General features: G+C 38.5%; 7 protein-coding genes and 1 long non-coding RNA gene across 14 annotated transcripts; 5 read left to right on the top strand and 3 right to left on the bottom strand.

Annotated features, from left to right (window-relative positions):
* Positions 1-32,427: 32,427 nt before the first annotated feature.
* On the top strand, positions 32,428-52,523 carry nsd1b (nuclear receptor binding SET domain protein 1b). Its single transcript, XM_079585563.1, has 24 exons — positions 32,428-32,529; positions 32,648-32,778; positions 34,378-34,960; positions 36,284-36,428; positions 36,581-36,753; positions 36,842-38,684; positions 38,764-38,876; positions 38,984-39,266; positions 39,523-39,623; positions 39,762-39,807; positions 40,796-40,977; positions 41,157-41,288; positions 42,885-43,008; positions 43,100-43,300; positions 45,436-45,615; positions 45,822-45,978; positions 46,064-46,269; positions 47,955-48,067; positions 48,159-48,428; positions 48,981-49,097; positions 49,188-49,329; positions 49,424-49,530; positions 50,225-50,423; positions 50,872-52,523. The coding sequence occupies exons 3-24, from the start codon at positions 34,610-34,612 to the stop codon at positions 51,384-51,386; spliced, it is 5,700 nt and encodes a 1,899-aa protein (XP_079441689.1). The 5' UTR covers positions 32,428-32,529; positions 32,648-32,778; positions 34,378-34,609; the 3' UTR covers positions 51,387-52,523.
* Positions 52,524-54,610: 2,087 nt separating this feature from the next.
* rab24 (RAB24, member RAS oncogene family) lies at positions 54,611-63,061 on the bottom strand. Its single transcript, XM_079585570.1, has 9 exons — positions 62,479-63,061; positions 61,433-61,576; positions 61,098-61,166; positions 60,942-61,020; positions 58,812-58,879; positions 58,628-58,727; positions 58,486-58,536; positions 58,316-58,375; positions 54,611-56,865 (listed from the first exon to the last, which is right to left on the bottom strand). The coding sequence occupies exons 2-9, from the start codon at positions 61,547-61,549 to the stop codon at positions 56,801-56,803; spliced, it is 609 nt and encodes a 202-aa protein (XP_079441696.1). The 5' UTR covers positions 61,550-61,576; positions 62,479-63,061; the 3' UTR covers positions 54,611-56,800.
* Positions 62,942-71,290, top strand: taf9 (TAF9 RNA polymerase II, TATA box binding protein (TBP)-associated factor). 5 transcript variants are annotated; one of them, XM_079585568.1, is made up of 8 exons: positions 62,942-63,073; positions 63,412-63,708; positions 64,107-64,188; positions 64,644-64,780; positions 64,866-65,000; positions 68,927-69,008; positions 69,222-69,332; positions 70,853-71,290. In XM_079585568.1, exons 2-8 carry the CDS (start codon positions 63,673-63,675, stop codon positions 71,014-71,016), a joined length of 747 nt encoding a protein of 248 aa, XP_079441694.1. In that variant the 5' UTR covers positions 62,942-63,073; positions 63,412-63,672; the 3' UTR covers positions 71,017-71,290. The 5 variants fall into 5 exon arrangements, with proteins under 5 accessions (XP_079441694.1, XP_079441693.1, XP_079441692.1 ...); XM_079585567.1 differs by lacking the exon at positions 62,942-63,073 and having other exon boundaries at positions 63,316-63,708; XM_079585566.1 differs by lacking the exon at positions 62,942-63,073 and having other exon boundaries at positions 63,316-63,708; positions 69,201-69,332; positions 70,853-71,189.
* A 665-nt stretch (positions 71,291-71,955) lies between these two features.
* Positions 71,956-105,048, top strand: siah2l (seven in absentia homolog 2-like). Of its 2 annotated transcripts, none has more exons than XM_079585368.1 (2): positions 71,956-72,538; positions 102,447-105,048. In XM_079585368.1, the coding sequence occupies exons 1-2, from the start codon at positions 72,146-72,148 to the stop codon at positions 102,996-102,998; spliced, it is 945 nt and encodes a 314-aa protein (XP_079441494.1). In that variant the 5' UTR covers positions 71,956-72,145; the 3' UTR covers positions 102,999-105,048. The 2 variants fall into 2 exon arrangements, with proteins under 2 accessions (XP_079441494.1, XP_079441493.1); XM_079585367.1 differs by lacking the exon at positions 71,956-72,538 and adding an exon at positions 97,560-98,759.
* A 7,753-nt stretch (positions 105,049-112,801) lies between these two features.
* Positions 112,802-118,770, bottom strand: rbmx2 (RNA binding motif protein X-linked 2). The gene is made up of 6 exons (XM_079587224.1): positions 118,704-118,770; positions 118,037-118,152; positions 115,058-115,109; positions 114,852-114,981; positions 113,663-113,843; positions 112,802-113,539 (listed from the first exon to the last, which is right to left on the bottom strand). The coding sequence occupies exons 1-6, from the start codon at positions 118,706-118,708 to the stop codon at positions 113,049-113,051; spliced, it is 975 nt and encodes a 324-aa protein (XP_079443350.1). The 5' UTR covers positions 118,709-118,770; the 3' UTR covers positions 112,802-113,048.
* Positions 118,771-119,671: 901 nt separating this feature from the next.
* Positions 119,672-121,213, bottom strand: gpr119 (G protein-coupled receptor 119). The gene has a single exon (XM_079587223.1). The coding sequence runs from the start codon at positions 121,074-121,076 to the stop codon at positions 119,919-119,921; it is 1,158 nt and encodes a 385-aa protein (XP_079443349.1). The 5' UTR covers positions 121,077-121,213; the 3' UTR covers positions 119,672-119,918.
* Positions 121,214-122,071: 858 nt separating this feature from the next.
* LOC306985234 lies at positions 122,072-126,979 on the top strand. The gene is made up of 3 exons (XR_013794775.1): positions 122,072-122,474; positions 125,371-125,570; positions 125,691-126,979. It is a non-coding gene; the product is annotated as an uncharacterized lncRNA (long non-coding RNA).
* Positions 126,980-127,137: 158 nt separating this feature from the next.
* slc25a14 (solute carrier family 25 member 14) lies at positions 127,138-143,386 on the top strand. 2 transcript variants are annotated; one of them, XM_079587222.1, is made up of 9 exons: positions 127,138-127,316; positions 127,891-127,986; positions 128,730-128,868; positions 131,977-132,071; positions 136,588-136,673; positions 138,525-138,620; positions 138,748-138,872; positions 138,967-139,180; positions 140,943-143,386. In XM_079587222.1, exons 2-9 carry the CDS (start codon positions 127,923-127,925, stop codon positions 140,982-140,984), a joined length of 861 nt encoding a protein of 286 aa, XP_079443348.1. In that variant the 5' UTR covers positions 127,138-127,316; positions 127,891-127,922; the 3' UTR covers positions 140,985-143,386. The 2 variants fall into 2 exon arrangements, with proteins under 2 accessions (XP_079443348.1, XP_079443347.1); XM_079587221.1 differs by lacking the exon at positions 127,138-127,316 and having other exon boundaries at positions 127,760-127,986.
* Positions 143,387-144,179: the final 793 nt, after the last annotated feature.

Here is a 144,179-nt window from a genome sequence, read left to right as displayed (position 1 = left end):
TAATCTGATTGGCCAAGCGGCAAGATTTATACTGATATTTAATATGACTGTTTGTATCACTCCACCCGTTTGTTTTCATGGCATTCTCAAAGCATAATGAATTGTGTCATTTTGCCTCCAGTACTGAGGAATATACAAATTAACTGGCTAATATTCGTCTGAAACATAAGTTACTTGATATTAAAGGGATAGTAGTACACCCAAAAATGACAATTCTGTCATCATCTACTCACCCTAAAGTCATTGCAACTACATAAAACTTTCACAAACACAAATAAAGATCTGTGTCTCACGAAAGAGAAATAATCACTTTATAGGATAAACAGATTTAATTTAGGCTTTTATTCACATATAAACATTGATCTACACACACACACACACACACACACACACACACACACACACACACACACACACACACACACACACACACACACACACACACACACACACACACACACACACACACACACACAGCAAATCATATTGTAAACAGAAACTCAATGTGCTTATCTCACATGTCAAGCATGTTTGAGCCTCCATTTTCCATGTAATGTGCTCTACTGTATCTTGCAATGTATTTTAGTCTAAATAATCAGTCAGTCCTTTGTAATATCATGAAAGTAAATAATGACTGTTGTTGTCAGTGCAGGAAAACTACTTCAAATTGTGAGTAGCTTTAACACTGATTCAGTTGTTGGACTGTTGGTCAAACTGAGGACCAACAGTTGAACTCAGAACATCTCAAAGAATCGCTAAAACACAGGAATCTCTTCAGGGTTATTTTTGGTACAGACGTTTGGGGAAGATCGTGATGTGGGCAGAACGGTGAAAGAGAGAGTGCTGCACAACGAGTGTTTTGTAGCTTTTACACACAGCAAGAGGGAGCTTCATGTTTAGAGTAAACGGTAGGTTGGACGAGGGCGATATATCGCATCTACTCACACCAGGCATTTCTCACTCCTGGATACAAGGCTCAACTAAGGCCATCTCACTTCAATGTCAGTTTGTATGGGCTAAGGTATTTAATGTGGACCCACTACTGAAAAGACACTTAATAGGGAAGGTTTAAGCCCGAGGACATGTTCAGAGATCTGAACACAGCTCTAGTACAGCACAGAAAACGCCATCTAAGAGTCCCAGCTGTGTGGTTTGGTGTGGAGATGTGCCAGAAAGCATTTCAGATATTTTTTATCTAGGCCTACCAAAAGACTCTCATAGCATCCCCCCAAAAAGCTATTTTGTGCCCATATAGCGCCAATGTCTGCGTTTACTGGTAGCACGTTAAGGCAGAATTCATGTTCTGTTATTGTTAGCTCTCAAATAAAATACAGCACCCTTTCGACTCTATAAAACACGGGTGGGGCTTTAACAGTTTTAAACTCTACTTACAATAAATGAGCTATTTTGGTCTTTGAGTGAACCAACATCTGTAGCTCAGGGTATTTGATGTCACATCTGTTTTCGCCCACAAAAACAAACTGAAGATGTGTCATGTAGTCCTAAATAACTGGGATTTTTCGCAATCCTAGAGCGCTAGTAACCTGCATCACATCACCTTTGGCAAGATTCAATAACACGTTTTTTTTTATTATAAAACAAATCTGCACAAGACAAGAAATTAATTTGGAAAATGACCTGTATTAGTTCCAAAATTCACAAAACAGCCCAATCTATTAGCTAAGAGCATAAATACTCCCCATAGCCTAATAACCCTGTTTCTGTGCATACATGTCTTCATCTAATTGTTTTAAAGGCTAAGATTAATAGGAAATTGGCTTCAGCTAAGTTTAAAGCCCCTTATATCCAACTTTCAGCACGACATACTGTATATCCACTGGTTTAATAGCAGTAAAACTCACGCAAAATCTAATCTACTGTAAATTCCTCAGCAGGACGCTAATAGTTCAGTGCAGCCATTATGTCACCGGTCATTTTCAGCGGCCAGGGCGATATGTGAACCTGGTAAGTGATGCTCTCCAGTAGTACAGCATGTTTTTATCAAAGGGGGCATGTGTTCCTGTGATCTCTCCCCTCGGGGCATTATCACTGCTGTTTTATCAGGGCTGCTGGGGTGCATGGGAGTCGGTGTGGGACGGCTTGGCTCCAAGTGCTAGGCCTGATCTCATGGAGCTATATCAACAGAGATAGTCCCTGCAGAGGAGCGGTCGAGGAGATTTTAGACTGTGTGTGGGACAAAGACACCTCTCTTATGGGAAACCAGCACTGAAATAGATTATCGGTTAGCATTGGGTGTTGTTTCCTGGTTTAACATCAAAATAAGGGAAGATTGGCAGAGCGTACTGTAAAGAAAGCTACGGAAATAAGACTGGATTATAACAAATTGGGCAGTTGACTTCAGTTTCTTGCAATGTGACATGCAATATGTCATCCAAAACTTTTATTTGCATTGTTTTTATGTCGTTTTCAAAAAAAATTTATACTGTTTAATTAAAAATGTATTTTCCACACTGCAGGGATGACAATGAAGGAAAATAAATTGACTTTTGGAAGAGAGTAAAAAAATGGAAAAACACGCTTTTCTCTTGCTAAGGCTGGTTCCATAGCTAGAAATTGATGTATGCTAATTACACAACATTAAATTATATTTAAAAAATTTTTTTGCTAAATCTGACAAAATGTATTGGAAATGACACAAGTACAATATTTGAAAACAATCGTATTAGTGTAAAAATTGTTTGCTGTGGTGGAAATGACCATTAATAATAATAATAATAATACATTAGGATACATTTTTATATATTAAGAAAGTCTTAGAACACAAAAGTATAATTAAAAAAACCCCGATTTATTTATTTATTCTTTTTTCTTTTTTTCTTGAGGTGGCTGAGAGAGAAATCTGATTGCATACTTTGCGTCTGATATAATCTTAATTCTTCTTTTAACGGGTGACACAGACTGAGCAGTGGGAGAATGAGGGGTCAGCATGAAACTGGCCAGATGTGTGGGAAAGCTAAGGCCTTCTCAACAAGATAAGCTGCAGTGTCCACTCACCTTCTTCCCTGTGGCACAACCTCAGGGGGGCAGATAAGGGGCTCTTTGATGCATGAAAGGGGGACAGGACAGGGTAGGAGGGCAGAAAGGCAGGATGAGTAAAAGAAGACCTCTAATCTTTTAATTAAGTTTGCGGAATAGCCTTTCGGTGTCGGAGTAAATGCCACTGTAAAGTTCTCTCTAGACTATATAAAGCCAGATGATTAGCATAATTCAGGTTTTTAATGAGAGCATCGTGCGACTTAATCTGCTAACTTTTTAATGCCCTGGAACCACAGCTTTGGTGGCGTTTTGGATTCAGATTTTAGTTGTATTAGTCATATTAAGTATGAACTAATTCAACCTAATATGATCTCAACATATAGGAAAAATTTGTGGTTGCTTATTCCAAAAAAGGACCATTAGACAACAGCAGTTCATGCATTATATAATTCAAATTAAAATGGCCTTTGGAATTAAAATAGCCCCACATCATCACACACCCTTCACCATACTAGAGATTAGCATGGTTTTATTTCAGTTAGCCTAATAGCTGGTTTAATCTTATGGAAAGTACCCCATGCCAATCTCTAGGTATGGTGAAGGGTGTGTGATGATGGTCGGCTATTTAAATTCCAAAGGCCGAGGGAACTTTATCAGGATCATATTATCCTGGATCCATGAAATAACTGACCATTTAAAAATAAAACTCTGTCTGCCTCTATGGGCATTTAACACAGGGGTGTGCTGACTTATGCACCCTGTATTTTAAGGAAGAACATTTATTTATTTACGATACATTATTCATTCACAAAGAAAATTGGTGTCCTTAAAGATTGGAGTTTTCCTCATTTTTTAAATTAATGCATTAAGATCAATTTCCAAAAGATGATTTTTTATTCCTCTTTTTAGGCAACTTTAACATGGCTGTGTTCACTTATTCTAGGCACTGTATATATATATCAATTTTATTAAATACTTTACATAAATATAAAAAATATTAACAATGTATGTGTATATACAATTAAATTTTTTGATTTAATTATATTTAATTATAAATAATTTACAATATTCAAAAGATATTTACAAATATATTTATTATTTATACACACACCTATAAAGTATATATAACTATATTTACATATATTTATTATAACTTATTTTATATATATATATAATCACATCCAAAATAAAAGTTTTTATTTGCAAAATATATGTTGTACTGTGTATAAGTATTATGTATAAATACACACACATTCATATAGGCTATCATATGAATATACAGTACAGTATATAATATAAGTATAGAATATAAAATCATATATTTATATACTGTATATACATTTATATAATTTATATTAGGCCTATAAATAAATATAACCAATTTTTCTTAAATATATACATGATTGTGTGTGTTTTTATATATATAAATAATTATACACAGCACACATATATTATGTAAACACAAACTTTTATTTTGGATGCGATTAATCATGATTAATCTTTTGACAGCCCTAATATATTTATAATGTATATATTGCAGAGTATTGTTACTAGTGTATACAAATAATCATTTGACTATATTAGTCCACATGCATTGCCATCCTATTTAAACAATTAAGAATGACAACTAACAGCAACCCACAGCGCTCGAGCTCGAGCCGAATTCCAGCACAGGAACGAAAGATTAGGGTCACAGACTGTGTGTAGGCTATGAGGTGTGGGGAGAACATTTTTTACAGCAGCGCCACACCAGAGTGTCGGAGGCAACCGGCAGCCTGTCTGTCTCCATCTCTCCAGTTTAATTAGAAACACAACTGTGATATGAACCGCCGCCGAACAAAGACACAGTCAAAGCCCTGTCGTTGATGCAAAGTACACCAGAAAGCGCTATCTCAAGGCCTGGAGGACAACCTTCACACCGTCCTAGAATGAGCTATCTATGACCTGGCCCTACGCGGTACCCAGCGGAGATAGGCCTCTGCTTTTATCTGCCAATGTCATTACTATGGCAAAGGAGAATCGGATTAAGGCTTTTGGGACAGTGTTATCCATAGCAGTGGGATAGGATGTTAGATAAACAGGAGATGAGGAGGATAAAACAACACTGGGGAGGCGGTGTGGTTTAATGAGAGTCTTACAAAAGGAGCCCTTATATCCTTCACTGGGTTTTGCCGTTGTCAATCAGCCAGACTCCTAAAGATAAAAGTCCTACGTTCCCATGACCTGAACTGTCTCTAAATCTAAATCCTAGGTCTCAGTTTGCTGATTGTGGCTAGAAGGAATTGCAAGCAACTCATTGAATTAAACATGAAATCTTTAAGTAAAGATTATATTTAAAAAAATGTTTAAACCAGACAGTTGACGGTGGCCTTTGACTTCCATAGGAAAAGAAAATACTATGGAAGTCAATGGCCACCGCAACTGTCTGGTTTAAACATTATTTGACAACCCTCAAGTGTCATTGAGAATGTTGGAGGCTCACATCTTTATTTATGTGTATGTATTTTTATTGGACAAATTGAAGTATTTCCGATTAATTTTTCTATGGGTGCCCAATTTTGCCCACGAAGGAGCAATTAAGGAGGTTTTTTTTTTTTTACCTCGTAGCATTGTGGAATCGAGTCCAAATTGTTTTTGTGTGTGTGTTGTGTTCAGGTGGCAAACTTTGGAAAGTTAGCCAAGTCTTGTACCACTCAGATTAAGGGAACTTAAAAAAAAAGAAAAGAAAAACATTTTGCCCACATTTTCCCCAAAGGACCCTTGAGGGTTAGAATATATATTTTTTGTTCAGCTGAAGAAGAAAAAAATCATACAGGTTTGGAACAACATGAGGGCGAGTATATGATGACAGCATTTTCATTTTTGGGTGAACTGTTCCTTTAATGGAATTCTCAATTATCTTTCTTTAAGATATCAACTTTGTCTAAAATGCCCTTGGAAGAATTTGATGAGAAATATTTGAGCTAATTTTGAAACATCTGACTTTTGATGTGTGGGCAAATCTGAGCACAGTTCGAGACATTAGTGAGATCTCTTTTTGAAACTCTAGAGGAGAAAAACCTGAGAAGCAGAAGTCTTTCTGGTGTCTTGAAGACACAATAGAGCTAATAAAGAGATCTCATCTGTGATTTCTATTTCCCTCTGGTGAAGATGGCACAATCAAATATCAACACAAATTGAACAACTGAAAGTAAATCCATTCAACTCCATTGACTGGAAGGTTGGTGATTGGAAGTTGCTATAGACTTCTTTGTCAAATGGTTACTTCACCCAAAAATGCCAATTCTGTTATCATTTACTCATACGAAAGTCATTCCAAACCTGTATGATTTTCTATCTTCTGTGGAGCATAAAGGAGGATATTTTGAAGAATGATGGCAACTAAACCGTTTCTGTTCCCACTGGTAACCAAAGGGAACCAAAACCCTTAACACAATTCATCAAAATTTCTTCATTTGTTCCACAGAAGAAATAAAGCCATACTGGTAAAGGAAAGACATGAGGATGAGTAAATGATGACAGAATATGATTCTGATGATTTGCAAATCCTGTTGTTGGATTATGGTTAAATGTGTTTATTGTTTTAGTAGTATTGCTCGCGTACAGTTAGGAAGCGCTGTAAACTTTTAATGATGTCCATAGTGCAAATCTTTTAGCTTTTTAAAGAAGCATGTGATAACATTACTCAAACTTGCCTCAAAGTTGGTTCCAGTCTGTTACAAAACACTACAGTTTGATATAGACCAAGTCGTGTTCTTGCATGATCTATAGGGTTCATAGAATAAAACAATTAATAGCATTTCACTTTTTTCCACTTCCACAGTAACTCAGTCTCTTTCATCATTGTTCAAGATGAGCTCTGTGTCAGTCAACGAGATAAGTTCAAGAGCCAGGACATGTGTTAAGTACGAAGCACTTGTTGTATTTCCTGTTTGGCTACATCCTGTCTCGGACCAGATGATCCTGCGCTGTTCCACTTTTAAGTCTGATCTCCTGTCCTCACCGGCCCGCGTATTCCAATCCTCTCCCTCAACCCCTGACCAACCTTTTGCCCCCGTCGCCCCTCTTAAAATCCCGTTACCCCTCACCCAACCAAACAGGAAAAATAAACTTGACCCTTCAGATAGCTAGCAGTTCCTGTGGAGAAGTGACCCCCCGAATACGCCGTCTCTCGGTTGCTGCATTCTTCATCCCCCTGATCAGCGCCGAATGTTTACGCAGGTGGAGGGGTCAGATCTCCGCTGGGCTTCAGGGAGTGGATGCCCGGTCAATCTCTCACTTTCTCATTCATCTATCTTTCTGTCTATCTATCTCCCTCTTAGGCGGATGATTCCCGAGAGATGGTCTCTCGTGACCTCGCTCTTATCTAGTGAAAGGGTCGTATCAGAGGGGCCATTTGCTTGAAGATATCAAAGCTACGGCTCCTCTCCGTCCTCCGTCTGTGCTGCTGATCATCTAAATTTAAGAGCATTTTAAGCTAACGTTCTTGAGACTTACAATTTACATATGTAACTATAAATAAAAATATTTAGTAACACTTTATTTTAAGGTGACACAATTACACGTTACAACATGTGCTTACTATAGCAATAACAGTAAATTATGCATAATTACAAGTAACTAACCCTAAACCAAACCGTAACCATAACTTTATAGTAAGTACAATGTAACTACGCCAATTTACAAATAAAGGTTTCACTTTATTTAAGATGTCATTGTTACAGTGTAATTATATATTTAAGTACTGAGTATTATTAATTAACATGTACTTACTAGGGTTAGGGTATGGGTTAGGGTTTGGTTGAGGGTTAGTTGCATGTAATTATGCATAATTTATTGTTATTACTATGGCAAGTACATGTTACATAAGTAACAAGGACACTGTAAAATAAAGTGTTACCCAAATAAAGTGTAACCAAATATTTATATGAAGTTAAGGAGCTATACTTGCTATACTGATATTTATGTGTTTGTAACTTGAATTGAAAACATGCCTGCCAGAATGTGTTAATTATACCTTGTATCATGAAAAAACATATTAGATTGGATGTAATTGTATGGGATTATGGGGGTAATTGGATGTAAACATGTCATTTTACTGTAAATAATGTAAAAAAAAAGATGAATTAGGCAAAAAATAAATATTTAAAAAGAGAGTACAAGTACTTTTACATTAAAATTGTTAAAATATGTTTCAGTTAAAAGTGAGCAACTATAATTTACACTAAAACAGTAAAAGTACATTCCCAGTGACACATGACATTTGGTAATATTTTATGTAAATAAACTGTAAAAAATAATAATAATAATAGTAAAGTTTTAAGTACAATCAACTTGGATGCTTAAGTCATTTCAACTTAAATATCATTAAACTGACTTGGAAAATGAGTTCAATATCGTATAACTTATCGTATTGAAAATTGCTTATTTTCCTGAGTTGAATCAATGTAAAAAGTAAAAACATGTTATAACTTATTGATCATATAATTTTTTTTACAGTGTTTTTCTTTTATACAGGGTTTTTATGTTTACTTAATGGCTTGTATATTGCCTGAAACATACCACACTTTTAAAGTGATTGTTTTTTTCAGTGAATATAGTCAGCTGTTATCATAAAGTTTCAGGTAAATTGACAAAACAAACATTTTAGAGTAAATTTCCAATATTACATTTAAAAAAGGATTCAGCCTCCTTCAGGAATGATATCACTTTTTTTAATTAACACAATATTGTTGCAGCATTAATAACTACTAAATCCTCGCACATTCCTCAAGCATTATCACAGTGGGAGGAGACTGATTTAAGCTCAAATCTGTTTCTATTTTAATCACTGCACTTGATGCCTGAACCAGAACAAGAAGAGAGAGAGAGGGAGAGAGAGAGAGAGAGAGAGAGAGAGAGAGAGAGAGAGAGAGAGAGAGAGAGAGAGAGAGAGAGAGAGAGGGTGACCCGAGAGAGGTGAGAGGTTGGGGGTGATGGTGCACTTACGAAATTCATCAATCCAGCGTATGCGAGTCCATGTGCGCATCACTGCCTGGCATGCTGGGAAACCGAGGTCTTCCCACACTCCCCCAAGAAAACCAACGCTGGACAAGACAAGTCAGCACTATCAAAGTCTACAGACTGTGACTGAAGACAAATACACCAGCACTCCCATTCCAGATTATTAACTCATCAATCTGAGCTCTCGGCACAAGACCCGATGCGTCCACAGCTGGTTAAAGGACAAATATCTCCTCTCTAAGCAACTTTGAAATCTCAGTCTGTGATATGCATATTCTAATCTTTTCTCAGGTCAAGTTTCAGGTGCATGCTCAACAACAGCGGCCAAAAATGCACCTACACCCCCCGTGGAGAGCTCTTAATATAAGAAAACGTGGCTAACGTTTAGAATTTCTATGAACAATCCCGTAAACCCTCTTTGAAGTTGATACTATCAGAACTGAGAAAGATCTTAAACGCGATATCATCGCAAAGATTCGGCATTCAAGTGCCAAACAATCCCAGATCTATTGATACACGTGTTGTTCCGACCCCTTCCAAGCAGTTGATATATTTAGCACGAGTGTGGAGTTCAAGACACGACCACGGTTTTACAATTAGGGAGGACGAGGTAAGATAATGATGAACGTCCAACGTAATAACCAACGTAATAACACCCAAACATAAATAAGGGCACTTCTTGACACGAATTACAGGAAAGAATTCGTCCACTGAGATCTCCCCTCGGATAACATGACGACACCGAACGTGTGTTATGTATTGGAAGCGTGAGGTATGTGTGCGCGTGTGTGTGTGTTTTCCCCGAGCCCTCAGTTCCGGCAGAAGGATCGAGAAAGAAAAACAGGCCTGTGTCTTGTTGCCGGACTGGAGCGGCGCACACAGAACACATGGTCCCAATTTCACGGCTGTGGATAGAGAAGTGCGGGCGGATGCGGGGGCAGGAACAAGCATGCAATCTGCAGGCATTAATACCTCAGTAATAGTCACATTCGCTTAAAACCAGGAAACAGTTTTTTCTTTCTTCAACACACACACATTCACTCTCTCTCTCTCTCTCTCTCTCTCTCTCTCTGAGTGGCAGCAGATTGTGCTAAACAAATATAATGCTGAGAGACGAACCCATGTCCTGTTTCCTTTGCGTACCTGCAGTCTTAATGAGTGGCGTTACAGTAAACCGGACATGTGCTTTAGGACTCGCACGCGTCTGGCCCAGGACAGGAAACGTTCCTGTTTTCCCAACTGCAACGGGCTGTTCTGGGGAAGTTGACGGACAACTTGAATTTCCAAACTGCGGTCTCGGAGACCAGCGTGTAATTACCGGACAGGAAGCCGCTTTTACCCGGGGTTTTGTGTTTTCCTGCTGGTGTAACCGCAGTGCCCGGCCCTGGCCTGCGTCGTGAGCGTTAAAATGGATTTAAAGGAGGTCAAATGACAGGATATGATAAGGGCTTTAGTGCCTGTGAGGGTTTTAATAAAAATCCAAGCCTGAGCTTTGAACTGTGTCTCAATTATAACCTATCAATGATTCTCGAATGGCCCCCGGGGTCCCTCCGGCTTCTGTGTAGTATTATGGAAAGCATGACTTCTGGGAAGAAAACACTTCAACTGTGCGGATGTAAACAACACAGCCGTATTGCTTGTTATGCAAGAACAGGCACGTTTAATAACATAATGCTAACTTGGTTCTTTAAAACATTGCAAAGTATTTATAACACTGAAATTCGAGGTAAGGAAGCCGTCACTGCTCATTTTAGTATGTGCATTCTGGATTTCTGTGTGTACTATTTATTGTTACAGTACATAAAGGCAACCGTTGAGCGGTAAAGCCAGGCGCTGCCAGTTTAGCGTAGCATACGAGAGGAGCCTCGAGTTTCAAAGAGGTCAGATAAGCTTGTCGAATGAGGTGCACACAAGGTTTTGTTTGATCCTCAAACATCACCACAAATATCAAAGCTACTGCCCACCCCTGCAATTTGGATCCAGAAGGCAAGACTTACATGCATTTTCATCTACAGCCATGAGACACTGTTATTATTCTCAGGTCAAGGCTTTCTAACTACATCTCTGTGTCATGGAAGTTATTAATTATAGGATACGAATGTGAATAGGTCCACAGTGCGGACGTATAAAGGTTATATTGTCCATAATAAACAACATGTGACCTGCGGAATTGAGAGGAAGTCCATAATGTAATATACCTGCATTACAAATTGTTTTCCTATAAGTGCTAATGGCATTAGCATGAACTGAAAAGGCATGGTTCATGGTTCATCTGCTGATTTCTTTTTCCTCAGGTGCAGAAAGTTCAATCATATGATGCTGACCCCTGTTTGGCAGGGTGATGGGTGAGGGCCAGCTTTCACATACGGAGCCCAGTGAGGAGAGCCAGCATGGGGGTAATTAAAACAAACTGCCAATGCTTTTTTAGCCTGAGCCAAACAAACGCCACCAAGTGTGGTGCTCTCGAGCATGTTGTTGGTTGCCGGCGCTACAACGAGAGGTGACAGTTGGGCTAGTGATCGTGAGGACATGCTAGACTGTCAGATTCACATGAGACAGCACACAGTATGTTTGCTTAAATGCTCAGACAGAATCCGTGTCTTCACCTTAAGATGTGTTTGCTCAGCCTTTGGTTCAACATTAATCGTATTTTCTCACACTCTGCAAGAAAGCCATGGCTTTTGTTAAAGGGGGAAGGTTGAAATCTTCCAGAGATGCACTCAACCTGTTCACCGCCTAGGTTCAGCTGGACGGTTTGGCAGGGTGACAGCGTGGCTGGCACTGTTAACTGTCTGGGCCAATTTCATCTAGGCTAGCTGGAGATGCTAACAGATTGCGTTGGCTTCTTCAGCACTAGATTAGAACACAAGCTAAAAAAAAATATTTGTCTATTTTTACTGTTTCCACAGTGATAACCTACAGAACATTTGATAATATGGATGTTAAGAACATGTATGTTTGCTTACATGTTTGCAAAAAATATTTGCTATATTTGCTATGTTTGCTAAGAACAAGCACATTTATTAACATGAATGCTAAGAACATGTTGACTAACATGAATGGTAAGAACATGCATGTTTCCTAACGTTTGTTATGAACGTGCTGACAGTTTGCTAAGAACATGCACGTTTGCAAACATGAATGCTACGAACATGTATGTTGGCTATCATATACGTTTGTTAACTTGTATGCAAAGAACAGGTAGCCAACGTTTAATAACATGAATGCTGAATCATCCATCATACACTACACAAGTTTATCTAAAATTAGGCCTTTTCACAATTTCTAAAAAGGCTACATTGCTTTTTGTCAAGTATTTTCCTTCATTTTTAGTCAGTTGGTTCTTTTGGTTAAGAATAAATAAGAACGTAGAGGGTCCTAGAGGGTCCTTTCCATTACATTCGTTTTAGTGAATCGTTTTGTTCAGACAATCAAAATTAATTGGCGCAAAAAGATTTGAGTCCTTATGTTCACAACTCTCCTAGAATATCTTTTCTCTTTATTGACTGGGTTCATTTAGACGGTTCACAAATATTTGTTTCCCTACGCCCACTACTCTCCAAGAATGTACTTTCTCTTTTCACTGGTTTACTGAATCAGATCATTCAGATGGTTTGATATGGCTTGGTTCATAAAGATTCAGTTGATCCCCCATTCATGAGTGTACATTCAACAAAAGTTATATATCGTCAGTGTGTTTTATATTAAACAGTTTAAATTTTAAACTTTCAAATTTAAAGTTATGTTAAAGTCCCCCTTGTGGTGAAAATCAAGCTTATAATGTTGTTTATGTCTATGTGGTGTTTTTAATATGCTTAAAAATATCATAAAAAATCTCGTAATAAAATATCCCAAAATCACTTGCACGGTGTGATATATTTCCTACATTTGTGTACTTACAATATCCCAAAAGTTCCCAAAGATTTTTGATTTCAGAGAACGAGATGGCTCGTCCCTGGTTATTGTCACCTGTCAATGACGTAATATCCGCGCTATCCCTGCTTTCCGCTTGTACTGCCATGGTAACCATGGTGACAGACGTGGACAACTGCATTACGTCTAGCGGCACGCTCACGCTGTTGTTTCGTTCAGACATTATGGACCATGGCCAGAAGACTTTGGGATAAAATCAGAAATAAAACGAGGATCAATGTCGGCGTGGCGTTTTCGAGATGCCGAGACGAGAGCTCCACGTCCGCGACTAACTTGGACTTGACAGAGATGCTCTTGCATGTACTTTATTAGACAGGTGAGCAAATATACATAAAAAGAATCAATGTTATATAGCTCAACATGATGAAATGTTATATGATCAGTATGTTATTCTAATGTTGATCTAGCTTACTCTCTCATATACTCTCTCATATAGCCAACAAACTAACACATAGAATAACATTAGGCCTATAACTGTCAACACACTCAAATGCAGTTAAGTGTGATAGTGTAACGTTACAAGTTTACAAGTTTAATTCGTCAAATAAACTGACCTGTGTGAGTACGTTAGTATTTCTGCACTTGCGGGTAATTCGGTAGAATGAAATGTCCTCATTCCTTTATATCCGCGGGACTCGCGTGTGGCGCTGATATCTGTCTCTCATTTGCAATTGCGCCCTGCTTTATACCACAGTCATGTTAAAAACATCAATGTAATCACTCAACCATAAACATTATCAGATCCATCGGCATGACGACAAGTTCCATAATTCCGCTTAGCGTCATCAATCTACGCCCTTGTTATTGTAAGAGGTTAGCGACCCCTAGCGGCAAAGAAAATTATATATTGTAGCTTTAAGATAAACCATGTAAAAATTCATAAGTTAACACCATTGCAGAGTGTTCTCTTACGTAGAGTTCTCTCGTACTGCGTCGAAAGAACGCTACGGGAAAGATATTTCTTTGTCGAGATTGAAGCCTAAAATTAATCCTTAATTTTGTAATATTGTAAAACGCTTTTCTGAAGCATACAACCTAGGCGGAGCAATACAGCTCACCCATTGGCTGCTCTGCCAGAAAAGCACAGCCTATGCGAGGCCAGAGACGCTGACCAATGAGGACGCTTCGCGCCCTTCTGCGTCACCTCCCGCCCAAACAGGCGTGGCCTAGGCCTATAAATACGAGCATAGCTGTCTAACACGCCGATTTTCTTAAATTCAACGAAGCTGCACGCATCGCTGGATTGATTCGAGCCGCCACAGCCGTTTGGATACAAGCACCTCAGCAGGACGAGCCCTTACCTGAAGCCGCTGGTCATCGCCGCCTTCAGCCGCCGTTCCCTGCTGCGCTTCTCCGGCGTGGAATATCCTTTACATTATGTGTGTGTGTTTTGTGTGTGTGTTCGCCGTCGCGTCACACAGTTTTTCCACACTAAAAGAGCCGAGCGTCTTTTTCAAGATGTCTCGCACCTCCTGTGGCTCGTGTAGAGCCCCGCTCAGCGACGGGGACCACGTGCTTGTGTTTCCTGCCTGTGAGTATCACGCAGCTTCAGCTCTCGTCGATGGCGGCTGCCATCACTGTGATTTGATGCCTACGGTGACTCTGCGGACTCGCCTGGCGTTCATTTACTGAAGCTGCATCTTTTCCGCCCGCTGTAGTGCCGCGCCGTGAAAAGCGCCGTGCTCAGCGGAGCCCGGAACCTATCTCCACCACGAGGTGCTCGCCGCTGCTGCCGCTAGCTTCTCCGCCCGCTTCGCTGGACTCTCTGACCGACGGACAAGGGCCGCTGTGTGCCGCCGCGTCCGTCATGGACGAGGAAGATGAAGCCGTGTCTGTGAAGGACGACTGCTGTTCTCTCCTCGCTTCGGGTAGCGAGGGATGGGCGAGCTCCGAGGATCTCCCCTCCCCCGCCGCTCGTGAGCGTCGACGGAGAAAGACCAGCATCGATGCGCTTACCGGCTGGATGGCTGCTTTTCTGCAGAGGAACGTACGTTACCGTCCTCACGACCCGCGCCTTTTCTTCCTGAATTCACGAAGAAATCGCGGAGTCCCGGAAAGCCCCGTTTTCAGCCAGGATGCGCATTTCTGCTTCGAGGAAAGCTACAGTGTTAAAATCCCGCCGCGGCCGGATTTCACTAAAATGTCTCGCTCGCACAGTCCCAACATTCGCGACCGTGCCAGTGTATTTTGCAGTCACCAAATCGGCATCAATGCCCGTTTGCCTGCACACAGACGCCGTTTTCACGACGCCCCAGGTAAATCTGAAAATGTATTTACTGGTGTCCCGGCCACGGCCGATGGTGTAATGTGTGTATCCGTAATGCCCACGACCTAGTGCCCATTCGTACACACAAGCACAGCCCTACACAATACAGGGCTTGCACACATAAAATCGACTCATGTCGGTTGTGCTTCACATGTAAGTTAGTGAACGTGCCCGCTTTTCAGTGCCCACAATCACTACATACTGCATGTCCCGTGGTTTTCTGTAAAAACGAAACGAATGTACGGTCAGTCGGTTCTGATAGACAGTACTCTCTGTGCTACACGGTGTCCCGGCCACAGCCGATGATGTAATGTGTGTATCCGTAATGCCCACGACCTAGTGCCCATTCGTACACACAAACACAGCCCTACACAATACAGGGCTTGCACACATAAAATCGACTCATGTCGGTTGTGCTTCACATGTAAGTTAGTGAACGTGCCCGCTTTTCAGTGCCCACAATCACTACACACTGCATGTCCCGTGGTTTCTGTAAAAACGAAACCAATGCACGGTCAGTCAGTTCTAATAGACAGTACTTCCCAGTGCTATAAATGTACCCGCGTTCACGCACCCACATTTATTCTCAAACATGCCGAGCCGTACGGGGCTCGCACCGCGCGCTCTCTCTTTCAGCTGATGTTACAGCACACGACTGCTCTCGTGTCGCCGCCATTTCGCGACCAGAGCCCGGTTTTTCAACCCGTGCAAGCACAGCCCTGAACAACACAGGGTCTGCACACATAAAATCGGCTCATGCCGATTGTGTTTTACGTGTAGTGAGCGTGCCCACTGCCAAGTGCCCACAACCACTACACACTGCACGTTCCGCGGTTTTCTGTAAAAACGAAACTAACGAACGGTCAGTCAGTACACAAAAACAGTGTCCCCGGTGTTATAAATGTGCCCGCTACCAAGCGCCCACGTTTATTCACAAACATAACGAGCCCCGTAGGGCTCGCCCCGCGTGCTCTCTCTCAACTCAGAGAGTCGAGCGCGCGCGGGACGCATACTGTGTTAAACATGTCCCCCGCCTCAGACGCCACGGCGTCCATGTTACAGCACACGGTTGCTCTCGTGTCGCCGCCATTTCGCGACCAGAGCCCAGATTACATTCAACCCCTAGTCACACGTGCAGATGCATGGGAAGGACTACCCGGGGTCTCAGAATGGGTGCTAGAGACTATAAAAAGAGGCTATTCGCTACATTTTCATCGACGCCCTCCCCGTTTCACGGGAAAAGTCGAAACCACGGTAAAAACAGAAGTAGCACATCTACTTCGAGCCGAAATAGCGAAGCTATTGAGCAAAGGGGCCATAGAGCCTTTATCTCAAGCTCAGAGCGAAGGGGGCCTGTACAGCAGATATTTCCTGGTACCGAAGAAAGACGGGGGTCTCAGACCCATTTTAGATCTAAGGCGTCTGAACAAAACGCTAACAAAGCGGAAGTTCAGAATGCTCACGACCAGAAGTATCCTCGCGCAAATTCGCCGAGGAGACTGGTTTATGACAATAGATCTGAAAGACGCGTATTTTCACATACAAATTGCGTCACGTCACAGGCGATTTTTGAGATTCGCCTTCGAGGGCCGGGCATATCAGTACACAGTCCTGCCATTCGGCCTGTCTCTAGCACCTCGTACATTTACAGTGTGCATGGACGCGGCGCTGGCACCCCTGAGACTCCGGGGCGTTCGAATTCTGAACTATTTGGACGATTGGCTAATTCTGGCTCAATCACCGTCAGAACTCGCTCACCACAAGACACTAATACTCGATCACCTCGAGTGCTTAGGTCTGAGAGTCAATTGGGAGAAAAGTTCACTGTTTCCCAGTCAAAGGATCTCCTTTTTAGGACTGGATCTGAACTCACTGTCTATGACAGCACAGCTGTCATCACAGCGCAGGCGAAATACCCTGCAAATGGCGAAATCCTTCCTCAGCGGCCACATAGTGCCACTCAGGAGATTTCAGAAAATGCTGGGCCTCATGGCCTCAGCCTCAACAGTGCTGCAGTTGGGCCTGCTGCGCATGCGCCCACTACAGTTCTGGTTGAGAGCGCGCGTACCGCGCCGAGCATGGTTACACGGTCGTTATCGCCTCAAGGTCACTCAGGAATGCATTTCAGCCCTGACACCATGGAGAGCGTCAGACTGGTACCGGTCAGGTGTAAGCCTGGGGACTTCCTCGAGCCTGAAGGTGGTGTCCACGGACGCGTCCACCTCAGGCTGGGGAGCACTGCTCGACGGCAGACCGCTCTTTGGCCAGTGGGCAGAGCGAGCCAAACTACCGCACATAAACTGCCTGGAAATGATGGCAGTGGACTTTGCGCTGAGGCGCTTCTGTCCCCGGATAAAAGGACACCGCGTCCTGGTCCGCTCGGACAACATGTCGGTAGTAGCCTACATAAACCGCCAGGGTGGCGTGAGATCCCGGAACCTATTCAGGTTAGCGGAACGCATACTGGTGTGGGCCCAGCACAACCTGCGCTCGTTAAGAGCAATGCACGTGCCAGGCCACTTGAACGTAGGCCCGGACAGACTCTCACGGAACAACGTTCCTACGGGAGAGTGGTCCCTACACACACAGACAGTGCGTCTGCTGTGGAAAACGTTCGGCAGAGCGGAAATAGACCTGTTTGCAAACCAGGAAAACGCTCACTGCCCAGAATTCTTTTCGAAGAGCGGGAACGCGCTGGCCAGAGTCTGGCCCCGCCGCCCGCTCTATGCTTTTCCTCCTGTCTCACTCCTGCCTCAAGTGCTGGAGCGTATCAAGGAGAGCGGATGCTCAGTACTGCTAGTTGCTCCATTCTGGACGAATCAGACCTGGTTCCCAGCTTTGATGCGACTGAAAAGTACTGCCCCGTGGCCGATTCCAGTGAGGAGAGACCTCCTCTCACAGGCCAAGGGCTCGATTCTGCATCCTCACCCCGAGCTTTGGTCCCTACACGTATGGGCCATAAACGGGTACCCGCTAACCTCCCAAGAGGAGTGTTAGACACGATCGAACAAGCTAGGGCTCCGTCTACTAGACGGCTCTACGCTTCCAAATGGTCGGTGTTCTCTGGATGGTGTTCAGATCAAGGTCTGTCACCACTTCAGTGTGGAGAACCGGAGATTCTCTCCTTCTTGCAAGAGCTATTGGATAAGGGAAGAACCCCATCCACGCTCAAAGTCTATGTGGCTGCCATATCAGCGTTCGTTAATCCAACGCTTGGCCGTTCACTAGGCAGGAACGACCTGGTGGTCCGCTTCCTGAGAGGCGCCAGGAGGTTAAACCCTCCAAGGCCTCCTTCAGTCCCCGTTTGGGACCTTTCTACAGTGTTGAACGCTATGAAAGGGGCCCCTTTCGAGCCTATTCACTCAGTTGACATGAAACACCTGTCTCTCAAGACCGTGTTTCTTTTGGCTCTCGCTTCAGTGAAGTGTGTGGGAGACTTGCAAGCGCTCTCAGTGAGAGCTTCTTGTATGGAGTTCGGGCCAAACGACTCTATAGTCGTATTGAAACCGAAGCATGGGTACGTGCCTAAGTCCCTCAACACACCGTTCAGGGCTCAGGTCATCTCCCTGTCGGCCCTGCCGGCCTCAGAGGACGGAAATAGCTCCCTTTGCCCGGTCAGGGCGTTAAGAGCTTACGTGTCCCGCTCCGCTGTTTTTCGACAGACGGAGCAGCTCTTTGTTTCGTTCAGCGGGCGCTCCAAGGGACGAGCCGCAACGAAACAGAGTCTGTCTCGATGGGTAGTGGACGCCATTGCGCTAGCCTACGCATCTAGAGGCTTGGAATGCCCTTTGGGCATCAGAGCACATTCCACGAGAGGCATGGCCTCTTCATGGGCTTGGTATAGCGGAATCTCGTTACAAGATATCTGTATGGCGGCAGGCTGGGCCTCCCCGTCTACATTTATTAGGTTCTATAACCTAGAGGTTCCTGCGTTGCAGGCTAAACTGCTCTCGGTCTAGAAGACTATGTGTAAGTGTTCCTGCCCCGCGCTGCGGCCCAGGTCACTTCAATGTTTAAAATGTATAAGTGTTCCTGCCCCGCGCTGCGGCCCAGGTCACTTCAATGTTAATATGTATAAGTGTTCCTGCCCCGCGCTGCGGCCCAGGTCACTTCAATGTTTAAGCATCACTCACTGACAATGTGTCCCATGAGCATGCTATTACCCCTCATATATATCTATATTACATATATATGCTATTATGCCTTAAGAGGCACTACTATAAGGGATGATGCTATTTTAGCCGCTCTCCCTATACTTCTTGGGGTAGGCGCTTGTATACCAGGGCGCGCGCGCCCTTAGGTGTCTGTGTCGATCCAAGAGCACGCACGGCGGTTTGCATAGGGTTCCCGTAGCGTTCTTTCGACGCAGTACGAGAGAACTCTACGTAAGAGAACGTACTCGGTTACTGACGTAACCTCGGTTCTCTCTAGGAGAGGGAACGAGTACTGCGTCTCATGGCCGTGCGTGTCCACGCTGCGTCGCTTCATTGACGAAAATCGGCGTGTTAGACAGCTATGCTCGTATTTATAGGCCTAGGCCACGCCTGTTTGGGCGGGAGGTGACGCAGAAGGGCGCGAAGCGTCCTCATTGGTCAGCGTCTCTGGCCTCGCATAGGCTGTGCTTTTCTGGCAGAGCAGCCAATGGGTGAGCTGTATTGCTCCGCCTAGGTTGTATGCTTCAGAAAAGCGTTTTACAATATTACAAAATTAAGGATTAATTTTAGGCTTCAATCTCGACAAAGAAATATCTTTCCCGTAGCGTTCTTTCGACGCAGTACTCGTTCCCTCTCCTAGAGAGAACCGAGGTTACGTTAGTAACCGAGTACGTTTTCTCCTTAAAACTGCAGTGAATAAGAGAAAGTCTCAAAAATCGCGGTTTGAAATTGTTGGTGTTTCTGAAGTCACAAACTACCTTGTAACCAATCACGTCAACGTGTGATCGTCAACGAGTGGATGTCTGAGCTGGTGTGAGTGAGTGGAGGCGGGGCCAATTGGCATATTGTATACTAAATGAGGCAAGGGTGTACTGTAAAGTTACATTCAAGCTATTTTAAGGCATGACAAAACTTATTTTCTAGGAAAAACCATTTAAATATGTAATTTTGGTGATCAAAGATGAGTTTTAAGGGATATAATTATTGACTACAGGGGGAATTTAAGTTGCATATTGTGCAAATATAAATTTATATAAAAAAATTGTAATTTATAAATGTAATGCTGTCTCCCTGAGATCCTTGTTGCTTTTGTACCGGATAAATAGATACCACAAAAAATTATGTAGGCTATACAGTATAATCTGTGTGCACCTTATAAACTAGAAACACACACAGCTTCATAATTTTCATAGACCCTCCTCAGCCTGAAGCGAAACATGAACAGATAGCGGGAGGCAAACGGTCTCAATCCAGCCACACTGTCCCTCATTGTTCAGGCTCTGAGAGGCCATTAGGCTCCACAGAGGGCCGTCAGAGAGGCTCTTTCTCTGTGGATGGAGGGGTGCATTGGTAGAGGACAGCTCTGAGAAGGGCAGCAGTGTCCTGGGCAGCAGGCCTCGGCTTTGATGGGGCCAAGTCAGGCTTAGGCTGCATTCCTCGCATGTCTCCCTGGTTTCCCTCTACCACATTACGACCTCCAGTCTAAACAAACAAGCTGCTCTCGAAGGCCCAAACCCTACCCTAAAATATAGGCCTTCCATTTTTAAAAGCAGGAACACATATTATTTGTTTCCGTGCCCACAACCAAAGTTGTTCCACATGTCCCTGTTTCTAAACTCTTGTCACTTGCCACATTTTGCATGGAGATGTTCACCTCGGGTGATGCTCAACTGAAGAGAAAGACTCGCTGTGTAAAGTTGGTAAGGCCACCGAAATTCAATGCACATTAAAAGGTGTTTTTTTTTTCTCTCTCTCAAAAATTCTTAACATTTCCTCCCATTTGGGTTATTATGCCAAGATGCTTGCAAATTTAATTTAAAAGGAGAAACTGACTTTTATAGACCATCTGGAAAAAATGAATGCATTCACAACTTTGAAAAACAAACTAATTTCTCATAGAGTAAGTGCTAAAACAGGCAACCGCAATGACTTCAGTTTAACTCGCAAACAAAAGAGCCAACGCAAGAGAAGCAAGATGTATTGCAATAATGTTTAAAGGTGTCACCAGAAGAAAAATAGACACTAAGGCAAAAACAACTTTCATACAATTGAAGTGAAGGTATAATTGCCCATGCGATTTTCATTCTGTTTTTTAATTTATTTTATAGTTCTAAATTGTTTTATATTATATTATACTTGGGAAAATACAATATTGGGCATATTTCTTAGTGATATCATTAAACCAAACCCTGGGGCAGTTTTGCACAAAGGGGCAATGACTGTGGTTAAATACCCTCTGATTGCTGACTGCAGACCCTGAAAGGAGAGACAAGAGGGGGGAAGCCAATGAACCGTCCCTGTTTTTAGTGGAGACAATGACCTGAAACAAACCTTATGAGTGACATGATGAATAGTGTCATCGTGACCAATAGTGTCATTCTCCAAGGCTAAGGTTGTGAGAATAGTGAGATTGACATTGCCCTTTTGTGCAGGCCTAGAACATGATCTTCCCATCATAAAAACTTTGACCATCAGAAGACCAGCTGCAAAACTGTTTTCAGATCAGCAGGCAAAGGGAAACCCATAATTTGAGTAAATGAATTGCTTTTAAGTAATATCTTGTTCACCAAGTTTACCTAATGCGGTCTTCACCAATTAATACAGTCAACTGAAGTAGACTTCATTGAAAGAATGTTTTTATATAAGGATTTAAAATTGTATTGATAAAAAACAAAAGCTAAGCTGAGCATTACTGACATTAGGCGCTTTTCCGTTACAGATTTGTGCAAAACTTTTGCGATATTTTCTTCTTTAAAGGAGAACTCCGGTGCAAAATGAACCTTTGGTCTAATTACACATTGTTACCTAGTCAACCGTTATCTGAGATTTGTTTTCATGATTATCGAATGTAAATAGTTTTATCTCTAAAAACAGTTTAGCCTATAACGCTAGTATAATGCTAGTATATGGGGCATGGAGTAATGACAAATAAAAATCGCTTGTTAATACCACTAACAAGGCTCAAAATAGCCCCACACTAACACGGCAGCATAATGAGGGTCCCTACATGCAAACCGAAGCATTGAGAACTTTGACAGTGTCCAGACAGTTTAATAAGAAGATATTTTATACATACAGTCAACTTCGCGTATATAAGCAGAAGCCATCTTTGAAAAACAGACTTTATCAATCGATCTACGAACCACCGATCCAAATGCGCTGGACCATATGAGATTCTACACAGTTCAGCGCATTTGGATCGGTGGTTCGTAGATCGATTGATAAAGTCTGTTTTTCAAAGATGGCTTCTGCTTATATACGTGAAGTTGACTGTATGTATAAAATATCTTCTTATTAAACTGTCTGGACACTGTCAAAGTTCTCAATGCTTCGGTTTGCATGTAGGGACCCTCATTATGCTACCGTGTTAGTGTGGGGCTATTTTGAGCCTTGTTAGTGGTATTAACAAGCGATTTTTATTTGTCATTACTCCATGCCCCATATACTAGCATTATACTAGCGTTATAGGCTAAACTGTTTTTAGAGATAAAACTATTTACATTCGATAATCATGAAAACAAATCTCAGATAACGGTTGACTAGGTAACAATGTGTAATTAGACCAAAGGTTAATTTTGCCCGCGGAGTTCTCCTTTAAGGAATGATCGACTGTTACGTATGCCAGGTGACCTGTAAATGCGAAAAAAAAAAATGTTTCCAATGCAGTTTTGCTAAATATTTCTTTTTCGAATTGCCTGAAAAACCACCTCATGCAAACGTAAAAACGTAATGACGTGTTTCCATTGGGTGTATTTCAATTCGCAATTTCAATTTGCACAATTTGAAGGGTAATGGAAACGCGGCTATTGTTACTGACATTAATTTCGCAAAATAACATATTACTGTCCAGTCTTGGTGGGTAACACATTACAAGTAATGCGAGGTATGTAATCAGATTACTTTTTCAAGTAACTAGTAAAGTAACACATTACTTATATATTTATAACAATATGTTACTTTTTCAAAGAAGTTATACAAATTACTTTGTTTTCTTGCGGAAGCAAGAGTGTCTACTTTCTTCTTCTGCATCCTATTCTTCTGCGATTCAAAATGGCAGCACAGCTGAAAGGTTTGTTTGAGTTGCGCCCTCTTTTGTACCGGCGAGAATTTGCATTTCCTGCAGCCTGAGGCTTATTTATTTCACTTTTGATGTGAAAGGGCCTTTACATTTAAGCCCAGCCCCGATGAGAAAAGGTAACGCATTACTTTCCAGAAAAAGTATCAGTACTTTTTGCAATATTGTAATTAAGTACTTTTAAAAGTAACTTTCCCCCACAGTGCTGTCCGTAAACATACTGCTGCCCACTATGAATTGGAGGAAATATTAAAAGCATGTTACAAAATGTGTGTGATTTTTTGCTTACTAATGCTGATTTTCCTGAAAACACCAACATTGCAGTGTTGAAACTGTTTAAGCGTCCTGAGCAGCCTGACACAACAACCAATGGTGTGATTTTGGGGCGGGACCAATGACCAATGGCAGACGGGGGAATGTTTGACATTTTTTGTTTGAAAACAAATACGTTAAGAATAAAACATTTTGTTTAGTTTGGTGATATTACTCACTCCACTTTATTAGAAGAAATTAAACAAACTAACAATAAGCAAAACTTCCACTGTCATATTAATTTATGTTTATATTTTTATTTGGCATAAAAACATGTTTGACAATTGATGATTTTTTCACTTTCTTCTTCCTTTTTCATTCATTATGAGTTATTATACATCATTTTATCTCTGTCTTTCTCGGTCTGCACAAAGCGCATATTTGCATGCAAATGGCTGCATTTTAAGTGAAACAAATAAAGACATTTACATAAAGCTAGGCTAATGAAATCTTGCTTTGTTTCTTCAGGTTTTCTGAGGCCTCTTTTCCTTTTGTTTCTGTCTAACATTCTCACCACCTCCTGTCGGCCAGCTTCCGCTCCTATAGCCTTGAGGAACATCTATATTGTCTCTCCGTCTCAATCACGCACACACAGTCTCTTTGTCTCTCTGTCCATCAGGTTCAATTCTGAAGCAAGTGGTACTGACATCTATGTCTCTCTCAAAACACACACACACACACACACACACACACACACACACACACACACACACACACACACACACACACACACACACACACACGTCTGTCACACTCTAGTGATTTCAAGGAACCAGCTGCAATAAAACTGTCTTAGAGCTCACGTATTAATCACTTTTCCTATTTGGACTTTATGACTGAATCAGTGTAATGGAAACTCAACAAGCAGAAATGAATTACATTAATTAAGAATCATATAGCAGGACTCTAAAACACAGTTATAGTTTTCTAAACGTTGCACTGTTTTCTAGCTTTTTAACCTTTTTTCACATTTTAGCACAGTTTTGGAGAACAATAGGTACAAAAATAATATGAAGAAATATTTTAAAGGAGATATTAAACATACAGTTGGGTTCCAAAAGTCTGAGAGACTATATTGAAAATGTAGGATTCCAAATAAAAACATGTAAATTTACTCATATAATAATTAGTTTAGCTAATTGAAAGAATCTGTAATTGTAGAATAATATATGACTAAATAAATAAATAATAATATTGTGCCCTTAATCATGTAGTCTTTGTACAGATGGTCATACATTCTTAAAGCATTATTCTCAAATCATGCTAGATGACCATCAGGTTATATAAAGATAATTATATTAGCGTTCACATCAACGGATGATATCGTCCTGTTTATTCTAAGTGGGTGCTTGTCTGTCACTTTAAATGCTCGAGTTTGTTAAAGCAGGATGGATTCTGATTGGCTGTCAATATTTTTAAGGTTCATCAGCTGGATAAAATCGTTCTGAAAGTGATTCCAAATTTCCAATGTTATAATTTCTCGTTATAGCTGTGGTGTGAACTCTGCTATTCTTTAATATTGAGACCGATTTTTATAACTATATCTTTATAGTTATCGTCCTTGGTGTGAACGGGCCTTTACACACTCAAGTTCATGCAGCTTGAGCACTGCTTTCATTACTAAGGAGGACAACTTATCTAAACAAAATGAAATATAAAAGTATATATTAATGGATGGGAAGCAAGAGACTCTCAACGGCATCAGATCGTGACCCGCCCCGGTCCACCCACACCAGCAAGGAGCCCTAAACCCTCTCATCAACAGCTATATGACAGGCCTCATCCCACAGAACCACGATTCAGATTGACATCTCAATGAGGGGGCCGGTGCCAGTCTTTTACAAGCGCCATTTCACGGCTGTGCTCTTTGTCCTCTACCCCCCACTCCACCCCACCGGGTAGAGACCAGCTCTTTCTTTTTGAGAGAGAGAGAGAGAGAGAGAGAGAGAGAGAGAGAGAGAGAGAGAGAGAGAGAGAGACGGGCAGATACAGGGAGGGCCTCTCGTCATGCCCCACTGCCCCTCAATCGGTGTCTGAGTCATTGCCCACAAAAACTGGCTTGCTCCATATACCTAATTTTTGCATATGAATGAGCGGCCCATTGTCCGGCCTTAAATGCACATTAAACCTGTCTGGAAACAATCGAGAGGAGGCGCACACTTTTTCCCCACCTTAATAAACTAATTAATTGGACGTATGAGATTTAGGAGAGGAAGAACATCTTGGCGCTGTTTATTCCAGTGCTTCCTTAACCAACGGCAAGTGTCCCACATAAAGGAAAGGATGTTTATAGTTCTGCCAAGAGTAGCTCAGTGTCTTTGTACAGAGGCCAAACTGAGACCTCTGGCTTTTGTCTACATAAGAGGGGTTGAACAGACCCATCCAGCCAGGCAGACCGTTGCCGAGACACTTTCGTCGTGTCTTGCCCTGCAGGCCTGCCCTTTGCTCTGGCCTGGAGAGCAGACATTGGAGATGGGCCGGGCTCAGGCAAACCAGGTCAGCTAAGATCTGAGAGAGAGCAAAGTGCATGTCCAAAAAAGAGTGATTAGAGATATCAATAGGCATTTGCATTGACTCACACTATTGACTTGCTCTGGTCAGCTTTCTTGTCAGTCTTGTTCGGCCGTGTTGAGTATTGTCGGTTCACTTCATCCACACAGAATCTCAGAAAATATATTATGATTGATGCAGGTGTGGAAAGTTATACAGCCCAAATCCAAATCTGTTTTAAGGCACCAGAAATTAAAACTTTGCCATCATTTAGCTGCCCTCTTGTCATCCCAAACTCACTTGGACAAGATACTTTTCACTAGATACTTTGAAAAACGTTTCAGTTGTTTTGCCCATATACAGTGAAATTATTGGACCAATTAATGGGGTCCAACAATGTTAAGAGCTTTAAAGCTCATATCAATTGTGAACAGTGACGAACATCAAATGTGTCTGTGTATGCGTGCAGTAAACCTCAACTAGGAAAACTCATTGGTTCTCGCACGACTTGAGTGATCTTATCAATTCAGAAGACAATACACCAGGTAGTTCCTGCAACATTTATGTCCTTTTTTCAGCTTGAAAATTTTGGATCCTATTGACTTTAATAATGTGGAAATAAGCTGAAACACTCTTCAAAACATCTTCTTTTGTGTTCTGCAGTTATGAGTTTCGAATGACATGAGGGTGAGTAAATGATGAAGGAATTTTTACTTTTGGACGAACAAACCCTTTAAATGAGGGGTTCTAAATTATAAGCCTTTCCATGATGTGCACAAAGACTCAGAGACGGATAGTTAAACATGGAAAGGGAATGCTTCAGATACCCTTCATCTGCGTACAAAGCTAAAAGAGGACCAAGACTGAGAACATCTAATCTCTGGTTTTCCTGGACCTTTTCTCAGAGTAAGCGGTTTTGCTAAAGTACAGGGACTAAGATGTGGATGTCAGCAGTCCAGACTGGACATATAGAATACAGAGTTTTTATAAGTGGCTTTGCATCTTAAAATCCAACAAATAGTCATTAGCCCTGCATTTTTCACCACCTACAGCGCTAAACTCGACTAAAATCTGCCATTGCGCTCTATTAAGAGAGTTCTGTAAAGATGTGAATCACCAGAGCCGCTAGTCTCCAGCTAATTTTTGTGGCGTGCCCCATGTTGGGCTTTGTGTCCTGGCTCTAACTGCTTGGCTCCATCCCACATGCAGAGGTCCTTCAGGGCCAGCGTCCCAGAGGGGGACTCCATCCCTAGCCCTCCAACAGCCGTCATCTGCCCAGTGGGGTTTGTTTGTACTCGCTCTGAGCAGGAGCTCCGCATTTCTCCTTACACAATGTCCAGCCCCGCCGATTCGGGGCTCGGGCCAAGATGCCCTCAGCGTCGTATAGTAAGTAAGGAGCCCCGGGGGCCTCTTCGTGGAGCTCCTGACGGCCCAGCTGCGCATGAGGTTCCTCATCTTTCGAGCTCATTCTTTTAATTAGACAATCTGAGAAGTAGCTCTCAGAGGGACACCTCCACCTTCTCAAAATGCCCTGCATGCTAAGAGAGGTGGCGGTCCGCATGTGAGCCCCAAGCTCATATACATAATCTCACCACATACCTCCACCCCCCCTCCACCCATCCTCATTTCAATAGCGCTCCCCTCCTTCACCCCACAGATACTCAAAAGGAGCCCACACCTCCCATTTCCAGGAGCCTGTGGGCGCAGTGAGAAAATGAAGACCTCTGCGCCCCTGCAAATCCCCAGGAATTTCTCATTAAGAGCAGGTCCTGGGCTCCTGAGGACCCCCGGGATCCCCTCCGCACCCCCCGCTCCCTCAAGAAGTCGACCCTCTCGCCCGACTAGAATGGACTACTCCAGTCCACTTTGTGTCGGGCGGCTGTTTCCCTGTGTGTGTTATTCATCTCGCTCCCATTCTCCAGGCACAAGAGGCTTTCCCCGCCAATGGTGCTTTGAAAGTCCTCAAGACTTCCTCTTCTTTTCACCACATTTTTTATGTGTGTGCATGTGCGCAAGTCAGTGTCCGTAATGAAAGGCCCGGGCTCTGGATAGCACAGAAAATGGGTAATTGAAATTACTTTTTTTTTTTTTTACGGCCTCCCATGATAGGAAGCGGGAGTTGGTTCATCAGGACAGTTCTGAGGTTTTGTGCCTTGCTTGGCATTCAGCTACAGGCTGTTTCATTAACAAGCGACTGCTTGGGTGAGGAGAACAAGAGCGGGACGCAGTCAAGAACAGTTATGTTGTTATTTCTCTGTGGCTTACAATCATATCAGCTCAAAGCTAAGTGTTGAATGAGTATGTTTAAACAGTATGAACAATATGGTTTAACATAAACTGATAAGATAAAAGTAGCGAAGAAGTGGGAACTCCCTCTAAGGAGATTGCAAGAAAATTAAATAAATTCTATGAATATACATCAATATATGCTGACCGTGTAAATTCTTACAAGTAACAGCTTTCACTCCAGAATCATTCTAGTGCGGCCTGCACTATTCGTAGTTATTTCGTCTATGAAAGAGCGATTGACTCCATCTAGTGGAGAGATTGACTCTCTGCCTGAATGTCCATTTGAAACTCACTCGAAATCATAACCCAACACAAGACAGGACGTAACCCTACTCAAGCTTAAGAGCTTAAGATGTAATTTGTTACAGTCAGTTGGATCAAGTGTAGCATGCAAAATATAATTTCCCCATTCACATGAAGTCAAATTACAAGTCCAAACTTGAATTGTTAACTGTATTATTGTATCATTTACATTCCTCGGACAAGAAGTGAGGAGTTTGCAGTGCATTTAGTTTGTGTAAGTCTTTTTGCTGTAAATCTACAGTCTTCTTTTACACAGGATGCACAATAAAACTTTGAGTGACTCATTTATGTTTCTCAACTACTCATGGTTTTACTTGCCAATTCGTGCTATCATTCAAGACACTGGGTTGTTAAAAAAGTGGAGTAAGGGAGGATGTGGAAAAAAAGGAAAGCAGTGAGACAGATAGAAAGCAGGAGAGAGCTGTCACAAATGAAGACAGCTGTCAGCTGGGATGCATGGCGGGGCTCAGAGGTTAAGGAGAAAAACAACGGGGGAGGACAGTGGAATCTCAAACAACAGGAAAAGACACACAGACTCAGACACGCGGGCCTCCACAACTCTCTTTGAGAGATGGATGGGGTACAACCAGACACCTTCAGCAGATCAGCTGCTGTACGCTATAGCGTAACGCACAGGACAGCCTCTACTCATCAACACGAGGACACTTAATGGCCCAGTCCTAAATGCCACATATTTGTGGTGGCAAAGCCACATAGACTGTTGGGAAGTAGTCAGATGCTTTCAGCCCAGACTTCGCAAAAAAAAGAAAAAGAATCATAAAATGATAAATGTATCAATACTGTGCTGTAGACCTGCATGGACATGCATGAGCAAATCCAAATCCACATCAAGTTTATAATTTGGAACAGGGCCCAGGGAAGGGGGCTTCTTAAATACTTTCGTTGAGTTGTGCTGCCCTCTGCCAGTAATATTTGTTACTACATTTGTCCCCCTGTAGTCAATAATTTCATCCCTTAAAACTCACCTTTGATCACCAAAAATGACGTTTTAAACGTTTTGTTTTGTTTTTGGAAAAATAAATTCTTCATGCCTTAAAATAGCTTGAATGTAACTCTACACCCTTGCCTTATTTAGTATACACGGGCCTATGGATATGCGAATTAGCCCCGCCTCCACTCACTCACACAACGATAACACGTTGACGTGATTGTTTGTGACATCAGAAACACCAGCGAATTCAAACCGCGTTTAAACTGTCTTTGGTTCACTGCAGTTTTAAGGAGAAAATACTCAGCAATGGTGTTGACTTATGATTTGCACATAGTTTGTCTTAAAGCATATTAAAACACCAGACATATAATATAAACAACATTAAAAGCTTGATTTTCACCACAGGGGGACTTTAAAATGTCAAGAACAAGAATAGGCCTTCAATTAAAGTACAACGTATAATAAAATATTGCTTCCTTAAAATTAATCTAATGATAATGGCTACTGATTTCATATTAACATCGGTTCTAGATTAACTTTTTCTTGTATATGTTAGAGGGCAAGTATTAAACTTCATATAATCAAAGTGCAATATCCAGTGAATATTGTTCACCTACAAACTGATCAACAAAGTCAAATCACCAAAAGACAAATGCTCTGCTGAACGATTGTTGAAGGGTAATAGGTCAAGACAGAAATGACTGACCACCAGGGGGCGTAAAAAAAGAAAGCTTGAGAAATAAACAGGCATTATTCATCCAAAAAGAACAATATAAACACAATAACTAAAAGCGAAGATTACATTATAAGCAAAATAGTAATATAATGTTAATGTAAAAGCACACAATATTTTAGAATGACATACGTATGCAATTTACAGTTTTATTACAGTTTCAGATTTCTTTTTTTCAATGTAATGTTTCTATTTTTAAAATAAAACTATTCATATAAAATTACCAAAAAGTGTCTCTCCTTTGGCGTTGATATGCAGCTTTAAATAGTTTTGTTGTTGTTGTGAATCAATTTTGACCAGAAATAGTTTGCTTTTTTCTTAAAGATTTAGCCCCTCACACATAGTGTTCTACAATAGGGAAGAATGGGGCTAAAAGCCCCGGTGTAAAAGGAATGTAATTTCTTCTTACATGACAACAAAAACCAAAACTAAACTAGACAACATATGTTTGTAGTTAATTATACCTATTGGTTTTTGTTGCAATGTGTCAAGTTGCCAATGGAGGATAATTGACTGTTTTTATATTTTATTATTTCACCCCCCATTCCTCGCTCCCCCTTTCATTGTGGATCAAATTTGTAGAAAAATAAGAATAGCCAAATGAATAGGGGTGAATTCAGGTTGACTTAATTTTTCCCCAATCAGAGTCAATGTGCAATATTTCAGATTCCATTGTGTGTTGAATTAGCAAGTACAAATGTAGGCTAAATGGACAACCTGCCACATTTGACTAAGAAGCATTATGGAGACAGACTTATTAAGAGGATTCTCGGTTATGGTAAACTTTACTGCTGTATTTTCTGCCAGTCGAGGCGCTGTTCAGGCGAAAGCAGCCAGCAGGCCCACAGACAGCGCTGCTGAAACACGAACTCTCAGCTCAACACCAATTTTGACATCTCTCGCAAATTTACTTTTGAGGTGCCAGTGAAAAACATCTTTAACACGTCACCAATCGACATGATATAGGTTCCCAAGCCCCAAACACGCCCTGCCCTTAAAATAAGCTCACAGGACTATTACATAGGTTTTGAGTTATGCAGGATTTGGAATAGACGTGTTGCTAAGCCTATATGTACGTTTATTGAAACGTGATCTAAAGCTCAATGCCCGTCGTATTAAAGCGCTCTAGTGTAGTGTCACGTTCACACGACATTAAACTCGGCCACAGTCGTTGAGATGATGTCGGACTCCTCCATTTTCTCTCTCCTCAGACAAAATTAAATAAATAAATACACGGCAGAGAAAAACAAATGCGCTGTTTATGCACACGTCCAAACATCATATGGTTCAACACGGTTTCGATGTCGTTTCCATGTGTTAGAGAAGTGCGTTGTGCTGCGTTGCCTGCGATATTTGTGTCTTGTTTATTACACAAAATCTTAGTAGATATACCTATGTGTCATTTTTATAGCGCAGCATTGCTGAACGCACGTGCGTCTTCACGCGCACTGTCATTTGATCAACTCTAATGTTAGAAAAAACGTCGTTTAAAGACGAGTCACAACTTCTTGAATGTATAAAAGCCTTACTTCAAATCGAAATTTAACACTTTGTGGCCTGTGCCAGCACACAGCAGACTCCATCTTGAATGATCAAGAGCGCTGAAACTTTAACATAATCGCGTATTTTCATTCGCTTCCGAGTGTTTGTGTTACATTTGTGTTGATTTCAGAATAGGATTTTATGTCACTTAAAGGAAAGCCTATACCACTTAAGGGTAGAAATGTCCGTTACAAAAGCACAGTATCTATCTTAACATATAAAAAAATGTTAAAAGAACGGCAAATGTTCGATTAAATGTGCATTTGAGCGTTTTGAAATGTTTAATTGTGTTTTGGGATAAAGTGAAGCACGGGAGTTGAGAAGAGCTCCCCTCGCAAGGGGTTGGGTTGCCGTGCCGATTGGCTGCTGTTCATAGACACACACAGTCACGGGCTTGAAACAGAACCAGGGGCAGGTCGACAGCAAGGAAACCATAATCATTGAAAATGAAAAGTACAACGTCCGCATCGTAACGCAGAGGTACGTTGTGACTCAGACATCGCGCACTGGGAAGGTTCCTCTCGGTGTGAGTGTTGTAATGCATGTGTTTGTATATTGAAGGGGTAGAGTGATGATGATAGCATGAATGTGTTCTCAGGTTCTCTGGCCTACTACTGCAGCTGCGGCTGGGATTTTCTTGATCCACTTTCACAATTTGGGAAAAAAGGTCATTTCACGCGCGCAAACGAAGAGTTGTCATTATGAATAACACTGGCCAACATTTAAATGGTAAGATTCCATCGGTGTTTCCTTAGGCATCACGTTTTATATGTTTTAAAATAACGAAATATCCGGTGTAACTCAGTGAACTCGTTCTGATGTTTGTTCGGGAGAGAGATAGGCTATTATTAAAATAATAGCTTATAAATATTAATGGGATTAGCACGCGTGACAATGAGCACAGCGCTGCCAGTTTTTTACATGCATGTCACTATTGTATCTCTTCATATAATACTTCTTTATGTGAATCATGTGTCAGAGTTCACTCTTCGCTCTGTTATATATGTGCGCCCGCTATCATTCCTGCGTTCCTGTGTTATGGAGAATGTTCGAAATGGAACACCATACTACTTCCCCTACTCGGAATAGTAAGCACTAAGTAGAACGTAATTAATCCGTTCCGAACGCACAGTCGCGCTAGAAACTTTGTTAACGCTTAAAATATGTCTTCTTTTAATCATAAAATTGCACTATATTGTAAACAAACCTCCGTTTAAGTCCTATACCTCACAAGGATACTCCAATTAAATTAATGATTCACAAATATTTATACTCATTTATTTTGTATACTTCACTTGTTTATCGAGCTAAATGATGCAGGTGTAAATATATATTTTTTGGAGAATGGAACATCTAGAATTATATTATAATAATTCAATAGTTTATATAATAATATGGGGTAATTGGAGAAGGTGTTTTAAATAATTGGATAAAAATCAAGTGTGAGTTTGACAGCCTCGTATTACTGAATGAACATGAACCATGGGTCTCCTGTCAAAAAAGTGGTTGATGCTTACTAGGCTGGAAAAGGTTGCAAAACTATTTCTATAGAGAATACAAATGGACTCTCTTACTCTACCAAGAAAAAAATTATCATCTGCAAAAATCACTCCAAAAACAGGAAATTCAATATTCAAGGAAAAACCTAATTGAACCTCTTTGTTACTCCAAGGAGTAACATCTACATATCTTCTGGTTAGTGTTTGTGAGTCCACCATCAGCTAGACTAGAGAGACAGGGCAGAAAGACACATTTCCATGTGGATAAGACTAATGGAAGAATGTTTTGTGGACAGATGAGCCAATTTATGTTAATGAATGTTGATTAACCATAACAGTTTGAGAAAACCAAACACTGGATTTGGCTTAATAAACTTATTAATAAAGTGAAAAGATGTAATTAAATAAAGATATATAACACATAACTCCTTTTATGTAGTTAAAAGGTTTAGATGAAGATGTGATGCAAATTTAGGCCAGCATTTTTTGCTAAATTTCCTAAAGGTTCATAAACTCGCAAACAACAGTGCTGGACACTTGTTGCCAGCTTTGCTTTACTATTACTACCATTGTTTACTATTTATAACTTTTTGATAATTTTTTTTTTTTTTTTTTAGCGAATCCACACACACAAGCGCAATTTACATTTGTCTGCTTATTTCATTTTAAGATTTTTACTCTTACAGAGGATGTGATGATGAAGTGAATATGAATGCTTACAGTATATGTATATACAAATTTGTTTTGCAGATAATGGAGCAGTGCCGGTATGATTCGGTCACGTATGCTTACTCTCAGTAATTCAACACATTGGTGTACTTGTTCACAGGTGCTGGATCTGCTTGAAAGTATATGGAAAACTTCACCCATTGGCAGACAGACACTTGGCTTTGACCCTGGCCCTTCCTGTCTCACCTGTCCATGGGTTAAACACTTAAGAGCCATAGTTTACTCATATTTGTTGCTAGAAAAGCCTTGGAGGCGTATGGAACTATGTGTGCACAATTAACTCAGATTGGTGCGTTGTAGCCAGACTGAGTTATTAACACATCTGCCTCAAAATGGATGCAGCTGTGACTGACAGCTGCACGTCCCCACCCAGCCCTGATTTTAGTCTGGACTCATCCAGTCCATTTGCAAATGGACTGCACTTTGAGTCGATTCTGTTTGAAGACGAGGACGAGGATGAAGTTATGGATCCAGAGACAGCGTCCCAGCTGGAAAGAGCCTCGTGTGGCTCCACAAGAGAACATACAACAAATAGAAATTTAAAGACAAAATTGGATGTCAAGCCTAGAAGCAAAATTTCAAAGGCTCGCTCCTCCTTGGGGAAAGAAGTCAACTTTGAAGACAAGTCTAAAAGTGATTGTGGGCTTTCTTCTCTTGTGAGCAGGCCTGCCGGGATTGTAATGGCAAGTTCACCATCAAACCACCACTAATATTATTAGATATCTCTTCATACGAAGAGATCAAAATTTTAAAATTAGGAACATGTCAATAATATACATAATTTTAGTTATTAATACGTTTAATTATCAATAAAATAATATAGTTGATAATTTATAAAAAAATATGCGCATAAAATGTATATGCTAAAACATAGAATGAATCCTATTCAATATATATGTTTTAAATGTATATATTTTTGTATGGTGACCGGTCGTGGCCTCGAGATCCTATGATGAGGGAACAACATATTTCTCTTGTGACCACGACTTCTTATGTTGAAGGAACGACATCTATTTCTTGTGGCCACGAGTTTAATGTGTTGAACCTGTAAACGAATCAGAAATGGATATTATTATTAATAAACATTTTATTTTGAATTAAAAATGACAGACAATGCGGCATTATGCATTAATATTTAATGTGGCATGAATATTATTATTAGGGCTGGGACGGTTACCGCAATACCGCGGTCACGTGACGCCATCCGCGGATTGTTTTAAGGTCTGTGGGCGATGCTAGGCGCTGCTGACGCGAGCCGCGAGGCTAGAAAGCCCCTGACTGTTCTAGAAAGGAGACTGATCCAATGCAGCAAAGATATTTAACGGCTAAAGTCCTTAGTATAGCCTATTGGCTCTGTTGTATCCCCAGAATTCCGATTAAAGCGGTTTACCGCTATACCGCGGGAATTTCCTGCTTTTCAACCGCGGTAAGAAAAAATCCATACCGTCACAGCCCTAATTATTATATTATATTATGGTAGCATATTATAGGCCTATTAGGCTTTTATAGTAATATCCATTTCTGTGCGATGATTTGATATAGGCTACTTAGCAAATTACTATTTTTCTAGGCACACTAAAGATTATCACATTTGAAGTTCACTTTACGGTTATTTAACATATTAGGCTATAATATTTATTCTTTTCGGGTTGTAATTACTAGACTACATTAGTAAATAGGCATCATTATAAACATGTACAGTAATTAGTTGTGTCTGTTTATGTCTATTTATGTCTCATTTATCGCCACACACTGGCGTGGCCTAAGCCTACAGAACTAGTCATCAAGTCAAAACTTTATTGACATGATTGTCCGGTTTGGGATTTAAAAAACATATGGCTCTTTAAAAATGAAAATGAATAATATAGAATGTTAATTAGGTAAAGAGATACATTAAAAGGGAAAAAAAGATAGATAAAAAATGTTTTCTTGTAGGCCTATATTATTTTATGTTCTTACATATTCTTTTAACATAATTAACCAAATGTATATATGATGTCTACCAGCAGACAAAAAAAACGAAAAGAAAGGCTCTACCACCCGTGAAATATTTGGAGGGTGAAGTTATATGGGCTAAATTCAACCGTAGACCATGGTGGCCCTGTCAGGTGACTGTTCACCCAGTTGAGGGAGTTTACCACAGAATTAAAGGTAAGTACACAACCACAGAAGCCATACTGTAGATGCCCCTACATTATTTCATGATCCAGATTCATAACTTTTTAGTCACTTTTTTCCACACAATCCACCCACAAAAATGTGTATTGTCCTTCCTTGAATTGCTTTGTGCGATTGTGTTTCAGAGCCACCAGATAGGACCAATCGTCAGTATTTCCTCAAGACATTCGGGGAACCTGAAGAACAAGCATGGGTTCCTGAGCGATCTACTCATATATTTGTGGGTGGATATCAGTTTAACAATCTCCCTTTTGTGAAAGGAAGTGGACGCCAACAAGATGAAAACGCCAGACACTCTGTAATTTCTGAAACATCCTTTCAGTAAAATGGATATTGTGACCTTTTTAAAACCCTTGTGAAATTGTTACTCTTGGGTTACTTTGCAGATACCCAAGCGTTTTCTGAACTCTTGGAGAGCTAGTGTGGTTGAAGCAGAAGCACTTCTCCTGGAGAAACCAAGGGTCACCACTCCATGCTCAGACTTCTTCAAAACAATCTCTGAAGGAACCACAAATAACACAGAAAACAAAGTGTCTGTGCCAGTGGAATTACCCAACATTAGTCTTCTGAGCAATGGGACAGTTACACAGAAAGACCACCTGAACACCTTACCACATAATCAGGGGTCTAAAAACAAAAAGAAACAAAGAAAGTCGTCAACACATTTGAAACCATCTGAGGAATTTCATTATGAGAAGGATAAGATTATGGAAGGGTTGGACAATCCCTACTCTGACATCGATTCTGTACCACAGATCCGCAGATGTCCCAAAAGCTCTGAGCGAACGTCAAATATCAAACAATCAAACTCAACCCCAAGTCAGCTTCCCATTACAAATGACAAAGAAAAAAAAAAGAATGTGGAGAACCAGGGTGGCCTTTGGTTCAGTAAAACAGGGAAAGGTCAAGTCAATGGGGGACTTAGTCGTGCTGGAATTAAATCTGTGAATTGTTCTTTTGGGAAGGTATCTTGTAAAATTAAGATGCCAGATTCAGCAAGCATGAAATCCAAGGACAATCAAATCACCGGACTTGAACATCTATCGACCGAAGCCAGGAAAGCTCTTGGTAGGAGAGTGAAGTGCCTTCCGGCAAGTAGTCGCCTGATGACGAGAGCACTGAAGGCAATGGAGGAGGAAGAGTGGATGAAGAAACAACTGGTAAACCAAGAGTCAACCTCAAATGTTGAAATAGGGAATTATGTGTCTTCTTCTGACTTTACAGTACATGAAACAACAGATGTAGACAAAGGCCCTTCACAGAAGATTCCAACTACCGCAAGCTGTGATCAAAAAGAAGACTCAAACTTTAGCACACGCACCCAGCTATCATCTGATCTTCAAAGTTGTAAAGACAATGAACATTCAGTCAAATCTGAAGATGAAACTTCTTTGATATCTCAAGCACCTGTTGCCTTTCATTCATCCAAATTCAAACAGGAGAGTCACATTTCTGATTTATCTTCTAGTTCTACTCCATCGTTGTGCTTAAATATGGAAGATATGGAGAACATAAAAGAATTAACCTTCAAATCACTAGCAAATGAACACAGTGGCCAGCCTCTGTCGTTTCATCCTGATGCAAACTATAAGTTTAGCACATTCCTAATGATGCTGAAGGATATGCACGATAGCCGGGAAACTGATGGAACAGCATTGGTAATAGAACCGTTACCCAAAAATGAACTTATTAAAGAGGAGCCATCACTGATTCCGAATGTGAAGGATGAGCTGAACACAGTAGTTACAAAAAAATGTCAATTAGGCAAAATCACATCCAAACAGAAGAAGATGAAGCTGAAATCTGTGACAAATAGTATCCCGGAAAATCATCTAAACCCTACAGTTTCAAAAAATGCTCAAAGACACAATAAAAAAATTTGTTTGAAAAAGAAAACCACTGTGGACACATCAAACATCCACTCCAAAGATTCATTTGACAAATTGATATCTGAGCTTCACCTGCCCTCGGAGGAACCAGAGACCTCAGCTAAGTTCTCAGCTAATGTGCCCAAAAAGCGTTGGCAAAAGTTTGACCAAGTCAATAACAAAGCGTTACATGCAGACGGAGGAGGTTGTATTCAAGAGACAAAACGATTACCCTCAGAAAATTGTGAAGTTTTGGAGGGTGGCATAGATAAATCTTTTTCTTTTGTGCCCGAGAAGGCAACTTCCATCAATGCATTAGAAAATACTCAAGCCAACTGTCAAAGAAATGACACCCCTACAGGTAAGGTAGACAATACTAATATCATATAAAGATTGTGTCAATTTTTAAGTGGGTTCAAAAATGTTTGTGCTTTTTACAGATTGTAAACGCATTCGAAAACCTAGCAAAAGACTCATAGAATGGACAGAGGAATATGATCAATTGTTTTCTACTAAGAAGAAAGCAAAAAAGAAACCTGAGTTGTTTACTAAGGTAGCTAAGTTTATGCTAGCTAATCAAGGTGAAGTTGGATGTGTAAGTTATCCTGTATTGTGTAATTCGCTTTAACATTCTGACTATTTTTTTAAACTTATGAATAGGTCGAAAACCACATTTGCAGTGGTCCAGTGGAGAAAACATCTGGCGAAAGTATACAGAATCCTCAGGTAACAGAACAAGGTGTATCGAGGCCCCTGCCAGAATTACAGACTCCTCCACCAGAAGACATGTCTCAGAGCACTCCTTCAATAAATAGCAAGCCATGTCAAGAGAGTCAAGTGTTGTCTGTTGACACGCTAACTCCACCTCCAGAAACAATCCCATCACCATGTGCTGAACTTTGCCATAGGGAGCAGCTCCAAAGACAACATGCTTTGGCCATCGGTGAGTAGCTTTTTCTGAAGGTTTACATAATTATGAAGAAATGCACAAATTTTATGACTGTTTGGAAAAATTCCATCACATTGTTTTACCATATGCAATGGTCATATGTAGACCCTAGTGCAAGCCAGAACCACCCCCCCCCCCCCCCCCCCCCACGTTTATGTTTATGTATTGTTTTAGGGCCGACTATATTCATTACTTTTTGTTAGAACAAAATAACAGTAAAAAAAAAATGATTGTTCATAATTGTGAATAGGTGATGGTGTGTGTTTAAGCACAAAGAGACAACGGAAACCCACCAAAAAGATTCTAGAAAGCTCCATTGAAGCTGAACCAATTCTCATGCCTAAAAGAAAGGTAATATTTTAAAAATTCACTTTGATAGATAACTAGATAAAGAATAATAAAAAACCTAATTGTGATTTTAGTCTAGTTAGTTTAGTCTAATGAAATAAGGACAATGGAATATTGGGCTAATAGCATTATCATTCACAGGTGAAGTCACAGAAGATGTGCTCATCTGGACAATCTACAAGATCAGGTTTGACTGCTTTCAAAACTCTGTTATTTTATTGAAATCATAATATTAATATATTGGACAACTTCATTATTTTACGGACATAGTCAACAATCAGAGACAATGTTTTCCGAACATGCAGCCCTGGGGTTCGTTTCCCATACAATGACGTAACTCGATGCTTAACTATCATAGTACGATGCATTGCTGAAGAAAAACTAGCTAGTTAACAGTTTCCCGAAACCGGATTGACGCAAATTTGCCGTTCAACCACATTGGTTAATGATGTCACACAGGTGGTGGAGTGATAACTTATTTAAATTAATCTGTTTGAAATCAAATTAATGCTAGATTTTTTTGCTATACATTGTGGGCATGGCATCTGAGGACTAATTGTAATTTTTCTCAGTTATTTTGCTTTATTTCCAGATTCAATCATAGGCTCATTCTTATGTACTAGAGCACGTACGCACATGCACACTCTTCAGAAACGGTGCTTTAAATCTTTTGACAAACTAAAAGATGTAAATGACATTTGTATGTATTCAAAATAAAACATATAGATTGTACTGAATGTCATGCTGCTTATTTTGGTTCACATAAGGGTTTATTAAGTCCAAACAAGAGTTTATTAAGTATGCAAACAAGAGGTCGAGAGCTGTCGTTCTAACCACACAACTTTTTGATGGCGTTTGCGAATGTTCGTTGGGAACTATGGTTTCGGGAAACACTATGCCGACTATGTTGAACTATGCCGATAACGATGGAACTTGCGACCATAGTTGGTTAACGGTGCTTTTTGGGAAACGCACCCCAGGTCATTTAATTATGTACTAACAGATGTATGTCCATCAGTTACATTTACAACAATAATCTAATCTAGTTGAAAATGATGTTTTAAGTTCTAGAAGATGTGGCATATGCTGCCACTGAGCTTTATTATTTTTTATAAGATTATTTGGTGCCTTAGTTGTCTTTTGTTTTACAATCTGTAATTGTATTGTAAATGAAGGAATTGGACAACAATCGTCAAAAAGTAAGAACAAGTTGTCTTCTGAGTCCATCGACAAACCAACTGACCCAATACTAGAAAGCACAGAGATGGAGATAAAAGTTGCCCCTGCAATGCCTCATACAGTTGATCCAGAATCAACAGAGGATCACTCAGATGCTCTCAGATGCTCAAGTTCAGAGGTCAGTAAAAAGAACTCTTGATAACAGTCTTTTAATATTTCTTAATGTTCACTTTATTGGGTACAACTGCTTCTAATCAGCCAATTCAATCAGCCAGAGAATTCAATGAAAATTATTTAAATCAATCTTTTTAAATGCTCATTTAATTAATTAACCGGAATATCTGCCATTTCGTTCAGATGTTTGAATCTAGTTATGGCTTGTGTTCTGAAAGAGAAGAAAATCCACAATCTGATGAAGGACCCTCGGATAATAAAAGACTCTCAGAGGAGAACGGGGGAAGCGTCTTACTCGAGGAAAATGTGTGTCAGGTAGGTTTGTTGAGGCCTGTTTACATCAATAACTATAACTATATTAGTGTCCACACCAATGGTCAATAACAGTGATGTCGTCTGCTGCGTTAAATACTTAAGCTTTTTAAAGTCAGGTGAATTCTGATTGGCTGGCAAGGTTTGTTTATTATTAATTGTCCAACAAATCACTCTGAAAGTGATCCAGTGATATTGTTCCTTTTCTAAGAAATGGGCGTGGTTTAAGCGGGCTAATTGATTGGTGAAGTCCAGCAAATGTCACGCAGACAGAAGTCTGTTGATTCACCATGGCTCCGTCCGAAAACGTAAAAATGCTGCTTTCGGAGGATGCATTCCAGGGTAGGAAGGCATTAAGGCACGCCCGAATCCAATGCTTCACTTGCTTCAGCTTCCCTTCCTCTCTCCTGAGATACCTGATCCATTTTTGAAGGCAGCATAGATGTATCCTTCACTGCCTTTGATATCCCACAATCCTGTGCTTTTCCACTGCCTCAGAAGTCAGTCCAAAATCAGTTTTGTGAGGCACCTTTGTGCGCAAACGCTACCTATAAAGTCCTTGTCTGATTAGGCAACAAGTCAGCTGCCTAAGATTTCGGACGCAGCCCATACGATTTAATCATAAACAAATGACAGTGTCAAATGAAATGACATTATCAATTGGAAAAAATTATAACTATATTTCAGACTAAAGGGATAGTTCACTCAAAAATTAAAATTACCCCATGATATACTCACCCTCAAGTCATCCTAGGTGTATTTGACATAATTCTTTTAGACAAATACAATCGGAGTTATATAAAAAAATATCCTGGCTCTTCCGAACTTTATAATGGCATTGAATTGCTGTTTCTGTTTTGAAGTTCATAAAAGTGCATCTATTCATGATAAAACTGCTCCACATTGCTCTGGGGGTTAATAAAGGCCTTCTGAAGCGAAGCGATGCGTTTGTGTAAGAAAAACATCAATATACATCCAGATACCCAATATCCAAACGAACATACGCACCACTTGAGTCAAAAGCGCAACTTATGCGAGGAATGCGACGCACTGCTGATATTTACGCTACTTGCTACGCTACTTCTGACATCACAAGTTGCGTAAGTTGCGCTTTATTATGGCCGTTTGGCCGGAAGCTAGAATTTCACTTTATAAAGTTTTAAATATGAATATTTTTCTTACTCCAACTCATCGCTTTGCTTCAGAAGCTCTTTATTTTCCCCCGGAGCCGTATGGAGCACTTTTGTGATGGATAGATGCACTTTTATGGACTTTTCACTGCCATTATAAAGCTTGGAACATTTTTTTTAATTTTTTTAATTTAATTTTTTAATTTTTTTTTAATATAACTCCGATTGTATTCTTCTGAAAAAAGAATGTCATATACACCTAGGATGACTTGAGGGTGAGTAAATCATGGGCTAATTAAATTATTTGGGTGAACTATCCTTTAAGATGTTTCAAAAAAGTGATCTTGATCTTAGGATGTTTCAGCAAATTAATTTATCATTTGAAATACGAATTCACTTAATTCAGTTGTCGATAGCTATGGTATATTAGACAACCCCTTAATGACCTCCTTCTCTGCTGTTTCTGAAGGCATGTGAGAAGCAGGGAGATCTCCTTCTGTGCGAAGGGCAATGCTGTGGGGCATTCCACCCACAATGCACTGGTCTGAACGAGCCTCCCACAGGAACATTTTTATGTCAGGAGTGCACGTCTGGTGAGTGCCTGCTTCATAATTCACAAACCAAAAATTTGACTTGAAGTAATTGTACAGCTTTTGACAGCTGGTCTTGTGAATATTTTAATAGGTATACACTCATGCTTTGCTTGTAAGAGCCTGGGTGAGGACGTCAGGCGCTGTATGCTTCCTGGATGTGGGAAGTTCTACCATGGGGAGTGCGCTGCCAGCCATGCACCCACTGTACCTCTGAACCGGGCCTTTCGTTGCCCTCTCCACGTCTGCCTGTCGTGTTTCATCACAAACCCTACCAATCCGTCCATATCTAAAGGTTTGTTGTGCTTAGAGCAGTTAGGTGCTAGATCAGGTGATGACCTCTGCCTTAAAAAAAAACTATTCCACATGGGAACAGCAATGTCTTTACAAAATTATAAGATTCAGTCCATAAAGTGTGGGTCCAATAAAGTTGTTATTTTTAATTAGGTGAGTTATCTCATCATCATGGCAACAATTTTTGGATGCTGTGTTTGTTGGACCAGTGCGAATTAGCATTAGGATGTTATCTTGCATACTAGGTATACCGATATTATTATAACATAAAATAATCATGGGCTGTATTGACCAGAATATTAACAATACAGATAAGCCCATGATTATTTCATGTTGTGACTGATATGAAAATTCTATGCTATTTTGTCCAAATCATTTTAAAATGAAATAAAATCAATCATTTGAATTTGTGCATCACAACATTATGTACAGTATGAAAAATGTATATTCATTTAGAGATTTGCTAATAATTACATTTAACAGTATTTTTTAGTGTTTTTAAAGATTCACTTCAAGTGAGTGGAAAATGTAATAGAATTTAAAAACTAAAGGAAATTAGCATGTACATTTAAATGTCCAATTTCGCCTGACGGAACAAAAGAAGAAAAGGACACCATGGTAAGGCTCCGATATACTTCAAGCGAAACCTAAGAACAAACTGCTGTGACGTCATTTCGAACAAATTTAGGCCAAAACGAAGTTCATTTAAGGAGTTCGAAACAACTTGCCAAAGCGAACTTTCCAGAATAGTTCGCTCCAGCTGGTAGACACCTTTGTACTATCATTGGTCCGTGGCGATTACGTAATAGAGAGTTGCAGGTATGACATCACTTTGTAGGTCAAAACGCGGAAGCGGGTTAGCATTTTAGCACTTCCGATTCCATCGTCCCGAAGTCAATGTTTTTTTTAAATGGGTTTTTGGTTAAATAGCTGAAATAATGTATGTGGAGAACACAAGCTAAAGACACTGTAACGTTTTATTTCACGACATAAAATACATCAATATTACCCCACTTGTGGTTTTTTGAAGCTGTTACGTGTCTTGAAAAGGCGGTTGCTAACTAGTGGCTAAATGTGACTACAGAGGCTGTCAAGGAGATTAAACGTCATCGCCGAACAGGTGAACTCAGTCCGCTTTTACAGCCTCTTATGCTTATAATTGTACTCTTAAAATCTATTCTAACTCAAACGTTCTGGGAAAATGGTTTTAGATAAAAACTGAAAGATTTGTCAGAAGCTTAAAGGTGATGATGTTGAATTCGTGGGACCGTGGTGTAGTTCGTTTATAGCCTACCTTTTGCTTTTTACTTCTGGCGACTGCATTTAGGCTTCAAAAATCATAAAAGTTGTGTTAATCTGTGATAATTATCTTGATGGACAAAACATGCAAGTATCATAAACTTTTGTTGGTCACAGAGGTTGTTTTTAATAGCGATAATCCAAAATCCTATGGGAACGTCCTATTGGGTTTGTCGATGGAACCAGCGTGATGCCAACTGCCGGTTGGCCTACAAAGTGACGCCACACCTCAACCACTCTATAGGTAGGTGTGCGCCTCTCCACCTTCTTTCACGTCAAATTCTTTTCTGGTTAATTTCTTCTGTTCAGTCCGTAGAGGTCAGACGTCCGTGAGTGAAAACATGAACACACTGGAGAGCTGCTTTAAAGTAGAAACTGAAGTTGTACTTCTGATGAGAGACTGTTCTTCTTTAATACGGTAAAGCTGCTTGATTTTTGGCAATCTGTATAAAAAGCTATAAATAAACGTGACGTGACTTCACTAGAGCCGAAGACAAACATCCACGTTGCTATGATCAGATGCTTTTCTTATGCTTTATTAAAAAATGCTTGCTGTTTTTTTTTCAATTTTGTTGTGTTTATTTTGTAATTGCGAGGAAAGCGAGCTGCACATATTTACATATTCATCTAACCGTTGCTCTTAGCGGTGTGAGCGGCGTCAGATGTTCGCTAACAGTATATCGCTGGTCACGTATTTCAAACTTCGTTTTACCCCTAAGCGAAGAACGAAAAAGAATTTCGCTGTGAGTATATCGGGGCCTTTAGTGTTCACAATCTAAAACACGTATTTCAAATGTGGGTGCTTTTATTATGAAATTCTCTGTATTTTGTGTCTAGGTCAGCTAACCCGCTGTATCAGATGCCCTGTGGCATATCACGCCAACGACTGCTGCGTTCCTGCTGGGAGTGTCACACTCACCCACAGCAACATAGTGTGTCCCAACCACTTCACACCAAGAAAAGGCTGCCGCAACCACGAGCATGTCAACGTCAGCTGGTGCTTCGTCTGCTCAGAAGGTTCATTCCGCTGTTTGCTGAATCACAATTTGCACCTCTGATTTTAGTGTGTGCACTAAATCATTTACATTATATTAATGGCTTTAGTAATCCATTATGATGATTCATTCAATTCAGCAGCTTAAAAGAACTTCCCTAAGAAGCTCACTTTATTAAACCTTATCAGAAACACTTCTTCTCTGTATCTGTATCACTTCCCTCTACAGGAGGTAGTCTGCTGTGTTGTGAGTCATGTCCTGCGGCATTTCACCGAGAGTGTCTCAACATCGACATGCCAGAAGGCAGCTGGTACTGCAACGACTGTCGTGCTGGAAAGAAACCGCACTACAAGGAGGTAGTGTGGGTGAAAGTGGGCCGCTACAGGTCAGCATGCACACAACCAACCCTTATCATTCCTGTTTTGTACAGTCATGATGTACTCAACAGTTTCTGCTCCACTCTTTGTTAGATGGTGGCCGGCAGAAGTTAGCAATCCCCAAAACATTCCTGAGAATATCCTACGCATGCGACATGATGTCGGAGAGTTCCCAGTGCTTTTCTTCGGCTCTAATGACTACCTGTGGACTTACCAAGCCCGTGTTTTCCCTTACATGGAGGGTGATGCCAACAGTAAAGAGAAAATGGGAAAGGGAGTTGACTCTACCTATAAGAAAGGTATATCTTCTGCAACTAATTATTGTTGCTTGCTTTTAATACTGCTATTTCTAATGCCCTATCGTTAACATTAACATTTTTAGCTCAGTGAATGATAAAGCAGGTGTTAACATCTATATTAAATGTAGAATAAAACACAAAAATAATTTTGCTACAAAATCAAATGCTAAAGTGAATTTCAGTGCGTGCATAATTATGATGCAAGTTAATATTCTGATCACTTTTTTTTCCAAGCACATTTGACCAATTCCAAATCACAATAATCTTAATAACTTCTATTCATTTAGTATTTTATCATTTATAAGTGATATATAATTGTTAAGGAAGGGTGGAAGTGAAAAACGGCTTCATTATTAAGCAGGTTTTCTTTTACAGTTAAAATAGGCCAAAAAAGAGATTTAACTCACACTGAAAAGTCAAAAATGATGAAATGCTCATGAGAAGGATGCAATACTAATGCAATAATAGAAATTGCAAAACGAAGGTGTGACCAATAGGCAGCAAAACGCTCATTGGTCCAGCAGGGTCATACAAAAGCAGGCCAAGAAAAAGACACGAAAAAGACAAGAAAAAGTGGAACTAAGGTGAATAATTAGGTGTGAAACCATCAGGAACCCTTTAGACTCCAGTGCCACCATTTTCCAAAACTGAAACCTACATGGAGTCTCCAGAAGTACAAGGTGTCAGGATCTCAGAGACTTTGCAATGGTAAAGAATCCTGAAACATGACCCACACTTAATCACAAGCTGAAGTGTTATGAAATACACAAAGACTGTTTTATATAAGACTTATAGACAGATAGTTTGGGAGTGACTCTTGAGGGACCAGCACGACATACTCTCGTACAACTGTTTGAAGAATGTCTCTTCCAGAATCTGGCAGTAAGTTTTGGAAGTTGATTTTAAGTGCATCTCCTTCCCTGAAAGGTCCGTCTTGCTCATTGTTAGTAGAAGCTCACAGCACGACTCCCTCGCCACCGCTGCTGTTGTCTGACTTGAACTGGTGCTGGTCCCTCAAGAGTCAATCTCAACCTATGTCTTTAAAGCTTTTAGACAGATAGGTTGTCTATAAACAGTCTTCATGTATTGCATACGTATTGCAAGTTGTAAGTACAAGGTGTCAGGATCTCAGAGACTTTGCTATGGTTAAGAATCCTGAAATATGACCCACGGCACACTTGACCCCTATAGAATCACAAGCTGAACGAAGTGTTGTGAAATACATGAAGACTGTTTATAGACTACCTATCTTTCTGAAGGCTTTATAGACAAAGTGACTCAAGAATGTTTCAACTGTCAAGTCAATAGGGTCCAGAACAAAACTGGCCCACATTGACTTTCATTTTTCAAAGTACAATACAGTACACAAGTGAGTGTTAGATGACGGCAAAGGTAATTTAAATTCATAAATAGGGAAATGTTCTGTACAAATACATATACAATATTGACCGATTGCCATAAATTATAAAAATCTTTAATATAGACTGATAGCCTAAAACACGTGTAACTCCTTAATGACTTCGTAGCAATGCCTTAGCAACCATCTACAACACCCTGGCATCGTGAAGGTGACATTTGCACACAAAACTCATGTAAAAACCTAGTTGTCTTACATGATTCTTGGTGTAGCTGAAATCAGTGATCAAATGACAATATCTGAAATCAAAATGTTTAATGTGGTTTAGCTTTGGACGAAGCTGCGCTAAGGTTCAAAGAACTGCAGGCAGAGAGAGAACTACGGCAGCTCCAAGAGGACCGACAAATTTACAAGAAACCTCCACCATACAAACATATTAAGGTAAATGACCGTACAAGATACACTATGAGATTGATTGCTAGCTTTATGTTACGGTGGTATGTTGTAATCTTATCTTGGTTAAATCCAATAGGTGAACAAACCAATTGGCAAAGTGCTGATCATCTCAGCTGACCTTTCGGAGATTCCCCGTTGCAACTGCAAAGCGTCAGACGAGAACCCCTGCGGTATGGATTCAGAGTGCATCAACCGCATGCTCCTGTACGAATGTCACCCGCAGGTTTGTCCCGCAGGCGAGCGCTGCCAGAACCAGTGCTTCACCAAACGCCAGTACTGCCAGGTGGAGATCTTCAGGACACTGTCTCGCGGCTGGGGACTGCGCTGTGTGCACGACATCAAAAAGGTGAGCTGATTTCAAATGTTCTTCATGGGCAGTGTTTCAAACATAATTCATGCAGACCACACAATCAAAAGCCCGAAAGTATACTTTGTTCGTGTTCTTAAACTGTCCGCATGATGCAATTGCTCAAAAATAAAGGTCCACTACGTAGTGTATCCATTCACACTCACAATAAATGAAGTATACTCTGAAGGCATGCTCAACTGTGCGCAAGATGGAGTTGAATGCGGAAAACATAATATACCTCACAGTTGTATAACGCTTAGCATGTTGCTAAGCTGATTGCTCCAAATCAACAATATCAATTTTGCTTCTCTTTCTGTAATCACACCAAAAACTGTGTTCGGTTTTAGAGTAAACAAACTTACGAAAAGCGACTGACTTTTTAAAATATTGAGACTTATAATTTTTCCACGGATATTTAAAAATTAGTCCATCTCAGTCCTCCCCCTTATAATGTCTCTACAGAGAGCCAATATGGATGTGGATATAATTAGCTTTAGCTTGTCCAGTCTGCTTTCTAAACAAGTCTTTGTTTTTAACGCTTGACCCAAGGGAGGATTTGTTAACGAATATGTTGGAGAGGTGATTGACGAGGAAGAATGCCGTGCCCGGATTAAACACGCTCAGGAGAACAATATCGGCAATTTCTACATGCTTACGTTGGACAAAGTGAGGTTCTAAAACTACAACACTAGTGTCTCCTGTCTCCTAAGATTTCTGTTATAGAAGCTGAATATATTGCTTTGTGGTTTCTGGAAGGATCGAATTATTGATGCCGGGCCCAAGGGAAATGAAGCCCGTTTTATGAACCACAGTTGCCAGCCAAACTGCGAGACCCAAAAATGGACAGTCAACGGAGACACACGTGTTGGGCTTTTTGCGCTCACAGATGTCCCTGCTGGTATGTCAAATTATTTTTATATAGAAGACTCTGTGGTACAGCCTCACATTTACACCACTTTTTGCAAAAACATTGATCTGCATTTTCTTTAAAGGCACAGAGTTAACATTCAATTATAACCTGGAGTGTCTGGGCAATGGGAAGACAGTGTGCAAGTGTGGTGCATCGAATTGCAGTGGATTCCTGGGAGTGAGGCCAAAAGTAAGCAGATGATCTTTTATATAGTATATGTACGTAATGTTATAGATTGATCATTGATTTGTCTGATATAATAATACACTCTGCCGGGCCAAAACAAAAAGTCGCTGTTTGGTTAGGCAAATGCTTAAGAGTCTATGACTGGATCATTATTGCAGTGATTATTATGTTTCTATCATGTTATATGTTTGGCAACAGTTCTTCTAACCCTAATTGATAGAGTGTAGCTTTTCATTTCTTAAACAACCATGTAGGAAAAAGCATCAAGGCCATGTTCCTGGATGACAATGTCAAGATTCATCAGGCTCAAATTGTGAAAGAATGGTTGGGAGGGAGCATGAAGAACAATTTTCACACATGAATTGGCACCTCTGAGTTCAGACTTTAAATTCATTGAAAGTCTTTGGGATTTGCTGGAGGAGACTTTACAGAGTGCTCGACTCTTGCATTATCAATGCAAGATCTTGACCAACCAATGCGACTCTTGATGGAAATTCTGCATTCTGTAAAGTCTCCTCCAGCAAATCCCAAAGACTTTCAATGAATTTAATGTCTCAGAAGTGCAAATTCTTTTCTAATGTAAATCCGTCCGATTTTCACAATAAAGTTTTTAGTATCCAAAGCATTCTTGCAAAGTCAGTGATCCTTTCTGCTTTGATAAGTGACTGTAGTTAGACATCAACTCTGTGTCTATCAGAACAACCCCCCATCAGATGATAAAGGCCGTAAACTGAAGAAGAGGTCCCAGATGAAGCGCAAATCCCAGCAAGTAATCAAGGAACGGGAGGATGAGTGCTTTAGCTGTGGAGATGGAGGACAGATTGTGTCCTGCAAGAGGCCAGGCTGTCCTAAGGTTTACCATGCCGACTGCCTCAATCTCACCAAGAGACCTGCAGGTCAGTCTTTCTTGAGGTATTCTCAAACAGGCCACTCACTGACCATAAAGTCATTATTCAGCTCAAGTCAGCTCAGTGTTGATTCAGTTTAGTTCAATAGTGCAAAGTTCATCAAATTATGAAACAAGCTTAATTCAGCTGTAAGCAACTCTATAAAAGCCAATAGTGTTGTTATTCAGCTCTAGTCAATTCAATGTGTATTGTCAGTGGAGTTCAATAATGTCAATGTTGCAGAGTTCCCTTTCAGTCGGCCACGTTCGACGTTACGTCGACGTCACCGATGTCTTGGGATCCCCGTCTCCGATCCCTCTTTCAGGGAACGAGAGTTACAAACATAACCGAGACGTTCCCTATCAGTCGTCTCCGTTCCCTCCTTCAGGGAACGAGAGTTACATAGGTAACCAAGACATTTTCAGAGATTCAGTGAGAAACTTGTTTTGCGTTTCAGGCCGTTGGGAGTGTCCCTGGCATCAGTGTGACCTGTGTGGACAGGAAGCAGCTTCCTTCTGTGAGATGTGCCCTAGTTCCTATTGTGTCGAACATCGGGATGGCATGCTTTTCATATCCAAACTGGATGGGCGATTGTCATGCAGCGAGCACGATCCCTGCGGCCCCGAGCCCCTGGAGCCTGGCGAGATCCGGGAATGCCCCGGGGAACCCGGCACACCGTACCCTATAAACGTCATCAGAGATGCCAAAACCAAAACCACAACCCGAAACACTATGGATGTCCCGCAGGCTCCCTCTCCCCCTGATATAGCCCCTCAGGTCTCCTTTAGCCCCCCCAGTAGCCCTCCACCACTTAACATCTCTTTAAACTGTGCATATTCACCCATCTCCCCCTATGGAGAAGAAAATGAAGAAGAGGAAGAGAGTTTGGTGCATTTAGAAATGGATGGTGAGAAGAGCGTATCTCAAGATAATTCGGAACGGTTGAGGATAAAGAAGAAAACCGAAGTATGAAGGTTTAATCTATTGACTATCGAAGCAAACTGACCTTTTCAGCCATGTTCTTGTTTTCTCACACTAACTTTCACTGAGGGTATCTGGTGTACTTTGAGTTCCAATCACTACAACATACTTGAAGATGGTACTCAAAACGGTTTGCATCTCCTTCTGTAATCTCTCGCTGATTTTATGAGGTTGATTCAAACTGCTCTAAGGAAGATGACAATGCTTACGAAAACAAGATTCAAACAATGATTGAACAGTATCCACTTCATACAACGCCATCAACAGTTACAACATCATGGGATGTCATGAGATTTCGGCCATCTTATTATTTCTTGCTACATCTGGCACTGTGAAAGATGTTGAGCATCACAAAAAAGCAACAATGAAGAGAATGAAGACACAGTATTGAGGGAAGGGAATATATTTTTCCATGGAAATGCCATTGCCTTCTTCATCGAGTCAAATAATAATGACTATTAATAATACGAACTGTTACCAAAACTCATTTGTTCTGTATATTTGCTCCGTGAGCAAATAGTACAGAACATTAGCTAAGGTTAAATTGTACTATTGAAAAAGTGGTTGATGTATTCAAGCCCAAAGTATACTTCAGTTTTTATGCTATATGCATACAAGTGCGTGTGATGTAAAGTTCGTCTTCAGCATAGTACACGTACTGTACACATGCAGCCCGACTTTTGTAACCGTGTGCACTTTATTTACACTAATAATCTGGTACACAAGGTGGCAACTCTTGGACGAAAGAAAAGTAAGAACTTCTGAAGACCATTAACAATAGAAATGCACATTGATGAGCAATTGTGTGAAGAGGTTAAGGTCTAGGGAAAAATAGCACAGGCATTAGACAATGGTGAACATTTCTAGTGCACATGTCAACCGCCTAATGTTGGCATACGCTATCAAATTGATTATACTTCGAAAGGCTATGTGTTTGGCTGTACGCATATACTAAGCATTTGTATCAAAACTGAAATATACTTTGTTGACGATAATAAAAGTGCCCCTATTATGCTTTTTCAGATATTACCTTTCATGCAGTGTGTAATATAGCTGTTTGTGAATGTAAAAGGTCAGCAAATTTCTAAAAGTCAAAGTGCACGATAAATACAGTTATTGTCTCTCTTTAAAAAAAAAAGAAAAAAAAGATTGATTCTGAACTGCCGAAACGAGTCGTCAGTAATTCCAGTCTTGCTTCTGTAACTTACATACGTAGCAATGTGACAAATTTGCATAATTCCCACCTATGGTCTTCATTGGCTGCCCGTGAACAACGTGTACTTTGACCCGCCCTCAAACGCTGTAGCTGGTTTGTGTTGTGTACATGTTGAGAAGACGCTGTTTTCGGCGCTGCAAAAGCAAATTCTCTTTGTAAACTCTTCCAAAGGATGAGGATGGTCAGTGGCTAAAAGTACCACAGCGATAGAACAGCAGTATAACCTTTTGACGATTGCTTCTCAAATCTCAGTGAGGACTAAATGGGATTTACAAATCGCTTGTCCATTAAAGATGGGACAGTACCCACTTTATTTGGACCAACTTGCACCTCTGAATCACAACCTGTAAGTATGATTAATTATTGATGTGTACAGTATACTTTCTACCAGGTGTTGAAAATATACGTAGTTCTGGCTAACTCACGTTATTACTGCCTTATTAAGGTAATGCATTGCGTCGTTACCGTTATTACTAGAAATTATTACTTCTGCTAATCAGCTGTGGCCCACTACTCGTCTAACGTATGCACCGTTTTTGCTAGTTATAGATACAGTTCCTGCATGTGCACTGCAATAAATTAGAAATATACACATTTGTTGATGAACATACAGTTGTTAATGATGGTGAGGAATTACAGTTGCAACATCCCATAATGTATGACAGACTAAGTAGCGCATCACTGAGAAACTTCCTGCTCAAATCGTCCTTGCGATGGAGGTTCGGGTAGAATAACTAGTTCTTCCAATATTTCATCTTAGGACTCGTGCTCGGATTGATATGGTAAAATCAACGCCACCGTTACTGTATTTGCAGAGTGTACAATTTCCAACACGCTGTAGACCAATCACAACAGAGTGGGTCATTTGGCCAATCAGAGCAGAGTAGCTTATGGGAAGGAGGGATTTGTTAGAGACTGAATCATCGGACGAGTCGTTTGAGAATCATTGAAAAATATGGTGATGTGCAATGTATATTATGAAAATGTTTTTTTTTTACCTTTGATGCATGTTGTAGGAGACATCCAAAACAAAATTAGGAACCTTTAAAATAGCATAATAGGGGCACTTTAATACACTTAAAATACCAGTGTCTTCATCCTGTATTTTCCCACATTGTATTATAGCCAGCCGGTTAAAATTCTTTAGACTTCAAGACTACCATTTTGTTAAAGCACTTTTGTATAATAATCCAAAATTTGCCTGCCAACACATGCTAAAACAAGAATGCTTGTAATTTATTTGAGATAATTTAGGAAATTTCCCCTGAAATGTCTTCGAATTAATAACAAAATCCAAAAGAGCTTGATGCAATTTACAAAGGAAGTTTCCTCTAAATTGATTATATCAATTGAAGAGACAGATATTCCCCAAATCCTCTGGTGTAAATTGTGCTGTGAATTTAAAGGTGAACTGTGTGATTTTTGAAACGCTTGCGGCATCCAACAGTTACAAAAAGTTCAAACAAACAGGAAGTCCTGTCCCAACTCACACCAGTCATTGAACCAGAAGATGCCGGCCTTATAAAAGCGCAACTATGAGGTCTAGTTAGATAAGCATATAGATGAGATGTTTTATCATGTTGTATATGTTTTTTATACATTTAAGCGAAAGAAAGTAACAGACTTTGCAATCCGGAGAAGTAAACACTCCCAGTCAAGTCTTTGGCATTTGGTGACTTCATGTTAAATCAACATACAATTTGAACTGAGACTGCTCATATTTCTAGTCCTCTATCGTCATATGTGAAGCTAATGTATAGGACAAATGTTTTTTTTTTTTTGGCCTGTTGTCTACACTCCTGAATCCCCTCTCCTGATTTTCCTGATCCCCGTCTAACTGATCAAGTTTTCTTCATGTTGAACAGCATTTAAAGTTTTTTTTTTTTTTTTTACTGTATTCCTGTATAGAATTGTTAACTTAATAGTTTTCATGCTTCTCCTAGAGTCATTCCACTTCAGTATATTTCAGACAAATTATCACGCAAAAGGGGGAAAAAATGTGTTGCCTTGTCAGAGATTTTAATTGTGCTGTAGTGCTTTGTACAGAATAAACAACAGTACACACTTCTTGCATCCTTGCTGCTGTTTTTATTACCTCCCTGTATATAGTTTGATCTTAATTGTATTTCATTTATTTATTGCATTTGCCAGTAATCATTATTATTATTGTCAGTAATCAAATCGGTGGGGAATTTAAACTATTAAATCTCACAAAAAATGTCAAGGGTCATATTTCACCCCCAGATAAAAATGAATTATATTTCACATAAAGAAAATGAAAAATTTTTGCATTGCAACATTTATTTCATGACAATTAGGCACATTTCCACATGCAATTAGCCAACAAAAAAATATTCTCATTACTGTAACACAAAACTATTCTATTTACATTGTAAACCAAGTACACATAATGGTAGAATTTGTTATACTGTACTTTATGATTGTAATCATAAAAATTGTCCAGACAGGATTATTTAATTTCTGTATTACAGTAATGAGAATTTTAGCAGGACAATTGTCATGAGAATAACATCATAATGTTAAACTCTTGCAGCTAATTTCATTTTCTTTGTGTGAAAGATCCTGAAAGTGTAGAAAATGTCTAATTTGATTTCAATCTTCACTTTAATTCTTATTAAAACTGGGACAAAGCTGTTTTATAACGTTCAATATACATGTATATGTGTGCGTGTATATGTATATATATATATATATACAGAATATTCAATGAATATCATATTATTTTGGTGAGAGTATATCTTAAACAAAAATAAATAAATAACTTACATATGTGAGTGCATTTAGAATAGGCAGCAAAGGATGAATATGATATGTTGATAAAAAAAATATTTAGGTGATTACCGCTCAAAGTTAAAAGATTAATTTACAGTATTGACACGAACACGCACACTTGATATTTTATTATTACAATATCTGATCGTTTGTTATGATTTGGGCTGCACAGCTTGTACTATTTTGATACATATTGGTAAAAATGGCCAGTATATGCATGAGGTGTTTAAGATCACATGCTTTCATTTTTTTTTAAGTGACAATCTTCACGTAATCTCACAGTAAAATATAACATGGTAAATTAATATTGGGTCCTTCTTTCCTGTAGGATGCCCAGTGAAAATGGCACAATATCAGGATCTCTCAAATTTTTCACAAAAAAAAACTTTTTTTTGGCCTCTGAACAGGTTTTAATACATTCACAATATGAACTGAGAGCAAACTAAGGCTGTAAAGTTCACACAGTTAGTGTCCCAGTTTACAATATATTACCCAAACTGCATTGATGTCAAATTAAATAAGAGAAATAACTGTAAACATTAACATCACATTCATCAAATGCTGCACATCAACTCACTTTTCGAACGCAAGGATAGATCTATTATGTCAAACAGTCGACTGCAAATAATTGGCAACATGATACAGGAAACCTTGGGCTTGATTTTCAAACACAGTAATATTTCCAGATATCACCTTGATATTATAATGTTCAAGTGACCATAGTTATAGTTATTAGCCTTTACCATTTTGACAGCATCATTGTGATCCAAGAATATAATAATGGGAAACTGCCTTTTACTCTGTGATTTTCCACCCCATGAACATCCAAACCTTTATCATGAGAAAATGTTTGAATCTGTGAAAACTGCAACTTAAAGAGCTTCAGTTTAGTGTGGGACGTATGCAACAAAACTGTTCATACATCAGTGCAGCGTGACAAATGAAGGGTGTAAACATTACGATCCTCAAAAGATCTATAAAATGGAGACACTTTAAATGATAAAAAGTGATGAATCACTCAAGGCATAGTTTGTGAAAAATTGGCAACGATCATCTCCATGCGATGGCGTCTGTCCCTAAAGCTTAACTTGGTGTCTTTTTCTTTTTGGTAAAATGGATTGCCATGCACTGTTGATATTTGCTTCAGTCAATATTCTCAGGTCCACAAAGTGTTCCTGACAAAGAAAACGCTGTTGCTTGAACACAAGAAAAGGAAGAATCCTTCACCTTCTTCGTTTTCAAAAAGCCCAATCTCAACATACTGCACAGCAAAAAAAAAGAAAAGAAAAAGAAAGAGCAAAACACTCCAGCGGATGCTTTGAGGAGTGTAAAAGACAGAGAGCCTCCAGTCATCCCAGAATAGATCATATGATACAGCAGTTTTTCCTGTGATAGGTCAGTTATGGCAGCAGTTGTCAAAATAAGAGTCCTTCTTTTGCTCGAGATCCACCCCCTTCTCTTCTGTGAGGATAAATACCAAATAAATAAATAAAATAAAAATAGACAATATCACATTATTTGAGCAATTCTATTCCTATTATTATTTACTTGCTTTAATGGGATTCGTAAATAAAATGCATTCAGAATTTGATGCATCAAAAGCTTTGGAAATTGCAGTGTCAATCAAAGCAAAATGTGTTTAATCAATAATGTAGAACATTTACAAAAAATTTGGTGAATAGGAGTAAAAATCTGTTATAATAAAATAACTATTAAGGCCCGTTCACACCAAGGACAATAACTGCTATCGTTGGAATCACTTTCAGAGCATTTTTTCCAGCTAATGAACGATGAAAACACTGTTTACATGCACAACTTTTGTTTCAATCGGATTCATTCCAATTGATAAATCTGAATGTAGCGTTTACATGAACGCTAAACATGTGATCGGGTTGATCTGTGCGTTTATGTGTCACAAGCTACAAATCGGAATAGATTTTTTGACGTGCACACTGTGCGAATTTACAGTTTCCCGCTGTTTGTGCATAATAACCATTCTCCTACATTGGTTCTTTATTTGTTTTAAACAGCAGACTTAATATTTATCTATTTCTGGTCATAATTTGGAGAAAATTAGCATGTGAACCATTTTGCCGTGCTGCTTATATTTATCACGCAGTATACTGTAAATGCCTCTCCCTGCAGCAAGAAACAGTCGTAACAAGTCCGAAACAAGGACTGGTGGGACGTTGTCCTGCTCCACTTCACAGACGCCGAGTGAAAGGAGAATTTTAGAATGACGGGACGCTCATTTATACTGAATGACACTTTATTCAACAGCTCGTTCCGCGCGTCATACCTCATTACGCTATTTCAACGTCATTGCACATGCGCAGTCCTTTCAGTTTCGGTTTTCAATCCGATCAAGCGTTTACATGTTCTCTCGATCGGATTAGAAAAGGAATAAGCCACCCCTTTCAATCCGATCGAAATTTCATTCGGATCAAGCTCAATGGGATCGATTAAGGTGTGAAGCACCTCAATCACTAACATGAAGGATTTTCAGTCCGATTGAGCCGTCAATCCGATTATTAACAGATATTTGGTTGCATGTAAACGTAGCCAATCAGAATCCATTTCACTTTAAAGAGCTCAAGCATTTAAAGTGGTAGTTATCGTTCTTGGTGTGAACGGGTCTTTCGGCATCTAAGCCCACGTTGGTTAGGCAGGTATTCGAAAGCCTGCAAATCTTTGCACATACATTAAGATATCATGAATGTTTCCCCACAAAGACAAGCAGTTTACCAAGGTCATTGTAGTGAAGTTTCTGTGCTTTTTCATGCCTATGCTAAGCATCAAGTAACTGACAGAGTGCTACATTTGTTAGCTGATGTACCTGAAGCACACAGGACCAGGTGTACGGTGTGAAAAAATGTGTTTTTGAAAGATTTATTTTGCGACAAATTCCCACCTTGCATGAACTCTAAAGCACAGCTACTGAAATCATCAGCCACCTTCTGAAACACCTCATCTGTACGGGAATATAAAAAAAATCAAGAAGTGAAACTTCTCGGTATGTAATTGCCACACGTCACACATAAGTAGTGCTCGACAGAGCAGATACACTGAAGTATCACTTACCAACATTTTTTCCTGTTTTGCTGGAGGTCTCGAAATGTTGAGCACCAATTTCTGCAAATAAAAGTTAGTTTTTTTCAAATTGTTTTGCAATGGTTGCATGAAAAATAAAAAATAAACGAAAAGCAACTAAATTCATGCTTACCTTCTGCAAAGTCTTGAACATCATGGTAGTCTACTTGCCGCACACTTCGATCGGCTTCAATGAGGTCACTCTTGGTACCACACAAATATATCTTGCAGTGCTGAAAATACAATAATGCGTCAGTGAAGTTGTGCTGGATGGTCTTAAGGTGTTCCTGTTGTTGTGAGACGTGGGTATGTTTTACCTCTTCACAGTTCTGTAACTCCTTCACCCAGAACCTGGCCCTTTTAAAACTGCTGCTGTCAGTCAGATCTAAGAGCAAAAGTAAAAATACCACATATTTAAAGGGGGGGTAAAATACTTAGTTTCAGTCAATCTCATGTTAATCTTGAGTACCTATAGAGTAATAGTGCGTCCTTCATATCTCCAAAAAGTCTTTAGTTTCATCATATTTATAAAATAAAAATACAGCTTTCCGATTCTATCCGGAAAAAGCCGAGGTCCTTGATTCTGGGCGTGGGCGGAGCTATAGAGTCAAGCGGGAGCATCCACAACATACAAACTGCATCCACTGTTCCAGTAACACTGGGTTCATTGGGAAGCTGAACAAGGTAAACTTTCCCTCACATCCCAAAACACACTTTTTTGGAGACATTCTTGACATCAACCATTCCTATTTAGCGCTGCTGATGATGATTTCCGGTAGTAGCGCGTCGATGAGCGCGGTCTTTCTCTCCTCTGGTCGACGTGTGCGTGAACGCGCTTTTCCGAGAGCAATGCTCATATAAGGAGTTCCACTCTGGTCTACGTCATTAGACCTACGATAGAAAAAAACCAGCCGAAACGTGTTGCAACCCGGAAGTATGATTTTCAGCACAGAAATTCTCTGTTATTCGTTCAAAATAACTTTTCAAACTTTGGCCATTATTAGCATGAGAATCCATCTTTTTAACACTGTAAACAACTCTGAATATATGAAACACCATTGTACCCCCCCTTTAAGATCAAAATTTAATGTTTTCCAACTTTTCTCTTGCAAGGGACTCATTTTCTTATGATTATTTCCATGTACACTACCATACAAAAGTTTTTTTCATTCAGCAAGGACTCTTCAAATTGACATTTGTAACATATGAAACAAAACATTGTAACAAAATATCTGTTACTTTAAATCATAATAATATTTCACAATATTATTGTTGTTTTTTTACTGTATTTTTAATTAAATAAATGCAGCCTTCTTTCAAAACCATAAAAAACCTCACTCAGATCCCAGTTTTTTTTAAATACGAACTAATTTATAATGTAAGAGAAATGCTCATCAAGCCTGCATTTATTTCCACAAACATACAGAAATAATGAAAAATAATGGTTTTCAATCAGCATCATTACTACAGTCTCGTGTCACATGATCTTTCAGAAATCATTCTAATATGCTGATTTATTGTCAATGTTGGAAACAGTTGTGCTGCTTAATATTTTTTTTATAACCTGTGATACTTTTTTTCAGGATACTTTGATGAATAAAAAGTGAAAAAAGAACAGCATTTAATTAGATTAGAAATCTTTTGGAACAATATACACTGCCGTTCAAAACTTTGGGGTCAGTAATTTGTTCTTTCTTTCCTTTTTTGTTGAAATAAATGAATACTTTTATTCAGCAAGGATGTGTTAATTTGATTAAAAATAAGATGTTTTATTGTTAGAAAAGATTTCTATTTTGAATAAATGCTGTTCTTTTCCACTTTTTATTAATCAATGAACCCTGAAAAAAGTATCACAGGTTCCTAAAAATAATAAGCCACACAACTGTATCCAACATTGATAATAAATCAGCATGTTACAATGATTTCTGAAATATCAAAGGACAATGAAAAATTAAGCTTTGCATCACATACATAAATGAGATTTTAAAGGATATTAAAATAGAAATCCATTACTTTAAATTGTAATATTTCCAAACTTTTGATTGGCACTATATATATATATATATATATATATATATATATATATATATATATATATATATATATATATGATTATAAAATAGTATAAAAACATATTAGACCAGTCAAAAAAAGGACAAAAAAATAATTAATTAATATTTCGTTATATTAACACATTTTAACTTTGACAGCCCCTAAGCCTTTTTTTTTTTTGTCTTCCAAACTTTTAAGCAGCCTCATTAACTTATTTGAACCAAACACACAAACTGCCTTGCAGGACTGGCAACTACTGTAAGGACACAGAGTGAGCAAGTATGAGCCGTTTCCTTGCTCACCGTCACCTGACTGCTAGACTAGCTGGAACATCCTGCATTATTTCCACAAAAAAAAAGCCACTTTCCATGTCAAACTGTGAGAGAGGGATATACCATAGCAGACGATGGCAGCACGGGCTCCTCTGTAATAGATTCTGCTCATGGCCTCATAACGTTCAGACCCAGCAGTGTCCTGAGATGAAAGAAAACACATGACGTCACTAATAAGTGGTCCACAATGTATATTAAGACCCAAGTAACAGCACTTACCCATATTCCCAGCGTTACCACTTTGTCACTGACATTGAGGGCTTTTGCAACAAACGCAGCCCCTATAGTCTTAATGAGACAAAAACAAATGAACACGTCGTCAAGGCTAGCAACATCATATCAGATCATTGACATCAGTGGAAGGAAGGTGGCTTTACCTGTGCAGCTGGTTTATGTGGCACTGATACCCAGTATCTAACTGATACCCAGGCAGATGTACATCTTACACAAAAATGTCTTTACTGAAAACAAACAATCTCAGAAGATGTATTAGTTATGGCCCTAATGACCATAACTAATTACTTCTTCAGGTTTCTTTGCAAACGCATACTTACATTTTGATAAGGTCCAACAAGAAAGCGGCGATGTACGTATCTCTCCACCAGGCTGGTTTTACCCACACTCTCCTTGCCCAGCATGACCACCTTAGCGTCCACTCGCATGGCAGTCATGATTGTTTGGGTTTGTAGAAAAAGACACTAGAAAAAAAAGAAAAGCAAAAAACCTTGAGTTCATTGTGTAGACATAATATATATACTGTAAATATGTACAGGATATCTATTTTGAAAATGAAGGGTGCTTAATTGTTTTGAATGTGCACTTGTAGTGTACTTCAAATCTTGAAGGTATATTTTTTTTTAAATAAATTTTACTTTCAGTAATATAATATTAATGAATAAAAGCCACTTAAGTGAGTAAACGTACATGACTGTTTCTTAATACGCTTAAGTACAGCTTTAAAAAGTACACTTTGCAATAATGTCAAATTAAACGTTTTTCTTTAAAATACATTTTAAATGTTTCGCTGTGTTTAAGTAGTATACTTATTTTGATGTGTTGACTAAGATGATAAAGCACATTTGACATGTTAAGTACTTGATGTTATCCGATTATTATTCGATTTCACATTTAAAGTTCATTTTAAATAAAGAAAATATCAACCTCATTATTACAAATGTGTAATTATAAAGGAATTTAAACAAATGACAAATGTTTAAAAACAAAACAAAAAAAAGCTTATCAGTAACGTTACATCACGCAGTACACTTTAATCATATTTTACTTAATTACATATAAAGATGAACTTAAGTATGCCAAAAAGCACAGTTGGTTACATTGAAGAGTAACGTTATTTCATATAAATTTAAATTATATTTTCAACATTAACATTTTCAAGTGTCCGAGAACATTACGTTCAGATATAGCATTTATGTATATTACTTTCGACATAAATAGTATGCTTTTTAATGTATGCTTAAAGTGTTGTAGTGGAAGAAATCAGAGCTAGCTTTGGCTAATGCGCAGTTTCAGTTTATCAAGCAAAAATATTATCCATATGAAACACACTAGGTTTGTTGGCCTTCTCATATGCTTCACTCACCTGTGTATCAGTTGACGGGACTTCAGGACGACTTTACTGACAGATGAACACTGTAACTGGGTGGCTAATGGTTCAGTTAGCAATCCACACTGATGTGCCAGTGAAAACTCCTAATAACACTAACGTTACAGTTAAAGACGACTTGATTAATAAATACATAAGCAGCAGCGAATCACAAGACACCTCGAACTGAGGACACGGTCAAAAATAAAAGGTTCAGTGATTTGTTCACCGTAAAACGAAAGAAAAACAAACAGCTTAGATTTCAACATCACTAAATAAAGCAGAGCTAGATAATTTCCGAGCCATGTTTTTCCCGTTAACAGGGGAAAACTACAGTAAATGTACTGACAGATGTTAGATGTATTCGGTTGAAGAGGAACTGTAATGAGTCTAGCTAGCTGGAATAAACTAGTGTGTGTGTGTGTTTTGTTTATATAGAGGATGTGACTTCACTAGGGTCAGTGCCAGTGGTTGTGTCTCAAATGGCGATGTATGAATCGGGAAACAATTGTTCTTAAGAGTCGGAACTGTTCGTTGACGGGTCAGAGTGAATCAGTTCCAGCGTTTCTGGGGGTTTTGTCTGGAATAAAACGTACTGGAAATATGTTTATATTATATGAAATATAACTTAATTTATGTTTATGAATTAGAACTAATTATAGTGCAAAACGAGCAAAAATATTTTGCACGCAAAATTATTTAGGTTCAAAATCGTGACTGTAACGAATTGAACTTGGACAAATGAAATTTGTACAAATTCTCGTTAACAACACCTAAAAACATAATGTAGCTCTAATGTAACGTTTAACGCTTGTAATATGCCACGCCGGTATGTCAGAGACCACGTTATCTTTTTTAAATCAGTTGCTTGAAACGAACTGTTCAAAAGAACCGATTCGCAGAAATGATTCAGACGTTCTATTACTGTAGGCACGTGCTGCAGTTTGGGCGCGTTGATTGTCTAAACCACTGCTGATTGGTTGGTCGAGGCACTTGGGGCGTCACGGTTGGCTGAATCTCTCTGTGATTGGTTGCTTGTCTCCGCCACTCATCCTTTCTTCATCCCGAGTGGCTGCGCTGCTTCGGCACCGCCCGTGGTGGCCAAAATGCGGTCTAGGTAGTCGACTCTGTACGTTTTGAAACACGACCGAACCGAGTCTTCAGGGGAGGAGAAGCTGAGTTCATGTGAAAATGGCGTCTCCGAAAACAGTGCCTAAAGATGCACAGGTAAATAATGAATCACAAACGGTTTTATCTCTGTGCTGTGCACCATTTATTGTTATTTACCAATAGCGATTTAAGCAGAATGATTAAAAAGTGACTGTACATTTTATTACTCTTACTTGTTCTTCTTTGTGCACATACATGCGTTAGCACGCTAACTGGTCCACTGACTGTAATGCAGTGGTTTGAGTTTCAATTTGGCGCGGTTCTAACACGTTGTGTCATAATTTGCCATATTTATTGGGAATATGAATGTTTTGCATGTATGATTTATTTACAAATGTAAAGTAAGATGTGCACGGGCTGCAAAGAACCTGCAACAAAGTCGAATTGATGCTAATACAGTAACTTATGCATAATATTTCGCTTTTTTTTGCTTATTATTATTATTATCTTTAAAGGTTATGATGCAGATTCTTAAAGACATGGGGGTCACGGAGTACGAGCCTAGAGTGATCAATCAAATGCTGGAGTTTACATACAGTAAGTCAGGTTGCCTTTAATGAAATCAAAATTGACAATGCTTATTTGCTCATTGAACATTTATTATGAATGATTTATCCATGCCAGTCATTTTTTATTTATTTATTTATTCATGTGCTCTCATAATCTTTAATCAAAATAACTTGCAACGACATCACTTCTCTGATGACGTGTTTAGTGGCGCGAGGGCGGGACAACCTGTCGCTCACATGACATCACATCACATCAATGGCAAACCACAACAATCCAATCTAGTCCCGTCCCGCCCTACGTTTTTTCTTGTTCAAGAAGCCACTTCACTCAGATGTACGGAAGAAAAGACTATCGCAACTTCCGCTTCATGCCAACTTTTAAGTATATTGCTAAATGCTTTAAGAGAAAATGTTAACCCACTCCAGCAATAACCTTTCCGTACTAGTAAATCGTCCAATAACATTTAAACGTTTTTTCTACAGGATATGTAACCACTATTATTGAGGATGCAAAAATATATTCCACGCATGCCAAGAAGTCCAGTGTGGATGCAGATGACATAAGGTTAGCAATCCAGTGCCGAGTGGATCAGTCGTTCACATCTCCTCCGCCACGAGATGTAAGTCTCTCTTGACGATTAATTCATAACTCGTATGTGACTTCTGGTAATTAATTAACAGTGCTGTTTGGGTCCATGGTTTCAGTTTCTGTTGGACATTGCAAGGCAGAAGAACCAAACCCCTTTGCCCCTGATCAAACCGTACACAGGTCCACGTCTTCCACCGGACCGCTACTGTCTCACCGCACCAAACTACAGACTGAAGTCCCTGCAGAAAAAGGTATTACTTTAGATGATATGTGATAATATATAGTTTTAGTCCATTTGGTCAAAGTTTTGAAATTGGTGATCTGTGGATATTTGAGATTTATTTCTACAGTTATTGGACACAACTTTTTTTTTTAGCTCAGATGCTCACCTTTTATACACGACAATATTCAAAGCCATAGTTTTGTTTTTCAAAATTTATTTTATTTTAATCTATGGGATTATCTATTTTCTGTTGATAAATAAAAGAAAGAAAAAAATATATGTATTATTGTTATGATTTTAAGGTTTTCAAAATGTTTTAGAAGCTGAATGTTCTTCAGGGATCCCAACTCTTTTCACCCAAGTAATTTACATTTCATTTCATTTTATTGTTTATTTTTACAGGGACAATGCACAACTACAAATAATTGCACCAGAATTAGCTAATAGCTAGTTTACATCTGCTGTCCCTGGGCAGGTAAACAAATAAAATAACATACATTACTCATAAACAACATAAAACATCACAATACATACAGGTCAAGAGATATAAAATTTAAAACCAGAATATAAAACAGATAATGTACAACACAGTCATTAATGGTTGCAGATCTGTTGAGATAGTAGCCAGCACTTAAGCTTATTTTTAAAAATTGAGAAGCTATTGAGGCTTCGAATGTTTGTAGGTAAGGAATTCCACAGCCCCACTACTCTAACTGAGAAAGCTTTTTGCCCAAAGGCTGTTTTTCTGAACTGCGGTACCAAATCTCCCCTGGCAGATGCTCTAGTCCTACCTGCACTTCCGTTATGGGTCACATATCCCTGAAGAGGGGGTGGAGCGAGATTATTAATAATTTTGTACATCAGGCACACATCAGTATAAAATACAAAATTATTAAAACTTAAAAAATTTAACCTTTTCAAAATTGTACAATGATGGTAGTCCCTTGGTTTTTTATCTAACACTTTCATGATTTGTTTATGAAGGGAGTACACAGGCTTAAGGGTAGTTGCATCTGCTTGTGACCAAGTTGTTATACAATACGACAAGTGAGGGAGAATCAGAGTATGTACTAAAAGAAGTGCAGCTGATTCAGAGAGCTGGTGTCTGATGTTTTTAAAATTATTCAAATTAAATTTAACATTATTTATAACCCTTTTTACTTGCTTTTTAAAAGACAGGTGTTGGTCTATTATTATTCCTAAATATTTAACATGTCACAAATTTAATTGCTTCACCATTAAATATAATATCTGGATTCACAGAATTTTGTTTTCGTGCAGTGAAATACGTGCATACAGTTTTACTTACATTTAGTGACAAACAAGACTCATTCAACCAATTTGAGACTTTCACCATTGCAGTTGACAGTTTGCTAGCAGCTAGTTCTTTGGTTCTTGCATGAGTAAAAAGCACAGTATCATCTGCATACATTATAACATTTACACCTGGACATACTTGAGGCAGATCATTAATATAAATACTAAATAAAATCGGTCCTAAAATTGACCCCTGAGGAACCCCCGTAGGACAGCTAGCAAATGAAGAGCATTTATCGGCCACTCTTGTGCATTGACTTCTATTACTGAGGTATGATTTCATCCACATCAAGGCAGCATCTGATAAATTAAAATTCTGAAGTTTTGACATTAAATAGTTGTGATTCACTGTGTCAAATGCCTTTAAGTCTAAAAACACAGCTCCAACAACACCACCTTTGTCAAGTTGACTTCTAATTTGTGTAGTCTAATTTGTGACTTCTAATTACAAAAGTGTAGTCACAATTTTCAGTCAAAGTTTGTGGGGGAAAAGGTCCATCTATAGTGTATGTAAAAAGCACTGCTCACAAAGTCGTCACTTTCAAATCAAGCAACTTTGTTGGCCAACATGGAAAATTCACATGATTGCAAAATCTGGAATTCACAGAAAAATTGTAAATGTGACTGCATCACATGAATATATACACTCTATAGATTTAATTATTTAAAGCTGCAGTCAGCAGGTCTGGCAGATTGAGTGGACTTAGCCAAAGTTTTGAATGTTTACAACTCTCATGCCCCTCCCCCACTCGCATGCCCCTCCCCCACAACCACCGAGCACCCTCCCATCGAGTTTGTGCTCGTCAGTGCGTGTGCACTAGGGATGGCGAAAACTAAAAAATTCTTGACCGACCACCGAGCCTCATTAGCTGGTTGAAACCGGTTAACCGATTAGTTTAAAATATGCTACGCTATTTGAAATAACAGCCATTTCGAGCCGCGCCTGGAATTTCACAACTCTGTCGCATCTCTTCGCCGCTCTGCCTCCCGCTCACACACACACACACGCGGTGGCGCCGCCCTTCCACTCACGTCACTTTTTTAAAATCCCCAACAGCGTGAAACATAAGTCCCGCAAACGCGGCGCCGAGGAGCTTGTATGTAATCGGCGGACAAATGGCTCCTTAGTTTCGAAATGGTTTGGGTACAAGGTGATCGCGTTGAAAATAAAGGCGTTTGTCTAGCATTAAGCTAATTTGAAACATTGCCGCGGCTCATTTCAGAAAATGACAGCTCCGAACCGAAGAGACGCCGCTTTAGTTTGAGGTAGTGCTAACAATAATAAAGAAAGATTATGATCATCATCACCTTATCTGTTACCACTGAAATGTATTTGTAATGTATTTTCATATTTAAGCACTTTATCACACAAGTTGCAACTTACGTTACATCTGGCATTCTGTTTGGTGAAATGGTCCCACACACTACTATTTTCTGCACGCTTCCTCCCGTCGTCTGCTCTGGCTCTAACCACGAGTGTGTTAGCCTGTAGCCTTTACTTTTCGCAATCCTTGTGAGCGCGCGAACCCAAACCCTGTGACCTCGCGGCTCGCGCCGAATGTTTTTATTGGTTTATTAACGTTAAGTACAAACGGGCGAGTTATGAAAAATTGAGTGAGAGGGATTTGTTCACTTCACACAAAAAGATCTTGGAATGTGACGGCTAACTGTAGTAGCGTTTAGTCCACTGTCTATAATAGACTGATTTAGAGATCACTTTTTTTTTTTTTAACCGACTACCAACAACTTTGATCGGTTAACGTTAATACGGTCAACCATCGGTCAAGCGGTCATCGGTTAACATCCCTAGTGTGCACCAGATTTTCTATGAACGCGCGCCCGTCTCTTCAGCATCGATCAACACCATGGAGTACTTACCATGTTTTCTTTTCCTTGGTTGTTTTGGACCTCCTAGCTCTGGATGTTAACCGAGGAATTGGACGCTTGTTAGTAGATTTTCTCTCGGCCATCACGCTTCGCACAATCCAACACACCTGCGACCTTCAGGCGTGTGCATGTGATATTGTAACGTGCGCGAGGGGGGAGGGGGGATCTGTGGCGTGTGCACGAACTGTGATTGACAGCCATATCTCACACCCCCCTGTGCTGACTGGACCAGAAGAACCGGGAGCGGTGGATTTTTGCAAAACAAATATCAGGCTCCAGGTGGAGGTAGAAGCTCGGGTTTTTTTTCTAAAACTGGCTGATTTATGTTGTTCTGTCGGAGCATAGCTTCGGTTTCAGTGAATATGATCAAAAAAATCTTGCTAGCGGCAGCTTTAAATGCATATGGTATTTTAATAATTTACATGGCCTTTCCAAGTAACCAGCGTTATTTTAGTATCTTTGAAATACTATTATAGTTTTATTCATATTTATTATATATATATATATATATATATTATATATATATGGTTTCAGTCATTTTGTTGCTATTATATTTGTAAAAAAAAATTTTTTTCAGGTTAGGTCTTATTTCAAGTAATGAATGTTTTTTTGTGGTTTTAGTTAGACTATAACAAACGTGATTGTGATTCTTCATATCCAGGTTTTTCTAGACTGTGAAATCCTGGTTCTTCACATGAAACAAACAGATGAAAATGTTGCGCCTGACATGGTTCTGATTTGCATGTTTAGGTGTCTTCGTCCACGGGCAGGATAACAGTGCCGCGGTTGAGCATGGGAGCAGTGTCCAGTAGGCCAAGCACTCCAACTCTTGGTCAGTTATTCCAAATACTTTCTGTATAAACTTAAACATCTCTAGCATCTAAACGCACTGAGTTTGCATGCTCGCGATTTCCAGCATACATTCATTGAGCTATTCGTAGATGCACAATAATACACAAGAGCTATTAGTAGTTTTCCTTTGTTCTCATTGGTGAACGAGCAAAATCTAAAACTCAATTTTCAGGATCCTCGTTGTGTTTTTCAGGTACTCCATCAGTGCAGACAGTGGGGACCAAAGTGGGAACACCTGTGTCACTGACCGGCCAGCGCTTCACCGTTCAGATTCCCAACTCACAGACTGCCTCTGTCAAATCAGGTACCAGTTTCCACCTTGGAACAAGCAGTCCCCTTTTATGATCTGCTTGTATATTAAGGACCATGTGGAAGATTTTGTGCCAGATCAGTCAAAAGTTAAGCTATTAATTGAGCTACAGTACCTGTCAAAAGTTTGGAAACTTTTTTTCTTTTTCTCTTATGCTCACAATGCTGAGTGTCAGCATTGATTATTACTGTAAAAAATACAGTAAAAAAAGTAATATTGTGAAATAGTATTACAGTTAAAAATTTAATTTATTCCTGGAATGCAAAGCTGTATTTTCAGCGTCATTACTCCAGGCTTCAGTGTCACATGATCCTTCATTCTAATATGCTGATTTGCTGCTCAAGAAACATTTCTTATTATTATCATTATAAATTTTGAAAACAGTTTTTGCTAATTAACATTTTTGTGGAAACCATGATACCATTCCAACATAGCTCCTTCCCTCAGTGAACTGTATACAGTCTGCCATGTTTATCTCCTCGACAGAGCATTTAACAGCAGCATTCGAGTAAGAAACGTAAAGCTCTGGTTATTCAATCAAGAGCAGTGAATTATTTTCTGTTTTTCTTTTTATTATTTGATTCATATTAACAGCATATATAGCAGTAAGTACTGTATATTACACTGCTTTCACGTTAATACACAGATCTGAAATGCACAAGTGATTTCTTTACTTGCTGTTTACGTTGACCGAGATAACCGACTGTGTTTGTCAACTTTTTATTTGGCAAAGAATCTTGAAAAAACCATTTCCACAAAAATGTTAAAGGAACACTCCATCGTTTTTTGAAATGGGGGTTATTCACCGTCTTTCCTACGTTTAGATAGGTGGGCAAACGCATTTTTGTCTCAGTGCATGCATGTATTGTCTTAGTCTGGCAGTGCTGCCGCTAGCTTAGCTTAGCATAATGAATGGAATCCAACTGGTACTTGGGCGCAGAGATATCACGCAACACCTGAACCAATCATCACACATGATATCTCTGCGCCCAAGTAGCAGTGCTTCGCCTGGGCTTCACCCCAATATAGTTCCAAGACAATATCTGCCTAAGAAATCGCCTAGTCTTAATCTGCATTGCTATTTGTACTCGTTGTGAATACGCAGGCCACAATAAGTTATTAGTTGTTTATTATTAAAGTTATTGCAATAAGTTATGTAGTCTATTTTAAAAAACGGTGGCGTGTTCCTTAAGCAGTAAAACTGTTTTCAACATTGATAGTAATAATAACAATAAATGTAGTTTGAGCACCAAATCAGCATATTAAAATGGTTTCTGAAGAGTCATGTGACACTGAAGACTGGAGTAATGATGCTGGTATAAATAAAATTTTTAAATATATTCAAGTATAAACCTGTTCTTTTTCATTTTTTTAATATTTCACAATATTACTGAGAGACTCAAACATTTTACAAAAAAATTACTTTTGACAGGTACTGTAAGAGAAATAAAAACACGACAGTCTGTAAGAACATGTAGTGAATTATGAATTATTTAATTTGTTTTGATTCACAGCTACTCCTACCACTCCCACGGTTCAGAATGTCCTCATCAATCCCTCTCTCATCGGCTCCAAGAACATCCTCATTACTACCAATATGGTGTCGCAGAATTCATCTAGTGACTCCACGTCTCTAAAGAGGAAACATGAAGATGAGGATGACTATGATGCTTTATGACCTGCTGTGGTTTCTTACTAGTGTGGAAGCAAAAGTGATTATGTAAATAAGCATTTGATAACTCTGAATTTGCCTTTCAGTAGTATTGTCTTGTTTAGAATATTACCATTGCACATTACCATTTATTGTTAATTTTTGTAAGTAAAAAATAAAAATAAAATGATACATTGTGTTTAGTTGTTTTTGTTTCACAGACTTCATTTAGTGGTTGAGTTACTATAGTGTAAAAAAATCATGATCACCCTGAGCCAGTTTAATAAATCAAGGGTGGTTTAATTATTTAGATAATTTTAAACTCGATATTAGGTATAAATAAAACGTAACGTTCTTATGAAATCAATGTAATGCCAGCAGAGGGAGCTAGTTAAACAAGTGCGCTTACTCCAGTGTGCTGATATGAATATGCTTATGGTATATTATACTGATATAATTTAGAAGCAGCAAACGAGAACGGAACAACATTTTGACAAAGAAAAAAAATATTATGTGCACATAAAAAAACAGCTATTATTAAATATGTATTTCGAAGTGTTTTTTCTAGATTGAGTATGATTGAAAATTTTAAGGGATTTTATTTCAATATTCTCATTACACATTTCATGTGTGTATCCCAAGCATGTTAACTGAAGTGAAATATGTTTTTTTAAACCAGATGGTTTTAATAGAGCTAATAAAATTTGTTCCTTCAATTTTATAGTCCAGTAAGAACTTTTTATTAAGACTTGACATCACATTTTGTTTTCATTTTGTTTTTCATTCTGTTTAGGGCTAATGATTTACCCATAATCTTTTAAAATGCGTCAGTCTTCTGATTGCATAAAACGATGAAACATCCTTCGGTAGTGTCGAAGTGCCGTAGTGCAACTCTTTGCTGTTTACTTCACTAGCCAGTCACGTAGACTCCTACGTAAACGTCAAGAGCAGCTCTGTGATTGGCTGTGAAGAGTGTCAATCAAACCTCCATCCAATAGTCTCGTTACTCGCTCTCAAACTATGGCGGCCATGTTGTATCCGCGGGGGATTGGAGGCTGCTCGGAACCGAGTCTCTCTTCAGTTGGGAGTACATGGTGAGGCTCTCGGGCTTGAACTCGTCTGGGTTTTACACCATCAGAGATCTACACTCCTCGCCATGAGCCGTCCGTCCTCGACGGGTGGTGCGGCTGGGGGACTCGGAGCTGGTAAAGCAGGAGGAAGTAAGCATGGAGGCTCTGGAGGAACAGCCGCAGCCACAGCCGCCGCTGGGGTCTCTGTCCCGGGCTCTGGTACTGTGCCCGCGGTCGCTGTTACCCTTCCAGCCGTTGCCCTACCGGGACAGTCAGCCGAACTGACAGCGTTGTTTGAATGCCCGGTGTGTTTCGACTATGTGCTGCCTCCGATATTGCAGTGCCAGGCTGGGCATCTGGTGTGTAACCAGTGTCGGCAAAAGCTCAGCTGTTGTCCAACCTGTCGCGGCCCTCTTACGCCGAGCATAAGGAACTTGGCAATGGAAAAAGTTGCATCTAATCTACCGTTTCCGTGTAAGGTAAGAACAACCCCGAAGCACTGGTGAAATGCATTCACAACTTTCCAGTTACAACTTTCCAGTTTTCCAGTCACAACCAATACAGTTACCTGCCAGGTTGTTTCATTCAGTACTGTATGATGATGGCACACAGGCAGCCATGAGTTTAGAAAGTGTGCTCATATCCTGTAACTAAAGCTCAGATGCCACAGGTGTATTACATTAAGCCAAGAGCATGCAGCCCTTCTCCTTCATTCATATTTTGTCACCTTTCGCTTATATTTGAAGTGACATAACTAGCTGAAGTGTATTTTGTCTGTTGAAATACTTTATTATCTATTCTATATTATAGCTTAATATTCAGTTGTTCGTAAATGGATATCATATCACTAAAATTCTAAATTATATTTTTGAGCATCCCTACCAAAGCCGACGTATCAACATTGTCTCAACCATTGGCGTGTGTTTGGGGGCGTGGTTATCTTTTTGTTCAACTAATGACAAGGAGGGAGGCGGGGAGTGTTTCGGAAACCTGTGTGAGAACATTCATTGTTCATTTTTTGTTTCCGTTGGGTGACGCTAGGGGCGCAGAAATTACACTTTAGCTTTAAAATTTGGGGGTCATATAGGCTGTGCCCTCATTTACTATTCCCTACATTAGTCCACTAATATAGTTCACTTGAGAGAGTGAATGGAAACTAGTGAGTGAATTTGGACACTGAGTGTACCGGACGGATTGCTGCTTTTGCATAGTTTGTGCTTCCTGTTTAATAATCATTTGAAACTGGCAGCTCCAGTTGTAATGAACATATTTACCTGTAACTCTGTCATGGAAACTGTGTGAACCTTAATTAAACAATTTAATAATCAGTTAAAAAGTAACTTATACACTTGTATGATATTACGCTGTGGCCACATTGAACCAGCGGTTTGGAAAATGGATGGATGATTCAGTCGAAGGCCTCATCTTCTGGTCTGACTTGGATGTCTATTTGGCACACGACTCTCACAGACAGTGCATTATTCTCCATTCGTTGAGTGTATATCAGTTGTACACTTGTTATTGTGGTGCATTGTGGGATTGAATGAGTGCACTCAATGTCCACTGGTTTTGGACACCACTACAAATGGCGTTTCCTTCAAGTAGTGCCCAATTTAAGGGTATAGGGGGCGATTTCAGACATTCACAGGCCCCCATCATACTCTTCTTTATGCATATCGTTATGGATACACACATAAATAGTTTGTACTTGCAGTACAGAGTCGTTCACAAGCTGTTTGCGCAATAAAGAGCTGCATGCCTCACCGCATACGATTAAAAAAAAAATCAGGTTTTCCAGCTCATCCAGTGCTTTTTTTCATCTTATAAAGTATACTGTTATTATTTCGGTGTGAGAAAGTGCTGCAAACAATTCAGTGCTCGACTGAAGTGTCCAAATGAATCAAAAACATTTTCAAACTTTTTTGCAAACCTAGCAGTCCTACCAAGATTTCCTGAATTTCCTTTCTTTTTCTCTTTTTTTTAATTTCCAGAATTCTGTGGAAAATGTTCACCGTTTTATAATTCAGATACCACCACATTTACTATATTTATGACACTTGATGTAGTACAGTAGTCATACAGCCCAGAAAAATAACTAATTTAATCTTTCATAAGATAATGGCACATTATAGAGGATCGGGAAAAAAACAACAACAACATTTTGTTGATTTTTGAAAAACTGTGGCCACATTGACGCATCTTCTGAATTAGATCAAACGCGTGATGTATTTGCGATTCTTAGTTCTGATTCTAAACCGCTGATGGAAAACGCACCACGTACGTGATTATTGAAATATTATCATGGATAATTCGAATTTACATAATCAGACAACAGTCATATTTTACTGGGGTAATTACTGGAGAAAGTTTGATTGCTTTGTTTAAACATAAGAAGTCTTATTAAAACCTTGCTTTACTTGACTTTGCTTGTTATTTGATGATCAAAACTGCTCCAGAAAGATCTGAATTCACTCTAGATTAGTTCTAGCTCTTGATTCAGCATGTGAAACACTAAGATCAGTTCACATTTTCCCCCGTACCATTGCAGCAGTGTGTTGTGTTGTAGCTTTTCGGGCAGTTTAAGCTGAAAGTTTTCTGTTGACTGGCCTGACCGGCTCCTTGATTACATCATCAGTACATTAAAGTTGTATTCTCTATGTTATCACTGGTTGAAAGTTGATCACTACTCTTGTTTCCTGGGGTAATGTTTCCTCCTTACAGTGGCTATAATCAGGACATGGCAACTGGTACTGGTACACTAGCCGTCTTTAGAGTCTGTGATACAAGCCATCAGTGACGGAAAGTAAGCCTCAACATTTGTGGTGAAAGTAAAGCTTGCTCCACTGTTGTTTCAGCGAAGGGCTTTGCCAGTTAGTCGTTCGATGCTCTGTACTAACAGTGTTAGCCTATATATGAAAAAAAACTCAGTGTTTTTTGTAGAGGGATGTTGTGAAAACGCTCGTTCTGGCATTTTTATTGGATTTTATTACAGTTTTATCTCTTTGGCCCTTGGAATAAATAATACATATTTTTATTTTGGGGTCAATAAATTGTATTTTTGGACTTGGGAGGACATTTGAGACCTGAAAGTTATATAGTATATTTTCCATAGTCTTTTTTATTTTATTTCAAGTGGTCAAAAAAAAATGTTTCTCATGAATTTGCTTCTTTAAGATGCTTTTGAAGGTATATATGACTTTCTTCTGCGGAAGACAAAAGAAGATATTTTATAAAAAGTTTGGTTACCATGCGCTTGATTTTTATGAATGAAAAACACTCAATCATTTCTCAAAAAAGCTTCTTTTGTGTTCTACATAGGCTCATAAAAGTCAGTAAATGATGACAGAATTCGACTTTTGGGTAGAAATGATACGATTTAAAAAATGTTAAGTTAAAATAAGGTACTATTAGCTAATTAATAAGGTACTGTTTTTAATATTTCCTGGCTATCTTTGCATTGATGCATGCTATTCTGAATGAAAACAAATACAAATTGGCCATTTTAATAAGCGTGGCTGCTTTATATACAGGGGTAACCAGGGTAACCATTATATTTCTGCTGTTCCATAAGTGCCACATATGGCAATTCAATTTCATTTTAATTTCAGCCCACATATTGACTAGGTTAGTCTGTTACTGTTGGTGTTCGGCCATACACTGATGACATTACGGCACTGCCCCCACTGTCATATAGCTCTTTTATTGAAATAAAATGTGTAGTTCAATTTGGACACCAGATGCTACAGTTATAAACTGAACGTGTCTGCTGCGTTCCATAGCACAGTGGAGCATGAGTGCGATTTCACTCATCATGTGATGAGAATAAGGAGAGCTGACTGACTGGACGATGGCGCCATGGTGGAGGATTTGGCGCGTAACATCCTGAGCATAATTGACAAATAAATAAATGTAGAATGTGCAGCCAATACCGCTGCTGTTTATTTAATTTAGTTTATTTTGTGTTTTTTAGTCAATGAATCTCACCATTGCATACAACACTTGAGACTCTGGCTTCTTTGACCCTTGCTAAGAAATAAGTAGGAGAGAGAAAATTGTCACGTTCAACAGTATTATAAATAAGCTTTTTAACAACACAACTAATACCTTTCCCTGTTAACTTGCGTAACCATTTGGAACCCAAATCCAAGAAATGGCGTAGCCTCGTGTGTTACACAACACGTTTGAGCTTCAGCAAGTACCAATGAGTAGAGGTCGACCGATAGTGGATTTTACCGATAACGATAGCTAGGTTGGGCCATACTTGCCGATAACCGATTAATGAACCGATAGTTTTTAAAATTGATACTGGATAAAAACAAACATAACACTCCAAGTAAAACAGTGCTGAACTTTATTATAAAAATAATAAAACTGTATTGAACCATGAAAACATGCTAAATGAAATGATATAAATGTGAATAAATATTTAAGTCAATAAAAGACATTCATTCAAACTGAAACAAAAAGTAATACTGAAATAACAAATAAAACCAGTTACATTCAAAATGTAACTATTTAACTGTTCTTTTCAAGCCAACTTAATTAATAAAAAAGTAACAAAATTTGTATTAAAGTGAAGATGAAAAAAATAAATAACCGAAATCGAATGCTTTTCTGATTCGTTTATGTTTCTGTCGGCTGTATGAACATATCAGTTTGCTTACGTCTCTAGCTTTAAATATGCAACTTCTCTGCATATTTAATGCATAAAAGTGACCAGCTGGATATGAACTAATGCAAATAGAGGTAACAATTGTGACATTAAACATTCGGGTCAGACTTACGTTTATGTTTGTCAGTGTTTTAACCGCTTGAGGTACTAGTATGTTAGCGTTCTCTCAGCCTCGAAGGCAAACAAACACACTGTTGTGCTGTTCTTTCTCTACTAATGCAGCATTTAGTCAACAAATTAATCACTTTATAATGATATGACAAAATGTACTGTATACATACATTTGAGCTGTCGGTGCTTTAAACGCGCATCTGATGTCAGCGCTCTCCACGCAGCATGTGCTCTCAGTGCAGCACGCAGAATCACGTGTCGAAATAAACAACACGAGGCACGAGTTTTTATTACACCTCTAGAGGCCGCTCTTGTACTGCATCATGCCAGCAGACCCTTCTCATCTCTTACACTGTGTAATGAATGACAGCGCGCGCTTCTCAGCCGCTCCAGCAATGGACGCAACCAGGAAAAACTATCGGTATATATTTTTGCCGATAACGATAGTTCCACCAGTCAACTATCGGTGCCGATTAATCGGCAAAACCGATGAATCGGTCGACCTCTACCAATGAGGTTCATTATTACGCTATACGCTTGAGCTTCTGCAAGAACCAATGTGGTTCATTATTACGCTATACGCTTGAGCTTCTGCAAGAACCAATGTGGTTCATTCTCGTGTTATGCTTTACGTTTGAGCTTCTGCAAGAACCAATGAGGTTCATTCTCATGTGTTGCGCAGCACGTTTGAGCTTCTGCAAGAACCAATGAGGTTCATTCTCGTGTTACGCTTTACGTTTGAGCTTCTGCAAGAACCAATGAGGTTCATTCTCATGTGTTACGCACCAAGTTTGAGCTTCTGCAAGAGTGAGTTTAGCAGTCAAGCAATTTTGGTTGAGATTCTTTATTAGACTTGAAGCGACAAACTGGTAGTTGCGTTACTGTCAATGGCGTGACTGAAATCTCTAAGATTTTATTTAAAATATCTTCATTTTTGTTCCGAAGATGAATGAAAGACTTACAGGTTAGGAACAACATGAGGGTGAGTAATAATAACTACCCCTTTCATTGTACTGTATATGTGCACGTCTTAAAAAAGGTCTTAAACACCTTTAAATTTGATTTCAAAAACCCTGCAGATATCCTTTTCCACATTCCTAAAAATGATTTATTCGGTTTATAAGAAACATGCGCTTCGGGAGAAGTGGAAAAGGAAACGGAAGACTTGGATCTCAGTCGCAGTGTCCCGTCAGATGTCCGAGCAGCACACCTCATGTAGGATGTCCGTTTGAAGCTCGGCGCAGAGAGTCTGGCAGGAAGAGAGCAGTTCCTCAGAGCTGTCACTGAGATGAGATGCTTTCCTCACACGCCAGGTTCTGTGTCCGGCCCGCATACTCAGCCAGATTAGACATGGATACACTTAGTCCCCTCAGGCTCGGGCATTTATTTTGCCATGTGCATCTATTTTCAGCCCGTTCTGCGGGTTTGTTAAGACACAAGCTGATGTCACTATGAATAGTGGCGGGTGCAAAGCGAATTAGAGGTTTGTAATGGTCCTCATCATACCCTGTTTAAATAGGAGAGCACCACAGTGTGGCGAACACTGGTGCCACCAGGCCATGCGCATGCGTCTCAATGATTGCAGCACTGAGTGAAATGCTCGTCCAAGCATCTGTGTACATGACACAAAAGCCTCTGCTGCCCTTGAAAATCAGTTTGTGCATGGTTTTGATTTCTTATATTCTTGTTTACAAGATTTATTCTCTCATAATTCTTAGCAAACATCTTCTTCATTACCATAGTTTACCCTAGAGAATGTAGACGACATCAGGCAGGCTGACGTTTAGTCATTTTGGTATTGTTTTATAAGTGTCCACTTGGCTGGCTGTTGTCAGCATAGAAATGTAGATGCCTCGGACATGTCTGTGCTACCGCCATGTTGCAATGGTCAGCGTGTCGTCACTCACAGTAAGAATCAATGTTGCCACAACATGCAGCTTCTGGTTGTGAAACCCTCGAGATTTAAATTCCTGAAGAAATGGGATAACCTTTAATAGGTGAGAATGTTGGTTTGTGTTTTTATTAACTCATATTACATGTTTTTAGTAATGGTACTTTTACTGTGTTGATGTTTTAATGTCTTGTCAGCTGGCGCCTTTGTCTTGTTGTATTGTGTTAGTGTAGCTAAATCATCTGCTGAAGTCTATTTCATATATGAATTCATACATGCGTCTTTAGCTACGGTTGCAGACGCTCAGTCAACTGGCTCTCGAACGTTCACGGACCGCTCCGATATGGCGGACAGCTTGCTTATAACGGCCCATTGAAACTGCCCCTAATGAGGCATCTATATATATATATATATATCTATGGTTGTCACTCCATTGTAATGTCTGTTTTCTTGGTTTTAAATGTAAATAAAATCTATAGGCTACATAAATATTGGCAAATAATAAATAACTGAATTATTAATATAAAACGTACAAAAATTTAGATGGAGTAAATATTAAAATATTGTCAAATATTTCTTGATAATCTTCATATATATATAATTTTTAAAAAATTATAAATGTATTTTTTATTTAAAGTTAGACATATTAACAAATTATAACTAAATAAATACTGTTTAGCATGTTTATAAACATTAGCAAAAGTTGAAATTGAGTAAATATTAAAATAGCTAGGCTATACTTATTATATTTGTTGAAAGTTAACTTTTCAGTCTATAATGTTTTTAAAATATTTTTTTAAATGTGTGTATATGTGTGTATATATATATATATATATATATATATATATTAGTGTGCATATAAAAATATATATATGTATTGTATTAGTGTGCATATAAAAAAAAATATATATATTGTGTTTGTGGCACATGTTTTGGCTTCTTTTTTCTCAAATATAGGCACACAAACCCAAGCATGCCGCTGATAATAAAACATGCACGTATAGACAGATATTTCACATGCATTATTATACAAAATGCACACACACACACACTAATGCACACACACACACTCATGCACAGAGATCTCCAGGCACTCAAGTGTCAATTAAGTAAAGAAATGGACGGATTAATGAGAAATCTGCAGTTTTCACACATGAGCTGTGCTGAGAGGTGGATGAAAAGAGCGTTTTAGAGCGTTTTCCCACACAAGAGCGTTTTAGCGCACCGCGTTTCCTCCCCCACACATGAGCCCCTTCATCATATCACTGGAGGAATGAATGTGAGCAGCCCGTAATTAATTTCACAGATGAGTTGCTCACGGGGTGACTCGCTCGCCCCTCTGCAGCTGCATGTGTGTGTTTGCAGGGATGTTGAGAAGGGACACGGTCAGCATATTGACATGTGAACTTCAGAGGGCAAAGAATGACAGAAATGAAAGATATTGTGTATCTGGAGGCCGAACGCAGAAAGGATGACCGAAGTGAAGTGTTAAGGTTAATGCAGAGTGCTTTTAATGGCATCTGTACATTCCTTCGCCAGAGGTAATGTAGGACTCATTATACTCATACTCATGGTCGATAAAGTGCAATTGTTTGTCAACATTTCCTGCACCATAATACCTCCTGTTTCTGCACAGGAAGTTCACAGCAGAGATTATAATAGTGAGCAAATTTTTTTTGCCACTGTAGAGAGACTAACAAACCCCCCAAGTCACATTCCCAGTGAAATGCTTTCCGACAGCAAATGCAGTGAGTTTGCTTCCTCCTTCTCTAAGAAAATCAATAATATCATAAAGGCAATCAGCAAAACCTTGAGTTGCGCTGAGGTCAGACAGATCAGACCACAACCTCAGAAAGTTGTTACTAATTACTATAATCTGATTTCGAAGCAATTGATGGCAACATTTTGGAAGAAACACTACATCACCTAAAAACATCAACCTGCGCCCCTGACACACTTCCCACATCTTTTTTTCAAAAGTGTGTTTAACTGTTTTCCAAAGTCCCAGTTGTTAAGCCCCTCCTGAAAAAGAGCAATCTGGATAACACTGATCTCTATCTAACTTGCAATATTTTTACTGAACATTGACCTCATGGCAACTCCGTACTATAGTGGAATTGCACTGATTTGCAATTTGTTTTCAATTATTATTTGGAATTGCTGTTTTTTGAGGCTGGTGATGGAGGGGTACAGATAATGGCATGTATTATATGCATTTATTCATTTTTTCGAAGTGCCATGATATAATATATGCATAAATAACACAATTATATTACACAATTATACAGCACAGCAATATCTTATGGAAAGAGCCGAAAGAATGCACCGTTAGCTGTTTTAGATCTATTTAAAGAATGCACGGTAATGAGCAAACTAATACTAACTCTCACTGCTGCTTCTTGCTGATGCAGTGGATATTTTCTCCACACTGTCACTTGTCATATCGCATGCAGTGGAATACATGCAATATAAACACCTCTCAGCACCATTGAAGTGCACAGATTGTCTGGACTAGTCATATTACATAGCTACGACGAAGCCACAACTGAAATCATAAAAAAAAATGAGTATGGATTATTCAGTGGTTTCTTTGGTTGCGGTCACCTAAGCTATGAGCATGTGAGATTACTTTGGACCCTGCAGCTCTTAAGTTTGTGTGAAAGGACGTCATTAACTAGCCAGGCTCTGCCCTCAAACGTACTTCCGCAAGTTCTGTTCAATTATCTTTTTCCTTCAGTATGTTGTCTGGGTTTGTGGTGTATTCGTGGGTTTTCTCCGGTCAATTTTTTACCGGTCGAATCAGCGTACAGAGGGAGTGGCTGAGAACGATGACGTTGAGGTCGTGCGCTGCGCTAGTTTGAGTTGAAGTTTCGTCACGACCAAACGTTAGCGAGTGACTCTGGGCAGATCCAATAGTTTTAAACTTCAACAGAGTACCCGCCTACAAGAAAGTTAACGCTTGTTAATGGAGAGAGGCCAGACTCTTTGTACAAATGAAATGTTCTGAAATATTTCAGAAATATATTTGTCTCAAGATGCACACCAGTAGCCTAATGTTTTTTTTCTAGGGCACGTTTATAAAAGCTACTTAAACGTCCTAATTAAAACTGTGAAAACAGGTCTAAGTGTTAAACAGTTTTGTTCAAGTACACAAATCAAATTCATGTTGCATGAATAAAAGTAAAAAAGCACTTGATTTTTAATGTGCTTGTTGTGTATAAAAGTACTGATCGATTAACCTTTTTTTATACTAGCCAGCACTTGTCATACTAGTGATTATTAGGGGTGTGTGATATTAAAACGTGACGATATTTGAGGTGAAAAGCTGTCTTGACTCTTGAGAGATCAGCATGAGTCATGACTGTGTTGAGTATGCAGCGAAACCTTTCACAGTGCTTGCATTATTTGCACTGCAGGTTTTAAAGTGAAGCACAACACTATTTACATGAGTTCAGGTTACGAGTTTCTTCCGTCTCAAAGCGGCTCCGTTCACAGTAAATGCTGCTCCACAAGAACTCAGTCTCCGCTTGTGCTTTTTGTTTAGGTTTTCAATAATGTGCTTTTGGAAATGCATAAAATCTGACACGCTTTGTGTTTCACAGCGAAGTGTTGCGCTGTTATCATTTATATGCATGGGGCGTGTCTCAGCAGCTTTCTTGAGTGTGTGTGTGTGTGTGTGTAGTATTACGTACTAATTTCGCTATGTTGTCATTGACCTACAAGTTGATCATGTGATGTGACCTACCAGTGTTAGCTGCGTCGCTTCACTGCCATTCAAAAATCATGGGATAGTAAAGTGTCCATCATATGGACACTTCAGTAGTGAGTCATCCGGGTACTTTTTGCCTCTTTTATCAGTATTGTAAAATCGGACATACTTTTTTCATTTTTTTTTTCACATACTGTTTTTTTGCCCTATTATATAGTAGGGACGTATGCAATTTCAGATGCAGTCTCTCTCTGCATGTCCTGAGTTTGGGTTGCTAATAACATTCATCTGGGAACGCAACTTTCATGACGCAAACATCATTTCACCAGATTTTTTACGTAAATCATTTATAAACCTAAGCCAACACAGGAGAAAACATCATGTTTCTAAACATGCGAACCGAGTTCGTCACGATTACGAAGTTTAACCCCTCGCTCGAGTTTGCATGCATTGATGTCCACATGTTCTTGTCCAAGAAATTACAGTGGCTGTAGCATTTCTATTGTAAACAAGTGGCCAAATATTAAAGATGAAGTGGACATTTGAATTGCATGTTTGGCCAATATTAAACAAGGATTTGATCACCAGGCCGTTGACGCACACTGTCTGCAGGCATTTGGTATAGGCTAATACACATAATGTATAGGTTGATTGTTTATATTATGTATGTTACATTTTGTATTTTAACCGTGTTGTTCAATAAAACTATACGATTACTTGCTTTTGATACTTTATTTGAACCAATTTGTCTCATTGTTATTATATAGCCTATGTATTTTAAGTAATTTTAAAGGCTATTGTTGTTCACTTAAGTCTATTTTTTATTACCACAAAAATTATTTGATTAATCAACAGATTACTCGATTACCAAAATAATAATTAGTAAAAGTTTCTTAAAATAAAAATACTCTGATAAAGTACAGATACTTAAAGGGATAGTTCACCCAAAAATGTAAATTCTGTCATGATTTACTCACTGTCATGTCGTTCCAAACCCATAAGACTTTCGTTCATCTTCAGAACACAAATGAAGATATTTTTTTAATGAAATAATGAGCTTTTATTCCCACCATTGACAGCTACACAACTACCATTTTTACCAATTAGGCAACCCCCCATAATTTACCACTTTATTTACAAAATATTAATCTTCAACAACACATATTCACGAGAGCACCACAGCATGTGTGTGGTGGTGACGCGACAGCAGACACGGTTGCATGAACGAGCGTTGAGATTAATATTTAGTAAATGTGAAAAATGTTTTCTGCGCAAACAAAGCACTCTCGTCGCTTCATAAAACTGAGGTTAAACCACTGGAGTCACGCGGATTACATTTATGATGTCTTGTTTACTTGGGCTTGAAAGTGGCTGTCAATGGAGGGACAGAAAGCTCTCAGATTTCATTAAAAAGGTTAGTGTCCCGAAGACGAATGAAAGTCTTGCGGATCTGGTAATTAATGACAGAATTTAAATTTTTGGGTGAACTATCCCTTTAAGTCGTACAGTAACAAAGTAATAATAGTTTACTCACCAGTGGTGTTTTATTAAAACACCTTTTCAATGTTATTGCTGTTAATATCAGTATACTTCCACCTGCAGCCCACACTCAATCTCTAAGCTTTACTGTCAAACATTTCTATGGAACAAAATGACTGAATTATAAGCTAATATCATCCCTTTTTTGGTTTCGGTCTTCCCAAACCAGCCATGTTAGTCTTGAGAGACCTTATGCAGTAGCTAGCGCATGTTCTAGTAGCATGTTTTTTGTTATGTGGTTGCCGTTTCAGGCATTCAGCTCCTCCACTTTATTAGGAAGAACAAAGTAATAGCACATTCCCGTAAGCACAGTAGTTACATTTCTGTGCAGCTCTTTATTATATGAACGGAATTGCTTTTTATCACGCGCTGAGCAATATCATCCTCGGCCCCATCTTCAAATTGGATTATCTGATGCAGTGGAATGCAGTGCACCCAAGCTCCGTCTTCCTCCCGCTCTCTCGCTGTACTGTGAGGACGCCTGTGGAAAACAGTATTGACCTTTGGTGCCGTGTCAGCAGCATTTTGTATCTGCCCCGTGGGCACACTGATGCGTCACTCCTCACTTCTTCTGCACATTAATGATGGACGCAGCGATCCTTGACCACATTCTGCTCGCTCGGCCTGTTTAATGATGCGGCATCTGCCTCGCGGACGATTCTGCCCGAAGCGCGCAACCTTCCAGTGGCTCTCTAGCGATCATGGCTCACTGGCCACAAGGAAAATGGCCCAACGTGGAATCCAGACAGGGTAATGGAATACAACGATCCACACAAAAAGCAATTAATCATTTAAAAGTTAATAGGTTAATTGAGCTCTTTGTGACAACTTTTAAAAGAAACCTTTGTGATATGAAGCACACTTTGGCATGCTTTTAAATAGAATACTTATTACGGAAATAAGAATATACGAATAAGAATAATAAAGTTATCGGACAGCTAATTGCATTTCATTTACTTATAAATTAAATTCCATTATAGTTTAAATGTATGATAAATACAATAAGTTTTACTCAAGTATGGTTTAAGTACAATTTCATAATTTACTTCTAGTGTCTGGTGAAATACTCTCATTAGTATTAGTCAATACTCAGTGTACTGCCGAATGTACAAGCATTTATGGTAAACAAAAATACTTAAGTGTAATTTCTATTGACACTTTTGTCATAAATTAGTATTTACACATTCGTAATGATAGTTGCAATTTAGTACATTTAGAATACATTGACTTTAAATGTAGTGCTAATAACACTACAGTTCAAATAATAATCTAGTTCCTAAAATGTGCTTTAGTATGTTAGTCACCTCAAAATAAGTGCACTTTAAATGCACAATTATTTAAATTTATTTAACGTGTAATTAATAATCATAATTTAATTATTAATGTCGTCTCATGTTGTTCCAAAACCCTCCTCCATACAATGAAAAGTCAACATGGAGGACAACAATTCAGTCAGTCATATGGTTTTGAAACAACATGAGGGTGCGTAAATGATAGCACAATTTTTATTTTTGGGTGAGCTCTTTAAGTCAAACATTGTGATTTTTCGCCATTTGGAAATGGTTTCTAATTTGAAAAAAAGCTTCTGGACTGTAGAGTTAAATATGCATTTGGACGGTTTGCTGAATTTTATTGAGTTTAACCTTCGTCCCTCATCGCTTAAGCTTTGTTTAATGTCCATTATAGCTCTTTAGCCAGCCGTAATCAATCCCTTACTGGGTGACCTTTCCTCATCCCATTAAACTAGCGAGCACTTATCTTAAATCCATGGATGAGTTAAATAAGCTAAGTGAGGGCCCACCAATCCTCTTTGTAAATATATAGCTTAATATCTTCCCTCCCCAGATCAGTTCCTCGATGTGAATATGGTTAAAGGAAGTCAGGCGAGATTAATGGGATGGCTCAATTGTCTCTGTTTCAATCATCTTCTCTTTGTAGCCCTTCTTCTACAGCCCGTCTCTGTCCTCATCCAGCTGCTTCCTTAGTAACTTGGCCATTCACTTAACGGAGCCTTTTAATCAGGGGCCATTTGGAGCAGCGAGAGCTCTCTGAGAGACGGGCAGCTTGGACTATTGTGTCTGAACTGAATGATTCCCAGGAGGCTAAACTGGAGGGACACCACGGTTTGTCATACAATGGGGCTCAAATTGAATGAAAGTGCAATTTAACCTTGTTCTACCCAATTAGGATTTGAGGAATAGAAGATATTGGTGGTTGGACAACATGCCACCAGACAGATTTTCAAACCAGTGATTTGTAGGTTTCCTGTCATGGCATTTGGTCCGGCCGAGGTGGAATGTTGTACGATTTATTAAGTTTACTTTTTTTATTTATTCTAATCAATACTAAGAAATATTATCAATAAGGACCAAATCAATCAATTTAAAATGATTTCTGAGGAATCATGTGACACTCTTTAACTTGCCCCTTCAAAAAATGCGTCAATGCGAGACCTATATACGCATGGTGATGAGCCAAAACATTATGACCAGTCACAGGCGTCTCGTTATTAATGTCTGGATCGATTAGATGGTAAGTAAACAATCAGTTTACAGGAGAAATGAGCAGGAATAAAAATCGAAGGAAAAAGAGGGTTCTCTGCGCTTCTGCAATCCACAACCATCCGGTGCAACCAGGGAAGGACAAAGAAAAAAAATTATTAAAGGTGCACAACAATTACTCTAAAGAACTTTGACTAGGGCCAAATTGTTTTGCAAGTCGACTGGGTCAGAGTTTCTCTGAAACGACAAGGCTTGTGGGTCGCTCCCGGTCAGCAGTGTTGAGACTTTACCAACAGTGGTCTGAGGAGGGACAAACCACAAACTGACGACAGGGTGTCGGACGCCCAAGGCTCATCGATTCACGAGGGCATCAAAGGCTATCCAGGCAACAGAAGATCTACTGCGGCACAAGTCACACAAAATTTTAATGATGGTTATGGGAAGAATGTGTCACAACACACAGTTCATCGCACTCTGCTGCATATGGGGCTTCGTAGCCACAGACCATTCAAAATATGATGACCCTTGTCCACCATTTAAAGGTTACATGAGCATTGGAACTGGACCTTGAGGCAGTGGAAAATGGGTCACCTTGTCCGATGAGTCCTGTTTTCTTTTACATCACATGGGCGCTGTTTACCTGCGGAAGTGATGGCACCCAGATGTACTGTGGGACGACGACAAGCCGGCTGAGGGAGTGTGATGCTCTGGGCAATATTCGGGATATCCTAACATTTATGTGGATGTTAATTTGACGTGTTCCCTACCTAAACATTGCTGCAGACCAGGTACAACCCTTCAGGACAATGGTTTTCACTGGTGGAAGTGGCTTCTTTCAGCAGGATAAAGCACCTGCCACAATACACACATTATACGAGTCATATGAATCAACCATTCCTGAACAAAAGAGTTCAAGCTGTTGGCCTCTCCAAATTCACCAGATCTCAATCCAATTGACATCTGTAGGATGTGCTGGACAAACAAGTTTGATCAATGGCGGCTCCACCTCAAAACCTACAGGACTTAAAGGATCTGCTTCTAAAGTCTTGGTGCCAGAGACCACCGGACACCTTCAAGGGTCTTATAGAGTCCATGCCTCGGGAGGTCGGCGCTGTTTTGCAATATTAGGCATTTGGTCCTTATCTTTTGGCTAATGACAACATCTGTTACATTTGATGATATTTTGATGATGGCTGTGATTGTTTGTGTTCAGTAAAATGTTGTTGTTACACCATGGCTGTGTCCAAAATCGCCCCCTATAGCCTTAAATAGGGCACCATTTGAGGGAACAGCCATTTGTAGTGGTATCCGAAACCTTAGTGGGTGTTATCGAGTGAACTCATTCAATCCCACAATACACCGCAATAATGAGTGTACAACCGATGTACCCTCAACGGCTCGAGAATACCCATAATGCACTGTCTGTGAGTTGTGGCAAATTAATTCCAGTGTCTCGCCAGAACGTGGCGCCTGCGACTGAATCATCCATTTTCCAAACCAATGATCCAATGTGGCTACAGTTAGGGATGGGCGATATGGCCTAAAATCCATATTGCGATATACATTGCAGGCTCTTGCAATAACGATATTTATCACGATATATAAATTATAATAAAACCATTTCAGAACAGGTTACACAGACCCTAAGGAAAGCCAAACAATTTTTTAAAGAAAGAAAGAAACGGTGTATGTAGTTTTGAGAATATTTATTGTGCAAAACTGTAATTATACAACATAATGTTGCAGATAAATCAAATGCAAGTACACTAGCTGCAGAGACTTTGTTTAAATATTAATGTTTGTTTAAAGAAACCAATGTTTAAATATTATGGCTAGCAGCTTATAAAAACCCCAAATTCAAAATTAGAATATTGTGAAAAGGTTTTCATATAAAGCTGTCATAATCATCAAAATTATAACAAATAAAGCCTTGTAATATCTAACTTTGCATGTAATGAGTCTATATAATATATTAGTTTCACCTTTTACTTTTGCATGATATTCAAATTTTTTGCGTTTCACCTATAGGAGGATCTTTGTTGACATCTTTGTACGCATGCGCGAGTGGTTGTGTGGCAACAAAACAAACAGTATGGTGGGCTGTAAAGACGCGACGAGCACTTTCAAGAGAGTTAGCGGGCGAAATCCACTATGTATAAGCACTAACATCTTAAGGACGGAGGAGGTTTGGAGAGAAGCTCAAAATTTGTATTGGTGACAAAATCAAAGTTATTCAAAGCCCATATGAGATCTGGGATGACAAAAAACGTTGGTCCGACTCGCCCGTGTCTTGGCCACCAATCTGCTGGGGAGACATTTATTCTTATTTAATAGAAACCCCTGGACCCTTCACTCATGAAAGATTAAAGGCTTTCAAAAGTCCTATGAGGCCTATGATTATTTTGTTTCTCGAAAAGTTGGGCCGATCTTTTCTGCCAAACAGAAAGCAGTGATCGTGCTAAAAGACACCTGAATCAGAACGCATATGACTCGGTTGATTTGACTCAGTTTTATTTTACTTTTACATTTACAATTTATCTTCTATAAATACATAGTTACTAAGATTAACCATGAACAAATTAGCCTTTTTTATTTTATTTTTTTATTCAATCTTCTATAAATACATAGTTACTAAGATTAACCATGAACAAATGAGCCTCACAAACTCGATCAGAAGCTGCAGGAACTTCTTCGGAGCGTCCAGGTTCAATCGCCTAATTGCACACAGCCACTTCATTTCTTTCGTTTTTCGCGATCCTTTTCGGATGGAATTCGAAAACTTTTTATCAGGCCCCCAACGAGCCATACAATCGACCACACAGCAAGAGTGAACCATCCTCTTGTCTAAATCCTCCTCCAAACGTGCAAAACAATCAAATTACAGGTATCTAGCTGTGTTTCTTGCCACACGATTCCCATGATGCAACGCGACAAACATAAACAATGACGTCACAAAAGATCCGCCTATACGTCAACTACAGAAAATGCTTCAAGTATAAAAGTTTGTTTACAGTAGTGCCATGCCATAGACGGTAAAAAGTGCAAAACAGTGCAGAAGGCACTCCAAATGTAGTTTGGCTTTTTTTTTTTAAGGACACAAAAGATGCAAAGAGCAGAAAAAATTATGTATTCTCAGTTAAAAAGCAACAACGAACCTTAAAATCGGGCACACACAGAGATGTTGTGTTTACACCACTATTTTGTGAATACGCGCTGGTATTCAGTGACATGTTTCGTTTTGAGGTGGTAGAACAGATTAGTCGTGTGTGTTACCCCGAACTGTTGCCCCACGCACTCTGTATAGTTTGCTGCTGCTCGTCGGGCGGCTTAAATCTGAACCAAGTCCAAATAATGGATGTTGCACCGATCTTTTTCACCAGCGCCTTTTTCTTCATCAGCCATGTTTACCCAAGATGACGACGAATATGATGCGGTTCAGCCGGTTGCAGCTCGTGGCTCTAAATTTCGCGGGTAGATTGCGTCATCAACATGCGATAGTGCAATAGAATTAAAATCTCTATCGTAGGCCAATTTTGTATCGTTTATATTGCATATCGTTTATATCGCCCATTACTAGCTACAGTGTAATCATACAGTATAAATCTAAAGTATAAATTATTTTTTTAATTGATTAAATTGTTTAATTAAGGGTTATACATGCTAGTTTCCATGACAGGGTTCAAGATAAATATTTTCATCTTACTACATGTACACGTAGCCTGGCTAACGCCAGACCCAATTCTTGTTGAGACTTGGGTCTGGGAACCACGTGCATTTTCTCGTATTTGAGGCGTGGTTTAAGGATGTCTATCAAATGCGCCTGTACGTAGCTCATAGCCAATCGTTTCCATTATACCAGATGACGTATGTAGAGCGACAGAAATTAGACAAGGAAGAAGACGATGGGTAAGATATTTTTGTGTAAACAATGACGTTCAGTGACTATTGCTGTTTGTGCAAGATAAACATGAGGGTCGAAGGTATATATGGATATAAACAAACTGCTTAGTTGTGTCGCATAGATGTCGTCATCGTCTTGCTGCTCCCTCCCCGTTCTGTGATTGGTTCCCTAGATGAGGCGAAAATCTGGTCCATGGTATCCAGACTGCCTTTCAGCGTGAATAAAATCGCGCTGCGCAAAGGCAGTATGGGGAAACCCAGGCTAATGTACACGTGGGCTGTGTTTGAAATCATATATTACTCCACTAATATAGTCCACTTGAGGGAGTGAAAGAAGGATGCCAGAAGGGCTGAAGCTTTTGTATAGTTTGTTCTTGCTGTTTAATAATTATTTGAAAATTAGCAAACTGGCAGCTCCAGCCCTTCTGGCTTCCTCCTTTCGCTCCCTCAAGTGGACTAATGTAGGATTTCGAACACAGCCCATGTGTACATGTAGGCAGTTTTACATGGCCTTTAGTTCTCCTGTGGATGAATGTTTTATTGCGCTGAGATATCACATCAGTGGTTTAGAATATAGCCAGGCATATATGCCATGCCAGGCGGCGTAATGAAAAGTGTTGACACTAAATGATTTGTGGCAGAATATAAATTTGTATAATGCCAGACATGGAAGTATCCAAGTCATTTACTGCTGCTTCCAATCAGGGAGGGGAAGCCATTTCTCCTAATTCATTCTCTCATTTACATTTCACACTCTGTCGACCCTAAAATTTCCACGTTCCTCAGCTCTTTACATTCTGCTCATGTCTGCGTTAAGAGCTGGTATTCTCTCTTGCGTTTGTGTGTGCGTGTGCAGGAAATGGAAATTGGAATGGTTTTGGAGTGTGCACACACTGGCAGGCTGCCAATCTCATCCCGTCACTGTCTCGCTTGGCTCTTTGAGCACTTGGTGTTGGGGGGCTGCAGTTGATTGATTGACTGGTGGTCCTCTCTGTTGAGCTCTTCGGGGTACAACTTTGACAGAAACTGGTGCCTGTTGTAAGGCGAGTGATAACTACTGCAGTCTAGCCTGTCCCTCAGTTTGGGTATGTTTGTAATATTATACACATACATGTGCTTAAATGTATATTACAGCAGTTAATTTCGGTCTACTAATTGGGATGAAGTACTAATATTTATTGAAATGATATAATGATACCTGTCTTATATAAGAATTTCACTGTTTCCATAATATAACTGTTCGGCCCAGTGGTGGAAAATCGGCTTTTGTAAAAAAAATTATTTTCGAGTACTGATAGGTTGAAGGTCAGATATTCTTCAGGCATCTTGGCTGTTTTGTCTCCAATAAAATCTGAGTTTTGGCATCTGTAACTCTGTGACTCGAGTTATTTTAGACTTTTTCCACAACAAAAATCTGCAAAATGCTAGATCCAACGAGTGGTAACTGACTAAAATACCTGTCATTTTAACCCTTCCATTTAAATTTTGCGTTGCAAACGTTAAAACGTCAAACAGCCTTAACTTGTCAATGATGGCAAATGACCATGGTATAAACTAGGGATGGCCATTTTTCAAAAATATTGCATTCAAATATTCGGGCTCATAAAAATCGAGTATTCGAATATTCGTTTATTTAAATGATGTTAAACAAAAAAGGCGTGATTTCTCATCGTGGTGGTGATATTATAACTCCGATTCATTCATTAATCTGATAAAAAGTAATTCCAGACTTCGCAAGGCAGACAACAACATTATGTGATCAAATACAAATAACTTAACACGCTCCAGTAGCGCCACCCATTGCATTTAGTTCTAACTGCGAGTTAGTGCTTGTGATTTATCATGGATTCAGTGCATTTACGGCCAAATATTCGAATATTCGTGCACACCCCTAGTATAAACGGGAAAATCTACGGCTAGTGCATTAAATTATTTTAATGTAAGGGCAAAGAACCGCCCGTCGCTAAGCGGAGGGTTGTTGCCTCCGCGGAGTGCGTTCAAGTCATGTATCCCTTACGTTTACAACCGTTAGATGAGCACTGAAGAAAACGCATTAAACAACATGCACATCTGTCGGTGGTGAAAGCCATGCAGGTTTATGATTTAGTTTGAAGTCCTTAATATAAAGAACATCTCATGTTTAAGATAACTTAAGCCCAATTTTATACTTCTGCGCCGGACATACGCCGTATCCTCTACACTGTAGGCTACGCGTTGGTTTGTTCACATTTGTAGTTTCGGTTCTCTTGAGGGGGAAACTCGGGGTTTGGTTTTCACAGAAAGAAGTTTTGTATGTGCAGAGAGTGTGTATGTGAAGTTTTAGCTCAAAATACCCCACAGGTATTTTTATATAGCATGTTAAAATGTTCACTTTTTGAGGATGAGCAAAAACGCACCGTTTTTGTCTGTCCCTTTAAATGCAAATGAGCTTCTTCTCCCGGCACAGGGGGTGGAGCTTCAACAGCTTGTGCCCTTTTACCTCACACAGACATGCACTGAAAATTTGGACAAGTCAGACAAAGATGGAGAGACTCAAGAACAAGTGACAACATGTAAAATGCAACAGGGCATTTCTGAATGGTTAGTTGATGAATTTATGTAGCTTATGTGTAGTTATCTTTTAGTCATTGATTAGCATTTTCTGTCATGATGATAATCTATAAATCGCGTTCCAGGGGTGGGGTTTATGCTAATTTTAGGGTTTATGATGTTATACTAACCCAGGAGGAATGCCGTGTAGTCCCTACCAGCCGTTTGTTGTAGTCCGTTAAAAGCAAATATCTCCCTTTGCTTTGAATTTTGAGCGCTGTAACTTTGCAGATGTTGTTTATGCTCAAACAGAAACATTACACACTAACTAAAGTTAGAAAAGTGAAATCATAATCAACCACCCCTTTAAGACAAACCATGTACACATTCATGTCAACACCATTGCTGAATAATTTCTCTTTAAAACGGCAGTGAACTGACAGTCTGTTTCTGACGTCACCAACTACCTTGTAACCAATCACGACAACGAGTGGATCTGCTGTTGTGAGTGAGTGGAGGCAGGGCTAATTTGCATTTTCATAGAACCATGTATACTAAATGAGGCAAGGGTGTAGTTATATTCAAGCTATTTTATGCCATTTTTACTTTTAAATATGCTATTTTGGTGATCAAAGATGAGTTTTAAGGGATACAAGTATTGAATACTGGGGGACTTTAAAGGGGTGGTTGAGGATGATTTCACTTTTCTAACTTTAGCTAGTGTGAAATGTTGCTGTTTGAGCATAAACAACATCTGCAAAGTTACAACGCTCAAAGTTCAAAGCAAATTAAGATATTTGCTTTTAAAGAAAAGGACTACAACAAACGGCTGATAGGGACTACACGACATTCCTCCCAGAATATGCTAATTGAAGATAGCTAACTCCACATCAGCAACATAAATTCATCAACTAACCATTCAGAGACGTCCTGTTGCTTCTACATGTTGTCGCTTCTTCTTGAGTCTCTCCATCTTTGTCTGACTTGTTTTAACATTAAAGGCAGAACAGTTTCTGTCACTTTAGTGTGTCTGCGTGAGGTAATCGCAGCTGCTAACACACACCAGCTCTTGAAACCCCGCCCTCTGCAGCAGCGCTTTTGCATTTAAAGGGCCAGGCACAAAACGGTGCGTTTTTGCTCACCCTCAAAAAGTGACAACTTTAACATGCTATATAAAAAATATCTGTGGGGTATTTTGTGCTAAAACTTCACACACACACTCAGAGGACATCAGAGATTTATTTTACATCTTGTGAAAAGGGCATTTTACCACCCCTTTAAGACAGAGCTGTTTATTCAAGCAACTTTGAATAGATTACCAACAGTTCCTGAAATTACACATGACATTGCCTTACTGTGAAAACGCATTACTGGCTCCTGTGAAATAAAAAGCCTTATGTTATTGTACTGAACCAGTATCAATGCGATCTGTCTCTGTCCCAGCTCAGCGAACATTAAATTTAAACTGCAATCACGGGTCAATCTGTCATGCCCCATAAATCCATGAGCAGCATTGCTTAATTGAATTGCCTGGTTTTGAGAACCCAAGGCAAGTTTAGTGCTTTCTATATCCTTTATCTCTCATCATGGGGTTCAAATGGAGAAACACTAGTTTTTGCTGGAGAGGTACATCTTGTCCAACTCATCCTCCTGTGAGTGTGTGTGTGTGTGTGTGTGTATGAGCGCGCGCCCATATGCTCATTACGACTGCATGGTGTGACGGTGTATAACGTGTGTCAGCATTAAATGTCAACAAAAATCCGATCCTGCTGTCTCTGCTACGTTATGTCCTCACTCCATAGCATGATTTTAAAAATCTGACACCACCAAGCAAACATTTGTATTCTATTTCTCAAAATGATAAACGCCTTATTGGTTGTCTTCCAGGGTGTTGAATTGTGAAAACTAATTTCCTAATTTTTTACCTTTGTTATGCATTGGTAAAACACTCTAGCAAATCTCAAAATGAATATTCATTTTTCATACTGTACATTTATCATTTTGTGATGCCTGAATTGACTTGTAGTAGGGGTGTAACAATGTATCGCGTCACAATATATCGTGGATGGTTCACCCAAAATGAATTGAGTTTTAGTGTCAGTACTACATAAAAGTATGAAGTACTATAATGTTGAATATAATGTATAATAATACAATGGGGGAATATTTGTGGGTCCTGATAATGCCAAATGTCTAATGTTACCAGTAATAATTGGCCTACATTATTTTAAATATAGTCAGTGACAGAGTGCAAGCAGATTCGTCTAAAATAATTCTGTATTTTTAGCTTCAGAATCATGAATATTTTTATTCTGGTGTCAGTATTGTCCTGTGTGTTGGGTTTTTTCCTCACCAAGTCCTAGCCTATTAATTTACACCCCAATGTAATATCAAATTTAGCATTTTAATCAACAGTACATTTTTTGTTAACCTTTTATCATGTCTTGGAGTATCACAATAATATTGTATCGTGATATCGAATCGTGACATGAGGGTATTGTTACACCCCTAACTTGTTGCATTTAAAATCATTTTAGTGTTTTATTTAAATTTATTTTGACAAAATAGTATAACATTTAAATATTGGCCATCTAACAGTTATAACATAAATAATTGGCTTATCATATCAAACAGAAGTTAAATGTAACAAATGTTTAGTTTAAATTTCCAGGAAAACTGTATAATGAGATATACTTTTACTGTGAAATGAAATGACTCATACTGGGATGTTCTTACCACCCACCCTAAAATGCTCATGCATGTCATTGTAATGAAATAAGAATGCGAGTGTCAGCCTCCGTCCCGTGTAGCCCTATAATTGTTACCTCCTGATTGTCCTGCCAGTCATAGTCAGGCTAAAAATAGGTGGCCTTTTCCAAAGCGGGGAAACCAAGAGGTATGAGCCGTGTGTGTGTGTATGTGTGAAGGCACTCACCCAGAAAGTGAAAGAGGCTAAAGATGAGTAGAATGCAGGGAGACAGATTGTCCCTCTCCTTGTGCATGAATGTAAATAAAACCTGTGGTAGCGACGGCTAGATCCACAGACTTCCAGGCACACAGATGTGTGAATACATCCAGGCTCATCTGATGCATCTCAAACCTAAGGAGGACCGTGAAGGAAAGAGAATGATGAAAAGGGAAATGGACAATGGGGAAAAAAATATGAAATGCTGGAGCTGTGAGAATAAGTCATGGACCGTAAGCCAGCTGTGCTTCAGGAAAGAAAATCCAATGCATTGTGTGATTTATTATAGGCAAACACACACACACACACGTGGAATATACAGGATTAGGGATAGGCAATTTATTTGCAGTATGATTGATTTTTTGACGGTTTGATATTAACTATTATTGTGATTATTAACGGGTTATCGAAAAAGAAAATTGTAGGATGAGACCTGAATCTATCCTTCGGTTGTGGATTCTATGTAAATGTCCGGCATGTACATTAGCAGAGTGATTTAAAAAAAATTGTTTACATGAATGAATCGGAAGATATTTGGAATAATGTCGGGAACCAGACAGTTGATGGACCTCATTGACTTTCATAATAGGGAAAAAAAATACTATGATAGTCAACGGGTTACCGACATTCTACTAAATATCATCTTTTGTGTTCAACAGAAGAAAGAAATTCATACAGGTTTGAAATAATTTACTTGAGGGTGAGTAAATTATGACAGAATTGTAATTTGTTTTAGTGAACCATTCCTTTAAGTGAATGTAAACAGTTGAGAAAGAAATTAGATGTGTATCATTGTATTGGATCCGTGCATTAGGTCTTAAAATGACAGCAGCCTACAAATACCTGCTGCTGTCTGTCATTAATGCTAATCAAATAACAAAAAACAGCAAAAATGAATCCATATTTGATTTATACAGTATAGTGTTATTTTACATTTAGGCCTAATTACATTTCTGTACCGGAGTACTACTATTAGACCTTACTTTATTTGTAACTTTGTATTGTATTTATCTATGCTTATAATTAGTTAATTTAGTTTTTTACTGATTTTTTGTTTTGTTTTTTTACTGACCCTGTCCTCCTCCTCCACCCTCCATTTTTATTTTTTCTTGCAGATCCGAAAAATCGATCTGTGACTCAAAACCGTAATATGATCCGAACCGTGAGTTTTGTTATCCATTGAAGGATCATGTGAGACTGAAGACTGGAGTAATGATGCTGAAATTCAGCTTTGCCATTGCAGGAATAAATTAGTTTAAAATATATTAAAATAAAAAAGTTGTTTTATTTTGTAATATATATTTTTTGATCAAATAAATTTAGCCTTGGCGAGCATTAGAGACTTCTTTCATAACATAACACAAAAAAAAACTAAAATATAGATATCTTTATTTTGATATTCACAAATCATGTATAATCATATTTCCCCCCTATGGCTCACTCACTCATGTGTACGCATGTTTGTATATCTGCCCTTCAAAGTGCCGCAGGGGAATAAACGAGCCCAAATCTAACATGAAAGACCTGTAGATTACGTTCGGCTTGAAGTCCCCAAATGGCTGTGCTACAGGCATGAGAGAGGGAAAAAAACACGAGCAGAGGAATGGGGAGGTGAGAACCCCCCCCCCCTCCACACACACACACACACACACACCTCCTCCTCCTCCCCCACCCCCTCCCGTCGTGTGCAAGCGTGCTGCCAGTGCTGCAGTCCACAATGTTTTTCCGCGTCCGCAGCTCTGCTGAGTTGTCACCCTCCGGAGCGCAGCAACAACAGAGCAGAGAAGAAAGAAAGAAAGGAGGAAAGATTGTTTTGCAGAGATCGCAGTCAGCTATATTTGTAGGATCTTGCACGATATGAGAAGAGGATGATGCTTTCCTGCGGGAACAACATCTCACCTGACTGCGTTTAAAAGCCTTTTATTGAGGCTGATCAATTTGGACAGGATGCTGCGGTTCGTAGATGTTTTTGTGGCTTATCCTGAGAGCTTTTTCAAAGAACTGATTTGACCTGAAAATCCAGAATTGGGAACTGAGAGAAAAGCGTGTGGTTTTTTTTTTTGGTGTTTTTTTGCGTCTGCATGGAATGAGAACAGAATATAAATTGGGATTGAGGTGTTTTGACACTGACAGTTTCTGTACGGCTACTGAATCACAGCGTGGGTCTCTTTCTGGTCCTGTGAGGGGACAATGCAGTCCGTGGTGTATGTTTTGAATCAATAGATTGTTTGTTTGGTTTTACTGTTGTTATGTGCATGTGTCAGACAGCAGACGAGGGGATTGCGTCGCTCTAACCGGTCCGTAAGACTTGTTTTGGCAGTGTCCTTCAGGACACACAAACAGAATCGGAGGTAAACGGAGGAGAGACATTGAATATAATTACTCTGTGCTGCCATACACACTTGGACTTGTGCAGATGCACTCATGGGAGCGTTGTTTTCGCTTGAGTGAGACAGTACAGCGTGTTCAGTTTGCCTCTGACTCTTAGTAGGGTCATTGGGTTCATTCCACAATTTCAAAATCTTTTTTTTTTTTTTTGCATTAATAGTAAGATTCTTGAGATTTAGATTTGATCTACCAGTGAATGGGAAGACACCAAACAGTTATCTTGTTTATGTTGAGCAGCATTTCTTCAGGTTGATTTGTGAATACTGAAGATAGAATTAGGATAGCCTAATTTTGTCTGACACGGCAAACGGTCTCCAAACATTTTGACTGGAGTATTATAGTGTTGAGGTGATGTTGTGCCCGGCCTCCTGTTTCCCTCTCCTGAGGGATTTGTCCCAGTTGCGGTGCCTGCTCGGTTGGCCACGACAACGAGGTGTTTGTGTCACGGGCACAAATCGACCAGTTTGTCATACCAAGCCACTTCCAGGGAGCAAGGTGAGTATTGCATGTGAAGATCATAGTTCAATATATTATAATTGTTTTTGTTAGATATTATGTTCTATGGTACTTGTTTGCTGCAGGAATATTTTATAGGTTTTTACCCCTCTCTTATTTTACTTGTTTTCATATGGCATTAAGCCCATGCATTTACTTGTAGAGGAAACCAAAGGACAATTTTAGGAAAATATGAATGTTACAGGAATAGGGAATGAAGTAAGTCGCGCCGCCTATGCCAATGGAAATAAAGTTGCACCGTTTACAGAAATAAAATAATTGCTTTAAAAATACTCTCATGATAGTATAATGGTAATAGAATACTTTCTCTAGGCAAAGTTTTAAGAAAAAAAGTCATCAGTTGTCATAATTTTATGACAGTCACAAAAAATAGCCTCAAAGACAAAAAAAAATAATGCTAAAAGGCTTAAACCCATCACATCCGGGTTTTTTTTTAACAAAATGTTATTAAATTATTTAATTAAACTTACTTTTTGTAAAACGCCTTTTATAAAATCATTCTCAAAACATTCCGACTTGATTCTCAATATTGTAAATGTTTTAAATGTCATACTACATTTCAGAAGGCTCAGTTTCCATGTCTTTCCAGCTCAATGCCGATTATACTATGTTCACAGACACATTACACTAATTGCTCCGTAAAAACATTAACTGTAATTGAAGAACCGAGCGAGAAGACTGCAAGCAAGATCTCCCCTCCCCCCTTTAACCTAATTACTCTGGCTTTCACTGGGCCGATTTCAGCTTTGAAACTTTTAACTAAATTGCTATTGATTCCGAGTGTCTAGGCGTCCATTGTAGTGGTTGAAGTGGCTGCGACGGCTTGCCACTGATCAGGAGAAATCAGATTTCTCTGTGCCTTTCGATTGGGTTATTTGAAGGCCCCCATAGAGATGATTGTAATTATGAGCTGGGTCTTGCTGCTTCCCAGCAGTGATGAGGTCATGTGCAGAGACAATGACATGGTGCCAACCAAGATGATGGTGACCTTTCTTGGTCAAAGGCGCTTTCTCTTGCCATGTCATATGCGTTCACCCTGTCCTTGAGAGAGAAGGGAAAAGAGACAGTAATGATGCCATCTTGTCTGTCCTGGGTTCAGTCTCGGGGGATCCGAATGCGGAGACGCCATCGCTTTCGACTGACACTTCGGTGATGGCAACTCAAGGTCCTCCTGCTTGTTAATGGAGGAGAGATAAGACTGCCTCTCATTCATTTGCTCTGAATGGGTGAATGGGAGACATCAATAGTTTCGTGAAATGAGGCTACCTAGTGCTTCCCAACTGTCAACATTGTAGGCAAAGGCATCAGTCATGTGGTACAAGGAAAGGTACCCTTGAAGCTTAACAGTACTTGTAGCACAATGTGCTTAAATTGTTTTGAAAACTGAGCATTTTACCCTAGGGTAAAATTAAAACCCAACAAAAAAACATGAAGTGTGACTTTTACATGCCCATTTTCTGTTCTGATTTGCCGTTAATTTGTTGATTTTAAAATACATTTTCATGTCAACACACTACAAAACTAGTTAATAGATTGTCAAAATACCTTGTCATTTATCAAAATTAGCATATCCAAATGACTTGCCCCTTTTAGCTAAAGTGGCAAGATATAATTTGCAACTTAAATGTGGAATTGTGTAAATAATTCAGAAGCTAAGCTCCTAGCCCAGGGTCTGTGCGTCTCCACAGGGCTAAATTGGCACAGCGTCAAGGGTGTACCAGAAAGAGAGCACTTCATTTATTATTGGATCCGGTCTCTAGAGCAATGTAAGCTGGTGATAGATTCAAAGTTTTAATTAAAGTGAATGAGAGTAGGAAGCCAGTGGCAAATATGTTGGTCCTCCGATCTTTTTTTTCTTCTTTTTTTTTCTCTGAATTGATTTTTGGAAATGCGTTGTTGAGATGTGAATTTGATTGCTCAAAGGGCTAATCAATGCTAAGGTTAGTGATATACTGGGTTGTTTTGAGAAGTTCACAGCTGAATTTAGGTATAGTGATGACTGAGAGGTTCTGAATACACACATGCTCATAAAACCGCACACACTCAACAGTGAACCCTAAACAAACACTTGATATGCTCCCTTCCTACCAGATACGCCAATACCCCAACAGGCTCCAGAAAAAGGCTTTATCTCCACCGTACGGCCCTAGGATTACCGCTCAAAATCCTGTCATTCTCTCATTAAAAAGGTGGATAAGAGGATAACTGTCTGATTTGGAGGGAAGAGATGGGACACATAAACCTTCAACACCCCTAGAAGTCAGATTGTTTGATTCGTAAAAGAAAGGCAGGGTAATGAGGAAGGATTAGCTAAATGAATTTGAGGGTATTTGGACACAGGCCATGTCCTAATGAAAGACAGTTTGGAAAACCCAGTGTAACGTGAAGGAGATATAATGATTCTTTCTCCTAGCTGCTTCTTAACGGCTTTTGACAATAAATGTCAGTGTTTTAAGGCAGTTACAGCCTCTGGGGTCTTCTGGACCACTGGATAACGGCTGTCACTCATTGATTTTTGCTAGGCAGCCAGTGACTTACCACTCAGATTAATAATTAATTTGGCAGATATTGAAGCACACCCTTGGGGGGCGTTGAGTGGGCTGAACGCCCACACCTCCAGCCTTGCACTAACTTGATTTAAATCCTTGCACCACAGTACAATCGGTTTCTAAGTAATTAATAAAGTTTACATTTTCAGAAGAAGGAATCCGATAATGCTTTAAAATAGTTTTGAGTGGGGAAAAAAATATTTAGTATGTGTGCTTGAAAATTTTGACTTGGTCTTAGTTCCTCACTGTCTAGACATTATTGAGCTTTCTTTTTGTCAGAAAACCAGTATGTTTGCTCCTTTTTCCTGCCTATTCATGCTAGGATTTTCTTTCTTTGTTGCTTTGTCTATGGTCTCATCTAAACCTTTACCCATAATTTGAGTTGAATACCTTGTCTTTACTGCAGCTCTGCTAAGCTGATGAAATTCCCTGAAAGGGGCATTTATCAGGTTGCCGTGGGATTTCACCTTTTGTTGATGCAAGTCCAATCCAGTAGGCCATTCAGGGAGATAAATGTTGGTTTTAGAGAGTGCAATGAAAGTCATGCAGTGTGCACATTTCTAGTAAAGTGAGCAGATTGGGAGAACATTCATATTTGACCTTCATTGATATTCCCTTCCTGATATAATCAAAGAGAGAGCCTTGCTGTGCTATTCATCTTCAAGCAACACAATCCGTCCCGCTCATTTCCCCAAACTGCATGGACACGTGCATTAAAAGAATGAGAGGGTTGTCACAGCTTGACACATGATTAGTAGCAACGTCGCTTTTATGGCAAGTACACACATGAACAGACGGATCACTCTATGTAATTTATGGATACGTTTCAAACGATACTGCCATATCTCGACACATGGCCTAGTTCCTCCTTTGCCCTACCTATATATAATCTCCTGTGTCCTTCACCTGCCCTCCTGAAATCCCCTTATCCTACTTTTTTCTCAATTTATTCTTGTTCTCTCACCATTTCTCAGCCTCCCACTCACCGTTCCTGCTACTCTGTCAGTGTTTTCCCATTACTTACCCGAGGACTCTTAATCCAAACACTCTTCACTTTCAGTTTTGTACCAGAAGCCTTTTATTAATGTCTCTTTTCTTCTTCTTTTTTTCCCAACAGTATGCCTCGGCTGGATGTCTGCTTTCCCTTCACCACAGCGAGAAGCCAGAACATGAAGAAGTGTGTGAGTTTCGCCCGTACACCTGCCCATGCCCGGGGGCCTCCTGTAAATGGCAGGGCTCCCTGGAGGCCGTCATGCCACATCTCATGCATGCCCACAAATCCATTACCACCTTACAGGGCGAGGACATTGTCTTTCTGGCCACGGATATCAACCTACCCGGGGCTGTGGACTGGGTCATGATGCAGTCGTGTTTCGGCCACCACTTCATGCTGGTTCTAGAGAAGCAGGAGAAATACGAGGGACACCAGCAGTTCTTTGCAATCGTGTTGCTCATTGGCACGCGAAAGCAAGCGGAGAACTTTGCCTACCGCCTCGAGTTGAACGGCAACCGTAGGCGGCTCACGTGGGAGGCCACGCCACGCTCAATCCACGACGGTGTAGCGGCAGCCATCATGAACAGTGACTGTCTTGTATTTGACACCTCTATTGCTCACCTGTTTGCAGACAACGGTAATCTGGGTATTAACGTGACCATCTCCATGTGCTGAGGTGGCAGCGTTAGGCTTTTTCCATTGATCCAAACAATTGACAGCCTCTGCTCCCTAACAGACTGCGGATTCTGAAGGCAACAGTTGGGAGATGTATACATTTGTGTATATTTCTGTTCAAGAGTCACCTGCAAAAACATCGCAGACTTTCCAGATTCACTTGTAGGTTAGTAGAGTAGATGGATGGCAGGAGTTCTTCTCGAGATAAAGAGGGGAGTGTGCAGGTGTTGGCAGTCAGTTGAAGTGCAATTGAGATTTTCCCTTGTATACCCAAAGGATTCAAACACCTCAATCTTCGGCACCTTCTGATTACACCCCCCGGTAGAGTTCAGGTGTGGATGACTACATTTATTGTCTGGGATGTCCGGCCCAAAATCCACAGGAACTTGACAAGTGAATCTAGCTTCACAGAATCAAATGCTACATTGGGAAGATTCTAGGCATGAATGTGTAACATTTGCCTCAGAAAACCTATGTGTACAAAAACTGCACTGACTACTTTGGTTTTCATCTCGGTATATCGAGTGGAACCATGGCAATGTAAATGGTAATCCTCTGAATTTCATAGTTGTATAATGGCTTGATAAAACATTACCCATGGTGGAGATGCAGTGTGCATGGTGGAAATAAAATTCACTTGCAAAAATAACTACAGAGCCACCATGTTTGTAAGGCAAGAATCTAACCTCTGTTTTGTTTTTTCATTTTTTACTATATCTGTCTTCAATGTTGCAAGATGTAGATGAGGATAAGTTTGTTAATTTGTGGTCTTCTGTTAACTTATAGAGAGAACTGGTTTGTAATCAACACAGATTAAACATCATCAGCTACATGAAATGACAGAACTACAGCCAACCTTTACAGATGTTCTGTTACCCATGATCTAATGCCACATAATAATATGCTACTTAGATTTGTACATGATGCTTGATTTTTAAATGGATAGTTGACCTACCAATGATAAATATGTCAACATTTACTCACCCTCATGTTGTGTTGTAACACTTTTTGTGGGACACCAAAGCAGAAGTTTAGCAGAATATCTCAGCTGTTCTCTTTCAATACAATGTATGTTGAAAGGACACAAAAAAAATCACCATATATGTAGTCCATACAGCTTGTGCACTATATTGCAAGTCTTCTCAAGCCATATGATCGCATTGTGTGAAGAATGCCTAAAACTTAAGATGTTTTACACTGAAAACCATGCCTTTCACTTTCATTGAATGAAAAAGAGCAGCTTGCACATTTACCTAGATGACTGCTTATGTGCTCCATAGGGTAGAGGAGATCATACAGATTTCAACTATTCTAACTATTCCTTTAATATAGGTGTTCCACCTTTGCGTAAATTGTCTTGTCACCAATGACTGTATGTAAAAGATTTAGTCTGCGCACAAACCCCCATCTGTTATTTTCCCATTAATTACGTGTCTGAATTTGACTGGTTTTGTTGTCTTTGTACTTTTTCTTTCTATATATATTCAAGGTAATCTGTAAGATTAAGGAAAGCTTTTGTAAATATATAAACAACTTTAGTTTTGTTGATATTTGTTGTTATTGTTGAGTCTCTTTAAAATGATTGTTTAGTCTAGGCTGAAGTTTTGTCTGTAAGATCTGAGCAATTTCTCATCCCCTTGAGAATGAACCCACAATGCCTTACTTGTATACAAAAACTTTAGTCTTTTTTTCCGAGTCTGCCTTCTAGGACTCAAGTGTGTCAGGTTCAGGTCACTATGCTCCAAACCTCCAGTGTCTTGAAAGAGACTTTTACAGAATTTACAAAGTGGCATTATGTGTGGGAAGGACATGGCGTTGTTCACAGTAACCATTTCACTTACACTGGTCGAGTATGGAACCCAGCCTCTTATCAAATACCTCTGAAGACTTTGGAGATGTCTGTGCGAGAAGAGCATTGATATCCCTGAATGTGGTTGGTTCTGTGAAGAGATCCCAAGTTTGATGCACAACTTCACACCCTCAGCTCCTATTTCATTCTCTCTGGAAAATAATAATTTAAAAAATGTAAATTAAATGTTTTATAAATCTGTTCTAGAGCAAATGTATTCTGTTTTGTTGATGAATTTGTACATTCATGGACCCTGAAAAAGTGTGGTCAGTGTCTCCGGACAGACTCTCGTCCTCATGGTTGTGCTCGCTACATGCAGTTGTCATGGCAACTAAATATGCTAATGAGGAATCTAGCTCATTCATTCCAAATAGAAAATTCTTGTACATTTTTTTTTCCTTTTAATTATCTTAGTCTGAAATCCTATTTTGACATTTTGTAGATGACTGATCAAAATCAGTACATTTGCCAAGGTATCTACAGGACATGGATCATTCCTCTAAAGACCTTTAAAAATGATGCTGTTAAACCAAATGGAGGGTGACTAGCACTTCCATCATTTTAAGTTAGGTATAAAAATAGCAAATGTGTGTTGAGTACCTGCATGTAGATGCCAAGCCCTGAAGGAAGCCCAGAGCCCTGAGTCTGGGTGGTGTGACTATAAAAACAATAGTAATGGGAAACACTTATTTTACACATTTAGCCTAATCTGTTTGGATTTTCAAGTAATGCACAGATATATTCAGTGGTCTTAATTCTGATATGACCAGCCACCAATTGTAGCTTGTTGTAGCAAAACATACCATGTCAAAATAGACCACCAGCCATCTGTCTATCTCCCACGGCATTTCAGACTCCCCTACGCCGAAGTGAACCTAAAACGGAATAAATACATTTTAATGAAGTCACCAGGTGGTTTCCCGAGCCGTGTGCCATGCCTCGCAATCAAGCCATCATGATCAATATTGAGCACCACATCCTAATGAACTGGCGAATAAACAAGTTCCCATCAAGCACTAGAATACTTAACATGCATGGCGATGAAATTGAGCTTTTTCCCGTTTCTTATGCCAACCCAGTGATACAAATACTAGCGCATGTGAGTTTACGGTCAATCACATTTGACAAACCCTAACCGGCATTACTTCAAATGCATTAATCTAGGAAAAACAATATTGAATAGATAAATGTAAGGTTGAAGTTGAGATGAAACGGAAGTACTTTTGTGAAGTACATCCGAGTGAAACGGGTTATCGAAAAATAAATAGTTGGGCAGGGACTTTCGTTCTATCGATATATCAGTTGCTGATTGGATGGAGGCACTACTGTCGCAGACACAACAACTATTTCAATAACAGTTACTGCAATATATTAGACTCGCTTTGCCACCAAAATCTACACTGTAAAAAAATGATCTTATCAATAAGTTATGATGTTTTTACTTAAAAATAAACCCTTCACCAAAATAAGTTAGGCAACAACAAAAAAATCTACAAAATGCAAAAAAAAAATTTTAAGTCAGTTTAATGTTATTTAAGTTGAAATTAATTAAACATCCAAGTTGATTGTCCTTAAAAAATACAGTTTTATTTTGCTTTTAGAGGTCGTTCAAATGTGTTTCTGCAGAAACCTAATGATTTGCTCTTGACCTGTTCATTAAAATATTATGTTACATTGATAAAGTAATAAAATAATTGATATGAACATTCTTATGGTGAATAATTCACATAATTTAGTTTGGGAAGTACTGTGAGACTGGCTAAAAATTTCAATAATGAGGCCACTTAAAACAACAAAAGACCGCTACATCCAAAGACCTGATGACGTATGGCAGCTGTTTATTTTTTAATAACTGGTGTAAGCATTTTTTCTTCTTTATTTTTTGATAGCTTCATCAAGCCTGGGTTTGTGATGTACTCTAGTGAGTGAGCATGAACAGAGGGGCATCTTATGAGAGTGACAGCGCAAACAAACATTTGACCTTTAACCTTGAGTATTGACTTGAATCTTTAGTGTCAGTGACAGAACAAGACTAATGGAGTCACATCTGCAATACTCCTGATTGGCCAATTAATGGATTGTTCATATTTGACTCGAATTGAACTTTTCCTAATTTACAGTATAAAAAGCTGTGATAACTGGCGGTTTTCTACAGAAATCAATAAAAAAATGTGTTGAATTTCTTTGGCTATTTTTTATCATTAGACAAGCTAGATAAATTCACCACAACAACCCACATTCACAACTGTGTTTATTACAAATAAATCCGGTGTGTTTATTCAGAGTATTTTTGTGTAGTTCTGTTTTATCCTCTCCTGCTAGGTTATTATGTTGATGTGGCAATAGCGATCATTTGAAATAGCGATGAAATGCTGTTTCCTGTTGAACAGGTATAAATAGACAATGTGCAAACCTGCTTGGTCTGATATATATATATATACACCGGTATATATATATATATATATATATATATATATATATATATATATATATATATATATACAGTCATGGCCAAAATTGTTGGCACCCCTGGTAAATATGATCAAAACTGGCTGTAAAAAATAAATCTGCATTGTTTATCCTTTTGATCTTTCATTCAAAAAATTGCCAAAATTCTAACCTTTCATTGAAGCAAGAGAATTGAAAGTGGGGCTAAATCACATTATGAAATAAATGTTTTTCTCCAAAACACGTTGGCCACAATTATTGACACCCTTTTATTAAATACTTTTTGCAATCTCCTTTTGCCAAGATAACAGCTCTGAGTTTTCTCCTATAATGCCTGATGAGTTTGGAGAACACCTGACAAGAGATCCAGAGACCATTCCTCCATACAGAATCTCCCCAGATCCTGCAGATTCCCAGATCCATGTTGGTGCTTCTTCTCTTCAGTTCAGCCCACTCATTTTCTATAGGGTTCAGGCCAGGGACTGGGATGGCCATTGCAGATCTTGGTTTTGTGCTCAGTGACCCATTTTTGTTTTGATTTTGATATTTGTTTTTGGATCACTGTCCTGTTGGAAGATCCAAACATGGCCCGATATAAGATTTCTAGCCCCGGCTGTTAGGTTTCGATTTTTTATCTGTTGGTATTTGATCCAATCCAGTGTTTGCTGCCAAAAAAGCTATTTTTTTGGTTCCTCTGTCCATAGAACGTTTGAAAAGTACCGGACACTACTGGCACTTCAAACGGGACGGGTTCTATGGTCAGATGAAACAAAAAAATAGCTTTTTTGGCAGCAAACACTTAAGATGGGTTTGGTGCACACAGGGATAAAAAAGTACCCCATGTGTAAAATGAAATACTCTGCTGTATCTTTACTGCTGTGGGCCTAATTTTCTGCCAGAGGTCCTGGACATCTTGTTCAGATACATGGCATCATGGATTGGATCAAATACCAACAGATAAAAAATCGAAACCTAACAGCCGGGGCTAGAAATCTTATAACGGGCCATGTTTGGATCTTCCAACAGGATCAACAGCACAAAACCAAGATCTGCAATGGCCATCCCAGTCCCTGGCCTGAACCCTATAGAAAATGAGTGGGCTGAACTGAAGAGAAGAAGCACCAACATGGATCTGGGAATCTGCAGGATCTGGGGAGATTCTGTGTGGAGGAATGGTCTCTGGATCTCTTGTCAGGTGTTCTCCAAACTCATCAGGCATTATAGGAGAAAACTCAGAGCTGTTATCTTGGCAAAAGGAGATTGCAAAAAGTATTTAATAAAAGGGTGCCAATAATTGTGGCCAACGTGTTTTGGAGAAAAACATTTATTTCATAATGTGATTTAGCCCCACTTTCAATTCTCTTGCTTCAATGAAAGGTTAGAATTTTGGCAATTTTTTGAATGAAAGATCAAAAGGATAAACAATGCAGATTTATTTTTTACAGCCAGTTTTGATCATATTTACCAGGGGTGCCAACAATTTTGGCCATGACTGTATATTATTTTACTTCACGCCCTTAACTAAGTGTCTTTTAATAGTTTTACAACGGAGTACTTTGATTGCATTCTTGATTTTAGAGTATTCAGTTGACACTGTTCATCAAAGATTATTTATTTGTCAAACAACTGTGTTGGGGGAAATGCATTACAAGTAACTCGAGTTATGGAATCAGATTACTTTTTTCAAGTAACTAGTAAAGTAAAGCATTACTTTCATATTTATAAGAAAATATCTGAGTTACTTTTCAAATAAGTAACTTCGTTTTCTTATGCATTGACTGATAGCTCTCCTGTCGGGAGTGAGGTGTTGTGTGTGAACAACATGATGGTTATTGCAGTTCTAGAATAAATGTGAGCATTTACTCATCTCACTTGCACAAAAACAGATTCAGTATTCCTGTAAGCAAAAACAGTGAAATGCCAATTAAAAATATTATGCAAATCTGCAATAATTAAATGTTAAATTATACAAATATACTTTATGTATTTAAAGGGGTGGTATAATGCCCTTTTCACAAGATGTAAAATAAGTCTCTGATGTCCCCAGAGTGTGTATGTTAAGTTTTAGTTTAAAATACCCCACAGGTATTTTTATATAGCATGTTAAAGTTGTCACTTTTTGAGGATGAGCAAAAACGCAGTTTTTGTGTCTGTCCCTTTAAATGCAAATGAGCTGCTGCTCCCGGCACAGGGGGCGGAGCTTCAAGATCTTAGGCTTGTTTGAGATGCGCCTTGCCTCCTGAAATGTGTGTGAGAGTAGGTGGCTGCAGTGATGCGAGGAGTGAAAAAAGTGCAGGCAAGCCGGACAGATCTTTCTTCTCGTGGTGGATCTGACACCAACGAGATCAAAGGCGGATATCGCGGGATTTACGCTCGTGCACGGTGTTGCTAATGAACTGGATGTAATTTAAGTTCTGTTGCTTTTATAAGAAAATAAATATAATGAACAAGACACTCAAAGTTCTTGTTATTTAATGACATAATAAAGACGTGTTTATCAATAGGCTTTTTTGAGATGGGCAAAATCTGCGCAGAACCGATCACCGGTGATCAGCGCGAGATGCATGCCGGTTAGAAATGTGTCCGAGTGCGGTCCGCCTGGCTCTGATGTCATGCTGACGTATGTAAAAACACTCTCGCGAGCGCAAGCCGCACGCATCGGATTCTGCAGTCGAGCGCAGTTGCTCTACACCGACTGCGCTGATCAAAAGCACGATTGGAAACGACTTGCTGACGACACCGCTTAATGCTCATTGGTTTAAACAACCATGATGTATTGTAATGTTTTAAAACTCTGATATCATGTTTTATGTGTATAAATTATGTGTGATTATTCCCAAACTCTCGGACAGTGCGATCTCTATATGGATTACCGTATGTGATTACGGTATGTCATTTTTGTCAAAAAAAAATATATATAAAAAACATATGTCTGTATTAAAGAAAACAATTATTGATTTTATAATCACGAGCATGAATCCCGCGATATCCACCTTTGATCTCGTTGGTGTCTGATCCACCACGAGAAGAAAAGATCTGTTCTTGCCTGCACATTTTTCACTCCTCCATCACTGCAGCTGCCTACTCTCACACACATTTCAGGAGGCAAGGTGCATCTCAAACATGCCTAATCATTTTTAATTTAACTACAGAAATGTTTTAGAAACATTTTTTAATAAACATGACAACAATCATATAATCCATATAGAGATCACACTGTCAGAGAGTTTGGGAATACTCACACTTAATTTATACACATAAAAACACGAAATCGAGTTTTAAAGGTGCACTTGGTAACTTTTTCAGCTTAATAAATCCCTTTAGAAATCATTTGGATGGTTAATATAATCTGTTCTGGTGAGAATGGTTACTTTCCCCGCTCCCCCCAGCGTTCATAGGCGGAAAACCAGCCTTGCAACATTGGGACTAACGTCCCGATAAGTTGAAAATAGGAAGTCTCGTGAGAAGCGAGAACGAGCGAGAAAGAACGAGAAACACGAACTGCTTTATGATACTGTGTATGATGTATTACCCACCTCGGTAGACATAGCTCCACACGATAAAGTTGGTGCGTCTGGGACTCATTTGTTCACCACACCGGCTCCGACCATAACAAAAGCACATGAGCAGCGGTAGAAAGGGGGAGGAGGGCGCCGGCGCGCCGCAAGTGACTTTACGACAGTGATGTGAAAAATATACACACCGCAGCTGTAGGGGGAGCTCGTTGAGAAAATCAGCAAAGCGGTGGCTAGAGTTACCGAGTGCCGCTTTAAATTCAAACATTTTAAAAGAGAACGGTTGTTTAAACCAATGAGCATTAAGCGGTGTCGTCAGCAAGTTGTTTCCAATCGTGCTCTTGATCAGGCAGTCGGTGTAGAGCAACTGCGCTCGACTGCAGAATCCGACACGCGCGGCTTGCGCTCGCGAGAGTGTTTTTACATACGTCAGCATGACATCAGAGCCAGGCGGACCGCACTCGGACACATTTCTAACCGGCATGCATCTCGCGCTGATCACCGGTGATCGGTTCTGCGCAGATTTTGCTCATCTCAAACAAGCCTCTTGTGTCCTGAAAATGTCAAAAACTTTTAGCCAGACAAAGATGGAGAGACTCAAGAAGAAGTGACATGTAAAGCAACAGGACATTTCTGAATGGTTAGTTGATACATTTATGTTGCTAATGTGGAGTTAACTATCTTTTAGTCATTGATTAGCATATTCTGTCATGATAATATATAAATCGCATTTCTGGGGGGCGGGGTTTATTTAAATTTTAGAGTTAGTGATGTCACTAACTCGGGAGGAATGTTGTGTAGTCTCCACCAGCTGTTTGTTGTAGTCCTTAAAAAGCAATTTCTTTAAAAGAAAATATCTCCCTTTGCTTTGAACTTTGAGCGTTGTAACTTTGCAGATGTTGTTTATGCTCAAACAGCAACATTACACACTAGCTAAAGTTAGAAAAGTGAAATCATAATCAACCACCCCTTTAATCTAACTTTATTAACCAATGTCTTTGTTGCTGACCTTCGATGATCCAATTCAACGATACTAAAAAGTAATAATCACTTTAGATAAACATTACATATGTTTGTGTTTGAAGTGTTGAAATGTCTTCTCCTGCATCCTATTCTTCTACGATCCAGATTCCAGAACGGCAGCACGAGAAAGGATCCAGAAAGATTTGTGTGAGCGGCGACCTCTACTGTACAGACTTTGTACTGCACTGAATTTGCATTTCCTTCAGCCTGACGCATTTTCATTTCATTTATGGTGAGAAAGGGCGTGTTATGGTGTGACATTTGCCAAAAAAATATAACTTTTTATATTAGAAAAACTAGGAAAAGTAATGAAAAAGTAACATAACCAGGGTTTGAAAGGAGGTACCCACCGGATAATTTGGCTACTACATTTTAAGTTACCAGTTACATTCAAAACTTCTACTAGCCAAAATATGAAAAAAGAAATTAACCAGATTAACACACACCTTATATGCTTATATATATATATATATATATAGACAAACACACACACACACATATAATACAATTTGGATTTCATATACCGGTATTCATTTCTTATTCAAACAAAATCCAGCCATCTCCTCCCTTCGTCTTTCATCATCCTCTTCATCAAAAATGTATTTTAGGTGGACAGATCAATACAGTACAAAGAACATGTAGGATGTTGGAAAATAATAATGTTTTTTCTGTTAACCAAATGCTTTTTAATCTTTGCTATTGCTTCAAAGCAAATGAACAAGCGCGCCGTTATTTGCTGCGTAGTGATGTGCATGTTCAAGTATACGCAGACTCTACACAATAAGCTGTATTTAAAATTTCATGATGACTGCGTTAAATCTGCGCAGATTTGGCTTACACGAACTTCCCCAGCAAAGTGAATACCGGTAAACATAAGTAACACGGCTAGTGATTTGACAGGGTTACCCGCCACAGTTGATTTTTAATTGGTGTTCATTTTAAACCCTGAACGCAACCCAATACTTTCCATAAAAAGTAACGTAATTTTATTGAAGTAACGTAACAAAAAAAGGGACGCAATATTGTAACTCATTACTTTGTGACTTTCCCCAACACTGCAAATGAGTATATTGTGTGATATCAGGTGGTCATTATACAGTTAATTACTCCAGACAGATGTTTAATAAAAAAATCTAAAGATTTATTTACATTTTCAAATTATACACACACAAAAAACACAAAATTTGTATAAAAAAAAAAAAGTAGTAAAATGACTCAATTTCGCCTGTCACGACTGTGATCTCTGTGTTTGGCAAACCCTCGGTCATTACCTCGGTCTCGCTCCCTTCTGTCTCGGTCTCGATCACGTTCCCTTTCTCTCTCTCGTTCCTCATCTCTCTCTCCATCCCCCCCTCTTCCTCTGCCTCTGCCCCCCTCCCTGTCTCGCTGTCTGATGTCCTCTCTGTTTCTATCTGTCTTATCGTCTTCTTCTCTACCCCTGTCTCGCTCACCTCCAGTCTTATCTCTGAATCTGTCCGCCTCATCTGCTCTGTCTTGTGGATTCCTGGGATCCTGTCCGGGTCTGTCCCTTCTGCTCCCCGCCACTCCTCTCCCAGCGTACTTCTCATACGCCGTGTCCTCCTTCTCCTTCTTCACCCTCACAGGGGAAGACGCTGACGTCTCAGTCCGGGTCTCGTGTTTCTCTTCCTTCAGTGCCTTTTTCTTCGCTTTCTTTTCCTTCTTCTTTTTCTTCTTCTCCTTTTTATCTGCGGTGTAACAACATGAGCCAATCAATTATTAAATAAATAAACACGTGAATGTATTCAATAAAAACGAATTGCCTCTTGAAATAATGACATTTCAACTGAACAGAGACAGCCTCTCGTCACCTTTTTTGGGCTTTTTCACAGGCACCGCATTATCTTCCTCAGACTCGGACTCAGAAGCGTCGGGCATGTTGGGAGCGCATCCCTCCTCTCGCAAACGTTTGGTGACATCATCGATGTCATCTGTGTCCTTTGGTGGTCGGTAATTTGACACATGGTCCACACGTATGGTTCGACCCTTAATCTGTAGAGCAGAAAAACAATACAAAAAGAACAAATATATACATGTCAAAATGTAAAAAAAATATATATATATATATTATATATGGCAATAAGTTAAAAACGGCCCTGATAACTACTGATATCATAATGAAGAAAAACAAAAGATATAAAATGAAATATATAAACATGAATTAAATAATAAATTTAAATTATATTATAAACTATTTTAAATCAAATATAATAATTTAGCCTTTTTATAACAATATGGTTTGTAAAGAAAAACTAAAAATATAAAATTAAATACATAAACAATAATTAAATTATATATTAAAATTATATTATAAACTATATTAAATTAAATATAATAATTTAGCCTTTTTATAACAATATGGTTTGTAAAGAAAAACTAAAAATATAAAATTAAATATATAAACATTAAGTAAATTATATATTAAAATTATATTATAAACTATATTAAATAAAATATAATAATTTAGCCTTTTTATAACAATATGGTTTGTAAAGAAAAACAAAAAATATGAATATATAAACATTAATTAAGTTATATATTAAAATTATATTATAAACTATATTAAATAAAATATAATAATTTAGCCTTTTTATAACAATATGGGTTTTAAAGAAAAACAAAAAATATGAATATATAAACATTAATTAAGTTATATATTTAAATTAGATTATAAACTATATTAAATAAAATAATTTAGCATTTTTATAACAAGATGGTTTAAGGTTGTAAAATGTCGTGCGATTCTGTCATGTGCGAAAATGTAATATTTCTAAATTAATAATGCATGATATTGTTTAAAAAAAATATACTTTTATCTCTAAAAATATATAATGGAACTTTTTTAAGATTTTTGGAAAAACGTGGATACAAATAATGTCACTGATACACAACTAGGCTAGCATTTACATATATATATATAGTTTATATAAATAACAACAAATAGCATATTCCATTAGTACACACACGCACACACACACACACAAATGAAAAGCCCTTCACCTTGATTCCATTAAAGTTGTCCACAGCCAGAATGGTGCTCCTCTGATCTTCATAGCACAGGAAGCAGAATCCTTTGGATTTGCCCGTCTTCTTATCTCGCACCAAGTTGATGTTGGCAATCTCTCCGTACCTGAGATGCACAGAGGAGGATTAAAGCTTCACTAGGAGGAAACAAAGCAGAAGCGCTGCAAGAAGATGTGACTTACTGAGAGAAAACGCAGATGATGTCTCCTTCTGTCAGATCATATGGAAATCCACCTGCAGATTACAACAGATTTACATACAAAGCCGAACAGGTCCGCATTTACCTCAAATAAGTGATCAATAAATACAGAATTTATAAATCAAAGAATTATGCAATTCTTTAAATTGTTCTCTTTAGTATGTCAAATGAATGTGAGTAATTAATATGAATGAAAGGCCACATCAGCATGAGTGTCCCAGTGTACCAGCGTGGTCTTCTGGAGAACGAGTGTGATCATCTGCTGAAGAACACGTTTAGTGAAACCGGTAAATGCTGCCACCCTCTGGCACAGTGCAAATATAGTCCATCCAGAGAGCATTGTCTACTACACCACAGACCCTCCTGGGGAGAGGGAGGAGTCGGACCCCCATCCTAACATTTAAAAGGCAGCAATATATTTTCATGTATAAATATACTGTGAAAAATTAATAATATAAATATGCATACAATTTTATTTTGAAAATATTTAGTTTCTGTGTTATGTTACTAAGTTTTTATACTCACTATAGTAGTGTACTGTTAGATGCATTATTTGATTATTTTATTATTTCAATATTTTATGCATTTTATTCAAATTATTTATTTAGTACAATAGTTTGATCTTTTTTTACACTTCTTTCTCTGAATCAATTTATTATTTTAATCTTTTTTGTGTATTTTATTCAAATGATTTATTTAGTACAATAGTTTTTTTTTTACACTGTCTTTCTCGTAATCAATTTATTATTTGAATCTTTTTATGCGTTTTATCAAAATTATTTATTTATTTAGTCTGATAGTTAGCTTGATCTTTCATATTTTTTTTTAGTTTTACATTTTTTTACAGTCTTTCTCTAAATCAACATATTATTATTCTATTATTATTTAAATATTTAGTATGACAGTTAGTTTAATTTATTAAATTTTTTTTTACAGTTTTTACACTGGTTTTCTCTTAATCCATTACTATTTTATTATTTATTTATTTTTATTTATTAATTTAGTATGATAGTTAGTTTAATATTTGAATATATATACAGTCAAATCAAAATTTATTCAGACACCTTCAACATTTCTCACATTATCACAGTTTATTTGCTATGGTTTAGAAAATGGTAGTAAAAATTATGACAAGAACTCAAAATTGCATCAAATCAGTTGATATTTCTCTGGTTTTGGCCATCCTTCTGTTAGACTGTCTCACAAATGAATTGTTGATTAGCTTTCAGCTGTTACATTTAAAGGGATAGTTCACTTTGAAATACAATTTTGGTATGTTTTATCTTACCTCAAGGGCATCCAAGATGTAGGTGTCTTTTTTTCCGCAGTACTTTCAATTTTGATATTTTTAGGTCAAACCGTTCTTGTCTGACAGTCATATCATGCAGGTCTATGGTCATTGTCTCAAAGAGCATACACAGAGTCCAAATTAAAACAATTCCCCATCGTAAGTACACATTGATGGCCTAAGACACGAAACGAGCGGTTTGTGTGAGAACACGAACAGTATTTATATAGTTTTTACCTCTTGTAACACAGCCACGACCAAGTACTCTGAGGGCGCGAGCGCATCCTGGTGTGTGACGTGTACGCAGACTGGTGCATAGATATATATACACTAGATGTCGCATTAAAGACATTCGTTCCAATGAACTGCCGTAGCCAAGGCGACATCTAGTGTATACATCTATGCACCAGTCTGCGTACACGTCACACACCAGGATGCGCTCGCGCCCTCAGATCACTTGGTCGTGGCTGTGTTACAAGTAGAGGTGTAACGATACCTTCATTTCACGATTCGATATATATCACGATACTGAACTCACGATTCGATATTATTGCGATACTCCCAAGACATATGATAAAAGGTTAACAAAAAATTTACTGTTGATTAAAATGCTAACTTTGATATTACATTGTGGGTTTAAATGAACAGGTTTGGACTTGGTGCTTGTAATTCAAGGATAATGGTGACACCAGAATAAAAATATTCATGATTCTGAAGCTGACCATTGCATTATTATACATTATAATCAACATTATATAGTAGTTTAATGTAGTACTGACACTAAAACTCTGAAAACATGTTTTTTTTTTTTATACAGTAATTTCTATTTTGGGTGAACTATCCACGATACGTATTGTTGCATTTTTGTATTGCTATATATTGTGGCACGATATATTGTTACACCCCTAGTTACAAGAGGTAAAAACAATATAAATACCGTTCGTTTTCTCACACAAACCGCTCGTTTCGTGTCTTAGGCCATCAATGTGTACTTACGATGAGGAATTGTTTAATTTGGACGATGGGGAATTGTTTAATTTGGACTTCTCTGTGTATGCTCTTTGAGGTGGACCCCATAGACCTGCATGATATGACTGTCAGACAAGAACGGTTTGACCTAAAAATATCAAAATTGAAAGTACTGCGGAAAAAAAGACACCTACATCTTGGATGCCCTTGAGGTAAGCTAAAACATACCAAAATTGTATTTCAAAGTGAACTATCCCTTTAAGTACGCTATTAGATAAGATAATGTCAATTTAGGTCACCAATTACCAAGCAATGCTTCATTTTGTTCAGTCTGTGGTGTAAAAAGGTCACATTTACAATTAAAGAAAAAACACTTAAGCAAAACATGGTCAAGTCAAAGTGTCTGAATAAATTTTGGTCCCAAATTTCAAATTTGTATAGGCCTACATTTTACTGGTAGTCCACTGTATGAAGAATTTGTGGTTATAATATGTCATAATATGTCACAGTTTACTATATTTTGCTATCCTCCTCCTCACTTACATTAACTATAGTGGCTATATATATGTATATATAGCCTAGTACATTGAACCTTTACCTGGACCGCAGTTTAAAACCCCTGGTCTCGGTACACACCCAGCTGGGTTTTGGCACACAGTCATAGTGTTTATAATCTAATAATCTATAATCTAAGCAGTCACTTACCGATGAAGACCCAGGCGCTGTCTTTATAGACTGAATGCCAGGACACACTGTCTTTGACACCCAGTTCAGCCTCTCGATCATTCAGTTCATTGATGAGTTTCACTTTGGTGAGTGGACTAAAGACAGATAAAGAACATATATTTGCATTATATCTTATTTAGTACTTATGCATTCTCTCCAATGATTGCTTATTATTCTGTTGTGGTCGGTGCATGAAGATACCAGAATTACTTATGATTCTTCTATTAGGATGACTTTTCACTACTTAGAAACAATCATCTTCTTTAAAGTATGTCTACTGTATTCAAACATTTTATCCCAAATCCATTTATGGTAATACAGTATCATCTTTATGTAACGTTAATAATAACTATCACGCTGTATGCCGAAAGAGTGGTCGTTTTATGTTTTACATTTTCTTGTTATATGTCAGTGTCCTACAAATTATTCAAAAAATGAATTTAGAATAAGTAGTTTATGTTTTACCAGATTATATATAGCTACTGCTACAAACACTGAAGCTAGTTGTTTAGCTTTCACCTTTAGCGACATTTCCTTTTCCATTACTGATGGGTCTAGTAACTGTATTAGACTAATAAGAAACATATGACAACAAAAGTAAGGGAGATATTAAATTTAAAAGCATAAATTTCAACGCATCACTTACTTCATTGTGATGAGCCGCAGTGACCCCGGAAGGATTTAGTTCCGACTGGCGATTGCGTTTTGCACGTGGTACTACTTTTTCCGGGTTGTTGAAAAGGACTGTGGGATATGTAGTTAACTAACCATTAAAGTCAGATTTCTCCTTTAGCATTAATTGTGTGTTTGTAGCAGAAAATGTGTCTCTCATATTTTGCAACGAGTTTTAGCCTACAGCTGAAGAACAAATGAACATAAAAGCATACACTGATAGTTTTATTGGCATAGTAAAAAGGCGTAACGTTTCCATGGGCTACATGTAGCCTATACACAATTTAAAGGAGTACAAAAATAAATGGTCTACAATAAAATGAATTTAATGGTAGCATTTAAATAAAAGAAATAACATTGAAATATCCTAAGTTAACGCCTATAATTTTAGTAATACAATAATACACTTGTTTTATTTTAATACACTTATTCTAACAATAATTTAACTATAATTTTAAACATATGTTTATTGGCAATTTATGTTTTTCGCACAGTTTTGAAGTCGTCTTCCAATTAGTGGTTGGCCTTTTGTCATAACACACTTTTTGATGCCAAAAACCAACACTCTTGCATGGAGGACCACTATCATAATTTTATGTAGCCTCATTTATACTGGCGGAAAAAAATAATTGTGAAAAATAAAATGTCATATCAAAAAGACAACATGTTTTGGTCAATATTAAATAAATTCCTTGAATTGTGTCATTGTACTGAAGTCAAAGCAAATATTTAAATATCATCTCATATATTCTTTAGCAAGTGTTTGCTAGCTAAAATCTAATACTGCTAAAAAAGTTCATAAACATTCGGTTTGTATAATAGTTCAATGCACTCTTATTGTTAACCAGACTTCCTTTCCCATACTTTTTTTCTATATCACCAAATTGCATTTATTTGTGAATGTATAATGGATATAAAAAAACACACTGTTCTGTTGAATATACATGAGTTTAATCTATATTACAGTCATCTATTTTACAATTGAAAAAGAAAACACACACAAAAAAACAAGAGGAAACGGGGGAACTAAGTGCTATGGTTATATTTTGAATGTAATGTGTTCATTGCAAGCAGACATGTTAAGCAAATAAAGTCTGTTTCATTTAGACAAATACTCTGGTCTCCGCATCCATTAACAAAGCCATTAACGACGAAGCAAGACCTTTTACAGTTTCCTATGACCAGAGGACTAAAAGGACATTCCCACTCTATTGGCAATATTTTCCTGATGTAGTTCGGGAATTGTGACAGACCTGCTATAATTCCCCGGAGAGGCTATCATCTTGTCATGAAACGCTACTGACTGAGTGACAGTCGGGTGGCCTGTGGGGTATCTGTCCGCTGTCTCGGAGTGTGTCACACAACACAACACAACTTTAACATGAGCGAAGAGCTCGCAGATCTTGTTCCTCACCTCTCGCTGCCAGCAGGCGTAGACGAGGGGGTTTATAAGGGAGTTCGAGAGTCCCAGCAGCCAGAGATGGTTCTCCAAAAAGTGATAAAGTTTACAGTTTGGACAAGACACCTGCACAATACTGACCACAAAAAATGGGCACCAGCAGAGAGTGAAGCAGCCAACCAGCATTGCGACAGTCCGCAGGGCTTTTACGTGACCCCAGTAGTGGCTAGACGACAGAAAGCGTGTACCCGATTGCTGGGCGCAGATGCGCTTCTGGTGGCCGCAGGCGATTTTTAGGATGTCCATGTAGAAATAGATGAAGACCGAGAGTAGTGGGAAGAAGAACAGGCAGAAGACCACAATGATGCTCTTCGGCTCGATGACGGAGAAGAAGGTGCAGACATTGAGATAGTCTTCTTTCTGCATCGGTTTCACAAAGCTGGGCGAAAACCCCACAAACATTGAGATGAGCCAGACGAGAACCAGAGCCCCAGCAATCATCTTCTCATTCATAAACTGCGAATAGCGCAGGGGCAACTTTATAGCCATGTAGCGGTCCAGTGAGATCAAGAACATGGTTAGGATGGAGGCCGCAGAGGGTGCGAGGACAAAGGTCATGCGCAACAAGCAAATGCCCTTCTCCATGGAGGCCGTCGTTCCTTCCAGAGCATCAGTGGCGATGCCAGTGATGGCCACGCCAACTAGGATGTCCGCAATGGATAGGTTTAAAACAAAACACCAACTCTGGCACCCCCTTTTGCGGATAAGCAAGACCAGGGCAATGGCGACTAGAAGGTTGGTAGAGATGATCAAAATGGATCCCACACTAAGGATATAGCCCATGGTCACTACTACTCTTTCTATGGCAGGGGTTGTGAGCTCAGGACTGGCGGATGTCACTCTGTAGTTCTCCAGGGAAGTCTCCTGAGACACGTTGAAAGCGATCATTGTTGCATTAAATGTCTCATTTCATTTCAAAGTTGAGAGTTTAAACAGACCAAGAAATTGATGGTTTCAAGAGGAGGAAATGGACACAAGGATGTAGATTTTTCTTTGCTCCCATTGGGAAAAGCAAAACTTTTGGCTGCTGTGGTTCCGTTTGTCCGACCCTTGTTCTGTCTGGCTGTCATCCAGGTCCCACAAGAGCATGCTTCCTTCTAAGCGGCTATATCCCTGAGCATTCGATTATGATGAGCCTAACCTTGCTGAAGTACAAAGACAATGCTGATCTATTGATGAAATCTTTATCCTTGGCTTTTCATTAAGGAGTAATCTCAAGATACTATTCGATTTCCAGATGTTTTAAGAGTGCTCCTTGCCTGAGACGAAGACGAGAAGCAGAACTCCTTTCTCGTGAAATCTCCGTAAAACGCCAATAAATTCAACAGAAAACATATTCCAACTGAAGAAAAGAAGAAGGATTCCAAGTGAGTGCGTCTTTCAGATTCGGTTGGGCTTTCACTCAAAATGAGGTGATGTGCCAGTGTCCGTTTTGTTGTCCGCGAATCTTAGATGTGTCTCTGTCAGCATGAGGAATCAGTCTACTTACTCTGAACGCACAAAAAAAGGGGAAAGAGAAACTGCTGAACATGGAAAGAGGTTTGGGTTTGGAGAGTGGGCTGGGAGGTGGGTGGACACTAACAGCGTGGCTGTGATTACTCATGAGTGAACCAACTCTGAACAAACAGAATCACTCATGGGTGAATAAACCTTTATATCCAAACCATTTTACATTTTATCATAGGAGCCAGGGTCAATGCACATGGATATATTTTGGGATATAGCAGAACGAATCGGTTACATTGATTCCGCAATAATGCACTTCAACTTCCCTCTCGAGGTCATGTGAATGAGTCAAAGCCCTCAATACAATGGGCTTAAAATTACACAACTGGTTTTTAAAAATCTGCACACAGTTGTCCATTCCGAGGAAAGATCTATTTATAACACTGCTACACAATAAAGCCTGACTCCCACCGGCCAACAATGTGGTGATGTTATTCATCCCTACTAGACTTTTCACTGCTATTGAAAGTGGGTTTTGGTCAGCAGTTGTTGTGCCCACTGCTATGCTCAGCCCACAGAAAGCTCTTGGATGCGATTTGTGCAGAACTGTGTCTACCCCTCGCCGACACATCACTGCCCGTCTTCACCTTGAGGTGGATAAATAAGGAACATCTTGGGCTCTTTGAAAGGAATACTGAAGATTCGTCAGGTTGTTCGGAGCATCGGGAAGATGTCTTTAAAGCGGAGACTGCTTTCCATGTTGTTGTGCTGTGCGTATTGTGTGGCGTCACTCTTTTGCCTTCACCCGGACAGAAACAACTGTGTCTCGAATGGTGCCCGGTGAGTTTAAAGTTGAAAATACACCTAATCTTAATTTTCAAGCAATTAAAGGGATAGTTTGTGCAAAAATGGAACATAAAAGAAGAAACTTTGAATAACTGTTTTAGTCCAAACATTGAAAGAATTTTATTGTATGAAAAAATACACTGAGGCATTTTTCAAAAGATCTGAGAGAGTGATCAACCCATACGAAAAACAGTTAATTTTATTAAGTAAACGTTAGTAAAGTTCAAGTATATTTTTAATTAAGTATACTTTATGTAGTAAATATACTAATATCAAAATGTACTAGAAGTAAATACTAGTAGTGTATCAGTAGTAAACATTGAGTATATAAACTTTTTACTATTTGAATACTTGTAGCAAATTTTTTAGTTTACTAAAGTACACTTTGAAATATACTCTCAGTAACTTTTTTATTAGTTTTATACTGCAAGTAAACATGTATGTTTTCTTTAAGTAAACAAAACATCATACTTATAGTTATATATAAGTGCTGTGCAATATATATATATATATATATACTGTATATATGTTACTTTAAGTTTAGGCTACTATGTTCCTATAAAGGTATTATTATGTTTAATTGAAATATTACTGTTTTAACTCCTTCCATTTTAAATACACTTTATTCTATTGCTTCATGCATCCTTTTTTTTATCAACACTTGAATCTGGGTAAGTTTCCTTAAAAAGGGCAACATTTTAAACAAAAACTGAGAACATCGCATCTTTGTTGAAGACTACGTCCGGATCGGATTCAGAGATCGCGTCCCCCAAAGCTTCATAGTCGTTTCCTCTTCATGGGTTCGACATTTCATTCAGTAATGTTAGGCAGTAATGTTAGGCAGTTTGATGATTGCATTATTTTACATTTGTGCAAGCAATCTTCCATTTTTTCTTCTTCTTCTTCACCTGTGTTTTGATCTGGAGATTCTGTAGCTACTCTTTCCGAAGATGCATAGTTGCGTCACCTACCGCAGTGAAAACATGGATAGCCGGAAAATTCAGGAAAAAGTAGATTTGAAGTCAATTCCTCTGTACAGACTAGCCTACACAAACATTCAGATACTCAGACTCAGGAACATATCTGTTTTCTTTATAAATTAATATTGTTAAATAATGTAAATTTATTTGACAGTATAGCCTAAATCTATGTGGAAAAAGTATTTCATATGCTTCTCAATCAAAAGAGTAAACACAACTATAAGCCAAGTATACTTAATAGCTAGCCTACTTAAAGTCTGTGGTGAAAATCTTTTAATGTTGTTTATATGTCTATGTGGTGTTTTTAATATGCTTTAAGACAAACCATGTGCAAATTCATAAGTCAACACCATTGCTGAGTATTTTCTCCTTAAAACTGCAGTGAACCAAAAACGCGGTTTGAAATCGCGGGTGTTTCTGACGTCACAAACTACCTTATAACCAATCAGGTCAACGTGTGATCGTCAACCAGTGGATCTCTGAGCTGCCACTCTTAGAAGAAAAGGTTCTATATAGAACCTTGAAAGGTTCTATAGGCGCTTCGTATTTGGAACCCCTAAAAGGTTCTACACTCTTAGAAAAAAAGGGTTCATTGGGGTTCTATATAGAACCATAGGGTTCTTTACTCAACTCCAAAGAACCTTTTATGCTAAAAAGGTTCTATAATGAAAAGAAAGAACCCTTTCTTGGGTTCTGTATAGAACCTTTTAGGGGTTCCAAATACGAAGCGCCTATAGAACCTTAAAAGAACCTTTTTTTCTAAGAGTGCGCGCGCGGGCTGCGTTCAGCCCCTACAAAAAGTTGTGAAGCGTTTTTTTAAACAGAAACGGTGGTGCGTTGAACACCCGTTCTGATGACGCAAGAGTTGCAACTATGGCAGCTGAGAAGGCCATTCTTTGCGTTCTTTTTGTAGTATTTTCGGAGCCTGATGAAATCGGTATAAATACATGTGTTTAATACTGAAAAATACGCTCAATGTTATAGTCACTGCCCTTGTCGTCCAGAATAAAAGAGAACATCCCAATCGAGTGAAGGGATTTGTAAAAAACTGTGGTTTATTGTGATCCAACATTTGGCTCGCATTTCAGGATGAAAAGACAAACATTTCAGGTGAAGGATGATCCACTTCTTATGTCCGAGACTGTGATCTATATGACCTTATTATTTTTATTGTGAGTATTAGGCTTATCATTATTGCTGATCACTGTTGATATGGTACATTTTTACTATAAAACTTTCACGACAAACATGTCTTCTAATATCTTCAATTGTTGCGTATACCGAGCTGCAGCGGACACATTTGTAAACGACTTTACTTGGACCCATTGTGCGAGCTGTCTCTTTAATAATTAATTTACATGTTGCTGCTGATTGGGCTGACATTTTTGTTACGCCCAAACAAGAGAAAACGTATAAACCCCGTTGCACACCGTTTCCAGGAAACATGCCATTCAACCCGGAAACCGTAGCAAAACATGCACGCCGGTTTGAGCTTCAACTTCCTGGTGTGAGTGAGTGGAGGCGGGGCTAATTTGTATATTCATAAGCGATTTTTTTTTTAAGGAAAAAAATTAAATATGTAATTTTGGTGAACAAAGATTAGTTTTAAGGGATAAAATGATTGACTACAGGCAGACTCTCGATCAAAACAATGAGTACAAGACAGATATACAGTACTTACACTTTTCTGTCAGTACTGTAGGTCAAGTATACTCAAGTGCAATTTTAAGTATATTTATGAGAAGTACACTAAAAGTATACTTTCTTATTTTTAGTTTTAAGGAAGCCTATACTTTTTCGTATAGGGAGTGATGACTGAATTTTTATTTTTGAAATGGAGAATTGTCCCTTTAGTGAATCATGTGAATGAATAACTGTAACTGTAAGTTCATCACTTCTGTGTGTTGCAGGAATCTGGTGTCAGTTGTTCAGCAGCTGTACCAGCGTGTGATGAGGCTCCTACGCACCACTCTGTGACACCACAACTAGAGGGAAGGTGAAACCACAACCAGTCTACGGACCACTTACCATGAGATCAGCATTATTGACATAAAACTGTGGACTTTTAAGTGTGAGAACTTTAAAATATAGTTCCCAACATCATTAAAAGGTTCATCTCCTTTTACAATGAGTTTGTGTGTTCAAATTTATAATCTATATCGAAGCATTAAAAAGCCATAAGACAGATTTACAATGGACGGAAATTACACTTTTTGTGATCTCTTTGCAGGTGTTCAGGGAATGATGCTGCTGGTGTGGATTTGTGGGAGTCTTAAAGATGGACAAATTTTGCTTGCATTATAACATGCGATCTGTATAACCTTATAGAGCAAATGGACAGACAATACAGAAGAGAGTCAAAAGGTGATTCTTTGGTTGAACAAAGAGACGTTAATAGAAAGAAGTGGTTTACTTAGGCCTATTAGTTATTGACTGGTGTGATTGGGGAGTTCACAGTTTTCAGGGCTACTATACAAAGTTACAGCTTTTCACAATACATTTTTTATTTTTTTACATTCTGTTTTATGGGGAAAAGCAGACCTTTCATTACCGTTGAGTGATAAAAATGTGTAAAGATAAAAATGAAATAAACTTGCTAAATAATATTTACAATTTCTGATCTCTGAATTTTATTTTATTTTGGTAAATATTGTCATTGCATGAAGGACCACCCACATTTCAGCTCTTTCCTTTAAAATACTTTTTTTCTAAAATGGCTCCTTACAATTAAGGTTAAGGACATCTCATATAAGATAAGTCATAGAGTCTATCCTACCAAGCAATTTTTACAAAAAAATGAAAAGTGATAAAACAACTTTCGTGACGTAAAATGACGCGATGTTGAAAAAAAGTCAAAGAAATGCTCACTTTATCTACTAAATTAGGGCCCTTATGTCGTTTTAAAACATTTTAAATGCTGCATTAACTTTTCATATGGTATTTTCATACAAGGTTATATTCATTTTGATTTTTCTTTTTTTTACCTGCAAAATTCTCTTTCTGTGAAAGTTACTGAAACCATTTCTCATATTTTGATCCTGCCAAGATAGGCTACACAGTGTTTCTGGAAAGATGTTAAGAGATTCATTGCTGATAATAGGCTATTTTAAATACTTCTCTCTTATCCTATAAATATGTGATTTTAAGTTATTGTATTAAGAACCATGGCTCAAAGGATATTGGTTTTATATACATTTTATTTTATTTCTATGTAAATTTAATATCCACAAATGTAAATTCACAAATGGCAAACCCAATTTAATAGTGCTTAAGAATATTAAAATGTGCAAAGATGCAATGTCAAAATCTAAAAATATGCAATATGTTCTTCATTTAACATTTCCATATAAACAGTATATATTTACACTTATTCAACAATATATAGACATGTACCCTCTCTGTTGTTTTCTTTCTTTTCTTTTCATTTTCTCTTTTTTTGTCATTTCTATTGTATTGTGTGAAGCATGTGATATGTTCTGATGTAATATGGACATGCTATTGTACATGGTATTTGTTGATAAAAAAAAGAATAAAAAAAACATGAATTTCTTTAACGTCCCCCTGAAGAAAAGAAAAAAAAGTGTTTAAATCAAACCTCACTGATGATTGCTCCCCCTTGACGGACAGGGTGACATTGAAATGTGGAGGGGGCGGAGTCTAGTCTCTTTCAAACTTCCGGGCGGGAACTTCCGGTTGCGGTGAGTTGAGTTCCTGCTAGAGACACACATGATGGTAAACTAAGAGCCGTAGGTGCGCTCCTGGAGTTTGACTGCGAAAAGTACAATAATCCTACATGTGGTCGAGACGATGGGGTCAAAAATAAAATAACAGAGGTGACTGAACCACCAAGCCTCAGGTACGTGAGCTCACGATGCGATATCGCCTAAATGCCGCGATTACTCAGTTGTGTACTTTATAATGCTGAGAGTAGTTCTGCGTACCTGGCTAACAGTTAACTTACAAGCCGTTAGATGTCAATTCGCAAGCACGTCTTTCACTCTACGCCAACGCCATAGACCCATTTTATTTATATTAGTGAGTTTGGTTGCATTCTGTTTCTCTTTTTAATTTGCAATGATAGCCTAAAAAGTTCAATGTTAACGTTACACGGTTTGGAGAGAGAATAAGGCGAGAGCCATTGCTTGCTGTCACTCAACCTCCTGGCGACGGAAGTAGGTGGAACTTCAAATCACTCCCACCAATCAGGATCGCAGATAAAATGACGGACAGACTTTACAACCAATAGTATTTCCGCAAATTTCCTATGGCGCTCGCAATGATTCTTTAATGCGGTTCGTCTTATTCCGGTGCACATTTGTCTATGCACCTGGGAAGACTGGCTGTAACACAGACGGGTAGCGCTATGTTGTACAGTGTGAGATTAAAACAGCTAGTTTGCTCATATTTTGGGGTTCTGCTGTTTTTAATAGGACTCCATCAAGCCGAGGGGGCCGCTACAGAAATGGCAAACCTGAACTGGAAGCCGTTCGTCTATGGAGGAATGGCCTCAATTGTCGCAGAATTCGGTGAGTCTCTGTTGTGCACCTGCTATTTTTTTAATCAACTATTAAAGATCACTTCTTCATTTAAGTTTGCATTGAATATTTATTCGGAATACATGTTGTTATCTCATATGAAAGTGACAGAATGCATATTCATATTTGAGAGAATATATAGATATATATTTTTTTGTTCATACGTATTTTTGTTTACGTGTCCAATAGCTGATATAAAGAACCGAGTTTATTTCTACATTTTGACACTAATATGTAAATAATAATTAGGTTTCCACAATAAAACGCATTATATATCTATATATATATATATTTTTTTTTTAATCTTTTATCATATATAGCCTATATATTATTATCATTGTTATACTGTTATATTAGTATAGTATACTTCTAAAGCTGTTACATATTATTACTATGTATTACTTCTATTAGTTGCTGTACTAAATATACTGTTATTTATAACTATCAAAGTATTACCTTTAGAATCATAATTTCCGTGTTTGGATGTTGGTGGGACTATAAAACGAGGCTTCATTGTTAGTGGAAGTACGATGTTCAAAAAAAATTTCAGAACATGAAAAACAACATTCCCATCCACACAAAGAGAGCAAACTGTTCGAAATAGGGTAGGACATTAGATGACAGAAATGAGAGGCAATATACAACCACAAGCAACGCAGCCTGTAGATAAAGTACTAATATGCATAATAAAGTACTTCTAGATTTGATCTGTAACCCATAATTGAATCTTGCAGGTACGTTTCCCATTGATCTCACAAAAACGCGGCTCCAGGTTCAAGGGCAGACGCACTGCATGGAGATCCGATATCGGGGGATGTTCCACGCTTTGTTCAGGATTGGAAGTGAAGAAGGCGTCCGGGCGTTGTATTCGGGGTGAGTTTGAATTATTAAAACATTCTGAATGACGACAAATGCTTCACTTTAGCATCAGTGTTAGTGTTTTACTGTATCATTTCTGAAGATCAGAGTTGCGTTCCCTTTTAAAGGTATATATGTAACCCGTTCAGTGGGTTTTAAATAGAGGTCGACCGATTCATCGGTTTTGCCGATTAATCGGCACCGATTGTTGACTGGTGGAACTATCGTTATCGGCAAAAATATATACCGATAGTTTTTCCTGGTTGCGTCCATTGCTGGAGCGGCTGAGAAGCGCACGCTGTCATTCATTACACAGTGTCAGAGCTGAGAAGGGTCTGCTGGCATGATGCAGTACAAGAGCGGCCTCTAGAGGTGTAATAAAAACTATCGCCTCGTGTTGTTTACTTCGACACGTGATTCTGCGTGCTGCACTGAGAGCACATGCTGCGGGAGAGCGCTGACATCAGATGCGCGTTTAAAGCACCGACAGCTCAAATGTATGTAGCCTATACAGTACATTTTGTCATATCATTATAAAGTGATTAATTTGTTGACTAAATGCTGCATTAGTAGAGACAGTAGGCGTTTGTTTGCCTTCGAGGCTGAGAGGACGCTAACATTAGTAGTACCTCAAGCGGTTAAAACACTGACAAACGTAAGTCCGACCCGAATGTTTAATGTCACAATTGTTACCTCTATTTGCATTAGTTCATATCCAGCTGGTCACTTTTATGCATTACATATGCAGATAAGTTGCATATTTAAAGCTAGAGACGTATAAGCAAACTGATATGTTCATACAGCCGACAGAAACATAAACGAATCAGAAAAGCATTCGATTTCGGTTATTTATTTTTTTCATCTTCACTTTAATACAAATTTTGTTACTTTTTAATTAAGTTGGCTTGAAAAGAACAGTTAAATAGTTACATTTTGAATGTAACTGGTTTTATTTGTTATTTAGAGTATTACTTTTTGTTTCAGTTTGAATGAATGTCTTTTATTGACTTAAATATTTATTCACATTTATATATTTATTTCATTTAGCATGTTTTCATGGTTCAATACAGTTTTTTTATTTTTATAATAAAGTTCAGCACTGTTTTACTTGGAGTGTTATGTTTGTTTTTATCCAGTATCAATTTTAAAAACTATCGGTTCATTAATCGGTTATCGGCAAGTATGGCCCAACCTAGCTATCGTTATCGGTAAAATCCACTATCGGTCGACCTCTAGTTTTAAATACAGCTGATAGCTGTAATAAACTCTAAATATAGATGATATTTAATTCACGGGGTCTGTAGAGGAGCTGAGTCAAGTGAAAGTGGCCCTCTGCTTTGGCATGCACAGACTGCAGTCGTTCCAGTCTACTTGGTCATTTTATCTGTGTGGCACAGAGCATCTTGTTTTTCAAGCCATCATCTCATATTAATCTGCGTTTTCTTTTCCGGGCCTGAAGCTTATGGTTAGGGAGTTACTGCAATTGCTTATCATTTTCTTTTTAAAACACTAAGTCTGTGCATTAATTATTCTTTATTTAAACTTTTTTTAGCTTGTCTCACAATAATTCTGGTGAAAAAATAGACTTGGTTTGAAAAAAGGACCATAGTTATATCTAGAGGCTGGTGAGCTTATTATTATTATTATTTGGATCAGTAAGCAATCACCCACTTCGTTGCTGAATTATAATTATTTTTTTCTTTTTCACGGCATTACAAACTGTTCTTCATTTCACAAAAACATCAGAAATCAACTCCCTCTCTGAAATGCGATAGCAATGTTTGACTTGTGATCGGGCTGATTCTTTTCAATGAAGACGTTGAATCGTTTTGCAAAGCTCACTGAACGATTCATTTGTGAATTGGTTCCTGAGTCAACAGCTCCCTGATTTAATGATCTGGGCTGCGCTTCCCAAAAGCATCGTAAGCTTTAAGAAAATTAGAGATGCACAGTTTTGTAGTACTGTTAAAACTACCTAAAAAGCACTGTTTATTTCATATGTGTCTTTGTTCTGCTGTATTAATGCATTCATGTTGGCCTGCTGAATGTTAAATGGATCCAATTATTGTTCATTAGAATTATTTTGATGATGCAGCAATAAACTAGCATGACCTAATGCACGTGTTTTCGAGCTTTGCTTATTTAAAACATGATCAAAATACTTGTGTCTGAATCTGCCAATAATTGTTTGTTGAAATTGGTATCGGCCCAAATGGATGTTTGCACAGCGTTCCTCTAGCCCATGTTATGTGGTCTGCGTATAATGCATGCTTCTATTATTTGTCACTACAATTACAGACAATTTGTATTCCCCAATTTTTTTTATACTATATGGTATGTTTAGTCATTCACTAGTTTGAACACTTGAATTATCAGTAACTTAAATTGATATTTTAGTATATTGAAAGTGCATGTTTTTAGTAATAAAACATTAGCATATTTTCAGATCAATATATTAAATGTCTGCTCTTATCTTCCTTATTGACTAGTACTGGCTAAAGTAAATAATAAATGTGCTTCATCCATTCGTACCTTTTACTATTAATACTTAAGTACATTCAAAATCAAGTTATTTTGTACTTTTACATGATGTAGATTTTAAAAGTAGTACTTGTACTTTCACTGGAGGAATATTTGATTAAGTTTACTCGAGTATGATTTGTGTACTTCGTCCTCCACTTATCACAACAGTTTGTGCATTTTGCATTGATGAGGCCAGCCTGTTTTTCAGAGTAAATCCAATATGGTGAAATTGTGTACTTTTGTTGAACCAATTTGCACAAATGTTTGCATATGTGCTTTGCATGGTTTTGTCTTTGTCTTCTAAACATATGAGAAAGCTTTTGACAAATATTTGATGACGTGCACACTTTAATGTTTTCTGACATTGACGACCATTCGTTCTGTTCTCTATTTTGATTACTCTAATAAAACAGCAATGGTCAGTTTGGCTAATCCTTAATTTATATAAATCCTTGCATTAATAAATGTGCTTGCTAATCATTGCATGGTCTTGTGACTAATTTAGTCTGTCACTGAAACCAATCTTTAGATTTCCATTTAACCTCAGGATGGAAAGAAAGCAATGACCTTGAAGTTGAAGTTTTGTTTTTTTATTCCTAGGATTTCACCTGCGCTCCTCCGACAAGCTTCCTACGGCACAATCAAGATCGGCACATACAACACACTGAAGCAACTGTTTGTTAGCCATCCTGAAGGTGGGTTTCGGATGAGTCCTTTGATCATACTGTCAGTTCAGACGTCTTTTCTTCTCAGTGCAACATTTCTGTAGTTTGAGAAAAGAAAATAATAGAAAAGCTACAAAGCTTTAAACATTGTGTTTGTCACTTTGATGCTGTTATCTTCAATTACATGATCTTACAATTATATTAATATCTTACTATATATCTAAATATAAAAACATTGATATCAAACATCTCTGACAAATTATTGATGATATCCGATACAGTCAATGACAAGGAATGAATCGACTCTAGAAAATGATCTACACCTTAATGTGTTGAGTGATATGGGTAGTCATTGACTTGATAGCCAACATGACATAAGCATGTTGCACATATCCAGTCACACATGTTTATTTGTATTTTTTATTAGAGTAGCAATAGCTTTAAAGGGATAATTCATCCGAAAATGAAAATGAATTACTCACTCTCATGTCCTTCCAAACCCGTAAGACTTTCGTTCATCTTCGAAACACAAATGAAGATTCAATATTTTTTAAATGAAATCTGAGAGCTTTCTGTCCCTCCATAGACAGCTACGCAACTACCACTTTGACACCTCAAAAAGTTCATAAAGAGATTGATTGATCACAAATAAATATTCATGAACTCACACATCAGTTGTGGTGAACAGAAGCTCAAGCATGTTCACTTGACATGAGAGAACCAATGGTGGTTCATTCTCGTGTTACGCAGCATGTCAGCTTCAGCAAGAGATTTGTTCTCATGCCTCATGTTTAGTTGAGCTTTTGTTTAATATGTTTGCTGGTAAATGTTTATATGTGAATGAAAGCCTTAATTCAATCTGTTCATCATATAAAGCAATAGTGTCTCTTCAGAAAATTTAAACCACTCTATTCATATTGATTAACGATTTCTTTATAGTTTTACAATCTCTTTATGGAATGTTTGAAGCGTCAAAGTGGTAGTTGCGTATGCATTGCTGTAACATTTTTGGGTGAACTATCCCTTTAACCTGTTAACCTTCACCAGAGCGAGGACGCTCTGAAGCGTTTTTTTTTTTAAATAGTTCAAAGTTACTATCAGATTTAATGTTATTACCTTGACAAACTATACATCATTAAAAATATATAAGTCTCACGTTTCAGTATTTGACCACTATTGTATTCTGAGAAACTTATAGTGACAGTTATGTCTTAATTTGTGTCAGGATTTATGTAATGAAAAAATGAGTCGATACCTTTAATATGAATTATGAGCGTCAGCTGCTCCATTCAAAAAAAAACTCCGGTGCTGTTGTCTTGAGAACGCGTGACAAAACAACGTTCCTCAGGGCTTTTGGCTCAAAAATGTGCAGATTTGGAGAAATATTGATATATTATCATAGGTTTACATCATATTTCTATAGACAGGAATAATATTTATTGAATTTATATCCAAATGCGTCGATGTATACATAAAGAGCGCTGGATACTCTGATGTACTGTGTTTTCAATCCATACAGCAGGCTGAGGGCGCCATTTGCACAGTTTTTTCCAAATATGAAAGCTCACGAAGAAGAAATAACCTGTGACCTTCCAGGACGTCACTGACATAAACACAGCTAACGTTAGCTTTCAGAGATCGCTATAACATGCAGATAAAGATGTTTTGAAGACAATAAACATGATTGCAATGATATTTGATTTACCTGTGTTCTTCGAGCCATGTCAGGTATTTTTATAATAATAGATTATATGTATAATGTAATGCTAATCGGTATAGACTTTACAATAGTGCAGAATAATATCAAATCATATATTTTCTGTCTGATTTTCTTTTCTGAAGCCAAATAAGCTCATAGAAGATTATTTAAAACACTCGACTTGCACTATAAAGTAAGTTTGGAGCACAAAAAGGGTTTTAATCTCATAAATTGTCGTGTATTGATGGTGTGCTAAGCTAACATGCTAGCTAGCTCTCTAGTTGCACCTGCCATCTAGCTGTTATTTTTTATGATTTTTTTTCTAAATCGGAATGCTTACTGAAATATTTCTTTATTTAAGAAAGGCATTTGATACAGTTTCAAATGTGAAGTGAAGATTATGAAAGAAATTAGGGGGTGAAACACCGTGATTAGCCAGTCGTTAGCGATTATAATGGAGACAAATGAAAAGAATATTTATGGCCATAAGCAGGCTGGAAAGGTGTAAATGTGTGCAGGAGAGAGTGACACTGAATGGGGCTCGTTTGCACCACAAAACAATAGAGACAATAGACTGAATAGATGCTAATAGATGACAATAAACACAAGTTTGCATTTTAGAGTCAATTCAAAATAAAGTCATTTGAGATGATCTTGAAAAACATTTAACAAAATACAGAGTTTTAGACTTATCACCTTCAAATTTTAAATATAACATGGTCAGACATGTGTCTTTAGCTGGAGTGCATTTCTAGAGTGCTGACGGGCCAACTTCAATTTAATTTTCATGAAGATGTTTCATAAAAATAAATTTCTAATAACTTACACAACTTTGAAGCTATTCATAATTTTTTTTTCATTATGACAATAATTCATTCTACATTTCCAATAAAGTGCCAGGTGTCAGCTTTCAAATGAGACCGTACTTGAGCTTTTAGGACAAAGGGTCAATTAATTGAATCTTTTTTAGGTTGGGTATGCTATTTCTGGGGATTTTTCAAAAGTGGCGCTGAAGGCTAACAGGTTAACTGAAATCAATGTTGAGCATCAGGCAAATGTTCATGTAGTTGTCCAAATAGTGTTTGTGTGGGTTTGCATTAGCAAATGTTAACAGTTGCCCTTGAATGACTTTCAGATCAGCCCCTTGTAAGGTTACATTTTCAGTTAGCTACCTAACACTGTGCCGTAACTAGGCATGGTGTCAGAGAACAATAAATCCCGTCTCGCGTGTGCTAATCTGAGTTTGCCCTAACCAGCTGTGATTAAGTGGCAAGTCGTTTTCTTTGTATAAATCTGGCATTTTGATGAATAGTCATGCCCACAGTGAAGTCTTTTTTTGTTCAAGGTGTCGTTCCACAAAACGCATGGGGTTGGTTAGATTTCTCTTAAAATTCTAGTCCGATCCTGACACGATGAGAGCAATTACTTGCACTTTAGTAAGAGAACATTTCATTTCTCATTAATTTCTCTAGGGTGAGTTTCCCGTTGCCAACTTAAGGACTCAAGTTGCGCCGTTACCAACACAATTCAACAGGGCTAGTAACCGTAGCTGGCTAATGATGCTTTTGGGAAACACACCCCTGACTGATTTATAAGTGTTTTTGATCCACTAAAAAGAACGGTCACATTGCACTGAATTATCTAGTTGTATAGTTTTTGATTTATTAAATGGTTAGTTCATCCTGAAATTTAAGTTTACTCCTGTTGTTTCAAATCCGTTGCACTTTTGTTTATCTTCGAACAGAAATTATGTTTTCGTATGAATTCGGTCCCTCCATTGAAAGATCATTGCACCAAAACTTTGATGCTTCATAAAGAGATTGTTAAAGTGGAATCAAGTGGTTTTATGCGTCTCGTGAACACATCAAATATGGTGAACAGAAGCTCAAATGTGCTTGATTGGGACATTATTCTGTTTTCTCACCTGTGGCTGTTGCTTGCTTGGTGGTTTTAAGTCGGTGTTGTTACACAATGGGATATAGATAACGGTTTCAAGGGACTCGTTTTTTTTCTTGTAGCATTTAGCAGAATTTTCCACCGTTACGAGGCTCTACCAATACTGTTGTTGAAAACAAGGTGTAACCACCATCACTAATGTGCGGTCCAAACAAAAGGCAGACGGGTCTCTAGCATTACCTTATCTGGTGCTGGCGCCAGCGGATTTCCATCTCACCTGGTACAGAATCTCCCCTTCTCTGCAAACAACATCTGGATTACTTAATTCCCTGTGACAAACACTCAGAGAGGTCACAGCTTGGCCTTTTTATTGTATTGAACATTCTGTATTTAGACTCTTCTGGACAATTTCTATTGCTTTCACTGCATGGTTTTCCAAGGATGTTGCCTCTGTGTGTCAAATGCTTATTTTGATACAGGCTTTGCCTGCTGGTGTGGCGAGACCAATGCCCGTTCTCCTGCCAAAATGAACGGCTGTTCTGACTGTTGGTCACATTGATCAAGGAATTACTGTAATTATTGATCTAAATTTGATCCACACTTAAATTTTGTTCTTTCTCCTCCTGTCTTCACCCTGAACTCTAATCTCATTTATTTTTCTCTCTTGGGGTCTTCTCATTAGTGCCTTGCTCTATAAAGACTAGGTGCCACATCTTAAAATACTGAGACAAGCCTTTACTCAGAGCATTTACAAAAATAAGGCACTTTAAATTAGTTTATCTGTGGTTGATTATTGCATGTCTTATTCCTTTCTTGTTGTGTTTGTTATAGTATTGAGTTGAATCATTAAACTGCTAATTGATTTGTAGCTTCTTCCTTTTTTTAAAAATCTTTAATGAAACGTGTTAAAGAAGATTCTGAATCTAATGGGTGCTCTTGTCTGTTTTTCAGAGGAAACCATGGTGATTAATGTGTTTTGTGGGGTGGTGTCTGGTGTTTTGTCCTCCTCTTTGGCAAATCCAACTGATGTGCTAAAGGTATGTAAAATCTCCTCTGAAAAGCCACAACAAATTTTACTATAATAATGCAGAAAAACTGCGTGTAATTAGTCTTTTTTTTTTTCCTGTTGCGGACTTATCCGGAGAGAATAAATAAATCGAAAAAACTATATATTAATAAATAAATATAGAAAATTTAATTTGGCACATGAAATTTGTTTGATCCAAAAACTGAAATATTACTACAATTTAAAATAATGGTGAAGCTGAATTTTCAGCATCCAGTCTTCAGTCACATGATCCTTCAGAAATCATTTTAATGTGCTGATTTGATGCTCAAGACACATTTCTTATTGTTGGCAATGTTGAAAACTGTTTTTGCTTATGATTAGTGCTGTGTTGAGAAAAATCGATTCACCAATTCTGAATCGATTTTCATATTCATTTCTAAAGATCGATCCGTAACTCAGAGGATCGATTTAATAATAGGCCTACATTTTCCCCATAAACGCACTGAGACATGGCAACCGGCGGCGCTGCTAATGCGGTTTCTCTGAATGCACTTGTTGACCAGAAAGGAGGAAAGAGCCGTTCACATAGCGCGTTTTTTGCGCGTGCAAATTCGTTTTCCAGGCGCGCCTCTGTTCATGGTTGCATAGCAACGACAGACGCAACGGGAAAGCACACGCTTGTGGAGAGGAGAAAGCGGTGCAAACTGCGCTCTCCATGATGACGAGGAAGTGTCATCAAAAAATTTATTGATTTCTAGCCCTTGCATTAGCTTTACTACTAGATATATTAATTGAGATGAGAAATAAAAAGCCGCCCTGTACAGCGATGATCAGCTGTTCGGCCGAGCTTTCCATGTTGTTACGGAAAGGCCGCTGGTTTTTGTCACATGACCTGTTGAGATGCATTGAAGTGCTTCTCACTGAATTTGCACGCGCATAAAACGCGATATGTGAACGGCCCCTAAAGTGGTATCGTGTGCTGTTGTATCTAGTTTAAAAGGCCTTTTAAATATGAACGCAGTTTTGGATTAAATAAAAGGACAGTCAAGTCAAATAAAACACGTTTTATCTCCTGTTTAGTTGGTAACACTACATTAAGATACCATTCATTAACATTACTTAATGCCTTATCTAACATCAACCCATTGAGTGAACAATACATTTTTACAACATTGATGTATGTTTGTGAATGTTATTTAATACAAACACTTGATTGTTCATGAACAGTTACAACTTTTGATTTTAAAAATATAAGATCAGATCGGATCGAATAATGATAATCGATTCAAGATCTTGAGAATCGGAATCGAATCGATTCTTGACATTTGAATCGAAACCCAGCCCTACTTATGATAATTGTGCTGCGTAATATTTTAGTGAAAACAGAATTGTTTTTCTAAAGAGCAATATTAAAATATCTGTTGTAGATATGATATCTTTACTGTAACTTTTGAATCAATTTAATGTATTCTTGCTAAATAAAAGCAGTATTATTTAAAATTTTAGTGACCCCTAACTTTTGAACTGTGGTGTATGTGTACAGTAGATATATTTATTTTCATATTTATGCGTTATTGTGTTAATAACCGAACTGCTTGCGGCTGTGTTAAAGAGAAGTATGTTTCTTATCTTTATCCTAGCTAGGACGGCACGACATTGAAGAAAAATGTGATATGCGATAACTTGTTAAATAATGCGATATGCGCTACGAAATAGCTTGAAGATCAGTTTTGAAAATCATTCAGATATCGCAAGCTATTGTGATATTTACATTTACAAAATGTCTATATATCGTGCAGCCCTAATCCTAAGTTAGTTTTTACAACACAGAGCACTGAGCTTGTTTTATCTGATGTCTTATTTCCCTCGGCTTTATCAGATTCGCATGCAGGCTCAAGGCAGCCTGTTACAGGGAAGCATGATGTCTAACTTCATCAACATTTACCAGACCGAGGGCACGCGAGGCCTGTGGAGGGTGAGTGCTTTCATTACGTCTTGTCTGAGACGTCAGTGGTGAGATTTCAAAAGCTGTTTGAATATCTCCTCAGCGTTCCAGCTTCTGGGATTTTGCTTTGATTCAGTGATGTCTGTCTTGTTTTCAGGGGGTCATTCCCACTGCGCAGCGGGCAGCCATCGTGGTGGGTGTGGAGCTGCCCGTCTACGACATCACCAAGAAGCATTTGATTCTTTCAGGCCTGATGGGAGACACGGTGTTAACTCATTTCATGTGAGCATTTCTAGCAGTTCTTGCTTGTCGATGTGAAATGTGAATGATTAAAACATTGACCTCATGAGTCGCATTGTTTCTTCTGTTTATTTAGTTCCAGTTTTGCGTGTGGTCTGGCAGGAGCGCTGGCCTCCAACCCAGTGGACGTGGTGAGGACGCGTATGATGAATCAGCGCGTGCTCGCCGGTAACTATATGTACAAGGGCACGCTGGACGGACTCATGCAGACCTGGAGAAATGAAGGGTTTTTTGCTCTCTATAAAGGCTTCTGGCCCAACTGGCTGCGTCTGGGGCCCTGGAACATCATTGTATCCTTTATCAGTAAAATACTTCGTTTTAGGACCTTAAGGGGCCAAGTGCGATTGTTCAAGCTGCTTGATTCAACCAAACCCTGGTGCTTTTGCTTTCATCTTAATCACAAACTTGCATGGCGCATTATAAAGAACAGGTCAATATGTTGTTCGTATTTATTCGGTGCTATTATGCTCAGCAGAGTAACAACGTCTATTTCTGATATCAAGAATTACATTTTCATGTAAAGTACTAGTTAAAGGAGGGAGGATTGTAGTGGGAGCACTGGGGTGTCAGGTGTGGCACTGTGGCAATGGCTAATGGTTTACATGGGTCAGGTATGAGGGCCCCTAAACAGAATGTTGCTTATTGCCCCAGGGAGGTCAGGATTGGCTCTGCACATGAGTCGCATAATATCATCAAGGTAAAACACGAGTTTCATCCCCTATACTGTAAAAAAAATATTGTTAGTTTAACTTAAAAAGTAACCTGGTTGCCTTAAAATTGAGTTAATTTGAGATTGGGTTAATCAACAGAAACTCAAAATATTATGTTATCTGAACCACATAAATTATCCAGTTGATTTGACTAAAGAAAAAAGATACATTTCAAGGATAAATTATGAACATATTTTTTTACAGTGTACATTTTTTTTTTTGTTGAACGTCATTGGCTAAAACTCATGAGTAGGTTACTTTACTTCTTGAACAAGTGCGGACACGAGTTCGCGATTTCACATTCCGCTCGACAGCTTTCACATTCCATTTTTTTCATGACCTGTTTCGAACTGAGCTGCCAGTGTGAAAGCACTCTTAGAAATGTCCTTGGGTTTGTAGTGTTTGTATAGTCCAACCACTAGAGGTCAGTACACTACTGCAACTGCATAGTCCAACCACTAGAGGTCAGTACACTACTGCAACTGCATAGTCCAACCACTAGAGGTCAGTACACTACTGAAACATGAGATCGATGGAACACACACACACACACACACACACACACACAAAGTGCCCCCAAAATACTTGGTATATCTATTATTTACATAGATTTTCATGAATATATCACAAGTCTTACAATATTATGAAGTGCCATTTGTTTTAAGTAATTATAACTCAAGCACACTTTTCAATCGAAACATTTAAAATAAATTTGGTTAAGGTTTCAAAATTCGAAACAATAGATGTATTGTTGAAATCGGAGAGACAAAAGGAGTGTCTCAGAAGAGTTAAGTTAATTGCAATGAAATTCCAACATTTTGAAGTAAGCTTATAGGATAAGTTTGTAGTAGATTTTCAACCACAGCACATTGCCATACGGACAAGCAGTCAGTAATGAAATAATACATAATGATAACTTGCAATGCAATTCAAAGCGAGTCTTAACCATTTGAATCAGTCTGAAAAAAACCTTACAGAATAGATAACTTATTATTATTGATTAAAAGAACCGGCTCATAAGTCATTCTTTTAAGAATCAGACTACACTGGTATTGCTCTCTGATTTTGATTTGGTATAAAGATCTGGTTCATACAAGTCATTCGTGTTAGATTCAGACTAGTACACTGGCCGTATTGTATGTGTGTTTTTGTGTGCAGCCCCAACACATTCAATACAGATGCAAAGCCTGCTTTAATAACTCTGGTAAATATGATTTGAGCTTCACTGCTAAATAAAAAAACTGAAAATTGTGACCATGAGAATAAGATTTGTGTGTGTAAACGCATATGCTGACATCTATCTATTCTTGTATATCCCTGTGATCCTTGACTTAAATTTCAGTTCTTCCTCACCTTTGAGCAGCTGAAGAAGTTTCCGTTGTAGCGGAGTCTGTGACTGCTGAACTGTGTGTGTGTGTGTGTGTGTGTGTGTGGAGCTTTTGTCCTTCAGCATTCATCATCTCTTCTCCCATCACACACACACACCTAGAAGTATGTTTATTTAAGAACTTGTTTTATTCTGTTCTCAGTTGTTTTGCACATACTTGACACATTTAAACACTCGTTTTTGCACTCGTTAATGCTTTATTTTTCACTCCTGGCAGCTATCTGTCCGTCAGCGCCATGTTCAGGCCCAGTGGTGATCTCGTAATGTGTGCTTAGTCAGCTTGGAGCCGCACTGGTGAATATCTGAAGTAAAGTGCTATAGCTGGAAACCATCAGGCATAGTTTCTCCTCACTGGCTCGAGAGCTTGGCATCATGCGATTATGCTTAAGTTAAGTTACTAAAGACACGTCCACCGGGTGAGGATGTAGAGCAATAGTTACTGAATATAAGTCGTTTTTTTTTTTTCAAGGAATATTTGAGGTCAGCACACTCCAAATGAGATGTTATCCTTGTAAGTTAAACTGTTCACATGTAGACACCGCTTCAATGACAAATCTTTTTGCTTTATCTGTAGACTGCAGGTATGATAGGATATGTCCATGTTGCAAACTTGCATACAGGTCAAATTAATACCAAAGGAACTAGTAAGTTGGCGATGTGACCTCACATCCTGGATCTTTGACATCAGTGGGCCCCATTCATAAAACTCAAGCAAATTTTAGTGTAACTTAAGTCGTTCATAAGTCCGTTCTTGCTCAAGTTGTCACATTGAAGTCAACATTGCTTGTTTCATAAGGCCCGATGTGCGCAGAAAGCTTCTTTTAAGCTTCTGAAATTCTCAATGAAAATAGGAGTTTATGCTTGAACACGCACAGAATAGAAAATCACTTGTGCACAAGATACATGTACTGTTTTTATTCTTCTCTTTTTTTGCAGCAATCTCTTTATTGCCACATAGATGTGTGTATGCAGTTTGTGTGTGTGTGTGTGTGTGTGTTCTGAGAAGCACATGCAAAATATTTAACATTTCGGCAACTGTCAAAAGTGTGTAAATACTGCTACTGTATGATAGAACAAAAATAAAATATTAGCATAAACAGTTTTTCTTTTTTGTTCATGTTAGGTCAGATTTTGTGGAAAAGGGGTCAGTAGCATTTTTGGTGCTTGCCTCCTTTGCCAAAGTGTATATGTTTTGAACCAGAACTGCACTGTTGTTTCTGAGTTTTTAAGTGACATTATTATTATTATTATTGGGAAGGTACTGTTACATATTTATCATTGTATGTCAATATATTTCAAGCCTTACCACTTCCTGCTTTTGTATTTATGCCTTCGCCTGATCGTTTTATGCCTCTTTGTGTGCTAGCCAAACATGAAGGGTTTAACTTCTGCTATAATTCAATGTGCTCTGTTGTTCATAACCTTTAACATGTTCATAAGCACTTCAAACTACTGTAAACTAATCAAACATTCTTGCTGGAGTGATATGGGCAAACTGTTCTTCATACGACTTTAAGGGGACAAGTTGAAACGGCTTAATGTGTGTAATGCCCGGGTTATTCACGGCTTTTCCTCTGATATACTTGCTTCCAATTCTTTCTCAGACTTTGGCTTTTGCTAGATTGGTCATTACAGCATGGTGCATGAAATATTCCTCCTGGATAACTTTTGAAAATGCTTATTTCATTGTGTAGCAAAGACCAAGAACCACGTCAACGAATGTGCCAGTGTTTTTATTTCAATTTACTGTTAGTCACCCACAGATCATGCTTTTTGTTCTTTGTTTTGTCTTTATTTTTGTTTTGCAGATTTTCTAAATATTTTTTTTTATTTAGCAGATATTTGCTCGCTGTTTTATCATATGAAATGTTCTTTAGTGTAGATGTACTTTAAATGTGTTCATTTGGATGTATAATGGAAGTCATGATGAATGTTCTCAGGACACTCATACATTGATGAAAATTATACAATTTACTCCAATTTGAAAATGTACTGCAGCAAATTCATTTGATAAATGAGCTTATGAAAAAGTGCAGAATTAAGTGTTTACACACACAAGCATATAATATTTGCTTTGTGTGTGTTTTGAAAGTGGGTATAAAAGCAAATAAAATCCCCAACGCTGCTTTTCTTTTTTTTTTCTCTTCAAAAATCGAGAAGCATCCACTATCCATTGCTGGGTATTATATATGCTTGCAATTGCCAATTTCTTTGTGATCCACTCTTTAATTAATTGTCTTTGGTGAACACAAACACATTATTTATTATGATCTGTTGCTTGAATAGACAATGATTGTATTAAAAATGTCAGATTTTTGTGTGTGTGTGTGGCTGGTTTGATTTACTTTGCTTTGTCTGATGTAACTGCACCCTGATAATAAAGGCAATTTTCACTGAAAGTTTGTTGTTTATACGTCACATTTAGTCCCATTGAAGCATAGGACCTAACTAAATTTATGAACCGAATCATCATACGGTTCTATGTTTTTTAATGATATTATGAGATCATCATAGTGTTGCAATCAGGCATGGAAGAAACATTGCACCTCCATGCTAAGGGTTGAACAGTTTGGACACCTGCCCAGATCTTAACCATCAGACTTACACCCACATGCCAAGTTCGGCGAGGATAAATTGCATGTAACTAGCGTACAATAGGTAGAATTCAAAGGTATTTTCTTTGAAAATGTTACATTCATTAATATATAAAATATTGCAAGAAATCATAAGTTAAACATGAAAAGGGTCTAGTTTCACCAAAGAGCACATATTTTTGGGTGAAACTCAAGTTTGGGGATACATTTCTTTCTATAATGTTTGAAAAGTCAAACCAAAATACATGGTAATAAACACGGTTCCAAACTAAGTGAATATTGTTTCTTCAAATTGATGACAAGCGAAGCAATTGGGTGTTATACTGGGAGCAAATACTGTTATTGAACTCTGCAAGTTTACAATTTACTGTAACAATTATTTACTGGGTAGAATCATTTTTTGTTGAATCCGAAAATGTTTCTATTATGTCACTGAAATTATTAGATGTATCCAGAAAAAAAACTTAGAGGCAGACTAAAAAAAAAAATATTACAAAAATTAACAATACACCTAGTCATCAGAATACAGAGAATAAAAATGAGTTAACCATTTGCTAATGACAGAATAAAATAAGGAAGATAGGAGGAAAAGAAGAGA

Source organism: Phoxinus phoxinus (genome assembly GCF_949152265.1).
Source record: "Phoxinus phoxinus genome assembly, chromosome: 17".
Classification (NCBI taxonomy): Eukaryota; Metazoa; Chordata; class Actinopteri; order Cypriniformes; family Leuciscidae; genus Phoxinus; species Phoxinus phoxinus.
This window is presented reverse-complemented; position numbering and strand designations above follow the sequence as displayed.

What these genes read in the sequence shown, in the direction of transcription:
- nsd1b (XM_079585563.1), top strand. Translation starts at nt 34,610, where the DNA reads ATGGATGCAGCTGTGACTGACAGCTGCACGTCCCCACCCAGCCCTGAT. An exon ending in TGGACAATCTACAAGATCAG is followed by an intron (nt 39,808 to 40,795) that starts GTTTGACTGCTT and finishes TTGTAAATGAAG; the next exon opens with GAATTGGACAACAATCGTCA. An exon ending in GTGTGCACGACATCAAAAAG is followed by an intron (nt 48,429 to 48,980) that starts GTGAGCTGATTT and finishes GCTTGACCCAAG; the next exon opens with GGAGGATTTGTTAACGAATA.
- rab24 (XM_079585570.1), bottom strand. Translation starts at nt 61,549, where the DNA reads ATGACTGCCATGCGAGTGGACGCTAAGGTGGTCATGCTGGGCAAGGAG. An exon ending in TGGTAACGCTGGGAATATGG is followed by an intron (nt 61,021 to 61,097) that starts GTAAGTGCTGTT and finishes CTTTCATCTCAG; the next exon opens with GACACTGCTGGGTCTGAACG. An exon ending in TGTTCAAGACTTTGCAGAAG is followed by an intron (nt 58,537 to 58,627) that starts GTAAGCATGAAT and finishes TTTTATTTGCAG; the next exon opens with AAATTGGTGCTCAACATTTC.
- taf9 (XM_079585564.1), top strand. Translation starts at nt 64,269, where the DNA reads ATGCCAGTCATTTTTTATTTATTTATTTATTCATGTGCTCTCATAATC. An exon ending in CATCTCCTCCGCCACGAGAT is followed by an intron (nt 64,781 to 64,865) that starts GTAAGTCTCTCT and finishes CCATGGTTTCAG; the next exon opens with TTTCTGTTGGACATTGCAAG. An exon ending in GCCAAGCACTCCAACTCTTG is followed by an intron (nt 69,009 to 69,200) that starts GTCAGTTATTCC and finishes CTCAATTTTCAG; the next exon opens with GATCCTCGTTGTGTTTTTCA.
- siah2l (XM_079585368.1), top strand. Translation starts at nt 72,146, where the DNA reads ATGAGCCGTCCGTCCTCGACGGGTGGTGCGGCTGGGGGACTCGGAGCT. An exon ending in ATCTACCGTTTCCGTGTAAG is followed by an intron (nt 72,539 to 102,446) that starts GTAAGAACAACC and finishes TTTTCCCAACAG; the next exon opens with TATGCCTCGGCTGGATGTCT.
- rbmx2 (XM_079587224.1), bottom strand. An exon ending in ACAACTTTAATGGAATCAAG is followed by an intron (nt 113,844 to 114,851) that starts GTGAAGGGCTTT and finishes TCTGCTCTACAG; the next exon opens with ATTAAGGGTCGAACCATACG. An exon ending in TGTGAAAAAGCCCAAAAAAG is followed by an intron (nt 113,540 to 113,662) that starts GTGACGAGAGGC and finishes GTTACACCGCAG; the next exon opens with ATAAAAAGGAGAAGAAGAAA.
- gpr119 (XM_079587223.1), bottom strand. Translation starts at nt 121,076, where the DNA reads ATGATCGCTTTCAACGTGTCTCAGGAGACTTCCCTGGAGAACTACAGA.
- slc25a14 (XM_079587221.1), top strand. Translation starts at nt 127,782, where the DNA reads ATGCACCTGGGAAGACTGGCTGTAACACAGACGGGTAGCGCTATGTTG. An exon ending in GTCCGGGCGTTGTATTCGGG is followed by an intron (nt 128,869 to 131,976) that starts GTGAGTTTGAAT and finishes TTTTATTCCTAG; the next exon opens with GATTTCACCTGCGCTCCTCC. An exon ending in ACGGTGTTAACTCATTTCAT is followed by an intron (nt 138,873 to 138,966) that starts GTGAGCATTTCT and finishes CTGTTTATTTAG; the next exon opens with TTCCAGTTTTGCGTGTGGTC.